Consider the following 144,179-nt stretch of genomic DNA (forward strand, 5'->3'; position numbering starts at 1 on the left):
CATCTTCAGGTAATTATCAAGTATTAGTGAAGTCTCATAAATGTAGTTAAATCAAAGCTCCTAAGTTTTAAGAACTTCTTGAGAGACCTGAGATTTGTGAGATGCTGCTTCTCAGTTTTTCTTTTAACTTACAACTCATTGTGCATAATTTAGTCATATCCGAGTCTTTATTTTGATAGAGACACACAAATTTGAGATCTTTTCTGGGCTTTATGTTCATTGCCTCGTTCTTGTGTATTACATTATGAGCCTCTTTCATAATTATAAGGATTTATGTACTCTCAGAATTCTTCCAAAACAGCTCTTCAGGCATGGTTCCAGCATAGGTTATACTAAATAGAAAAAAGACACTTTAAAGCTGAATTAGAGAGCCTAGCATGGTAATTATTCCTGACTAGCTATTTTGGTAAACTTCCAAATGCAGACAAATCCTAAGAGTTCAATTACATAAAACCACTGAATACGTTTATTGGAGTTGCTCCGTTACAGTAACCGCTGAACGCTTTTTTTTTTTTGGAATTGCTCCATTAAAGTAATCATGGTAGTTGCTATTCAGGACTGTATCTGTCTTGTTTTATTTCTTATTTGTCAGCGAAACTTCACTCTGAATTAGGCCGGCCCTTCAGTATAGGAGGCAAGGCTGCGATAATGCCAGCCAGAAGCGGGATGAGACTTACCTAGTTTCAAACCAGGCAGTTTTGTGGCTGTATGGAGATAAAAAATGGGCATATCTGTGAGGTCTGGGGCACTGGCACAGGGCTCAGCTCCAGTGCCTACAGGTCAGTCACTGCTTTTGTCTTTTGCACCCGGGTTTCTCCTTGAGGATTCTTGTTCACCTGCATTCCTAAGGATCAATCGCCCTGAAATCCTTGAGCAAGCAGTGTGTGAAACAGGCACAAGTACAAAAATCTGTATAGGATCAGTAAAATCATGCTAGAAATCTACTATGAATCTGAGAAAGGTTGTTACAAGTTAGAGAAACAATTTGCCGTTATATGGTTGGCTTATATTCAGAGGTACAAAAATCACACTCGCAGAAAGCGTGATGAAATGAGAGATGGTAGAGGATACTACCATGGTTATAAAAGACCTTTCTGAGTCTTAGATGTCTCCTGGAACTTTGAATTGTGCTTTGATCGGCTTTCAGTTTGGGGTCATGACTGCATCTCTATCAATAGTAGATTTGCCCATTTGGGGATAATATTTTCCATTAAAAAAGCAAGAAATAGATTTTCAACTAAACAGACACTTCTACATTTTGACTCTTCATTTTATCAGTTTCTAAATTAAAACATAGCTTTAAACTGAAAATAATATTATTTCATCTAGAAGACACCGAAACAGAGATTTTAGAGTTTTTAGGTTTTATTACATTTTAATTTAATTATATGAGAAACTGAAAGAATGTCCTGAAACTTTTAGCTCCACGCTTAATTTTGCAATGTCTACCTTTCATACTAAAAAATCTTAACAAAATGTTCTAAAACTGTCACTCAGTGGTGTCACTTTTTGGGCTTAACATTTATTATGCCTACAGGCTGGGTACTGAGAGGGAATCTTGAGTCAGCTGTGATCATCCTGGCAGATGTGACTTGGATTCTGACTGCAAGACAATTCCCTCTGTAACAGTGACAAGGGTAAATAATACGCAAGGCAGAACAATGTATTGCAGCGTATTTAGAAAGTCATTGTTAGAAAAAATGTCACATACCCTCTATAAATTTGTGGATGATACCGAAGGAGGAGGGATAATTGACATGCCAAATGGTTGAGCTTCAATTCAGAGGGGTCTTGAGGACCGGGACAATGAGAAACTTGGGAGATTCAACCCAAATATTTTGTATGTGGGGTGAAGTAAGCCCGTGCATCGTTCTAGGATGGGAAGAGCCCTGCTGAAAAAGAGATGGGGTTTATGGTGGCCATGAAGATGGACATGGTCCACCAGTGTGCTCTCACTGTAAATACCACAAACTGCAGGTGTGACAATGCGAGGAGGAGCACGGCGAGAAGACTGTCAGAAGTTGTTATCCCTCACCTGACACTGGTGAAGCTACTGGTGAAATACTGTGGCCAGTTAAAGAAGGATTTCAAGAAGCCAGGAGGGGTGCAACTGAGGGCTAAAGGACTGTCAGGGGCCTAGAGCAAGTGTTTAACCTGAAGAGGAGAGTTTGTAACATAAGAGTTACAAACCTTCAACTGTTTGACAGGGAGTGCCAAAGGCAATAGAGCCAAACTCTTGTGCGGCGGGTGGTACAGCACAGGGCAATGGCAACTAGTTGCAGATTGGGAGTTTCAGAATGGACATGTTGTGACAAACCTTTTCACTAGTAAAGTAGTGCAGTACCACAACAAAATTTCCTAGAAATGTTGTGAAATCTCCCATTCATGGAGGTTTTTAAGACGTGGGTTGACAAAACCATGGTTGACACCATCTGTTCTTTGCAATTGTCCCATTTCTAGGGGAATTTGGTCTAGATGATCTCGAGGGATCCTTTGTAATCAATATTTATGTGATCTTAAAAGTAGTAATAACTACTGCCTGACTGTCAGTGCATCTCATTCCACTGAAACCTTCTCCACAGACGCTGTTTAGTTTACTGAAATTATTTTAAAGGGTGTATGTTACTTAATTAGTAATGTACTAATTAACTTTAGTATGTTAATATATAGCCATCTTCCAGAATTCATAACCTCACTGCCAACTCTGTCTCTGTCATAGATGCTATTCAATTACAGCCATCCCTACAATCACAGGTTTAAATTTTTAGATTTTCATGGGTTTTTTTTAGGACCCACAGACCTTAAAAGTTTCTTAGAGGATGTAATTTATTTCAATAAGAATTTGTCCAGAAAAAATGCCACTGAGGACACTGAAAGATCTGCCTTAGCAAGAAGTACAGGTTCCATCCTCAATAACAGCACAAACTGATTTTTAAAATTTGGCTATCCTGGCAGGGGTGTGCGACCACCTGTTGCAGAACACGGCAAAACAGTGGGACGCAGCTGGAATATCGTGTGAGAAACAAGTCTGTTGACTTCTTTTAAGGGCAAGGGCACCCCTTTTGTAGGATTTCTTCCCTGAATCTGTTGGCTGAAATAAAAGTTTCCTAAATTTGGTTCCTCTTTGCACTACAAAACAAGAAGAGAAAAAGGAGAAAGAACTATATTTTGTTTTACTACTGTGGAAACCCCACTTTGAAGTAACAGCCCCTCTAAAACTCTTTAAAGCAGGTGCAATAAGACCTTGCCAAAGTAGACAGAGAATGTATTTCTTCAACTGCTGGCAGAAATGAAACAGAGCAAACCTGTAAAAAGTTCTTCTGCCTACACCAGCTGAAGAAATAAACCACATTAGATCTATTCTCCCATGAGGGATTGAAGAGAATCCACTGACTCTCAAGAGCAGCACCTGCAGGTAAATCAGACAGTAGAGTTCTATACATATAAAATGAAAATAGATGGCACAATGGCTTTTGGTTTGGAATCTGGCAGAGTAATTTCCCTAATGTGTACAATAAAACACATTAGTGTTTAGTAGTGTTTAATAAAACCATTAGTATGATGTAATATTAACCTAATTTGTGATTTTCAATGTAGTCTCCCAATATGACTTCGTGTTGTTCTAATTTAATTGATTTTGTCAACTTGAGAAGTTTATTTGAGCAATAGAAGATGAGGGGACAAAGAATTTGCCATATGTTAAACAAACTGTGACTCTGACAACTCAGCTCATTTTATATGCAAGGGACAGAATTAATGATATTTCAGATGGGTCTGGAAAATTACATTTGCCAACCCTCTGACCCCATGGTGGAAAACCCATCATTGCTATTAAGTTCTAAAAATGTAACGTCTGGAGCTGGTATGCTAAGAATTCAGAAATTATATTACTTCTATTAAAATGAAGTTTTAATGTCCTTAAACAATTAAAGCTCAAATATTATACGTCTGTTAATGAACTTCATAAATATTTATAAGGTGTCATTAAAGCGTACAGTCTAAAATGAGTAAGGAAAGACTTCAGCTGTCTTTTGCTTAATTGGAAAGGATTGTGTCAGAACTTGGAGACTACCTATCTGTTTCATGCAATTCTATATACTTTTACCATAGTAAATCAAAGGTAATTACATTAACGTCAGTGAAATTATACCAATGTGAAAGCAGTGAATATGAAATAATATGAAATATCTTACTGTTACACAATGTTTTTATTGGCTCCACTCAGTCTGCATTTTGGGACCAGAAAGGCTGGTATGGGTGCAGCAAAGGTACAACAGGAGCAGAGATATCGCAGATTGTACGGGCAAGTTTAAATCACTACTTGTTCACGGATGGGCAGGAGGGTACTAGAATTTTCTAATTTTTATAGTCGTGGTGTAGTATTTAAGAGCTGCAGTGAGAAATCTTTTCAATGAGGTCCATCTTATACTCCGAGAAACCCTTGTTGCACTTAAACAAGGTCCAGTGAAGTTAATGAAACTTTACTCATGTAAAACTGATATACCTGGGGGAAGGGATGTGGCAGAGTGGCTTTAGCTCCAGCTATAACTTTAGACCCTGTTAAATGCTTCTCTTTGTTAAAAAGCCCTATTGTAATAATCCCCTCTCTGGCTGCAGTTGTGTAGCCATAAATACTTATACTGGATAGCTGGGATACAGTTCCTCTCTCCTCTGTCAAGCCAATGAACCCAATTATATTAGGCATTTATTAGTATTCATGAGTATTGAGGTATTGCTGCTTTTAGGAAGCTGTGGAAGTTGATGATTAAAATAATTTGAACGAATATACTTGTAACTTGTAAACAAGTTAGTTTAGCCACGGGCTCATCGCACACGAAGAAAAGTTTTAAAAAAGCTGCCCTTGTCCTCCTTGTTTCGCCTCATCTGCATCTTAGTCTTTTCCTATAAGTTTTAATAAATCCTTTTCAAGTCAATTCATTCTGACTCTTGAATTAAGACTGGAAGACAGAAAATAATTGCTGTGTTTGGGCTTCTGTAAAACACTCATCTCCAGCAGTTGCCAACTTGATGGCCCATCTCATTCCACTGCCTTAAAGTATTTGTTCTCCCTTTGATCTCTGTCTTGGGAAGCTCTTGGTTGGCATCACACAGCTGCATTCCCCATGTCCTAACATTAAGGACAACAAAAAAAGCTTTTACAAATACATCAACAAAAGAGAGCCAGGGAGAATCTCCATCCCTTACTGGATGTGGGGGGGAAAGTTGCAACCAATGACGAGGAGAAGGCTGAGATACTTAATGCCTTCTTTGCCTCCGTCTTCATTAGTCAGACCAGCTATCCCCAGGGTACTCAGCCTCCTGAGCTGGAAGTTAAGGATGGAGAGCAGAACAACCCACCCATAATCCAGGAGGAAGTAGGCAATGATCTGCTTCTGCACCTAGATGTACATATGTCTATGGGGCTGGATGGGATTCACCCAAGGGAGCTGGCGGGAGAGCTCACCAAGCCTCTCTCCATCATTTATCAACGATCTTGGTCAACAGGGGAGGTACCAGATGACTGGAGGGTGGCTAATGTGACACCCATCTACAAGATCGGTTGGAAGGAGGATCCGGGAAACTACAGGCTTGTCAGCCTGTCCTCGGTACCAGGAAAGATCATGGAGAGGATCATCTTGAGTGAGCTCTCACGGCAAGCGCAGGGCAGCCACGGGATCAGGGCCAGCCAGCATGGGTTTAGGAAAGGCAGGTCCTGCTTAACCAACCTGATCTCTTTCTATGACCATGTGACCCACCTTCTGGATGTGGGGAAGGCTGTGGATGTTGTCTACCTGGACTTTGGTAAGGCCTTTGACACCGTCCCCCATAGCATTCTCCTGGAGAAGCTGGTGAATCATGGCATAGACAAGTGCACTCTTTGCTGGGTTAAAAACTGGCTGGATGGCCGTGCCCAGAGAGTTGTGATTAATGGGGTGAAATCCTCTTGGCGGCCGGTCACCAGTGGTGTCCCTCAGGGCTCAGTTTTGGGGCCAGATTTGTTTAATATCTTTATCAATGGTCTGGATGAGGGGATTGAGTGCGCTCTCAGTAAGTTTGCAGATGACACCAAACTAGGTGGGAGTGTTGATCTGCTTGAGGGTAGGGAGGCTCTACAGAGGGATCTGGACAGGCTGGATCGATGGGCCAAGGACAACTGTATGAGGTTTAATGAGGCCAAGTGCCGGGTCCTGCATTTTGGTCACAACAACCCCAAGCAACGCTACAGGCTTGGGGAAGAGTGGCTGGAAAGCTGCCCAGCAGAAAAGGACCTGGGGGTGCTGGTGGATGGCCAGCTTAACATGAGCCAGCAGTGTGCCCAGGGGGCCAAGAAGGCCAACAGCATTCTGGCTTGTATCAGGAATAGTGTGGCCAGCAGGGGCAGGGAAGTGATGGTGCCTCTGTACTCGGCACTGGTGAGGCCTCACCTCGAGTGCTGTGTTCAGTTCTGGGCCCCTCTGGACAAGAGGGACCCTGAAGTGCTGGAGCGTGTCCAGAGGAGAGCTACCAGGCTGGTGAGGGGTCTGGAGACCAGGGCATATGAGGAGAGGCTGAGGGAGCTGGGCATGTTTAGCTTGGAGAAGAGGAGGCTGAGGGGAGACCTCATTGCCCTCTACAACTCCCTGAAAGGAGGGTGTAGAGAGGTGGGTGTTGGCCTCTTCTCCCAGATGAATAATGACAGGACCAGAGGGAATGGTCTGAAGTTGTGGCAGGGGAGGTTTAGATTAGATATTAGGAAGAATGACTTTACTGAAAGAGTGGTCAGGCACTGGAACAGCCTGCCCAGGGAGGGGGTTGAGTCACCATCCCTAGGGGCGTTTAAGAAACATCTAGATGTGGCGCTTCAGGGCATGCTCTAGTGGCGGAGATTGTAGGTTGGTTGGTTGGACTTGATGATCTCAAAGGTCCTTTCCAACCATGAAGATTCTACGATTCTATGATTAATGAGTTTTCATTGTATCTTTAAATACTATCGATATTCGCTCAAAACCTGTTTTATTATTTCTGCTTTTTTAAATTTCCCATTAGAAATACATGTTGGCTGCTTTGTCTTGAGTTTCCTTACCGTAGCTGCTGCATAGTAAAGGACTTGGCAGAGGAGTCTCTGTTTTTCTCTGTCAATAGCTCGCTGCATCGTTGCTGTTAGGCAGCTGACCACAACGCATCAGTAATTGCTTCCCAGATGAAAGCGAAATGCTTATAGTAAGTGTTTGGAAACATTAGCAGATTAACATAAGCAGCACCCTTTCAGACAGCACTCTGGTGTTTTTCACAAATTACAAGTCCTCTTCCAGACTGCTAACAGATGGAGTTTTCTGAGAAATAGATTTCCTCTTTGATTCCTTAGGTCTTGCTATAGCTGCCTGAGATGCACAAAATATTCCCTTACTGGAGAGAGCAGAACAGGGTTGCTGATGTGAGAGGGGTTCCACTTTGCTGCATTAGGTGAGAGATCAATAATGAGCCAATTTTATTTGTTTAATCAAAGTCACCGTTTTAGCTTCCTGGAGTATTTACACAAGCAGAGAAGTACATCACATGTTTTATGCTATTTACGGCCAATGAGCACTGCATCTTTAACAAAACTTGTGTACGAATTTCACATACTGTACCATAACTAAAACTCTACAGTCGCCGAGGTTTAAATAAGAGCTGACTGATCATGTTTAATTTAATTGTCTTAATGACTGTATTTTGAATAGAACATGGGTACCTTAGCTAATCTGGGTTTTCTTCATACAGAGAAAGAAGGATGTAAAAATCTCTGCGACTTGACTTTACTCCCAAAAAAGCATATAGACTCGCAGATTAATTCAGGCAACTAACAATTCCACTGAAGTCAGTGATACTATTACTTGCTTGAAGTTCTGTTTGCATTGAAAGGGTTGAGACATCAAGAGCTTAATCTTGCAGTAACTTTTTTCTTGCATCAGAAGAAAAACATTTTGATGGAACATGAATATTTCCCCAGCTTCTGACTCTCAGGGGACACAACAACGATCTGCCTTTTGCTTTTGCATCTGGCATAGTGTATTCAAAGATCCCAAAACACCTCCCAGGCTGTGTGGGAATTAATTCCGTCCAGAGCAAAGTAGGACATTACTTACACTGCTGGGGATAATGAAATGACTGGATGTATTTAAATCATAGTAAATGAGGGCAATTTTTGGCATTAATTTTGGATTTCGTCTAACAGAATTTACTTATTTCTTTACCCCACAGAGCAAAGAAGTGCCCAACTTTAACAGGGGCTTTTTGAAGGCATACAGTGAACACCAAGCAGTTTTAGGGATAATTGTAAGAGAGGAATAATTGCAAAGTATTGTGAAATGTGAAATTTTTCATCTCCCCTCTGTTTTGCCAAATCAGCATCTTTAAAGGGGAAAAAAATGTTGAAAAATTGTGAAAACGCTTTAGTTTGCAGTGTCTTGCCTGAGGTGGTCCTTTTCCTGTAATGACTCAGTGACTGGAAAACTGGAATGAGGTTTGCGAAATTGTTGGTGTGTAAAAATACATTTAAAGTTTGAGACCGTATCTAGTTTTCAAATCACCTTTAGATTCAAGAGTTCCTCTTCAATGATATTAGTACAGAGCTGCTACTGAAAAAGGTGATCATTGGGTAGGGATCTTTACATACGTATTTATGGCACCTCATTAAGCTGAGTTGTGATACACTGTTTCAATACCCACTGCGTTTTATGGCTAATTTTTAAATTCCTGACTAAACAAGATTTTTAATGGAGTTCTGACATATTTTTTGACAATCAGTACCAAACAGCAGCAATGGGTCTAGTCGACATAATGATTAGGGCTGTTAAATCCTAACTCATGTCTCCTTTCTGACTGGACTATAGTGACGATCGCGGGCATCAGTCATTTTGAAATGTAGCACAACTGAAGTACAGACAGAAAAATAGGTAAAGAATCCCTGTTAAATATATAGAAGAAGGAAAGTATGAAAATGAACTTGCTTTTATAAGCTCTAAGCCATATCTTTGGCTCCAGACCTCCCAAATAAGAAGGTAATAAATCCGCATGAAAACTGAACTTGCCACATCCGTGCTGCCGTTCAGCCGGGCTCATTACCTGTGCTTCCAGGCAGCTGCTCTCTTAGCTTCTTCTTCCTGAAGACATCTTAGAAATAGCCATTTACAAACACAGGGAAAAGCCGACCTTTCAAAATTTCTGTGTTTCCTGTGACTTCACAGCTGTCCCTAAACACAGAAGGGGAAGTAACTGCAGTTAATTTCTGTTATCTATCAGCAAATGTTGACTATATTAATGAGATTAATTAGTCATTTAGAGGTTAAGCAGATTAATTAGATGCTATCTTAATTTTCTGTATGCTAATGAATATTTAATATTATGCATTAATACACATATATTATAATTTTATGCACGCTCTCTTCTTGATGCTTCTGTTTAAAATAATACTAACAGCTCACTGACACACACTCCAGGCAATATTTCCTGCATTCAGTTCCCTATCATGCTATGAATGCCTATTAATCAACTGTTTTTGCATGGAGTCTTTTCTCCTCCCCCATCTGCTAAATAATATTCAGGCAAACTTTTTTCCAGACATTGTTCAGGGGCTCTGTCCACAGCTTTGCTCCAGTAGATTCAGTTTTATTTAGAAAGGCGTTCGCATTCATTCAGTTCTCATTCCCTGACCACAGGGGCCACGGACTCCTGCCGTTTTTTTCTCAAACGAGCTTTGTTAGATCTTCATTTTGAAGAGGTCTCTCCTCTTCAAAACACTCAGTACCTCTGACTTTAAGTTGCATTCAAGCACAGCAAATATTCAAGAACGTGTTACTAGCCGAAAACATAAAAAACTTTATGGAATGTGACTAACCCCTGCAATATTTAGAGATGATCTTCTGAGAAACAGGGGAAAAGGGTGGCTGTGAAGTGAGAGTTTAAAGGCTATTATTCCATTTTCTCACTGTTAGGACACAAATTACAGAGCCGTCAGTGCTTTTACATTGAGGGAACTCCAGAGCCTTAATCTACAATTTACTAAATCTTACCAAGTCGACCCCTTCCAAGCAACGCGTGACACTCATTACCCGAGTCCTTCCACGGTATTTTTATTGTTATTACAGGACATTTACAAAATAGCTTAATTACTTGTTTTATAAATATATAAATTATTAAAGCGAATGCTAGCTCTTCCCAAAACATCAGCATGTTCTTCCCTCATGTTCCCCAAAGCAAGGAGTGATGATAAATGTGTTTCGTTATTCAGTGTACTGGTATGACAGAAGCACCCCCAGCATCTCGTCCTGGCACTAGCCTCAGACAGACCTTATACTCCTTTATTCCACTATGAATCTATTCCACTATTACTATGAATCTATATTGACCTCCCTCTTGTCCACTCGAACTTGTGGGGAAGTCCTCCTTTCTCAATGGTTATGAAGGGAGCAACAACTTCTTAATACAGGTCTGTGCCTTCTGATACCAAAAGAAAACTATTTAAGGTAATTAGAAGAATGTAATTTCCCATCAGCCTTTCATATGCAGATGGAAAAGCTTTCAATTTTCTCAATTTCAAAATTCTTTTGAACTCCAGATGACTACAGTAGGTGGAAAACTAGTGAGTATGGTGTACGGTTTCATCTTGAAGCTCTCCCATCATACACATTTTTCACTGCTCTCTCAAAAAAGTACATGAACAAATTTCAGGGCTATGCCTTTCCAAAATTATTTGAGTCATGATGCTTATGCAATTCTGAATCTCTTTTCTATTTATAACAGTGGCAACTGAGTTTTACTAACGAGGTTTTGAAACCCATAGTTTGAAAAACTATAACATCTCTGCATGTGACAAAAGCCACCAAAAATAAAATCCAGTGGCACATTTTTAACTTTTGTTTGGAAGTTCTGCATCATGGGTAATATGGATGAGGATACTCACAATCATACCGATTCTCCAAAAAGAGGAGTACCCAGAGCGAGACGAGTGAAGTCAGGTGGAAGTCCTGGTGAGGATCTCCAGCTGTGGGGTTCTCCCCTGCTCAGACCCTCAAGCTTGGGATTTATTTGCAGGCTCCACTGAGGCTTTCTACGGATTCAAGAGACCCCAGTGCAGGGACTTGCATTGATCTGAATGTGCTATTTATCATCAAATAAATCCCTCCCCATTGCAGTACTAGATTTTTGGACAGGTTTTTATAAGAAGTCATTAGAAGTCATTCTTGCTAGACTTGCACCTGCTTGTTGGAGGAAGAAGAAGGTCAGCAACAGTTCTGCTTAGTTCTAGTATCTAGAATAACTTGAGTTCTTCTGCCATGCCCAGCTGATGTAAAATCTCAGCCCTTCTTTTGTTTAGACCTAACCGTGGGAAGTTATATCACAATTTCATGTAGCGTTTGTGGAACTTCTCTTTCCACTTGACAGTCCTGTCTGAGGGGATCTCAGGATCTTCTCTTCCTGTGTGACAACCGACAGGCACAGGTCGTGCAGCAGCAGCCCTGATGCCTGCAGCACTACCTATAATCACACTGAAAGGACTTGCCTGAACACCTTGCCGCACTGTGTAGACAGTGATGTTACTGTACATAGCAAACTGGGGACTCGTCCTAGCGCTGTGGCTTTGGCAGCTGGGAGATGATGCTGGAGTACCCCTCCTCTGAGGACAGGCTGAGAGAGTTGGGGTTGTTCAGCCTGGAGAAGAGAAGGCTCCAGGGAGACCTTAGAGCCCCTTCCAGTATCTAAAGGGACTAAAGGAAAGCTGGGGAGGGACTCTTGATCAGGGAGTGGAGCCATAGGATGAGGGGGAACAGTTTTAAACTGGAAGAGGGGAGATTTAGATGAGATATCAGGAAGAAATTCTTTCCTGTGAGGGCGGTGAGCCCCTGTCCCAGGTTGCCCAGAGAAGCTGTGGCTGCCCCATCCCTGGAGGGGTTCAAGGCCAGGCTGGACGGGGCTTCGAGCAACCTGGTCTGGTGGGAGGTGTCCCTGCCCAGGGCAGGGGGTGGAACTGGATGATATTTTAGGTCCCTTCCAACCCAACCCATTCTGTGATTCTATGATTCCATGATACAATTCCTCTTTTTCCACTGGGACTGGCTAGACCACAAAAGATGCCAGATGAGAACGATATTTCTGGAATTTGTTTGGTTTTATCATTAGGTGTTTTCTAGCCATATAGGTGTGGTATTTTATTAATGAGTTATGTGAGCATATACTACAGCAAAGCCTGATCCAGTCGCAATGCAGATGTAAGTTTGGTCTGCAGGTAAGAATTTGGTATAACTCAGTTCTCTCTTGTGACTCGGTGGCCCCAGGGAGTGGTAACAGGGAATGGCCCTCGATCGGCTGATTTTAGATGAATCCCTCCCTGAACAAGGGTGTTTACATCACGTCCATGCTTGGATTTCACTTAGGTCTTGACTTGCTTTCATGGGGAAAAAGCGCGTAAAATCGATTGTATTGAATTATTTAACTTTGTTTATAGGCTGCTGGAGCTACAGAAACAACAAACAAAGATAAGATAAATATGAAAAGAATTCTGAAGTTGTCTGTATTTGTGAGAGTTCTATTCTCTTTTCCATTAAATCTCTTGCAATATTTAATCAATATTTAATTGACTTTATTACCAGGTTTTCAAAATTGTCACTGGACTGGTTTTTTGCCTTTTTTTTTTTTTAAAACTAAAAATCCCCATGGTTTTCAGTGCATGAAATATGTCTACTGAAAACTGGTTTAATTAACATTTCAGTATTAAGGAAAATTTTAGTTTTGACACATAAAGGCTCTGGTTTTGCTAGTAAGAAATTGCAAATCTTTCTTCCTGCGTTATCTGCAATACATTTCAACCTTTTCAATTGCATTTTAAATTATTATGATAAAACATCTCTGATTTATTAGAAAACACTGGTGAAGTTGACAATATAATTCTTAAAGAAGCTATATATATATGCCAGCTACTTCCAGTAATGGCACTTCTTTTTCTGAGTTGCTAATAGCTATTTCTACCTAAAAAAATCTCTTCAAATTTATTCAAAACATTTTGGGTTTAATGAACTCTTCCTGAATTCAAAACAGGGTCCAAAAGATTCATCATAAAATGCCTCAGGGCACATTTTTAAGCCAGTCTGCAGTGGGAATGTTTTGTAGAAATCCCTGGAAATCCATTGCACATACCCAGTTAAAATAATGCTCTCAAATGTCAGGTTCACTGAGAAGCTGTGGGTCTTTGGACGTTTCTAATTCAAATTGTTGGTTTGGATTCTGGAGAAAAATGTCAGTTTTGTTCTGGTAACAGAAATTTCTCTAAAGACGAAACGCTCTACTTTTTGGTCAGCTTAGCTCCTAATGTCAAACTGATGCTCCAGTAGAATTCCTTTTGCATAATTTAGACTAGATTAATAAGCAAGCAAAAAACCAAGAGTAATGAGTCTTGTGATTTTCCTGGCTGTGATCATAGCAATACACTAACACTAGAAACAGACAGACATAGAAAAACTGTACTGTGCAAGATGAACAATGAAGTCAGATGACTAGCCCACAGAAAAAGAAAATCCTGTTGTTTTATGTGTTCTAACATTTATAAATGGTATTGGTATTTTGTTCTCTGAAATTGCAATTAGTTCATTTGGGATTACAAGCAGTATTGTATCATATTATCACATTGTAGTGCTCTTGGCATTCAATTCCAATATAGTAACATCAGGATAAAATCGTCAGTATAGATTTTGCCAAGCCCAGTATAGACACCTGGGAAAAAGGAGACCAGGTATAGCCACAGGCGAGAGAATTCAAGCGACTGAACAGGGTATTCGCATTATTTCTGTTTCTTTTGCTTCCATCCCAGTATTGTGCTCTTTGTCCTTACTCATGCTTTGCTTTTACTTAATTGCTTTCTGTGATGAATATAAATTCAGTCACCTCTTAAGAGAGTCTTGCTGATCCAAAGCCAGAGATGCCCGTAAGTGGGTGTATCGCTAAGTGAAAGCTGAAAAACCTGAGGTGACCCAAGAGAGATGCAAATTACATTCAGATTCAACTGTACTTTTCAGAATTTTCAGAGCAAGGAAGACATCCAAATTTGTCTCTAGTTACAGAACTGGGATTTTTTCTGTACGTTTTTGTAACCTGTCTTCCCCAGCGGAATTTGAAATGTCAGGTCATACTTAGGAGAGCTTGCTGTGAAAATTCCCCTTCCACAATCATTTTCAAATTTCAAAAGATACTTATGACCCAGTGTGGCATGAAGTTTCACTTTGTGCTGGATGCATAAATTATCAGGAAATTAAGGAGGCTTCTACTGGTAACCAGACAGATAGGAAAATTCTTCCTGAAGATTTCCACCCAGTCTGAAGGCAGTGGCTAGAACAGCACTTCACCAGGATGCCTCGGTCCTTTAAGGATGTGGACAGCTGATGGTGAAACAAAGAGGTGATGGAAATCAGCACAGGAGCTTGAGACTTGGCCAAAGGACTTAATAGGCCTCCCGTGGAAGAAGAGGAAAAGACCAGGGTGGAAGGGAAGGGAGGAATTAATTATTATCTCTTTTGAGAATAAAGGGCACTACTTTTCTGTTGCGAGAAATATGGTAGCATTTTTTGGTTATAATTGGGTTGGATTGTCTCATTCATTTGCCTGGTGAAGTAAAAAAAGCATTTTGAAATACATCTTGATTTGCTGAGGCTCATATTCACTCCCAGAGACAAAGGAGGAGACAGCACGTGCAGCTAAATCACCAGTTACAGCACGTGGGCTGATCAAGTCTCTCGCTACTTATCATCGTAATGGGTAAAAGGTTGTCACTGAATCTTCGTTGACAAGGTGGGAAGGGGTATAACTCGAGAGGAGGTACATTGCAAGGAGGATGGAGAATGATAGGGTAGGAGACAGGAAAATGCAGTACTGGATCCTGTTGCACTTCCTTGGAAAGACAGCAAGATCCTGCTTGAGGATGGAAAAATCTGAGCTAAAGGGAGAGATGACATGCTCGGATGCATCAAAAAAGAGCTGAGGATTGATGTGCAAGTTCAGGTGGTTTGTAGGGTTGATGTAAACCTATCTGTAGGATGCAAATTTCAGTAATTTTCTAGCATTCCTGTTCCAGATGTGTGCAGCATCTGGGAAAGAAGGGTAATTGAACGATAAGAGTTGGAGATACAACCGGTGGCATGAGAGTAAAGGATCAGAACATGGGGAGGCAGTGCAAAAATGATGTCCTGAAAGTCCTGGGTTCCTGAGTCCTAGGAATGACCCGAGTCCCAGAGTTCTTGGGATCCCTGGGCAATGGCTGAAGTGTATAATAGAAAGGTAAAAGCAAGAAATTTGAATGGTCAGCTGCCAATAGGTAGCTGGTATAGACCGTAACTAAGGGAACATCATTGCTTTTAGTCTCTATCTCTTAGAATTCATGATTGTGAACATGAGAGTAATTTCTTCTGTGTAATTTGCTCATTAAGTAGTGTAAAGGGACACCGGACCCTTTGCTTACGTGGCATATTTGTTAAAACACCTCTTGGAGGTGTGAGAGAAAGTCTTCCTCTAAAACATGTGAAAATAAGGTCTAAACCACATTCCTTGCCTCCTAGGAAAGTGCTCTCAGGGGACTATAGGTAATCTTTGCAGAGGTCTTAATCTGCCATAGCTATAGGGTTTTGTAAAATTAAGTAAGTACTCGCTGGTTTGGAACGAAATAAAGATATCCACAATTGAATTTACAGCCTACAGGTTGGAGTGCTCTGAGGGCAGAGATTTGAGATGCATCTCAAAGATGCAGGGAATGTTGAATCAGATATGCTATGGAACAGCTGCAACAGAAAAGACTAGGATATACCTAAGTCACTCAACTCTTTAACTTTCCATTTCCTAATGTCAGAGAGTTTGGGTCAGATGAAGTAGAGGAGAAAACATGAGCCAAAGGATACTACTCATTTATTGCTGAAGCAATTGCAAAGACAGAGTCTTTGAAAACCCTGGCAGATACTACCTGTACACCCACTGCTGTATTGTGCATTGATTACATGCCACCAGCCACCAACGCTCAGGTTTGCTTGTGGAGCTGGATTTTGTACAAAGCCCGGAGTTAGCAGGCTAAGGAGCTACTGTCTTCATTACAGGTGCTATTAATCTGATGAATTAACCTCAAGGCAAAACATAATAACATTCTCAGTCCAGTTTCCGATGGTAGGAGATTTGCCATTACAGAAAGCATCACAAAGGCAGACATATAAATGACAATTTTGATGGCTGCTTCAAGAGAAAAGTGAGGGCTGACCACCCCCTGCCCCCCTCCTCATTTTCAGTCGCACCAGATTGTACAGATCTAGAGAGCAAAGACCATTCAGTTGAGAACAGAAAAATTTACCGTGGTCCAATCTGTATCATGGCCAAATGGAGACTTGAGGGATGCCAGTCATGGATTCCTCAGGACCCTCATGGCACTGACCAAGAGGACTCTCCATCAGTCCAGGAGAAAGAAGTTCAAGAGGCCAGATTTACTTTCTGTTGAGGGTTATTTTCTTGTCCGTTTTCTACAGTTTGAATTCCTCCGGGCAGCAATGCACTCTTTCTTAAAGCAAAGGGTTTTTACTGCTAATGCTTGTCGTCTCCCTATGCAGCCATATAGTTTTCAGGATTTTCTGCCCCGATGCCCTCTCCTAAGTTGGATTTGCTCATCAAGGGGGAACAGACCCCTTTTCCAAGGTGTTATGTTCAAAGAGAAGACACGGAAAAGAAAAATAAAGAGAGAACTGACTCTCCGTAGACTGGAAATGTGTGCCTGTTTAAGAAAAAAAAAACAGTCTCCCTCATATACCGCAAAAATGGTCAATCAGTCAGCTAAAGGGGCATATTAGCTGTTCCAAGTATTAGAAAATTTATACATTGACTCTGCCTATGTAATCAGGTATATACTGTCCTTACGATGGATGCAATGGAGTTAAGCATTGTTTTTATACGTGGTTGAATTTGTATGGATTATTATCAGCTAGTAGTAATATCACAAAGTTCAAAGAAACCAAATCCAGCCTGGAATTGATACACCACTGAATGCATTTCCTCCCACCTTCTACTTAAAATTACCGGACATACACTGAGGAGTCTCCAAGTTGGGCTAGTTTACCTGTTTCAGCAGTTTTAAAAAAATGTCAGGTAATAAGACACTGATCAGATTCAAAACAGCCGCAGAACTGAAGCCATCTAAGAGCTATTTTAGAAAGCAGAGTTAGAAACATAATTACAAGAGAGACTAATGAAGTAACCTCCTCAATTTCCCTGTGGCCCTGGCTAAGAAATTAAATCAAGTTTGTACTGCATAAGCATGACTGAACTGCTAGAAATGAGGGAAAGGAAAGATTAAAGTGTTATCTTCTAAACAATAAAGACAAAATGAACAGCAAATAAAAAAGAAAGCCATTATAATGACAAGAAAAGAGAAATTTAATGGATTGTATAAGACCCAGCAGGTAGAACTGGTACTAGAAAGAGTCAGTCAAGAGTTTATTTCAAAGGAATTACTCCCAAATTTTGGAACTTGTGTGGGAATAGGTTTCCCTGATATTTCAAGAGTAGTAATGATGGATCTGTTTCTTGAGCCATCATCTGCCAGGAAAAGAAGACGAGATGTCTCTACGAATCGGTGGGAGATGCACTACAAAACCCATCAAAATCAAAACAAATCTTTCCATTGGTGCCATTAGGCTCTGCATGGGGCTTTAGCAAAACAAGGTCCCCTCTGATTTTGGGATGAATTTAATGAGAAATCTCACCTCGGATTTCTGGAAGCCACGGGAGAAGAGAACTGTAAGGACAGCAATAGTACATTTTGCACAGCTGGGATTCAAAATGCTAAACACCGCCAACCTTCACGGTCCACAATTGTCCTGCTTGCACAGGGACTGAAGAGGAGCCTAAGAGCTAAAAAGATAATACAGAAGTTCTGCCCATAAAGCAAGAATTATATGTTTTAATGTTTTAATAGAGAAAAGAAGAGAATCTGATTTTTGGAGAGTGAACAACTGATGAACAACTCAATTAATTATTGCCATTTGCCACAGCTGCTTGCAATGATATCAAAGCATTTAACATGAGGGTGCAAACACCTTCTGCCTTCATCAGGTTATCTCTACTGCCTTGTTGCCTAAATAGAGCAGGAACATGAGCCAAGCTGAAGGGGTGTAGCTGAAGGTTTTATAGCTACTACCTAGTAAATCTTTCCTGTATATATTTTGGTGGGGCTTTACGTATTATCTGCAAGTTCTGCTAAAGAATAAATTTTCTTGCACAATAAAATGTTCATATTGGCTTGATCTTGCAAGATTCTTGCTGATTTTTCTTTTCATTTAATCCTTGAAAAAAAAAAACAAACATTCAAAATTTTGAAAATGCATTCGTTTTTACAAAGGCAAAAGCTGAACAGCACAGACAAGCAGTTTATATCCTGAGGGGTATTTGTTCCTTGGTTTTGATGAGTAACTGATCACCTGTTTCCCACGTTATTCTTTCTGATGTCTAACTGGGTAACTGAAACCCTTTAAATGATAAACATGAGAATGGAAAACAATAAGTAGTTAATTCTCCTGCCTGATTCTAAAATTTAAATTCACGTGAAAACATGCGTATTTGTATCAATGTTTATTCCCTAACTGTTTTCTATAAAAAACACAAAGCAGCATAGAGATGTCTGAGCAAAGTAATGGAATGTAAGTCTTGAGGGTATTTTTTTAGCATCATTTAGCATCAAGGTCCCAAGACCTTGTTTTCTTGCAGTTTCAATCTCACTCACTCTCTGTTATGTTTTGTTTCGCAAAATCAATTTACTTTCCAAGTACAATGATTGTCAGCACTCAGGATATGTCTATTTCTGGAATAAAAAGAGAAATCAGCAATCAGTTTGAGGAACTGTTGCAAATATGCCTAGAGGGGCCTCTTTAAAAGAGTATGAATCTTTGGCCAACAACGTGGGTTTGGATTAATTAACGCTACAGACACATGTTACACAAACTCAGAGGGAAGAAAAGTCATAGTTGTAGCAGATATCTTTTTTTAACAGACTGGGTCCCATTATAATATGGGCTGCTGGAACTCCCCGTACTTCAACTACTGAATCCATTTTCCTGTTACATCCTGTGCTTAATTTAGTAGTTTTAGAATAAATTACTTTTTTCCTACACAGCTTTTATAACCCTTTTATAATGGCATTGCTACAACTAACTCTCTTTTCTTCTCCCTCATGGGCAATTTTTAATTTTTTTTTTTTCCTGAAAGCCTGAAGTTTTCTCTCTCTAGCTACTTCCCAGTTCCGGTTTTGGAATATGTTCTCTGTCTTCGGTAACAAGCTTATGATTATTAACAGTCCAACATTTATCACAAGTTAGGGAAGCAAAGCTCTTAATCAAAGACACTTGGGCATGTACGTGAAGGTTACCTGGTACATCGTGATAGACGGCCCTCCGTAGGTTCCATAGCTCACCTATTTTACCTATTTCACACCGTGATAAGCCTGCCCATCTTATAGATATCAATAATTTAACCTGCTCCATTACAGTTAATACCTCTCTGAGAGATGTGTCCATGGGGGAAAAATGATACGCTCATGAACTTTCTGAAACAATAAAATTGATCGGTTTTTGAGCCAGCTTTTCCTGTGAAGCTAATTCCCGAGTAATTTATTTTCACTGATTAAATATGCTGTCTGAAAGTCAGGGTTAGCAGATCTACACGAGGAAAGCACCATCAGCTGCATTTGCAGATGGAGCCCAAGCTCTCTGTAGAATCTATAGGAATTTGCATTGAATGAGATAAATGGTGTATGTGTTTGTGTTTACTTACAGGAAAAGAGGGAATCAGTCTCATACTTAGGGAGTTCTTTGCATCGATTGTCGCATTCTTCTGATGTTTCACAGAATGCAGCCTTTCATAATCACGAGAAGATGATAATTAGTGAAGTTGCAATTGTATTGATTTTACTGGTTTAGCTGGAGAAGGAAGAATGCTACTCTTTCCAGGATGAAAAAAGAAAATGTAGCATTTCTACTGCGAAAAGCAATTACACTCGGCATCAGCTCAGGGTCACTCTGTAGCTAACATTTGTCCAGTGCTGCGTAACTAACTCATTAAGAATTTGTAAATTAAAACTAAACATCTTAGAGTCTACCGAGGAACAAAGGCAGATGAAAGAAATAGCTACAGCAATATACACACATGGAAATAGCGTGCCTGTAATTAGAAACACCACTTCTGGAATGATTTCAGGAATGGAGTCCTGATTCTGGAACCAGGAATGATTCTGGAATCAGAACGATTCTGGAATGGAGTCTGATCACAAAGGATGGACAGATCCTTTAGGACCAGAAGAAAAGGCACAGGCATGGAAATGGAAATCACCGAATAAATACTGGGCAGTAGAGAAACATTACCCAGACATACTTTGAAAGGAAGGGAATCTTCTCCCAAACATTGTTCTGGGCAGATGTATTCAAATTGTGTTCTGCCAGTCCCTGGCTGTTGGCACCAACTTTCAGAAAGGACAGTTGTCTGCTAGTTTTAGGGCAAATTTTTCAACTTAATTAATCAGTAATTACAGAAAAAAAAAAATCCACATTGGTTCCTGACCAGATCTAAGGATGGAAAATAGAATTTAAAGCTATTTTTGCACCTTGCTAGCTTCTCTGAATATAAGTTGTAAATCGTACCAGCATAGGACAGCACCTTGAGGTCTGCTAACGAAGTTCTGTTTTACTGACACAACCCTGAATAAGCCATTGAGGAAATAAAAGTTCTGAAGCTGACAGCATTTATGCGTGCAGTGATTTCTTGGGTACGGACCCTGTGCTTTTGCTCATTCCCAACGCCCTTGGTGGACTGCGTGTTGAGAAGCAGTAACGTGTATTTCAGGCACTCTACAAGCAGCAATCTCATTATCACAGGGTAGAAACATCACCCATTACAGACCTTCAACATTTATACATTGTTTTAAGGAGGCCCATTTACTTCTAGATCCATTTTCTCAGGAAAGTGTATTTCTGTAGGGAAGTATAATCAGCCTTCTTTCATCAAAGATGGATACAGGAACCCCAGAATATTTCCTGGGAGGTGGGAGCTGAGGTTACTCATGCACTGCCACGACACTTCAGTCTCAGGCTCTCTACAGCACAAGAACAGACAACGAGCCTTCACTAAACTGGTATTCAGATTATTGCAAAATTAAGCAAATAATGTGAGGTGTTTCCATCGCACATTTTTTTGACCTGGATTTGAATTCAAGCAAGGACTTAGGATGATGCCCCCTGAATCTACAAGCTATTTCTCTGTTTCTTCTCGTTAGCCTAACAAAATGCTATAGAACGCAAACTGAAAGCTAAAATATCGTTCAGCCCATATGCCTAATTTTTACACTGAAGATTTATGTGTGAGGTTAACTACATAATCATCCTGTTTAAGGGTGTTGCTGGGTTTGTGAATTAAGACTGATGGCACAGATGAACAAGTAAAGGTCATTCTTCAATGCATTAGTTCTTTGTTGATGGACAATTTAACACACAAATACTTTGTATTTTGCACTAAACCTCTTTCAGGAAAACCACATCCCACTGCCTGTCTTTATAAATATTAATTCACAAAATGCGTGTACTTTGTGTAGCTCCTGACAGCCTCTGTGGCAGAACTGACAAGTTAGTCAAAAAGAAAAGTAAAAAAAAAATTAAATAAAAGGGCTGTAAAGTTTACTCCAAGGCGTCAAAGGATGTTAAGATACGTATTTAAATATAGAATTCTACTGAGTTGCAAAGAATAAGGATCAAGTTGAAGATGCTGAGATAGATGAAGACGGAACAGTCAGCAGTATATTCAGATCATAAATTCACACTGTAGGTGTGAATCCTCCCAAAAAGGTTATGACAAAACAAAACTGCATCCAAGAAATTAAGGATAGAATCATCAAATCAAAACAAACAAACAAAAACCCCCAAAGCCAAAAGCAAACAATTGTTAGGCAGTTTCTGAAGAAAAGTGGGGACTACATACCAAACAATACAGTCTTTGAAGAGAGAAAGTACAAGAAATGGCAAAGGGGTACATCAAGAGACATTGCCAGATTAATGGGAACTGAGATAGGAAGAAGGCATACATACATAATCAAGGAAATCAAGAGGGATTTTTGAATAGTTGATCTGTTCTGTGAGGAGCTAAGCCAAAATTTTCCTCGCAAGTCAATAAATACTGAGCCAAATGGAATTCAAAGGGGGAAAGATGCTAGGAAAGATGGACCGCAGCGCTGAAGGAATTGCCAGGGAAGTCTGAGGAAATAACTAAACGGATAAATAGAATCAGCCCTGCTTTTGGGCATAGTACACAATTCCTAGCCACGCTGTGGTCCTGCAGACGTGAGGTCAGAGATTACCAGTGCACAGGAACTCACAAATCCTGCTGGTGAAGGATCAGCACAAGGAAATTTTGAACCTCAATAAAACATCGTCTTAGAGGGAAACTATTCCCTTAATTCCCATGAAAAGGGACGAGAATTTGCATTTACCCTGCTAGCAGCATGCTAAAAAGCTGACGTGCTTAGCAGTGTACCGGCCCCTTCTTTCCTACCTGCTTTGGTCATTGGTTACCCTTTTTATATGTAGACTTGAAACTGCATATGTTGTGAAGGGGCAGCAGAGGTTTCCTCTTCACATGAATATAATATATCGCTGTCTGCCCACTGGAGTCCAACACACTTGATCTTGAATTCCAGCCAAGCAACAAATAATTCAAATGAGCAATCTTTACTGAAATACTCCTTGTATAACCCCTTGTGTAACAAGGGAACTTACTGTGTATCACAGAGATAGTACCATCTCTTGAATTGTTGCCTTTTCTTAGGTGCTTTGCCTTTATACTGCAAAAAACAAACATGCAAATCTGCTTTCAGTGATTAGGTGATCTGCCCGCTCCGGTTAGCTACTATAAAGACCCAGATTCCTGCCACTTCTCAAAAGAATCTGCAGCTTGGAAACAGACGCTATAAAACATTTATCTTGATTAAGGGAGATCTATATCCACTGTACTAGCACTTGTTACAAGAAAATCTTTACAGATCTCGATCGTTAATTTCAACAAAAGCGAAAATATATCAGAAGGTATAGAGGGATTTTTCAAAACGGGAACAGGCAAATATCAGTACAATTACCACAGGTCACGTATTTCAAGGACCTGGCTAAACTTTAAACAACGCTGGGATTTTTTGTCTGCCTCTGTTAAAACAGTACAATGAGTTCCCATTTGTAAAGGGGTTTTAGTTAATGTATACTCTTAGAAATCTCTTTTATTGGTGCTCCACATGTTGTAGTGTGGCAGCACACTCCATATACAGAATATTCTGCTGGAATTTAATCAGTGAACTTTGGCTATGGGACTCACTTTCCATTTCGGTATTACTACAAAGGACCTTTTATATCTCTTCGTCAAAATGGCGTATACACACTTTTGTCTTTTCTACATAATACTTAATCCACATCAGTTTGTTTATTATAGAGGTAACTACCTAGGTTTGAAGAGCATTGACTTCCAGTAACTCAAAAACTAATTTCATTTTTGTGGGGCCCAAACAGGGCAGTGCAATTACTGAGGGCTAAGTTGGCTACATAAATTTACCTACTTTCATTTGAACAACAGAAAAGTGGACCGGCCTAGAACACTACGGCATGGAATTTATTAATTTTTTTTTTTAGATTCATCACTACACCATAGAAAGCAAGTTAATAACTTCATCATTTCATAAGTTAGAGACTTAAGAAAAGACAGCCGAAAAAACCGAAAGCTAACTTGTTATTAAAAACCAGGGGGGCAAGCATTTTGTGCTTACATTAACTAAATTACAAAGAAAAGTTACTTTAAACATTTTCTTTGGTAGTAGGAAAGTGAAATCTTGAGCATGCTGGAGCAACTATTGTATTTTTCTTTACCCACAGCATAGTTAAGGCTGGGAGGCCAAGATTTTACTTGAAATATTATTTGTACTTTTTCACCGCACTTCAGGAAATTGTATTGGTCCTTGCGTTTATTTATTTTGATCATCTTAAGGAGAGTCTACGCAGTCATCGCACAAACAAAATCAGCCAGTATGTCCATCAGACATTACCCATTTTCATAACATTTTTTAACAGTAATCAAGCTACATAAAAATTGAAACACTTCCTGAATTGGAATATGCAGCTCTATGTTTTATGGCTGGCTCTGATGTGAGGTGACACAGGGCAGACTATCCTACCACTTCTTCAATGAAAGACGTAATGATTAAATCTCTGTGTTGAAATCTCATGTTCTTTAGAAATTATTTAGTTGAAATTTTCTGTGGATATGACATTGCTAGGTATTATGCACAATATTTCATAGCTTCACTATTCAGAATAAAGGAATTTTTGAGAATATCAGGGTGCATTTTCATAACTGGGTTCATCGTATCAAGGGGTTATCTAACTTGACCTCCTCCAGCTGCGAGTTTCCTCTTGCTCCTTTGAGCGAGCATTAGTATTCATGCAGTTCTGCATGAATTATCAGACCGAAAATGTAATCTCCAAAAATTAAATGGTTCATTTTCATTTGAATAGTGAAATGACTGGATTTACCCTGTGGGCCATATAACATTAACAATAACTTAAGGGTAATTATGTGGAAGCAGGATCAAGAGAAAGGATGGGATGGTCCCTTTTGGTGATGGAGCAGGCTTAGATTGGCTTGTCATTGTCTTCTGAGACAATTTTGGGACAGCCTTTGCATGCTGATTACTTTAGAAATGTGGACTTGTGGTTCAAAGATCTGTGGTGGTCACATCATGTGGCCTTCTTTGGACCTGAGTACGAGAAAGTGATTTAGAAGAATTTCTAGACTTCTTCAAAAGGCAAACTAACCTTTACAGGTCCTAGTCCAATCATAGAATCATAGAACCACAGAATGGTTAGAGTTGGAAGGGATCTTTAAAGATCATCTTGTCCATCCCCAGGCATGGGCATGGACATCTTTCACTAGATCAGGTTGCTCAAAGCCCCATCTAACCTGACTTTGCCAACCAATGTATCAAGGACTGTTCAAATCTGCACTCTTGAGAAGTCTTGACTACCAACCATGGAACAGGAAAACCTCAGCTGAACTTCTCATGAGAATCCTCACTTTTATCATAGAGTAAACTAGGCCTCTTTGTTAACTCTGATTTTTTAAATTCCTTCAAATAAAAATGTTTACTTTTCTATTGTTGATGGAAACATAACCACTCTTTCCTGTTTTTAGATTACTACACTCCAGAAACACCTGTCTTAACTGGACCCAGGCTCTGTTATGTGCCAAACTGAAGTAGCTGAGAAGTTCCACAACAAGAAGAACAACACCTTGTACCATCCCAGCCCTTCCTGTAACCAGACTGCTGTTCTAAGGAGAGACAATCACAGAGGTAGTGCATGGAATAATTTGATCATGGTCTGGTTTTCACCTTCTAGCCAACTACGAGATGTAGTAAATGTTCTCAAAAATAGAGGTTATAATGTCATTTGAAGGGAAAAATCTAATACAAATGTATATTCATATGTGACAACTTCTTCCTCGCTCTGCTGTACCAGCACATATGGGTCTAAAAATATGTTTCTTTAGCTGCTGATTCAATACCTACATAATTTAGCTCCTTACCAAAATTTCTTTCCTGGGATCCTTGCCAAAAGTTCAAATCCAGAGTGATGGTAGTTTTTCTGAGAGGATTTTATCTCCATGAAGGGCCAAAAAGACTGCACTGGGAAGCTGTCACATAGTCATGCTTCTAGAGCTGTATACGACAAAGCAAAAAGCTTTAATGTCACTATTATCAAATGTACCATCACTCAGCCTTATCACCTCCTGACATCCTGGGACTCCCTCTTTCTAACGTCTTTTTATGTTCACACTGTCCTCAGGTACCTATCACTACAATAGCACCTGCTGCACACCAAAAAAGAATTTAGACCGACTGTCATCATTCCATTTCTTTTTACTTTTCAAATGCAAATTATCCAAACGTAATGTTTTTCAAATCCCCTCGGCCTAGAACTTTAGGGATATTTAAAACCCATCTCTGCTCCACCAGGAAAAATAATGACTCCTGCTACAGTGGGTTCCATGGAGCTGAAGTACCAAAAAAAAAAAAAGTGATTTAACATTCGGATTTGTGAAAATAATATTCAGTTGATCGTAATGTAGATTATATGAGTATAATTTCACATGCAGAGAGCAATGAGTCAAGTTACGAAAGAAGTTTCAAAAGTAATGAGACTTTGCCTCAACATATATTATTCATTCTGTAGATATTAATACTTGTCTTCAATAATTCATGACCTGCGTTCACTTTTGCGGGATCCCAATGTTTTCTGACACATTCTCACCCCGTGGCAAGGGAGGGATGAACAGAACCGAAGCTCACATGTGGAAGATTACTTATTTTTGTAACATTGCAGACCCGAGCTGCCAGTTTCCTCTTCAGGAAGAAACCATTTGGAGCCTTTAGACGGTTCAATATGTATTGCTGGTAATACCATAGGGTCTTTTAGCACCAGTTTCTGTAATGATTTATCAGAGCTAAGAGATTATAGTTAATTATGGGTGTACTACAACTATTTTTCTTCAGAGCTATCACCTTAATTGCATTTTTACACAATGTGTTCTTGTTTTTTTTTCTAAGCGAAGCTGGTTTTTACTATGTGAACAGTTTGTCAGGGTGCAGCGGCTGCGGTGTGGCAGGAGCTGTAGATCAAGCCAGGCTCGAGCACCAGGCAGCTCCTGGGGACAGGGGCTGGCTGCAGCAGGCTTTGGGACCTCTCCCAGCGGGAAGGTCCCTGGACAACCTCTCCATGGAGCTCTCTCAGCAGGGAGGTCCCTGGAGGACCACTCCATGGAGCTCTCCCACCGGGAAGGTCCCTGGAGGGGAGAGGATGTGGTCGGGACCCTCTCACATTTCACCAGAAAATTTTCTCTTTTAATTAAAAGTCCAATACTGAGCATTAGGGTTTGGGAATTAATATTGCAGTATCAAGACAACTTTCGTTTCTCTTGCTCTTGCTCTTGTTCGTGTCCCTCGCTGCCCCCTCACTGCACCATGCTGGACCATCCCACACTAGGGCAGAGTCTGTAAACCCCCACTTGTAAGTAAGGATGCCTGTGGTGTGAATACAAAAGAATCCAAGCTTCTATGTTAAAAAATTCATAATTTTTAAACCAGCAGCATCATTTTTGAGTAGCTGTGGGACAGGATGGTGAATTTTCGCATTACTCTCGTGAAAGATGGATATGGTTCATTCTACCCATTCATCTTTTTGGACGTTGCTACATTGGCTCATTTGACCCATTTACTTTGACGCTGTCAGGACTAAGGGAAAATTTCTATTCCAGAGAAGCAGAATTGAAGGGAATTAGGTAACTAGTAGGCATTGCCAGGTTGGAATGAAGGGCTTTTGAAGGACCATCAACATATGAATAGGATTACCCTGGATGCACTGGTGACCAGACATATTTTTAGCCTTTGGCAGAAGAGAACGGAACCTCTGAAAACAGCATGACTGCCACTCAGAATGAAAGAATTAATACGTCAGGAAACTAGGGAAATGTTCTGAACATTACAGAGGGGGAGTTGAAATTTTTGGAGAAAGGGACAAGGAGATAGGCAGTGTCAAAAGCAGAGATGTATTTTTAATTTTGTTTTTTCCCCTCTGATTTAAGGATCCTAAAATAACACCTTCCAAATGAGTAATAAATGTCAGGTTGTTTGCAAAAGTCTGCCTGGTGCCGCCGCACGTTTGTGCTGTATTGATTTGGAAAGAAAGAGTTCCTAAATACAGGCTTATGTTCATTTGAAGCAAGCTGGGGCTCCTGGTGAGAAACAGGGGCTGTGAACCGAGCAACAAGTTATGAGAAGCAGTGAACGCCTAAGATTTAAAACTGAAACGATGCCCCTGCCAGCGAAAGGATTGGCTGATGTCAAAAAGAGCGACCTTCAAAAAGAATTTTAGCGTGTTCTTAAAATTCTGCCTCCTTTTACAGCAGCATTTAACCATTACTGTTGACTTGTGAACTAACATCTGTATGCTTAAAACTAATAATGCCTGGGATCTGCTAAAATCTATGCTATAGCACAATTTTCTAGGCTTGACTGCGTTCTTTCTCAAGAGGTTGTAAGTCAGCTTGAAACACCTCTTTCAAACGCAATGTCACTCTTAGTGCCAAGCTCATGAGACTAGGTAGCATACAATATCTCGTACATGTAAATAGGTGATTAGAGTTTAATGATCTTATGGTTTAAATAACTTCACTAAACAAAATCCATGCACATTTTTAAATATGTTTCACAGTGGAATTATTTTTAAGCCTTACTAACAATTTTGGTTAGACTAGCTTAAAACAAAGCAAAAGTGAAATCACCGAAAAAATGACAAAATTAGAAAGAATTTTAACCCTCATGAGAACAAAAGTCTTAAAATATTTTCACTAGCTTGTGTTCATCTGTCTTTATTTTTGTATTCCTGAATACCATGATACTCAACCATATCACCATATATAGGTACCTCATAAAGCAATTTATCCCGTCGTAAAATCTGTACCAAAAATAGACAGGATGACATGACCTCCTCTCCGAAAATGGTATTCTCTCTACATTGACTGTAAAGGGGGTGTAAATGACCATCTTAAATTACTCAACATGTGAGATGACAAATTGAGGTGATAAGCATACCATGTTGGATCCAGATTCTTGGATAAACATTCAGAGCTAGGGTTTTTTAGGACCGTAATTTCTAGCAAAGTCAACTGCGCTTAAATGAAAACTGCTTTTCAGATTGGCCCTTTTTATACCTGACATCAGTATATCAATCCTTCCCCATTTCTTCTCTGACCTGCCAATATAGATATAGATGTCCCTGCTGACTGCAGGGGGTTGGACTAGATGACCTTTAAAGGTCTCTTCCAACCCAACGCATTCTATGATTCTGTGATACAAACTTCCTGGACCAGTACTATTCCTTATTATAGAAACACCATGTAAGACAGCAGCACTGATTTAATTTTATTCTCTAAGAGCTGTTTGTAATAGGATTGATAAATAGTGCTAAGAATAGAATGTATTATGTATTTTCATGTTATAGTCATTAGCTTATTAGCTGCTCTACAATCTCCAGTCTGCCACAAGTGCAAAAGTGAAGTGTAAAAAAACTGAATGGAGACTTAAGACTGCGTTTAGTCTGGATTTTTGTAGCACAGAAAAGGAATAGGTATGTACAAAGATTATTTACAAATTAGAAAAATGTACTAGGGGAAGAGACTCCACAGAATTTCCTGTGAAAGTCACCTCGTAAAATAGCATAAAAGGAATATAATTTTCTGTTACATACCAGCCGGCTTTTCCACAAGGATCATTAAAATACATGTGGGATAGTGCACAAGGGGACGAAAAGATAGAAACATTTTAGCAAGTGTTAAAGCATTTTAGGTAGGTTGCTTTGTTTACTGGTGCATTTTCAAACTTGTTAAAGGTTAGAAACACCGGGGAGAAAACGCCTACAAAACTTTTCCCCTCCCCTCTCACCAAGTCCCACGAACATGAAATGAAAGCGTTCTTCAGTCTATTTTTAAAACATATTCTTACTTGCAAAGTCAAAGGCCTTTTTTTAAATAGTAACAACATCTTAAGAAACCATTCATTGACACAGATCTGAGGGGTCTTAGCGAGGAATTAAGTTACAAATACGTGCAAGAGGCTTTGCTCTAAAAACACTAACAGCCCTGAGCCAAGATGCATGGAGTAAATACTGAAAATGCGCTTACTATAATCTGTAGCTTCTAATATGGCAAAGAACAGGCATTTCCTAGGTTCACTCTTGCAGCCACGCTAAGTATAAATCAGCAGAGTAACGTGGCTTGTTTGTGCTCCTTTTTGTAGCAGTGACTGGTGTTTTATATCCCACTGATCATTAAGTATAAGGTACCAGAGGTGGATCTCGTAAAAAGAAGTAATAAGGATGTGTTTCTCCTGTGTGGAACAAATCCAGATAATTTAAAACCCCAACGTGTTGCTTGCACCTGCCGTATGTAGTTTCATGACTGAGCAGAAGCAGCCACTTATAATTGGATTAGAACTCATAAGAGCGGCATTTGTTCCCGTCTTCTTTCAGGGATTTGGACCCTGAATCCCAGGGCTTTAGTTAAACCTCTCTGAGAGATTCCCTCATGTCTCCTGAGCCACTTCTGACCTGCCACTTTAACCTCTCTGTACTCGAGCATTATTTTCGCTTTTGCAAAGGAGAGAATCTTGGTCGTTGCTGCATATTCCGTTATCATACAGGCCCCTGACCATCATAGAATAAAGATTACTGGGATTTATTTTTATTTTTTTTACTAGATGATAAAAAGTTTGAGTTGCACACAGCATATTTGCTTCCCTTCTGGATTCCAGAACTGATGATTTGCAGCTGGCGTGACGGTAATGTGCTGTAGGATCTTCCAGGTCGGTTCCCCTTCATTCGATGGACCCTCGCCACTGTGTGCTACAAATTCCCATACCATATGGAAGTTCCTCTCAGCCAGAAGCATTTTGTTCAATATGCCTGGGTGTCTTCTGCTTTTCTTAGATTGTATAGGCCCTGCTTATCTGTAGTTACTAAATTCTAACTAGAATAGATATGTATTGATCAACAGGAGATATAAATAAATCCTTACAAACTTTCTCTTCTCTTACTCAGCCCAGTTTTTCCTGCAGTCACGGTGCTATACACTAACCAAGCTGTTTGCATAAGGTTAGATGGAAAATAGGAATTAACCTGCGCGTAGCACTGGAACTTGCTTGCATTTCCTGGTCTACTTCTTGGCTCTTCACTAGCGAAGGCATCTTCCTTTCAGAAGTGAACCACTATAAAACCAGAACACAGGAAGCACAAATGTAAATGAAGAGAAACGTTTCTTTTTTTACGGACTTCAAATAGTCACACCAGCTGCCTCAGACATTTATTTTAGCATCCACACTCTCCTTTGGTCAACAGATAAATACAGGAAAAGGGATTCAGGGAAGCAGAATGTGAATGAATGATAGCTGTTAGCCTGGTGACTGGACAAACTTGTTGGACCACCTGTGGTAGCCCTTGCATGGTTTTGTGGAAGAGTGGATGGAGTCAGCAAAGGATCATGTCATAGCAAAAGGGTCTGAAATGTATCCAAGCCAGCCCCAGTGAACAACCTGCTCCAGTGGAGTGATGAGCTGTTTCTGAGGTTTCGGAACCCGAAAGCCTGAATCGATACATAGGTGTTTACTGGTCTCAGTATTGCAGTCGGTGGCTGAAGATGCATCCTCATTCATATAGTAGCACTAGGAGCGTGCTCTTGGAGAGAATCTCCTGATCATTTCCACTTAGCACATTGTGGTTGATGTCGCTGTGTCTCAGAGTACAGAAACTGTGTTTTATTTGGATGAAACTAACTGGAAGATCCACCTAATCTGGAAACTGGAAACTGATCTAATGAGTTTTTTAGTAAAAACTCACTAATGAACGCCCTCACAAGCATTCAGTTCAGGGCAGTAGCCTAGATACAGTCTGGAACAATGCCCCCAAATATACCTAACAGACATCAAATGCTCAGTGCCGTCTCAAGCTACATCCCCACTCCCAGTATGCCGTGCTACCTGTTAACAGCTATACCCACGCAACACATACAAGGACGGATAAGAATATTGCCCTGTTTTCAAAACTTTCCCCCAGGGTGTTCCTCATGAAAAGAACTCCAGAACAGCTAAAAGATAAACACAGATGTTACGGTGAGATTTTGCTCTGCTGGGATCCCCTTTGTTTACCACAGAACTTGTTTTTCTTTTGCAGAGGCTCCACTGACATAATCACAGTGGAACGCACAGCACCTTAGCCCTAAGATTTTCCAGTTCTGCCTGATCCTGAAAGGGATAATTTGAGAGTTTCTGAGCTTCTCTTTTTTCGCTCAAGAAATGTTATAGGAAATATAAAATCATTTCAGCATCCCACCAAGTTCCCACCCCTCTTTCATTTTTGAAGTGACCCCTGCATTTAGCTACACAGTCTTGCTGAGGTAAAATGTAGCTTCTGCCAGCTCCTTCTCTCTTTGGGACATTATTCTACTCATTTGATGACAGCCTTCAGAGTTTTTATCACTATGCCGTGACTCAAAATCTGCTTGTTGCAGGGGCAGCCTCCCGTCTGCTTTGCTATTGGCACGCAAAGTCAACTTACTACTGAAGCAAGGGCTGGGGGATGTTGAAAAAAGAAAGGAAAGCTGAATGTTTCCCTGTAATAGCCCTTTCATTGGATGTGAGGTCATTTGCTGTGCAAGCAGTGAAACTGTGCCTATTCTCCGCGGGTATGCCAAGACCTGCCAACTTGGGAAGAAGCTGGTAGTACATAGAGAGATCACTGTTTTGGTAACGCTGATCAGAAACCCTATGTTTCGGTGGAAAATAATTTCTTTTTCTTCTTTCTTTTTTTTTTTTTTTTTCTGAGAAGCAAAATGTTTCTACTGTTTGGTATTGGAGAAAAAATAAAAATACATTTCCCAGAAATTAGATCCTTTCAACGAAGAAATTCATCGAATCTAAAACCTGCATTTTCCAGCTTTAGTAGAGACTTTTCAACCTGCTCGTTTCAACTATTTTTTAAATATATAGGAATTTAAAAACAAAACATTAATGTTTACTGCAGTTGTATTTTGAACACCTATAAATGACAACTTCTGCTTTACATTTTTACATATCTATTAAATGCACCCTATCATCCTACATTTTATAAAAAATGACTTCCAGCTGTGACCCAAGCTCTAAGATTGCTTAGCACATGTAAACACCTTGGAAATAAGGGGACATTTTTGATCATGCTCCACAGTTCAACCTTCTGACTGGAGAAGGTCACCCAGAACTCAGCACCACGTTGGAGTTTCTCGACTCCCACTAAAGCTCATCGACTTGCCTGAAGACACGCAGGTTACTGGGGAGAGAACCCAGATCTTTGGGACTTACGGAAGAGAACAAAGAACCCAGGTTTTTAATCAGAAGTTGAAATAACACCGAATGTCATTGCTGCCTTTGTCCTAATGATGGCATTGCAAAATGCAAGCTCTTGAGAGAAGGTATTACAGTGTTTACCATGACAGCTTGTATGACAAAAGCTATTTTACTACAGATGCGTTGCAGGAAATATATTTAGAATTATGCATTAAATAACAGTAAATGAAATAATAGATAGCTTTCCCACACGGCAGGGCAAGGTTTGATTAATTCAACAATTTGAGCTATTACTTTCATAATAAGTGTACAAGCAAAGTAGTGTGTATAATACATTCTGTAATATCAAGTATGTTGTTTAATATTTATGCAATTCTTTTAAGGATTACAAGTAATCCTTACAGGGCTAAGATCTCCAGAGGCTACGGTGCATTGGTTAGGAACTGGTAGCTTCTTCTCAATTTAGACTGTGGTGCCTTTGTGGCCCTTTGAAATTGACGTTCTCTTCAAAGGAAAAAAGAGCTTTAAATGTGGCGTTTTGTTTTATCTTTATGCCTGGAGCTGTTTTGAAACAAACTCAATTTTGAGTAAAGAGAGTGTTCTAAATTTTAAAATGTTAATATAAATACTGCATGGTGTCAGTGTAAAACAGGTGCCCACTGCGCACAGGACTGTGGTTTTGTTTATGTCTGATCTCTTGAACATCAAAAGTTTCAAACTGTTGTGGAAGGGACTTTATAAAAGAGAGCTGGATGGATTCAATTAGAATTGCAAAGCATAATGGCAATATGCAATTACATCTGAGAAGCTGAACTTAAGTCTCTTTTCTCTCTCACTCTCTCGTTTTTAGCTACGTGTATCATTATCAGCTATATAGAGCTACATTTTTTTTGAAGAAATACCTGATTTTTGATGCCTCTGTTTTTTTTTTATTTCTTTATTCAAGGCACTTTACATTTCACAGAATGAATCAGGCACTTTAAACACCCAGACTGGCTGCTCGTATGCTTTCTGAGCCTTATTTTCTGTCTCTAGATATAAAATAAGTTGCTGTAATAGGTTTATTGGCAAGAAGGAAAACTCACAAAGCTTTAGCCTCATTTTTCTATTCTCTTGACAACAGTTTAGCATTGCTCTGATTCCATGGAGAGCTTGAAAGACATGAAAAATTTAAAAGAAGCTGTGGCTCCATGCCACAATTAAGAAACACGGATTTCTCCCTTGCAGAAACTTGTGCTGAGGACTCTTTTCCATGATGTGTCTGATGCAAAGATGTACTCCTGTCTCGTGACTTACTGTTGGAGGACAAAAGGAGGACTCAGGTCCCCCACTGATACCTTCAGAGCTGGAAACCCATGAACTCTTCCTTTCTTTCAAAAACCCTGCTCTGCGTGACTTTTTGAAAGTGCTTTGGATATAAATTGAAACTGGGCTAATTTGGCTTACCGTTACTACAGTGTCTACTTAGACAGCAGGTAGCAGGGTCTCGGTTTTTCAAAGACTCAGTACTCCAGCACAGCACTTTCCCCTCAAATTATCCCTGGTAAACCAAAGTAACAAACTTCTCTTTCTGTCAGGTCTGTGAAGCTCACACAGTTGCAGAAAACTCTTGGGCCCTCGTTCACTGAAAGGAAAATGATGATCTAATATCCAGTGTTCGTGACCTACAAATACTTGCAGATGAAAAAATGCACCTTTTATACCTATAAAATGATCGTGTTCGTTTCACAATATTTGCCAAACCTTTCCAGGTTTACAGTAAACAGAGATTATGCTTTTTTTATCACTCTAGTCATGTAAATTTAAATTTAAACCTGATAAACATAAACTGTAATGCCCTTCTCAACAAGCCGCTAATCAGGTTATCACAATAATTAAATTATGCAATTGTTGTGATACAAAAACATGACAATAAATAAGTGGGAACATTGTCAGTGCTTTGGAGACCTCTGAAGATTCCCTGATTCGCCAATGAATAAATAGCTTGTCAAACTGCAGCTAATGCCTTCTTATTAAAAATATCTTTACACATACATTACAACAAATATACCATGAAATATTAACTTCATGGTATATTCAGATGCTTCCTTTAAAAGCAAAGAAATACCAAACCCAAACAACGTTTTCTGGGCTGGGATCTAAAGGACTTGGTCCTGAAAGAAGTGAAGGGAATTTTCAGCCTAAATCCATGGTCTGCAAACAGCGCTGCAATAAATCACAACCTGATTCCCTTGTTCAAAAGTGGCCGCCTCCACTACACTGCTGAACCCTTTGTTTGCTACTGTAAACCTGAAGAACTACTTTTTTCACTGCCTCTAGCAGGAATTAGAGACATGGCCTTTCAACTGCTCTTTACAGTTGCAGAAAATTACAAAGGAGGACAAGTCATAGTCACTTCAGAAATAATGAGAAATCGGGGTTATTTTTGGATTATATTGATGTGAGAATGCTTTGACATTTTTGTACCACTCTCAATTCTAGTTCTTGAGCATGGAAAGGAGCGCTCCTATTAACTGTGTTAACACCGGCATTAAAACATCAGCTGGTAACTTATCCCCTCTCTCCATCAAGGCTTACACTGCAGTCCGTAAGTATGTTTTGATTTTCTGGAGTGAGAAAATGGGGCTGGGAAAAGGTGTAACCCTTTGAAGGAGGAAAAGAAACCAAAAAGATTGGGGAAGGAGAAGAAAAGGGAAGAATCAGAAGAGACATGGAAAAAGAGAATCAGGAAATCACCGGGGGCTGAAAAGTAAAAGTAACTGAACTCGTCGTTTGACTCCAAGAATTCATTCATTCAATTTATTCCGCCCGGGTGTAGGAAACTGGGATGGAATGCCAGTATCCAAAAAAACTATCTCGAAATTTCAAGAATGTTGAGCAAAATAGGGACCTGCAGTTTTGGAACCACTTAAAAAAACAATGTGCATTTTTCATTATTATTACTAAAGTTAGCTTTCTATTTTGGTACACACAAGTAATGAATATTTCATGTCCGCTGTTTAGAAAATACTCAGTATTTTTTACTAGCAGAAAACAAGACAAGACGATATGAGTTCTAATAGTCAACTAGTAAGAAAATTACAAGATTGGAAGACAAAATGAGAAGATTGAGAATCCTGAGAAAGGGAAATTCTTTTAGGAATTTTAATAATGAGAAAGCAGTCCGATGCGTTCAAGTATTCTTTTTTGACATATTCAACACAAATCTAGCATAACTGATTACTTATCACATTCATACATTATAATTAACAACACTGGGGACCAAAGAGGAATGAATTATTCAAGTAAAAATTGTATAACTAGACAGTTGAAGACATTGTTTTTTCATATCTTTCTCTAAAAGTAGCAATTCTCTGTCATTCTTAGTACTCTTTTAAATAAAAAAATTCTGTGGGAAAAGGAAAAAAAAATCTCAGAATAATCAGTGAAGTCAACCTAATCAAAAAAAAAAGAGCTTTATTGCTTACACAGGAATTTACCAGTGTGCTTAATTAAACGCATTCCCAAAGATTATTTTAAAGGATTTTAGCTAATGTATAGCTAATGTATAACTTTACAGTGCCACCCTAGTGAAAAAGCCTCTAACTTAACCCCGGTAAGTACCTACTGCTTTCTTCTACCCCCCTTCCAATGAAGTTGAGTTCAATGTTCCCTCTAGAACAAACTAAGAGCACAGAACTTGTCAAGCCTTCCACTAAAAGCCTTGGAAACTTTAACAGAAAGCCTGTTATTTTTGTGGGCTGAATTGCTAACAACGATGCTCTGTTCTTTTTTGTTTGCAGACTCTAAACGTTCAGAGTAATATTAGGTTCTTTCCTAAAACCCAGCAATAAGTAGCTAATCATTATTTCTCCTGTGGTACCACACTGATTATGATAAATGCACAGAACTAATTTCAATGAATATGGAATTCTGTAGGAATCTCACAATTTCAATTAGTTCGAATCGATGTCCTTTTCAAAACTGTAATTTGTGGTTGAATGCACAATAAGGATCCTTTTGTGGGTACTTGCACAGCAGAAAGAGATCCTTTTGCCAAAAACAGTTCTACAGTTCAATATTTAGACACAGCAGTATTGGTATAGCGTAGTGTTAAAAAACTTAATTTCTAACATCAGACAGTATAAAAGCTTATCCTTTAAAACTAGTTGATTAAAATCTGTCTGCAATTGTAGAAAGTAAAATATATATGAACTGATTTTTCTCTAGTTTGCTCAATTATCATTATTTACGAATCAATACATAAAATTTCATAGTATGTTTTAAAAGCCAAATAAATATTTAACATTTGCCTTTGACCTTCTCAGAGAAAATTGCCGAGCGACAGAATTGCTTATTTCTACTTCCTAGAGGAGACACACGTGTGCCTCGTAAGATGAAACCTAAATATTGATTATGTACCTAGAGCGATATGTAAGATGCCCAGGATGGCACCAAGCTCAGTGAGGTTAATTTAAATCAGGTGGCTATCATTTTACTTCATCGTTATCAACAACTATTACTATTTTCCACTTACGTGTGGCAGTCAGTCTCTGGCTCACCTGGGAAGTGCATTTAGATTTGCCAGAGCTATAGGGTTATTACATAAATGGTGTATACTTTCCCTGCTAGGCAACATTAATGGCTGCTGATCGAACTGGCTTGGAACACAGAGCGCTTTATGTTGTAAGCTTGGATTCGGCCACCGTATTTAATTAATTAGTAGTCTTCGCTTTGAGGAATTACGGCAGAATATGCAAAATTAGCAGTAACACATGGATACGCACCCAATCGGGTCCTTAGCCTACTCAATTTACAGAGCTGCCGATTTTTTAAATATAGATAACATAGAAGGCAAAGAAAATGAAAGAAAGTGCTGAGGCTGTGACAGTGCGACTCAGGTGAAAATAAGCACCAAGTTCTCTCAGGCTTTCCCAGCCTACCTTGCAGGAAAGATTGAAATTATGAATACATTTTCTAGTCATCTAAAAGGTAATACTAGTCATCTAGAGATCATACGTGCGCCTTCTCCTCCCTCTTAGAATCATAGAATGGTTTGGGTTGGAAGGGACCTTTAAAGGCCACTTAGTCCAACCCCCCCGCGATAAGCAGGAACATCTTCAACTAGATCAGGTTGCTCAGAGCCCCGTCCAACCTGACCTGGAATGTTTCCAGGGATGGGGCATTGACCACCTCTCTGGGCAACCTGGGCCAGTGTTTTGCCTCCCTCAGCATAAAAAATTTCTTCCTTTTATCTAGTCTAATTCTGCCCTCTTTTAGTTTAAAGGTCATTACCCCTGCTAGAAAGTCTGTCCGCATCTTTCCTGCAGGCCCCCGTTAAGTAGCGGAAGGCCACAATAAGGTCTCCCTGGAGCCTTCTCTTCTCCAGCCTGAACGCCCCCAGCTCTCTCAGCCTGTCGTGGCCTCCTCTGGACCCATCCGACAGGTCCACGTCTGTTCTGTGCTGAGGCCCCAGAGCCGGAGGCAGCACTCCAGGTGGGGTCTCACCAGAGCGGAGCAGGGGGGCAGAATCCCCTCCCTGGCCCTGCTGGCCGCGCTGCTGGGGATGCAGCCCAGGGGATGTTCAAGCCAGGGAACAAAGTTTTGCCACCTCAGTCACAACTAGCATAAAGTGTTCAAATCTAATTTCAGTTTGCCTTCAGTGGCATTCACGGACACTGGTACTAAACCAGGATGTTTCTGCCCTCCTCTGACCTCTGTTGTGTGTCTGACGAAACATCGTTGATGTATCCTGATTAGCCATGGAATTAAGAGCATTTCTTCTACTTCTATTAACCAGATAGGTCAGCATTCAATGAGGTAAGACATTGATGTGAGGATAAAGTAAATTGCTCCCTTTGCTGCAATGTGGGTGAAGGCATGCAATCTCAGAACGCCACAGAATTTAAAGAGCAATGAAGTCTCTGTTGTTGTTTGCTAGTCCTAGGTGTAGAAATCGCTTTTGCAGTAGCTCACAGCTACAACTTAGAAACTGGTCTCATTCTCATCTAGCAGAAAATCCTGTTTCTCCTCCTACACACCACTGACATGATCGGTGGCTGAGGAAGCCTACAGAACAGCAATGAAACATCATTCCTGCTGGGAAACCCCTGACGCATTGTTTTTGAAGCTCTCGGATACCACTGCAGCGAGCACAGTCACCGGAACGCAGTGTTCTTCCAGCACCAGGAATGCAGATCCCTGGGCACTCGAGTCCGCCGTTACAGAGTCTGATTCCTAAGGCTGTGCAACAAATGGCATGTTTAAAGGGGAATGCAGAGTCTGAAGCTGTATTAATACTCCTTCTCATCCCATTTTGCTCTTCCCAGGGCTATTTCCAATAGAAATGGGTTAGAACAAAATCCCGCTCCGAGTAGCCGCAATATTCTGGCCTCCTTATTGCACAAAATCCAGATGAAATGGCTAGCAATTTCAAAAAATCCAAGCGAAACCTGAACAAATGGCCCTTTATTGTTACTGAATACTAAATCATCAGGTCATATTAAAACTTTGGAGTGTTTGTTTTGCAACTTCTGTCCAATCCCAGAAGTAGACATTTTATTTTGTTTTGCACCATTCACGTTGTTTGTTCTTGTTCTTCCATTTACCGCTTACATTTAAGTGCCCTGTTTCATTATGTTTCCTTTTTTGAAATGACTGTGGCAACTGTTGGCAAGTTTCTATTATGTTTACAAGAAAAAAAAGCAGCAAAACCCAATAGAAAAAAGTAATTAACCATTTCATTGAAGTCGATAAGGCTATTCTTGGCATGAAGTGTGACTTAGGATTAAAGATAGATGTTTGCTTTAAGTCACAGTCTCCTATTAAATACTGTGCGAGAATACTAAATATTGTAAATGTTAAAGACTTGAATTTATCATAGGTTTATCATGGGAACATTAACACTTTTACAGCTGTAACATCACAACAACACACAGAGTATACTGAGTTCTAAAGCCACAGTGCTGTAAATGTCAACTGGTTCATAAGTAATATATGAGTAATATACATGAATTTAATTATTTAGGCTTATCAAATTTCACCGAGATGCGGATAATTAGATGCAGTAGTGTGCCAGCTGAAAATATGTCCCTGTCCACAATGGTCAAGCAGTTATAAATGACATTTTGAAACGCGTAAGCCAGGGTTCGGTAGATAAATTCTGCTGAAAGCAGCTGAAGTGGGGTCGTTGGGGCTGGCTGCCCTGGTAGGGGGGATGCCCAGGTGCAGTGGGTGCCAGCCAGGTTCGCCCATGTCCCGGTACGGGCAGTAGCACATTTGTTGCAGTGTAGGTCTGGGCCACACGATGGCTCCAAGCACATACATTCAAAGCTAATAAATTTCCAGACTGTACACTCGACACAATTTCACTAGATAGCAACTACTGAAATACGCCGATACATGAGTGTTTAGAACAACTGTTTAATTAGGCGCACTCATGAGCCAATTGTAGGCACTTGTACAGTAACTAAACAGAAACGTCAACAATTTGCTTTTATAAATGTTTAAATATGATATCTAGGGCAACTAAGATGTGCATGGTTACATCATGCTGATTGAGGTTTGTAATTCCTTTGAGCTTTCTTCTCTGAAGTTTCTTCTGTCTATCAGAGTACCAATAGGTACTTCAGAAAGAAATCCTGAGCAGTGTGTGCGGCATAGCAAACAAGTCCACCGATGATGGGAACTTCCCAGCTGCCATATGCACCTGTGCGGACGTGTACAGATCAAGTAAAATGTTCTCAGTCTTGACTCTGGTTTCCTTAAAAAAACCCTCCATGACTTTGGAGTTACTCTAGTGCTAAGTTTACAGCCAAGGGCTGTGCACCACGTCTGGGTGTGCAGTGTCGATCAAACTCTCCAAAGACCAGCTGTGCTACTTAGGTTTCTCTAATGGCCAGGACACTTCTTCCTCTGGTCAATCTTTGTGAATTTGTTGAAGGTTAGAACTAGAATAAAGTCAATCCTTTCATTGACTGAACCCTTGGCTCCCTGAAACATTTTTCCTATCCTAGGCAGAGATTGCTAAGACTTATGAACAGGTTTTGTTGGTGCAGATTGAAATTCAATTTCAATTACATCTCATACAGAATTAACTTACCAAAAGTAGCAAGCTAACCTGGAATACACTGATAACACGTATCAGACAAAATCTCCTGAATTAAACTATTTTGTGCCGGCAGTGTGCCGCTACTCCAAGAGGTCTAACCAATTCAGAAAGCCAAAATTCTTGACTGACAGAAAATGGCAAAAGACTGTTTAGAGCTCAAGTTCTTGGCTGCCACTACCCTAGAAGAGACATCTGCCTGTACTTCAGTCTTGATTGCTCCAAATGTCCATCAGCACAAAGCAGTTATGTCAGGGTAACTTTGTGAGTGTGCGCAGGGAATCCAGATACGTGGTGTGCAGAAAAGGAAGATAAAATGAGGGCTTTTTCCCCATGGTGACCTAGACTTAATTAGTCAAGCAGACATGAAGAAGAATAGGAGAAGCAGTAAAAGAAAAAACACTGACAGAAATAAAGACAGTATAAGAAAAGAGCTAAAATAGCGTTTCATTTATGTCTTTGAAAGAATAAATAGATTTTTTAATAGATTGTAATTACTGTAGTATAAAAAGCTATTCAACTGTCACGCCAGGCATGATTTTAGTGATTTTAGTTGTATTTGCTTAATCGTCTGGTTGTCTACAGACTTAGGCAATGGGAAACTGGAAATTTTCTTCATCCAGACGTGTCTTCAGATCTGAATGGATCTGAAGCCACGTCAGTTTTATGTCCTGTGACAAATCTGAGTGTAAATAACTCCAAAATGAAAGTTGACAAAATCATCAAGTTTTGGTCAACATCACTTGAATCATTCTTAAAATATACAAAATTATTTCACATATATGTGTTGGGGTGAGACCTTTGCCTGGTTTCAGGGCTCGTTCCAAACTGCTTACGTGGGTTTACAAAGAATCAATGCTCTGCCTCCCTTCTCCTATGTAAAGCCTACATTGCTTAGAGGTAGCACTAAATTTGAGCTGTGCAGTAAATCATATCTAATATTTGTGTAAGATATTATTATATGCTGGAGGCATAATTCTTACTTTCTGAAAGGCTCCTCCTTAAAGTACACTTCATGCTGACTACAACAATAGCGGGATCATCGTGAAGGAATATAAACCACAGCTCTCTTTATATAAAAAGTAATAATAACCAGTGATTTCATGGCTCCAACAGTGATGCATTTAATCATTAAAAAGCCTCAGTAAATTATAAAGGGTAAGAAAGATGGCGTTTGATCCATAGACAGCATGCTTGTTTCAGGTATTCTAGACAAATTTCTCTGTACGGTATCTTAAAATTCTAGGTTTGGCTTTCTTTTCTGGAGAAACTTTTAGATCTCAAGGAATCTTAATTTCATTAGTAATAACAATAATTACTGGTAATAACTGTAAATTGGTAATAACACAAAATAATGGCCATTTTTCACTGTTAAGTAACATGGTTCCGAAGTATTTGTGTAGATCTGACCTACCCAATGTAGTGCAAACCTGTCACATAATCTCTCTCTGGGCAACCAGCTAAAGCATTCTGTAGATGTGCTTTTTACCACAGAAATTAGTAACAAAAAAATATAAGCTTGAATGAGCTCTATTAATTAAGAAATGACTTATGCAGATTTAAGAGTTTCCCATGAGGTACTCAAACATACACACAGAGATTTTCTCAGAAATAAATTACGTACTTATACGTGTTCCAGATTTCTTACTCTCTTCATTCCTCATCATTTCGGTTTAGGTTAAATAACCTAAAATAGCGAATGAAAGACAGAGGAGGGCTGTGGAACTACAACATTTGGGAAAAAGTTCAAGGAAGAGAAAGAAAAAACTGTGGCTCTCGTTCACAGGCTTACGTGAACTGGTTGCACCAGTTCAACTTAATGGAAGAGTTTCACATGGTTAATAGTATCACCTCAGAATCAATGAGACTGACTTGGGCAGATGACTAAATGTATATAAATGTATAAAAAGGCACACAAAAGGGCCTGCCAGCACAGGATGAAGTCCTCAGGTTGTGTTTGTGTCCCCGGGTTGCACGCTGCCTTCAGTCCCACTGCCTCAGCGGGAGCGTGACATCCCTCTCGCTCACAGGGACAACGCTTCCAGTACATCAGTAGAGTAGCCCAGGGCCATCGATGCTGTCATTGCCCATGTGCTACCTCATTCGGGTAGAAGAGCTGACTGTACACATAATGCCACCTAACCCCATGAGTAAGGTATACTCAGAGTGCAGCTCCATCAACTTCCACTGCATTCTGCTAAGCCAGACGGCGTTAGGAAGTCTGAGAAAACTTTTACGTCAGAAATGGGCTAGTTTTACTGTGCAGGTGGGCCCCAAGCTCGCAAGTGCTGACCCTTCCGTATGTGACCCTTACGAAGAAAACTTGGACTTTTGAAAAGTGCCTAAGTCCACAAAATTCTTCTTTTGAAAAAAAAAAAAAAAAAAGAAAAAGAAAAAAGTGACACAACTTAAAATAGAGGAGATATTTCATTTCGCTATCTTTTCCATCAACAGGTACACTTTGGGGAGATAAATGGCTCTTCCATTTCACATTTATTTTAACTTCTGACATTATAATTTAACTTACAGGATTTTGCAAAAAAACCACCAAAGTATTTGTATTTCTATTCATAGCTTAGACACTAATGCTAAGCATTGAAAAAACAAAGACAACAAATGTTCTTTGCCCAAGAAAGTTTAAAAACAGAGTGAACATAAGCACTACTTTAAATGACTCAAGAATGAGCAAATGTAAAGCCCTAATAGTAAACGACCTTTGTTTGCTATTCACGATCACAATGAGCTATTTTGTGAAATTTGGTTTTAAGTGGAACTTTCTTGAGTGAGCACAATGATAGGAATTTTTCGGGCTAATTTTGCTATGTTTCACTTTGGAGATATAGGACGGACTTTAACATCCTGAACCAGCAGAAAGATTCCTATCAACATTAATGGGGCTTAAACATGACTTTCAATGCTCTACATTTTTGCAGTGATATAAAAAACAAAGGTTGTTTAAAAGTATTAATCTGAATTCTGAAATAATTGAACAGTCCTCTTTTTATATTTTTAAATTAATCCTGCTATCACTTCCCCTCCTGAAACCTATGAACTCCCCAACTGGTGATGTATTCCTTAGGATCAAAATGTTTTTCTTCAACTTTTGAAACACTACCCGTGAATCTTCACAGATTAGCTATTCTTCACCTGCGCAGCCTCGGAATGCTTGATTTAGGAATTCTGATAGGTAGTACTTGTCTCTGATACAAAAACATAAAAAATATATAGATGAAGATGCTGGAGCTGTTTAACAAATGTTTTAGGCTGGACCTGTGACTTTTCTTTGACTAATGAGTGCATCTAGCCACATAAGACGAAAAAAGTTAGACTTTCATGTAACCTTTTTAAGAATCCTTTATACAGAAGAAAAGCCATCATCAACCCCTGAAACTCCATGGACTTAAGAGCTTCCACAACTACAAGACCTAAGAATGAGCCAGACAACATTATTTCTAGTGAGGTTTTTTGTCCCAGGAGAGTTCCAAGCTCTTCGGGAACACTCGGAAAAAAAAACCAAACCAGCTTCTGCAGTTGCAGTTGTTAGTACCACTTAGGTTTTTGTCATTTTGGTAGGATAAAGTTTATATGCTTTGATGGCAAATTCAGTCTTTTTTAAACTCGGTTTACCATGAGCTGCAAGATCTTGCCACGAGGCAGGTAAGAAGCAGTCACCCATCCTGCCGCATTGGCAGAGCCGTAACCTCCAGGAAAGAAGTACCGGCTATGCACCTCTTTCTGCCTGTCAACATCTCTTTGTGGACTAAAAGTAGGCTGCAGGTGGCTCAGCCTTCCCTCTAAGCACATAGTTGAGGAAAGGATTCAAGTAGCTTTCTCCTTTCTGCTCCCCAGCTGGAGTCAGCAAAAAATAGAGACTAATCCTTGCGAGAGAAAAATGCTGAGAAGCCTAGAGCTGCCTCCATCGGAGTGGGATCAGTTCTCACCTAGGAAAATGAGTAGCGTGGAGGGCATCTGCCGTGCCTGTTGTAGGGATGGGATGAATGGGGAATTGGGTTGTTGCCAGGGTCGTCGTGGTTTGCTCCGAGAATCTGCTGCAGCGCAGTGACTCTGCACTGCTCCTACTGCAGGGTTGTAGCTGAATACCACAACGTAGCCTTAAATCTCTTCCTTGCCAATTATCCCTGTAACTCATATTTGGTTTAAAAGTCAAAGCAAGTTTAGTTCAGCAGCCAGCTGCAAGCGGCGTCTAGTTTCATAAAAATCAATCATCTGAAGTATTTGTGCTTCATAAATCACCATCAGCTGATATGTACTGGAGAATCAGAACACTGCAAGCAGATAGCTGCAGCAGGACAAATTTTGTTAGATTTCTAATTTATAAGTAGCATTGTTTGTTAGCTCTGCTGATAACAGTTGAATGATTCCAAACACTAATAGAAATCTGTGAGGAAAATCCCCTCTTCTGGAGCAGGATAGTAGCGAAGGTACAGTAGCAAAGTCAAAAGGCCTGAAGGATCCACAGGCAACACAGTTGAATGGATATCTACGGTTCCAGGACAAAAAATGAATAGGAGAAAAGATGTGTGACTGGTAACTGGTGTCAGTTTGCCCTCAAGCAGGGCAAACACAGTTTACCCACTTCTGTCACCTGCCTCCTTCCACGGTTTGTGTGTAACCGGTAACTGCAGCACAGATTGCCAGCACTATCTGATAGTCCCTGCAGCTCCTCGTTTCATGACTGGCTTGATTCACACAGATCATGAGGCTGTTTCGGTAAGGAAGGACTATTCTTGAAAACAAAGATTTTTCTTGTGCACACCTAGCAACAAGGTACATACATGTTCAGTCATCGGGGGGGGGCAAACTAGAGGAAGTACAAATATTTGACAATAGAAGACAAAGAAATTGAGAGTCCTCAAAGGAAGGGGACATGTCCTTTACCAACAACAGCAGCTTAACATAGAGATTTCACAATTTAGCTTTGCTTCCTGAAACAAAATCACATATTTTTTTAAAATCCAGACTATACAAAGTTGACCAAGCTCTGTCTTGAAAAGTAATGAAATAAGGCAGACAAGGGAGGTGGATGTCATTTAAGTAACACTAACATTTTAAGTGCTCTCTCCAAGGCCAGTCACACGTCTTGTGTTTTCTGGGGTTCAGCCACCCTCCTTGCAACAAATCCAGCACTGGTGTAGTTACCTGTAGATGCTGTTAGCGTGGAAGCTTATGCCTCTGTTCTTCCACAAACACGGTCAGTAAAAGTTTTACTACATGGTAGTTAATTCAGAGTTCAAAGCTTCCATCTGATGCATAATGGATATGTTAAGCAGATAGGTTTAATAAAGACTCTCTGTCATTAATTCTCTAGCAATAATCATGTAGTAAAGCCAATTGGATCCCTACTGCAATACTGATGGTTGCTCTATACATAAGTGCAGTATTAATAGCTATGAATGCTCTCCTGAAGGACAGGCCTTCAAAGGCCACAAGAAAGCAGATAATTAAATACATTTAAAGATGAATTATTTTGCTGCGTTTTGTGGTTTAAGGATGAACTTCTCTTACAATAAAGATGTTCAGGATTCAATCCCTCTATGCAGAGAGGAAGTTAAATGAACTCTACCAAACTAGGCTCAGGCAATGCAAGGATTAGGGTGGCTCAGCGCTTGCTATTGGGAGGAATGGAGGATGGATCGGAGGAATCACAGGACTAAACCAAGGTTGTTTGGCTGCTTTTCTCCCATCCCAGCAATCTGCAGTTTTACATAGCTACCTTCTCTGCCTGTTTGCTGAGCTAGACCCAGCTCTGTGAATGAACTGATACTGAACTAAACACGCATTTAGGCTGCAATATCCCATACTGGGCAGAATCTGACCAGGCGAAGCAGGAGTGACACGGCAGGTTAATCACACTAAGAAGTAGGGTTTAAAATGGCACGAATATCTAAATGGGCAGAAAGCCTGTTATATACATAATGCGGAAAGTATTCAAACGCCCTTAGACCTTTATGCAAAGGGTGTATGTAGCTGTGCCAAGCGGAGGGTCAGCATGGGTGGGCTGGAAGGCGGTTGCCCCTTGCACAAACGGCCAGCAGTTTAAGGCTCGATGAAGAGCCGCTGTTCCCTGTGCCTGGCGGTGCTACCCCCCACCCCCACCCCGGTTTTCTCTTGCTCCATCATTTCGAGAGATCATTTCAGAGAGGAACGAGAGAGGAAGCCAGAAACGCCAGCCCAGCTCCTCACCCGAGCAGGGCCGTACCGGGGAGGTCTGAAATCCAGCGTGTTACCGGCTGTGCCGGGTGGGGAGTGAGCTCCGGGGGACGCCAACGCCGGCCCTGGGCACCGAGGGCCAAGGGGTTAACTCCCCTCCAGCCCAGGATGGGTGGAGTGCTGCGTTAAACCAGACGGGAGAAGCCCTTTCTCTATAGCCCTTCGCGCCCACACGGCACCGCCGGGCGACGGGGACCCCTCCCCAGCCGCGGGGGCGGGGAGGGGAGGGAGGGGAAATCCCCAGGATCCCCCGCCGTGGGGCGGGAGGAAAGGCACCGCATTAGTCACCGGGACCCTCCCCCGGTTGCGGGCGCTCGGCTCCGCCGCGGCGGCGGCCGCCGTCGTCGTCGTGGTGTGAGGCTGGCGGCAGCGCCGCTCCCCGCACAGCCCGGCCGGCAGTCGCGGAGGCTGAGGCGGGGCATGGAGGGGCCCGGGCTGAGCGTGGCGGGGCTCTGCGCGACGGCCGCCCTCCTCCGGGGCGGCGGGGCGGGCCGCCGGCGGGCGGCGTGAGGCGACCGAGCCCCCCCCCCCCCCCCCTTCCCGCCCCGGGTGCCTCCGCCCCGCGCGGGGAATGAGAGGCTGCGCGGCCGGGGCTGCCGGAGCCCGCCGGGACGCACCATGCGGGAGCTGGCGATCGAGATCGGCATACGGGTCCTGCTCTTCGGGGTCTTCGTGTGAGTACCCGCCGGGCGGCAGGAGATGGCGGGATGGTGGTGGTGTGTTTGTGGCGGGGGGGGGGTGGAGGGGGGTGCCTCCGAAGCTGCCTCAAGTTTCCTGCGGCGCCCGGGGACGCTCCGCCGCCTGACGCCCGAGCGCGGTGCGGGGTCGCCGGCCCAGGGGACCGCGGGGTGGGGTCGGGGTGCGGGGCTGGCCGGCCGCTGGTCGCCCCTCAGCCCCCGACGGAGAGTCACCCCCGCCCGCCGGTGGGAGCCCCGAGCGAGGGGGACCTGCCGCCGTTCCCCCGTCTGGGGTGCGGGGAGGGGAGGAATTTTCCCCCCGGCGTGAGTCGTTGCGGGAGCAGCGGGCACCCTTCTCTGCCGCCGCGATTTTGCCGAAGACCTGCGGGAAATTTTTTTTTGTGGGAGAAACTACTGTTTGTGAGAGAAGTGTGCAAAAGCCAACGACACAAACAAAAAAAAAGACCAAAACCCCACCGACATACCCACGCTGGTCCTAGCTTTGGTTTGGGCGGTTGTAGTTTTTGCTGTAAGGTGTGATGTGCCAGGGCTGTCAGTGCTCCCCAGCGGGCGCTGGCAGCGGCGGGAGCCCGCAGAGCCAGCGGCGGGGCAGCACCCGAGCGCCGGCAGCGCGGGAAGGACCTCGGGCTGAAGGCGGGGTGTAACGTGTTGTAGAGGGCTCTGAGGTGCACATCCGCACGCTGGTACGGAGGGAGGAAAGTCATGAAAACCTGGTTGCTGAAAGAAGTGTAGCTATCGCTGCAGGAACACTCTTTTTGCCTTCTCTAAGGGGAAAGCAGTGCACGTACTCTCTTTCACTGTGTACCTCAGGCAGGCTTCCCCCTTTCTCGTCAGGGCTGTAGCTGCTTCTCCTTTCGGGCAGTTCATGTTCTCCGTACATTTGAACAATGAAAAGTTATGCTTTTCATATAAGTTTGCATTTCAGTTGCCTTATGCTTAAAATGAGTAGCCACAGTTTTTGTGATCCACGAAGTAGCACAGAAACTCAATGAGATTCCACTATTGCTTGCTTGTTTGTCTACTTAAGGATGGATCCTGTTGGTCACAGGTGCAGGCAGTAATAGTGCAGGGCATCTATTAAGCTGTGATACTGACTTACAGCTGTGATACTGGAATGCTTTGATGCAGTTCCTTTCTGAACCTCTCATGGTTAATGAATAGCTTGCCCAATTTACTGGGATTTGAGTTTTTCCTCAGTGCTCATTTCTCTTGAATATTGATGCAAATCTTTTGATTTGCAACGTATTCGGTAAGTGTCATCCTCTTCCTTTTTAGAATAAACTTTGATACCTTCAAAAACCTTTGATACCTTTCAGTTTGGTTGCATCTCAGTTTGAAAGTAGACCCGTTCCTTTCAACAGAACTCTTTTCTGGAATATATGGAATTACAGGGTGAGCAGAGACCTCAGAAAATGATGCTACATCAGAACCTTTCCCTTCATTATGATTGCATGTGTAATTCATCACTTAAACCATTTGGTAAGAGATGTCTTCATATAGCTTATTACCATGATATGTAAATCATGTCCCATCGTATGTAGTAATCTCTGGGTTACACTTGTCTTCTGTCCTCATTTCCTCTCTAAAACATTTTATAACTTTCACTATTCTTTATGCTGTGGCTCTAAAATCAACCAAGGGATGGCTAAAGGAAATACTTTTGGTAGTGCCACCGTAGTGCCATATGGCAAATGACTGCACAAGCACTCTTCACATTTTCACGTAGCTCAAGCTTCTTTCTTCTTGGAATTGCGGGAAATAATTCTGACATTGTAAGAGGTCATTTGAACCATTCGTTGTCATCTACAAGTACCGAACATGTAGCATTCTAAATTCACATCCAGGCTGGTGTTTAGTTTTATGAAGAACTGCACTTTTGTTTGTAGTGGCTGCAAAAATATAATCGCTAGCTAGATGAGAAAAAATGGCTTAATATTCAGATAATCTTAACACCAGTGTAATCTTTTGCTATTTAAACAGTATTCAGTATTTCTCTCAGTTTGGAAAAGAGGCAGTTACTTGTGTTTTGGAACTTTTGTGCTATAAAGGTTTAAATACTGTGTTTTCTGTGGCTTTGTAGACAGCCAGGGCAAGGATTTTCACGGAGTGTTGAGTTCATCGAAATATCTCTTTCAAGTATGAAGAATTACTGGTGAATTTGGAAGTCCTAGGACTGGAATTGAGGCGGCAGCAATGCAAGCTCTACCGCAGAAGCTATTTCTAGGAATGCAAAGGCTGTACAGTTCCCACCTCCCTTCGAAAGGAATGCCATTAACATCGATGAGTTGAGGCTAGGTCTGAGATCATCTCTGCTGTGGATGCCAGCTGCGACACAGATATTTGTCCACCAGGAATGGTTTGAAGAGAATTAGTTCATTCTGAAAAGGTGTTGGTGACTGGGTCACCACCAACATTTGTAGTGTTAGAAATCTGACCTTGAAGATAATGGTTCCATAGTTACTTGCCAATTGTGAACCATCTGTGCCTCCCAGATGTCTTTTCAGCTTCAGTCTGCTGATTAATATAACTAAGAGTAATGTATTGGCGTATTTTGTACCATAAGATGCAAAAGAAAAAGGTTCATATTCCATGTTGTAGTTCTGCTTGGTGATAAATGTCATTTCATAAAAACAGAGGTGTGAAAACTTATGTTGATCATTGCTGAAATTGAATGTATTGCCAATTTGAATGTATTTTACAGCAACAACAGCCATATTTTCTATACTTAAAAGGACTGGCAACACTTTCTTTCCCCCCAGTTCCCATAATTATCAAATTTAGTCATTCCAACAAAGCAAAAATCTGTAACTGTTATTTCTCTTCTGTCATGCAAATGTACACTGTTCCAAGGAATACATGTTTTTGATGGTTGTGTATTGGTTTGGATGAATTCAACAGACAATCAGTGAAGATAATGATAACAACTGACTCAGTTCTAGGTGTTGTGTTCTTAGCAACTGCCGAGTGTTCACTTGGCAATTAAAGACAGCCTTAGGTACTGAAATTAAGCCTGTGCCTTTACAAAGATCTGCGCTGAATGGCATTTTAGCCCTCAGGATTTACTGCTATTGAAGGAAGGATTACTTAGGAGAGATTTATTAGAAGAACTACAGCTGCCTGAAATTCAGAAGCAGGAATTAAAAAAAAAAAACAAACCCAAAACCAAAAAAACCCCAACCCCCCCCCCCCCCCCCCAAAAAAAAAAAAACGACAACCAAACACAACTGTTTGTAGCCAAAAACATGCTTACACACTTTACTGGGAAGGTAAGTAGATGTTCTTTGAGTACCTTCAGCAAAATAGCCTTCAAGCCACAAGTTACAAACTCTAAGGTGAACAGTAGTATTTCTGTTCTGCCCTACAGTTTTTCCCTGTTCCTTAACATAAACATATTCACTTCTAGTTTTCAAAATATTTAGACTTGCATCTCTTGACTGAGCTGAACTGATCCTAATGAGCGTAGATGGTTTGCTCCTCACTAGGCAAAGAAAATTCTCACGCTATAATTTGACCATTACATTGTTACTGCATTGTACAGTTTCAAATATTTTTCAATTAAACCTTGACTTTAATCAAGTCTCACCTCATATTTTTGTTTGGTTAGTTTTTTATTTATTAGAAATATCTGTGAGTACAGAACTGGATTTTTTTTTTTAAAGCGAAATTTTTGATGTAAGGTCTCAGAAGTATAAATGGTCTATTGCTTAACATGACAACTGTGAGCATGTACTTTGTTTATAGAAAAAAATCAAACACTGATTTGAAGAATGATTGAATTAGGGTCTTGCATCTCTGTGTTCTTCATTTCGTACTTATTCCTATGACCTGGAGCATCTTAAGATGCCCAGTTAATGCTAAAACATGTTAAATGTGTCCGGTCTTTCATCTGCTCCATGTAGACGGTGGCATTTGTCACTTACTGAATGCTTGATGAAAGCAAATTGTTTTGATTGACTTCATTTTATTCAGTTAAGGCAATTATAAAAAGATTTGTGAGCAAGTCTGATATTTTTACACGGGAGTGATGCTCTTAAAACAATGTTCTTCATCTGTCCTAAAAATAATCTATTGAGTGGTAGCTCAGAGTGAGCCTGTAATTGCCAGTGGGGGTGTCTTATTTTCTTAGAAAAATACATGTTGTTTTGTTTTAGGCATCTAGGAAAACTTTTTAATCTGTTTCAGAAGACCGCATCATTGTCTTGGTAGGAAGACAGAAGACTTTGCGTGTGGTGTAGTATATTTAGCCCAGTGACTTGTCAACAGCATATCGCTGATGTTTCTAGAGCTGTCTAATTGATTAAAAAGACAGTCTTTCAAGGATTGCTTCATCAAACCTCAAGCTCTTCAGTGAGTGTGATGTGATTAAAAGATAAATGTCATTCAGAGTAATTGGGTATCTTCCCTACAGCACGGTCTCATTAGCAGCCTCCCTTGGGAATAAACGTCTATCTGCTGGCTAACGTCTGTATGTATTACACACGTGTGAGCATATAGTATTGACTAATGCTGACATCTTTCTTGTGTGTGCACCATGGTCAGACTCTGAATCTGATTTCGTGCATGTTGGGTCTCTTACAAGTTTCCGGTATTAAGATTTTAATCAAGTTATGAATATGCACAAAATGATGTAGCGTGGAAAGCTCTTTCAAGTAGCTTTCTTTGTCATGGGTGGTGATCTCTTGGATATTCTGGCTATGTTGCCTTCCGAAATGATACTATGTGTTGTCTTGTTAACACAGACAGAAAATCAATTAGCTGAGGAGATTCCACAATGCTGCAGTTAGTGCTGTACGCTTCTCCCAGTTTGCGCTTAACCTGTTCTCTGTGATATCTACTGGATTTTTTGGAGGATAAACTGAGCTGACAGCCACAAGCAGTCGGAGATCTGTAGGTAATATAAGGAAAACAGTATTGAGAAGAGCTCACCAGTCTGAGACATTATTTCCTCAACCTCACCCAAACGCTGCCAAATTAAACAAATCAGTTGGACCAAGATTTGAAAGCACCTTTTAAGCCTAGGCGCTCTAGATGAATCTTTCAAAGCGAAAGTAGGTGCTTGGCCACGTGAGCTTCTTGATTTCAGTATCCCATAATTCTGGCTTTGTTTGGAACCTGATTTTTGGCTTCTGATCTTAAAAGTCTTGCACTTCATTTCTCTGTACCCTAACTTCTCATCAAGAAAGCGAGGGTAATACTTTTTTCTCACCCTTTGTTCATTTAATTGATACAATCTTTATTGTGAGGTATATGGACAGTAGCCAAACCCGCTGAACAGTGAATATGCTTGGAGCTTTTTCGATGTTAGTTTCACCAATAGTAATGGTAGGGTAGTAGGAAGTAAGAACATCAACGTGCTTGATTAATTACCTGTTTAAAAATAATAATTTACTGTACTGTAATAATTTACAAATCATAATTTAGATGATACTAAAATGAGGAGAAGACTTAGTTTCGTGGCCCGGGTTGAAGTGTAGTTCACTGAGTAGGGTTAATGAACAGTTAAGGGAAAGACCTGCTATAAAAAAAGATTTTTAGCCTCTCTGGTGCTTAGCATCTGAGAACATATATCAAAGGTTGCATATTGAGCTCCAGTGGCAAGCAACGGACTTGTTCCAGTGCTCAGCGGAGCCTGTTATACCTTTGAAGTGATGGAAGAATTAGAGTGCCATGGAGCTTCTGTCACTGGCTGAATGCAGCTGATGTATTACGAAGTAACCCAAATTTTTAACTTTGCTCAGCTCTGCGTCCTTGAGAGGTTACTGTAAAAACAAAAGGCCATAAATACATATTATACCTAGTGTAATACGAAGCACACAACAAAATAACCGTGTGCTTGTCCCGATATCTATGAAATATCACCGAGCTAACAGAGACACTTGGTACTTGGCGTTCTACCGAGCTGAAGCTTCTGTTTCCCTTAATTTCTTATTTTATTTATTGAAGCTAGGGTAGGATTTTACTGACTTTGAAAACAGCTATTCAGGAGAAAGTGTCCCTGTCTTTCAGTGCAGAGCAGTCTTTGGTCTGTGCAAAAGATAAGACTGTTTCACAGGCTGTTGTGTCAATACTTTTAGGTCGTGGAACTGAGCTTATTTCATTTGTCTTCCCTGAGTCCCGGGGGGGGCAGGGGCGAAGAGAAAAGGGGGATTTATTGGCAGGAATTCTAATTGTCCTGTTAATAGGATGGGATTTACAGTTGATGTCCATGGCTAAACTTGCAGCTGAATACATGCTAAAAAAGGATGTTATTGTAAATGCCAAAGCATCTGCTCCAGATTTTTGAGGAGTAAATGGTGACTTTGTGTCTCTTCTTGTTGAATCCTGTTTACTCACTGACTTTGGCACTCTGTATTTATTTGCTCCCAGCCCTGATTGAGGACGTTTTATAGCGAGAATGCTACTCAGACTGACAGGGTTTCTGTAAGGGAAATTTTTCTTTTAAAAAATTTGATTTTTGTACTTTGATCTAAGCCCAGTCAAGCTGTGGCACAACTGTGGTTCTTACAGCAAAGACTTTAATAAAAAGTACAGCCCTATTGCTGAGGACGCAGTTATACCTCGCACAATAAATGAAGAGCTTTATAGTCTCCCACTCTCTTGGTGACTTTGAAAAGCAAGAACTTGTAAATAGTTGGCAGAATTATTGACGCTAAAAGGGGATTAAGGATTACATTTAGCGTGTCTTGTAACTTTTCTCTGTAGTAAGCACTATATGATACTGAACAGGGGAGGTTTGAGCGCTGCATCTATGTTGGCAAGGATTAGTGGACAAAGGGAGAAAGGTAGAGACAGTGCATGTGTTCCTGGTTAAAGTATTGGTTGTGATCCACTAATGAACACCGGGGACTGATGAATGATTAAGGAAAGCTTCACTGGTTTCTGAACCAGAATAACTGCTTTACAGATGGTCCAAGTAGACTGCCTTCACAGAAGGGACAAAGCTGTCATCAGGTGTGGCACTTGAACTAAGCTCTTCAGAACTATGTGGGCTTTAAGGTACTTTGCATTCATGTTTTTTCCCTTGCCTTGTAAATGGTAAATTTGTGATTGTTGGACCACAAGTCATTGCTATGCAAGAAACTCTCGGACTGATCTTTATGATTCTGCAGAAAACTGGATTCGGAATGTTTCTTTATTGTAAATCAGATTGTTACAGTCACTGTGTATTGTATTTGTTTATTTCTCTGCATTACAAAACACTTCTAGCTTTTACTAACCAAATAGCTAAATATTTTCCTTGTTAAAATACCACTGAATTTTAATTAAAATGGCATATAGATAAAATGCAATAAGTGGGAATTGTTTTACTGTAGGCTAAAATAGCAGGGTTTACAGCTTGTGTTTTCATATTAAGTGGCTGATTAAGGTTACTTATGCAGCCGAATTTCAGAGAATTGGGGAGGAGTGAGAAAGATGGTAAGAGGGGTATAGAAAACACCTTTTCTGAGAAAAGGTAGTAGTAATGGAGCTGTTTAATCTAGAAATCTGAGGAGACACGGCAGCAATCTTCACATGTAAGCAGCTGCTGTAAAGATGTCTGAGGAAGACGATCTGCTCTTCATGTCCTTCGGGAATTGTACAGGAGGGAAAGATTTTAAACTTGCAGCAAGTGAAACTTAGGCTGAGTATGGGGAGATACAACCTGATTGTAAGGACTTTTGAGCACTGTGATAGGTTGCCTGAGGCATATGTAGAATACTCACCACTTGAAATTTTGAAAAAGCAAGTTGCACTGAAGTATCTTGAGGGTATTTTACATGAAGCATTGCTTTGCTGCATGGCTGTGAGGAGACAGACGAGGTGGCCTTCTGAGCTGGCACGAGCCAACTCAGTGGACTGAGGTTTATACTGCCTGAGAGCGTCCCAGTGTGCGGGGAAAAGTTGAAAGACATCAAAGCAAAATTTCTTGTAAGAGATTTTTGGCTGACGTTGATGGGCGTAAAAGGGAACGGTGTTACTAATTTGAAGTCACTTGGAGAAGTGACTTTAGCAAAGGCTGAGCAGAAGGTGATGGTGCCTTGGCTGGAGGGCAGTGCCGTGCCAGAAATTGTATTCTAAATATCCTGCGTTGACGAGATGGTGGGGAAAATGAAATCCTACACTAGGTCGAATGTTTCACTCAGCAATCTCGCGGTTCGACATTTTATTTGATTTTGAGTGAAAAGTTTTACTTCTTCTTTAGAATTTATAATGGAGGTGTAAATGTCAGCTCAGAAGTATTTCAGCTTTGAAGGACTTGTGGCACCCTGCCGACTGTTGTGAAGCCTTGCAAATCGAAAACAGCAGAGGAGAGTATCATTTGACATAAACTGTTATATTTTCATTAGCTGCCAATTTTCCCTAATGGGAGAACAGATCTAATAGCCTGACTGTACTCTCGTAGCCCGCAGAGAGGCCATTAATAATTTCATTCGTCTGGTGTCTAAGGTGCTTTACAGGAGTGTAACTATTGCTATTGGACTTTAGCGACTGCTACAAAATGCTAAAAGGGATGTTCCTATTCCTCATTACTATATCTTTAGATTATTTTTTTTTTAAATCATTATTAATGCTCTGGAATGTGTAGTTATTCACACAAGTGGTTTTGGATTGAGTGATTTTAATATAGTTGGATTTGATTGTGAATATCATTAGAGAGGTCTCTTTTTCCCAGGGAGAAATGTGAGGTCATTACATACAGCAACTGGGAAGGAAAAACTGGAACAAAATAACTTGTAAATTTGTATTGCATCTAGTGAATAATTTGGCCCCAAAAAGTTTCTCTTTATTAATACTGAAGTATTTTATTTTAAAATTTGCTTTTTTAAACGCATTTTTTATTAAAAAGAGTTTAATGGATGCCTCCCCAAAATATTTCATTTCAGTTTGGGTTACAATGTTCCTGCTTGACCAAAAAATAATGTTTTAGTTACATATAAAGAAACTCTTGTTTGAGTGTTCTAGATTAATGGAATTATAGAATGTGTCGGGTTGGAAGGGACCTTTAAAGGTCATCTAGTATTTCTCTTCATTCTCACCTCCTTGCCAGCTCCTGAGGTTTTGGTCCGAAAAATGGTCTGAGAATGTGTTTTGGCTCTTCGCTCTAGTTGTGGACAATTTGTTTGATATGACTTGATCCTCACTTTTATTCAGCCTGTACCCCTCAGGTACAGCGTTATGTGGGGACAGGCTTCACTGCCATACAGGTCCTCTTTCAAGGTCATGGCTCTGTCTGTCCAGCCTGTGTTTAAAGGGAAGAGTGGTGCGGAGCGAACGGGATACAAATCATAAACATTCATATAATAGACGTATTGAAGACTAAAAATAACTTGGCAGCAAATTATCAAGTCATGTTCATGTTATTAAAATTGAGGTTGTGGCGAAAAGCTGGGTGAGCGAGAAAGAAACTTTCTTGTGTGGAAGTGGTGGTAGGTTTTTGATATGGGGCTTTTGAAGAGATTGGGTGGGGAGGCAGTGTCTGCACAGAGGTGAGATGCTGCAGCACGGAGGAACGTATTTGTGTGTTTCAGAGATTGCTCCTGAGTAAGCTGCCAGGGCCAAGCTGTCCCTTCCAACTGACCAAACCTTGTTCTGAGCAAGATATTGAAGAGCTATTGCAGGAGGAAGACGAGTGAGAAACACTGAAGTAACAGTGAGCTACAAAGGGAATTTGGAGGAGTGATGGAGGAACAGAAATAACTGAGAGGGAAAGCTTTGGTCACTAAGAGCTTGGCATCTTTGTGAATTTAACCCCTGACTTTGATTTCAGTTCCAAACCTATCGTGAACCTATAGTCAATAGGAGTGTGGCACACAGGTATGAAAACACAAGAAACTTCTCAGCCTAGTCAGCTCTGTCGGATTGCTCTGAAGCTGGGATAGTTGTCCAAGGAACTGTTGAGAGTTGTTTGGCTGAAAATAGTTCAAGATGTAATAAAAACAAGCATTAAAAAACATCAAAAGCAAAATTCTGGCTGTCTACAGTGTGTTTTGGTTCCTTATTCAGATACATGCTTAGGTGATTTAAGCCTGTAACACGAATTCTGTTTTTCATTTTAGAATAACGTACAGTTGCCATCTTTGAAAGTTCTGATGGCTACATCAGTGTTCATATACGGATCATTTCCCTTCTCTCTATTCCCTTCTACCCAAACATGCACACTGAAATGGCTTTTGTGAAATACCTCACATCGTAGGGTATATTTAATAAAAATGGAGCATGAAGGCAAAAATTAATACTATAAATCATGCTTTTTAGTAGCTAAAATGAGAGAAAATGCAACGAAAACAGTAGCCCATAGTTTTCCCTTTGTTGGTATCTGTTATTTCTGTTAGACTACCGCCGTTTATTGTCTCTGTTAGAGTAGTGCAGCTGTGCTGGGTTGCCTGAAGTGCTGTACGTTGACATAATAAGTAGCAGCCCTGCCCTGCATGCCTTGCGCCCGGAACGCTGCTCCGGGACCACACCAACTAAACTGCTTTTTCACCTTGGGAGCAGCTAAATGCTGAAAGAAATACTTTCTCTTTTTTTTTTTTTTTTTTTTTTTTTTGTTTCAGAACAGTTTAGTTTATATTCTGCAGGCCAGAAAGCAAAAGATGCAAAGATTGCTTTCAGTATGAGGTCAAAGCAACTTTTAAAAATGTAAAACAAGCCAAAATATGTCAATTTGACTCATTTTGCAGTGTTGTTTTTCCTGTTTCAGTATAGCCACTCTTGTCTCCCGCTCTTCTGCTCAAAGCTGCAATGCAGTATGGCCAACTGTTCCCTCTTTCTTCCTTTCACTTTGCTCATTTCCAGATATTCCAGTTCTGTAAGGAAGAAATGATGGTGAAAAGCTTGTGTCTAAGCTAGTTAAGTAGTTTAATGCCTGGATACCCATTTTTATTCCCATTGAATGGGAGTTTTCTAGATTCAGTCACTTCATACTGGCGATAATGATACTCAGCAATATTTAGTGCTACTTGCATTGAGTGCTCAGCCCGTGAGCAAGGAGAATGTATGCGAAGACTGGAAGTTCTTGGATTTTTTCAGGCTCACAAGAGCAACTGGCTGGCTGTGTTAATTGCTTGTCCTTTTGCTGTTCATGCATGCTCAGATAATCCTTTCCTGTTCCTCTTAGGTTTAGTATGACTGGAGTAATATCACAGGAGGAAAATCGTTTACAGAGAGAGAGAGTTCAAATGCCAGGGATTAAGAAAGCTGTAGAGGTATAATTTAGGTACTAAGGAAATTAACTTTAGATTCTAAAACTCCAGGCTATTCTCTTTTCTTCAGCATTGTGAAAAGCTTAGCTGGTTCACTATTTTATATTAGATGTTCTAAGAACACTTAGGTATCACTTATACATTATTTCATAAGCAGCAGGATTCCCGCTGTGAATCTATATTGTTGTTAGTTCAAGATTGGAGCTTTTAACTGAGCCGGGACTCCCCAGCTGTTGCCTCCTTGCTGATTCATTTAATTCATATTGTTGCTTGAATTTGGACCAAGCAAGGAAGAGAAAATTTGAGCAGAGGGGTTGGGTCTGGTTTTAACCTGTTTCTGTCCGAATATTCAGTATTCGTACATGTGGCTCAAGTCATGTGCTGTAGCAGATGACAGCTGATAAAGCCTTTATAAATACAGCTCCAGATGGTGTATCAGAGAAGGGTCCAGTGGCTCAGTAATCATTCAGAAGTACTGACTGGCACAGACTCCCATCATCTAGTTAGACACACTGGTTGAAGAACCTGTCTCGCGTCATGGTTGGCTTTGTTGGCCCAGTAACAGTACAGCTCACCCTGACTGGGGTGTGATGCTAGCTGGGAGGAGGAGGAGAGTGAAGAGGGTGGCTGTTCGTCCTTGGAAGAAGTCACACCTAGAGTTACATCTGTGAAATCAGGGTATATATATGAGGCAAATCCAGGAAACCTGCTGGTGAGACTGAAGGAAGATACTGGAAATTCTCTTTCAGCACATCTGGGAAATATGACTGCCTGGGTGATATGTATATTTTTAAAACTGCATCAGAATTTATTTTCAATCCCTTCTTAATCAAAATGATTTCTCATATATCTGAAGGGCTAATGTGGGCATATGGGCTAATTAAATGTATCACTGCAATTGCTAGCTAATTTAAAATATTCAGAAATCTTTTACATCAAGTGACTCATCTGAAGCCAAACCTACCCTTGAGAACCAGCTCTCTATTTGCCAGTGACATTAAATAAAAAACCCCAAAATATTGCCCCTGGTCTTTGTCCTTATTAGTCCCAGGATCTAATTCCATTGACTTTTGACTCCTCTCTACGTAAAAGTGCACCCGTAGAATTAAAAGTGGGGAAAGCTGTCTACATTCAGATTAGAATATCAAATGCTATCAGGAGGTGGCATGAAGGCTTTGTTTCTAGCTTCTGAAAAGTAGAGAAGTTTAAAAAATGCTATCAACTTGCACTATTCCCAGAGCACTGAATAGGGACTGAATGAAAGAAGCATCTTGCAACATTTTTCTTATCATTTACTTTCTGCCAGTACTCCTCTTGGTCTTCGTAAATGCTTGCCTGCAAACAGAAGGTTACTGCAAATGGAGAGAGGCATCAGATTTTCTAATTTCTCTAGCAATAAAAACAGCTTCTGAATTATCTTTGTAGGGTGTTCCTGGTGAATGTTAACTACCCGGTGTCCTGCAGGACACTCAAACCCAATAAAGCTCCATATTAGGATTATAGATTGTTAATCAGAAGTGGTAGGCGTATACACTGCATAGCATTATATTGGGAAATAAAAAGTTTTGGCTGTTAAAAAGGTAGAGATAATTTATTGATACAGCTGCTTCTGTATGTCTTAGTGTGAATGGAAATTACTTAATGAATTGCTTTTAGTGCAGTTACAAGATGTTGCTTATAATAACACGTTTCTGTCAAAGCCTACGAAGAACCAATAAAACATTAATTTCTGTTCTCATGCACATGCTTCTTGTGCAAGCAATATCTACTGCAATATAAATTCTGATATATTTTAGAATTTAACTCTTTACTTTTGATTTCCAAGGAGAAATTGAAGCCGTTGCTTTCCTACTCAAATGCTTGTCAGCAGTGCATACTTGGTGTATGTAAATACCAGTCCGGTTAATGAGCAAACTACAGCATTAGGAGTCTTGCTTTGATACTGGTATTGACACTTCTTAACTGGAATGATCACTTCTATGCCTTGTGCTGTAAAACAGTGTCAGAAAACATGTAATCTCTTGATACCCGGTGTTGCGCCTTAACTAGAGGGAAAGTTTCTATTTCTAACAAAACTAGAGTTTATGTTATTGAAGTTACTTTTTTTTTTTTAATTCATGTCGGCTTCTTCCTTGGTGAAACTGCAGTTCATCAATAGTAATTGGGCCTTGGTCATGTTTTTTTTTTGTGTCCTGATACATCATTTCGTTCTCGATGGCTGAGGAACTCTGGATTTTCCAAATTCTATAGAAATTAAATGGCTCGGATCTCTTTCCTTATGTTAACCTCTGCGCTAACACAAAGCTATCTCATCATGATAATACGCACAGACAGCAGCATTTCAGAAACTGAACACCTCCAGCATTCCTGTGGTGAGCAGAATGATGGTGATAAACCACAGGCATTGTTTCTTATCTCACCTTATCACTATCCTCTCTGCTTCAGTTCTGTTAATTTTGCATTCCAGCCACAGACTACTTAAAGCTTTTCGTATTTTGTCTGTCTTTGCAGGAGTTCCTAAAATAACCGCTAAAAAGTTATTTATTTTCTTTGATATTACGTATAGGGAATAAACAAGGCTAGGTTTTCTCATGGCATGAGAATAAGTTATCCTCTCCAGGAATACCAAATAACATGACACGAATGCTTTTCCCACTATTAGTGTGTTTCAGAATGGATAAGTCAAATGGATTGACCAGGCTGGATGGGGCTTTGGGCAACCTGGTCTAGTGGGAGGTGTCCCTGCCCAGGGCAGGGGGGTTGGAACTAGATGATCTTTAAGGTCCCTTCCAACCCAAACCATTCTATGATTCAAATGTAAGCGACGACGATGTGAATAAGCAGCGTTCAATGCAATGTACCCAGCCAGTGTAAACTCTGGGCTCTTTCTGTTTAGCCTAGGTCACTTGTTGGAAACCCCTCAAGCAAGTTCTGTCTTTCTGAATATAACTTCCTTATCTCCACAGCTGTTGTGCCCTATGATGTGGTCTGCTTTATGGCTCCTCATTCAAAATGTTGGGGCTGTGAATCTGTTGTGTGAGAATCTCTCATTTAGTTATGTATTGCATATATGCCCTGTAATTAGGCCAACCTGTACAAAGCCCTTACCAACTTCAGCCTCTGCACCTTATGAGCAGCAACTGATGCTGCTCATAATTATGCAGTTTTAGTGTTAGGACAACTGATTGCACAATTTAACACAGCAGGTACACTATAAAAACTTTTACTACTAGATTTGAGACCTGGTTTGGCGAATACTTAAGGAATTATCTGTGTAAGAAAGTGCAGGATGGGGTTCCAATAGCACAGTCGCAGTTAACCTGTTTCTGTGGGAGAGGGAGGGGTGAGTTTGCTCACACGGAGTTCTGCAGTCAGGGAATGGTGGTCAGAGACAAGCATTTTTCCACAAGCCCTCAGAGGTGATTTATAGGAGGGGTTCATGAACACCTGCTATCTCTTCATTACTTGCTCCAATGAGGACTTGCATACAAAGCCATTTTAGGATCAGATCTGCTTATCAACAGATGAAGCTTAGGAAAGAAGGTCATTATGTGTCTGGTATGAAAGACTGAGTATCACAATCACAAGTTCATGTCCATTCTCTTCTGGTTCTTTGTCACGCCAAATGTACTTCTCTGTCTTCCCCTTTCTCAGTTATTGTCGCTTGAGACATCTATGTCTCCTACCTGCATCTATGAAGAAGAAATTTCTTCAGAGACAAGACAGAAGGACAAAAAACCCAACCCAACTCAAAAAAACAGACAAAACCCACCTTGTACATCCTTTAGTCAATGCTCAAAACCAGGAAGCAATCTCTAACCCTCCAGTGTGCCATCAACACTTCTCATGGAGCAGATATCTAGGTCCCCAAAATCACCAGGACAAAAGCCCCTGTGTCTTCTCCTGTGTGATTTCGTATCGTCGCTCTCTGAAAATTGAGCTGTTGGCCAACACTGGTCCTTGTAATGCTAGTAGGTGCTTCTAAGGTGAATACTAGTCATGATTTCATTGCTGGTAGTTCGTGTCTTACACTAGCAGGACATGACGATACAATCCTAATGTTGGGCCCATCTATCCTATTCCTGTCCTGTTCTTGGTGTTAGATTGGGAACATACTTTTCTATTCTAACATTTAAAGGTTTCTACCTTATCAACTTTGCCAATGCAGTACTGCTTATTGCTTTTTCTCTGATTTTTAGCGGCTTCCAAATGTCATTGCTTCTTCATGTCATAAAGTCAGGGGATGGTGGCTACTGTCAGCAGTGTTTGTAACAATAAAGTGAGATGCTAAACGACACCCTGCTGTTAATTATGAGAGATGAAGACCATGGTGGAAGTACAGGTCAAAGACTCCATGAAGATATATATGCAATGCTTGATTCATTCTCTACCAGTGAATGGTTTAATAAAAAAAATTATTAGTCCATATTATCACAGAAGTACTGTGTACTTTTACCTTCATCAGTCTGTGATATGGTGCTTGCATGGAAGTTATCTTAAAGGGCTACAGCTGTTCAATGGTAATGAAGCTACCTGGAAGTAGTTGTGTCCTCAGAAAAGGACGTTTTTATTTAGAGTAGTGTTGTAGGTAGTAATGTTGGGATGTCCAAAGCAACCTCAGGCGCTTGGGCGCCTGTTCCTCACTGATGGTTTTAATGGAATTAGGGTTCCTGTTTCTCTTAAGTTGCTTTGAAAGTCACAGTTAAAGGCTCTTGAAGTTAATGGAAAGCCTTTTATGCCTTAAATGTGTGTTATCAGGCTGAAGTGTTCAAAGTCTTGCTTGTTAAACTGTTAAAAACAATGGATGAATATGTAGACATGCAGAAAGTGTAAGGCCAAAAAGCTAATACTAAAATTTCATGGGCTAATATGAAGTAAGCTTCCTAAGTTGCCCACCTGCTACCGGGGATATTATATGATTGAGTTTGTATTTTCAGCCATAATAGAAAACGTCTAGAAACCAGTTTTCTTTATCCAAGGATTACATTCATTTCTAATAACATCTAGTCATTTAAATAAGCTTGTGCTGGCTTATGAATAGTAATAGACTGTACTTTGGTTAGGACAAAGGAACATAAATCACTAAGTGTCAGGCAGCTTAGAAACCAGTATGTCCTCATGATTGTTTAATAGAGTACAAAGGGAATTGCCTTCAAGGTAGTGAAATCTCGTATCCAGTCGTCCATCGGTGGTGCTTCAAAAAAGAGGAGAATTGTTCTCTTATGAATCTTGGCATAAAAATTTAATTAGCAGCTGAGCTTTCATTCACAGAGACAAGATCTGCTGCCTTCTACATCTATTTTTATTTTCCTCCTTCAGTAGTGATTTTACCAGGTTTCAGCAGTTTTTAAATTTTTTTTTTGGCATTATGTTTCAGTGTATTTGAACACTGTTCTTGGAAGAACTCAGAACACAAGTCAGAGCAAGAAATGGATACGTAATCAGATTTAATATGTAGCGGATACAAAAGTGCTGTTATTAAATAAAATAATAATTATGGCTGTCATTGATACATTTGCTGAAATGAATCTTTCTTGTGAAGAGTTCAAAGATAATGACAAATCAGAAACTCAGTCCTCAATTGGAATCAGATACTATTCATGTTATTTATTATTTTCATCTCTTTATCACGTGTTATTTTACTCTTAAAGGCATTAAATCTTATGACTTAGCATGTATTTGCAGTGTCATAGCGTGATTCCTGTGAGAACTATGAATTTGATTTTTGTTAAATTTCTGAGATTTAAACAACTATACTTTATCTTAGCTTTCTTACTTAGCAAGGAGACAGGAAACAAAAGAACAAGAAGAGCCCCAAACCTTTAGCTCTGTTGGCATTTGCTCATAATGTCAAATGTCTTAATGTCAAACTAATTAAATCTCTGCTCTAATGTGACACATTTTCCAAAAGTGCACTGGTGCACGGATACTCTGTGATGACCTTGAAGCATAAATGTTTGCGTATTGATTGTTTTTTGCGGTTAGTAGAGATGCTTCAAGGCCTAGATATGTTGAAGAACGTGTCTCTGCTTCAAGGCGTTCCTTGGCATATCCATCACTCCCAATGCTTTGAGAACTGCCTCAAAACAGTCATCAGAGCAGCAGATACCTGGGGGAATGTGTCGGAAAAGGTGTGACTGGCTGAAAGATGTAGTCATTGAAACTCAGCTGTCTTTAATTTCTTGTGTGCCCAGACATGCATGTGCTTGACTGTTTATTTATGTTTAGATGAGAGCGGTGAAGTACCTCCTGGCCACGGATCCTGTATTACATCTCCATAACAAATGTTAAGTCCTGGCCAGTAAAACCGTGAACTTTGGTGTTCCGCTCTCCCAGGTGACACGTGCTGGATGTCAGACCCAAGCCTGTGACCCGACTTGGCAACAGAATGCTTTCAACCAGCAGTTACTTGCTTCTAGCTGCTGTCAATGTCTTTAAGGACTAAAAGTAAAAAATAACTTGAGGACTCTCAGTTGAAATTTGGAAACAAAGTCGGTTGCATCGTCTAGGAATCAACCTTTATTTTTCTAGCTGAAGATAAAAATTGTAAAATGAATTTTTCATATATGAGGTGTTTTATTTCCTGGAAATGCTCCTCTTCAGAAACGTTTCCCTTTCATGTCTTGCACAAGCCATTGTTTTTTAAACTTAAACAAGATTTAAGTTTTCATTTTGAAAACATTGAAACAAAGTGTTTTGACGCTACTGAAATTCACCTTGCACCCTCTTTGGAGAGCAGGGTCAGACCCTGGATTTGAAGAAGCTGAGCATAATAGTAAATACTCTCCTTGGAATACTAGACTCCTTAAGTTTCCAGAAGAATCTAGTTGTCCATGTAGGTCAGCAAGGGAAACATATCTATCGGTACAAGTGACGAGACTGATTTTGACTTGTTTCATCTTCAGATTTTGTTGTTTTCCTTTAGGAAGAAGAGGTGGGTTGGGCTCTCTGGAGTAGAGGGAGTTTTGGACCTTCTGTCTAGTGGGAGTCTGAGCGTGCTCGGGTAAAGGGGGTCAGTAGCAGAGTGTGCTGGGGACGTGGGAGACTGTAGCTAATGCAGAGATCGTAGACTGCAGTGAGAAAACACAGAACAGCTGGTCAGCCCTCAGGAGGGATCAAAATAAGTATTTTCTAAAATCCAGACGACTGGATAAGGTTTGCTGTGGTTTGGGAAACCACTGACCTGGCTAGATTTGAGGACTCATCTTCACAGGGGGGAGCTGGTGTAATTTTACTCTGCTTTACAAATTGCTTTGAGCTTTTTCTATTTACAAAGTCAATTGTTGTAGCTGTTACTTGTATAAAACCTGGTTTTGGAGGGGTTTAAAGCCCTTGGCTTTGGGAAGTTTACAGTTAAAAATGCTTTGGGCCACTACACCTCTGTTCTGGCTCCATGGGCTTATTAGGTAAAACCAATCTGCAGAAAGCTGGTCCCTGTGTCTTCTCTCAGCAGATGTTCTTTGAGCCCTAGTAAACTAGCCCTGACATGAGTAATGTACAGGCAAAACTTCCCAGGAGGTCTGATGCGACTTCAAAACTAAGAAGAGTTAAAGGACAGTGAAGGACTCGGTAGAAAAAGGAGTGCGGTTTAAATGAAGAGAGGCAATTTATGTACTCCTAAAAAGCTTTTCAAACTACTTACTACAGTCAAAGATCACAATTCCTGCTTCCTCTTTTAGTGCTGGACAAAAGTTACCCACACAAATAATTTAATTTCTATGTAACAAGGTAACCTCAACATTTTATTTTGATGCTCTTATATATAATTACAAACTATGGGGTTTTTTTGTTTATTTGTTTTTTTTTAAGAGAGCTAAATGACACGAGAATGAAATTAAAACAGAATGAGACATTTCGGGTAGAGCTAGATTATTAAGTTTGACAGCTGTATCAAAACACTGAGAACCTGAAAAAAAGAAAAAAATGTGTTTCTATGAGCCCATCCTAGTTTAGGAGTAAGTCTCTCTTGGAGATATTCTCTAAAGTTATCTGTTCTATAAGTAGAAGGAGTTGCCTGGGCTGCTGCTTTCTCCCTGCTTTGCGATCCTGCAAATACAACTTCAAAGTCTGGATCTTGACATTTGAAAGACACATTTTGTATTCGATACCTGGTATATAATTTCTTCAGTGTAAAACATCCGCTACCTGTGACTTTTCTAATTCTGCAATATTCTTTGCACACTTTTCCCACAAAAATAAAATGGCAATTTATTCTCCACAGTAAAGTTTATGGAACGTTTATAAAGTTGTAGAATATAGGCTTTTAAAAAAATCATTTTCCTAAGCATATATTTTATGAAGGTTGCATTACTAAAAAGCAGTGAGGGAGGATAGCGATGTATTAAGGATAATTCATGCATGCTCTACCATAATTCACGTTGGGGGAAGTTTTAAATCAGCAGGACTCTTCTAGGTTTTTTGGTCATAATTTCAAATTGTGTAAAAAAAAAAAAAAAAAAAAAAAAAAAAAAAAAAAAAAATGTGTATATATATATATTGTTATTTTCAGTTTTACAGAGTTTTTGGATCCATTCCAGCGGGTTATCCAGCCAGAAGAGATCTGGCTGTATAAAAATCCTTTGGTGCAATCAGACAACATACCTACACGTCTTATGTTTGTAAGTACTAAAGGTTTGTTGGTCATTTGACGGCTGTAAACAAAGTACACTTACATTTGATGAGCAGTAGGAAAACTTTCAGGAGTATAGAATGTTCCTTTTGTTCTAATGACAATTGTTTTCCGAACCAGGGATGTCCAAAATGGCAAAACGTAGGAAATCATGGGGAGTTTCTAAAAAGCAGCATTACCTGGTGACGGAATTTATCAATGTTGATTTTACAGTTTAAGATTTAAGCTAGTGTTAATGTAGAGGGTTGCTAGAGAAATGATTAGAGAAGCTTTTTAATTAGCTGGCGGGGTGACCTAACGAAACCTTGCCATGCTCTTATTAGGTTAAGTGCTTAAATTTTTAAATCCTATTTGCTTTAGGCTTGTTACACACTGAGATATTTGCCTCCAAATATTTTTTTTTTCCCCTCATGTAGACAAAAATCTTTGTTTATCTTCTGCCAACAAGCATACTAAATATATCCTAGAGCTGCTCTGCTGTCACCGTTCTTCTGGCTCTTCCCAGTACAGCTCACGTTGACACGCAGACTGGCTGTCAGATTTTGATGGTTTGTTGGGTTGTCAAAACTGCATGGTTTTGATAACTTTCACTACTTAACAATTGTAATAATCTACATATATAACTATAAGAATGGAGCATGATAGACTACTACAGAAATGATAAGAAATTATGGGTATAGTTCAGGCTATTAAAACAAGCAGGTCAGTCCTTGCAAAAGCTTCATCAGTCAAAGTGGAGATTCTGCAGGAGTGGGCATGGCAGGTGAGGTCAAACCCTGGTACCCTTGTGTCAAAGCAACTTTTCCTGCGTCTTCCACGAAGCCAGGATTTTAACTTTTCCAGATTAAGACTTGAATTCAGAGTAAGTGCAAATCAGCTATGTCATTTGTCTTCAGTGTTCGTTTTTGGTGGTTTTTTTAAAGGCTCAGGCCTTTGGTTATGGAAACTTTTTAATTAAGTAAGGAACAACTTGAAGATGCTTCCTATCTGTAAGGTGACAATATATCCCAGCCTTCTAAGACAGAGGCTGAAGGCTTGGTTTTAAATTCAACAATGTATTGTTTGTATTACATTAAGAAGCTCTATTAAGTACTTTTTCAGCCTGGATGAGTGAAAATATATGATTTTCCTGAAATGGAAGACAGCTGTGTAAAAACAAGATAACCCACAAACCTGAACATTAAACTGTTGTGCTAGGAAAGACCCTGAGTTTAATTCTTCCAGTTTTCCTTATGCTGAGCATTACCTTGCTACATGCTTTATCTGATCTGTGTTTATTACAGAAGAGTTCCAGGACCAGTAGTGAATCATTGTACGGGGCTTTGCTGCAGCGGTGAAACTACTTCTGAAACCGTTTGGGATAATCATTAGTCCTTCCTCTGTTGTCTAAGGCAGTACCCGCTGGGAAGCACAATTCGGGGATGTGTGTAGTGCATTTCCCTGTTAACCGCTTCCCACAGGGCCGGCTTTTGGTGTACTTCATGGCAGGTGGAACTTCAGGCAGCTCCGAGTCAGTGACGTTTGTATCATCTGTGTTCTCTTCTTGGCTCAGACCATTGACAACTCAGTAACTCCGTGAACAGCTTCTTAAATTAAGAAACACAGATAATTTCTAAATGCTTTTTTCTTATTTCATTTATTAAAAAGAAGAAAAATCCAACTCTAGCATTGATCACAAGCTTTCATAATATATAAAAGAATTTCTTGCCCGCTAGTGTCGTATGCTGAGACTGATACATATGGCTACGGCTGACCAGAAAGCGATCTCTGAGACTTTATGAACTGCTGGATTATTTTATATACTGAGAGCTTTGAATTCAAGAGAAATGTTGTGAATACTCCAAATCGAGATCCAAATTAGGCAAAGCTGACCTCTGCACGGACAGCAAGCAGGCCACAAGGACCAGAAAGGCCTGAGCCTCCTTGTGTCTCTATCAGTAGATATTCCTCATCTTGCAAAGTGTAAGGTACTGTCAACTTCTTTTGAAGGCATGGAAATATGTGGGAGTCCCTATATCTTTAGTACATCTCTGGCTTGCCAGGATGAATAATGGATGAGAGAGATTTTGTCCATGTTTCACAAAAGCAAGGCAATGTTGGAATATTTCACTGCTGGAAAAGAAAACATCACCGAGATGCATCAGAGGAGAATATTGCTCATTAGGCTGTTGCAAAATCTGTTCTGGATATGAGCCATACAGAATCTTTTTGCAAAATAAAGAAAAAGCAGCCTTTAGCGAGCCAAACTTTCTTTATGTGTGCATTTTGCTGCAGAATAAAGAACACCTTCCAGTTAATGCTTTTGTGTAAGGAACAGCAATGTACTGCAAACACGAATAGTGCTTCATGTCTCTCAAAAATCCATATGCTTGCAGAATATGAGGAAATCTGCAGTTTTACCAGATTTCTAAAGATTGATTGTGAAGTGGCATGGAACAAGCTGACACTTGAATTCTATTCTTTATTGATATTTTCTGCTGTTCCTGCTTGTCCAAAAGATTTCTGACTCCATCAAACCATCACTATAAGCCTGTCAGCCTGGCTGTATTTCTACATGTTCTTCAACAATGGAATGCAGATACCGTTCTGCTTTTCTGGTGGCAATCCTTACTTTTTACAATGAAACTAATAATTTTAGGTTTTGCTTTAACCATTTTTTTTTTTTTTTTTTAATTTCACTCTCCGTCTCTGAAAACAGAAATTAAACTATTGCTGAGGATAGATAACGTTTCTGGAGCAGGAGCATGGCACTGGCATCCTAACTGGAATCTCACCCGCTGTAGACAGGGGGGAGTTTTAAGTGGGAATGGTGCATCTTTTTGCACAAAACCTGGTGCCTGCCTTTCTAAAAGTAAACAAGGGGAGCAGATTCCAGACTGTGTTTTTAATCTGCATGACTCACTGAGTTAGATAATATTTTGCAAATGCAGGTGAGGGGAATCTGGTCCAACATGCGCTACTGAAATAACACATACAGTGCATTTTCATGTTGTTTCCTACTCGGGTATTCTAAAAGCATAAAACGGGGACTGGCATTAATCTGTATTATAAAAAGAAGACAGTCACACTTTTTTTGTCACGACATGTCTGTCCCGTCTCTGGGGTTTTTTTGTTGGTGTTTTTTTTTTTTTTTTATTTCAGTGGAGCTGATTAAGAAATAAGGCACTGTTCAGTCTCAGTAAAGGTATCATGATCTTTAATAAGCGCTGGCACCCCTTGTGCCATATACAGCTTAATTTTCACCCTGTTTTAAAAAAAAAAAAACAAAAAACAAAAAACCAAAAACCAGTCGTTTTCACTTTTCTTCAAGAGAATAAATACTTTTGAAAAACATTGATTTGTTTTTGAACACACGTGGTTGTGGGGAGCTTTGTAGATTCTAGGAAGGAATTGGTTACCGTAGACCGGAACCAGCAAGAAGCATAAGTGGACTCCCTTGCCTACAAGTTGACTTTTACCTCTACAATTGAAGGTCTGAGACAGAAAGGGTGATGGAAGGACCAGTTGGGATAAAATCATATTTTCCATGGCAAGTTACTAATGATAAACTCCCTGGTATTGGGCTTGGGAGAAACTGATATGTCTCTGTGGAGAAAGACAAGTCTGGGAGGACGGACTGCAGTCACAGATTCACAGAATGGCAGGGGTTGGAAGGGACCTCTGGAGATCATCCAGTCCAACCCCCTGCCAGAGCAGGGTCACCCAGAGCAGGTGGCACAGGAACGCGTCCAGGCGGGTTTGGAATGTCTCCAGGGACGGAGACTCCCCCACCTCTCTGGGCAGCCTGTGCCAGGGCTCTGCCACCCTCAAAGCAAAGAAGTTCCTCCTCATGTTGAGGTGGAACTTCCTATGCTCAAGTTTGTGCCCCTTACCTCTTGTCCTGTCCCTGGGCACCGCTGAAAAGAGCCTGGCCCCATCCTCCTGACACCCACCCTTTCAGTATTTATAAGCGTTGATAAGATCCCCCCTCAGCCGTCTTTTTTCCAGACGGAAAAGACCCAAATCCCTCAGCCTTTCTTCGTAAGAGAGGTGTTGCAGTCCCCTCATCATCTCCGTAGCCCTGTGCAGTAAGTAGGATGCTAGTGGGATAACTGACACATTTACAGTGAATCATCAGCCGTAGTCCAAATAGCTCTACGATAATGGAGATGCTGTTTGTGTAAATCAAGAGTGTGTGTTCAGGTGCAGATGACGTTTCAGGTTGCTTGTGGGAGGAATCCTGTCCTACAAGCGCTGACCATAAAAGAATATGGTCCTGCGTAACCAGTGACAAAATTGTAGATGTTGTTTTTTCTGGTTTTGAACAAAATCAAGCAGTGGGCTCCACAGCCAAACGCTTGTAAATGAAGGAATCATAAAGACATGTTCTTCTCGATGACTTCAAGAACGACAGTTAAAAAGAAAACAAAAAGTAAAATAAAGAGCATTTTAAACTGTCAGGCAGTCAGTGCTGGAGGCTGTTACGATGAATGGGGTCTTACTGAGAGCGCAGCCTGAATGGGCTGCCTTCCGAACCATGCTCAGGGTGGAAAAAATCTATGGGATCTGTCTGGATCAGTGCATGAATTCTGTGGAATTTATAGACTGTTGCCTTTTCATTTATGAAGCTGACATTTTAAATGCAACTCTAGGCAGTTACAAATCAATTATAACCCACAGTTGTATTACCATTTCAATGTATTCGTTGCCCTGTAGTTGCAAAGACAAATCATCCCACTTTGCTTAAGGTCAGGAGTTTGATAAAGATCATTCAGCCTTCCAGTTTAAATGGAGCTAACTGGAACTAATTATTAATCAGTTGGGCTGAAAAGGAATTGATGCTCTCACACATGGTATTTGTTATCTCTTACAGGCAATTTCGTTCCTCACGCCACTAGCAGTCATTTTTGTGGTGAAAATAATCCGGCGAACAGACAAGACTGAAATTAAAGAGGCTTTCTTAGGTAACGTATGTCATACTTCAGGATGGAAAATGTGTGATAGCTCTCAGAGATTGATTCCAATTGCAGTCTAAGCCTTGAAGAAAACCCGTCTCCATTCAGCCTATTGCAGTGGTTTTCAGGGCGGTTAGAGTTGCGAGCCATCTCATAAAAGCCTTTGTTTTTATGTATGTTTCTAAATGTACAAATTCTGTGCCTTGATTCCACAGTCTAGCTAGCAAGGGCCAGAATTCGATCAACAAAGACAAGGCCATCTGAGAGACTGTTCAGATGTATATTTTTCTGTCACAGCCAGTCTATTTCTTACCTCTTATTTATACTTGCAGCTATTCTCAATTAAGGGTTTGACTGGAAAGTCCTGTGAGACTCGGCTGCTTAGTGTAGGAAATTACTCCTCTCATTGTTTTCTCTGACCTTCGCCTGGAGTTTACTCTTCCCCATTGCAAAATCTGTGCTCGGGGCTCAGCTTTTCTAATAACAATCTGATGTTGCGTTTTAAACTGCCGGTGGAGTTAGATGTGCACTTAATTCCGGGCTGTGGACAGCTGTGGCCGTGCCATGGGTGAGGTCTAATTACAGTTGTAGGCAGCAATTTGGAGCAGGGGAGCAGATAGACAATGGGGATGGAAAGTCTTAAACTGTTCCAGCTAATTCTGGCTGCGCCTATCTTTTGAAATCTTTCAGTGATATATGCCCACATCCTTTTTACATAGATATTGCCAGAGACCAGAACTGACTGAAGCACTTTGACTGGCAGAGGATGCTTCGAAGCACTAAGAACTGCAAATGTTTTTGTTGGCAGTACGGTTGAAATATTCCTAATTCTGAAATTCTGTTTTACTGGCTAATTTACACCTTAATTTATTGGCTCTTAGATTGTAAGGTCAAACCAATACTCAGCCTCGCCTCAGCTAGATTGGATAAACGCATCTGCCTTTGAAATTTTTTTTTAGCAAGGCTGGGTTCCTATAGCTTGTTCTCCAGTTGCTCAAACACAAGTGTGAAAAGATCCTAGTTTTGTTTTGGCTGCCGCCAGTCATTTGTAGTAAGTTCTGAAATGTCTTGTAGTGATATTTTACTGACACGCCCGTTCAGTAGAAATACCTCTTGATTCATAAAATGCATACAGTTACAGTTCCGAGTGACGCTTTCTCGTATGTTCATAATGAATGATAGCAAGTGCCCTAAAAGGTGAATTTCTTTAGGAATCGCACGTAGAATAGATCAAAGGATGGGAAAATGTTATGCCCCTCATATAACAATTAATATAACGAAGGTGATTCAGTGCATCTAGGGTGAGGAGTAGTTAGCTTCCTAATGTAGGTGCCCTTAATCCCTACCCTGGAAGTGCCTCCATCTCTCTACTGACTAGATTATATGACTTTTGGTCGGCAGTATGAGGGAACAAAATGAAAGCAAATGCAATTTGTTTATTAGCTTACGTTCACACTGTTATTATTTGATATTTGGATTGTGAAATCCAAATTGTGAAAGCCTGGTTCAGTCAGGTATGCAATGAGCAATCACGACAAAGCTCAGTGAAAAGAGTGAAGTTTACCACATGGCTCAGAAAGCAGATATCTCTGCATTTCCCATTCCTTAAAAAGGAGAATGTGGTGCTGTGACATTGCTGGTCACAGGCATTTGACACTGTGGAAAATTTCAGTTCACCGTGCAATCGCCATAAATAACTGAGAGAAAACAATTGAGAAGATTTGGGATTGAGTGGTCACAGTGAAGATGGCTACTGAAAGTGGAAGACTTTTTTGAACAATATCAGTGTCTCTAGGATTGACTTGTTCCTTTATTTTTGTTGGCAGCTATTGCTATAGTCTGAGAAAACCCTTGTTTTTTCTTTGATGGAGGACCTCCATTTATTTTTTTTTAACTTAAAGAAAAATAGATCCTATAACACACACATTTTTATGATCTATAATATCCTCAGGCAAAGATTTTATGGAGACACGATGAGTGCTGCTGAAGTGCAGCATGTGGGGCAGCAGTCCAATGAGCAAATAGCTCGTGTAGCTGTCATAATCAAAAGTTGTATTACTGTACCTGTTCTGCTGGAAGTCAGAGATTTGCCTGTTAGGTTTTTTTTTTTTTCTGACGGAAAATAAAATTCAGTGGCTCTTGTGTTGTAACAGGGAGCTACGGTGTGGACTGCAACATTCAATCAGTTTTAATCTAAAAGGAGAGTATGCACTGGATCTGCGTGCCACGCAAATCAAGGCAGAGATCTCCACAGGCTTTAGATGAGGTTCTTCGGAAAGTCTAGGGGCTCGGCATGCAACTACAAATAAAAAAGATCATTCAGTCATACCGAGCATGACAGTCCCTGTTTATTACTGCAATATTATTAGGAAAATTGGTTAATCCGCGGAGCAAGTGTAAGGGGAAAATGTCAAGATTTTTAGTCAAAACATCCACATCCTTTTGAAAGAAAAAATGAAAAAATCATCTGATTCTAGTTTCAGCCAAAAGGCAGTTCTTTAGTCTGAGAGTGGACTGTTTAATTGTGTCATACATAGACGTACATATACAAAGACACACACACATATGTGCCTGTATATACCTATCTTAGGTATAGGTCTATACAAGAATTCTCCTTGACCCAAAGAGTGTAAGATTTTCATCTAGTAAATTGCAAAACTGATAAACACAGTACTTGACCCATCTGATGATTTACGCCCGTGCAAACGGCATCATAGGAAAACTGGCTTTGCCTAAGGAAATAAGATTTCTCAAGAGTAAAAGCAGAAGAAAGCAAGTAATGTGATTATTATGATGCTCTGGGGTCTGTCCTTAGTCTGGGTAAGAAGAAAAACAGTAGGCTGCAAAGATCATTCATTTTTCAGTCCAGTAAAGGTTTCAGTCTCTAAAACAAATGCTGTAATGCTGCAATTTATAGCTTGGTATTTAGGTTATTATTGTTCTGTTTGTTCATTCTGTTTTGTAGCTGTTTCCTTGGCTCTAGCTCTGAATGGCGTCTGCACAAATACTATTAAATTAATAGTGGGAAGGTAAGTCTTGTCATGTTATAAATGATAGCTTTAACTGGTAAGAGAAATGAAGACAGATTGCCAAATGCAATACAACTTAATAAAAAGATAGCTGCTGCTGCAAAGCACGTTGAATTGGAACGGGCCCTTGGGAAGCTGTCCTTTCCCTGGTGCAGGTGGTGTACAACTTCATTATGTGACATCCAGCTGCGGTAGGAATCCGTGTTTTGTTATTTGTTTGACCGGTTGGTGGATCCAGACAAACGCGGAGTTTGAAAGGGAAGGTGTGAGCTGAAATCAGTTCATTAAATTGGCAGCACAGAAGAGTCGCAGCATGTGGGAGTTTAGGTGCCAGTGCCACTAGTCTGATTAAATAGGAATCGGTTGAGTCTCTGTATAACCCAGTGCCTGCGTTTTGTGTGAAGCGTATTTCTGAATGTGGTATTTCCAGGTAACGCCATGGCAGAACAAACCTTGGAGCTAAGCAATAGGTGGAGTCGTAGGTAGGCTGTTTATTAGGGGAGCATAAATTTGAATGAAGGGCTCAGAAAAATACAAACAAACAAAACTCTCTGGAAAATAATTTTTTAAAGTATTTTTTTGGCTCTTCATCAAGCATTTTCATAGAATCATAGAATGGTTCAGGTTGGAAGGGAACTTAAAGATCATCGAGTTCCAACCCCCTGCTTTGGGCAGGGACACCTGCCGCTAGAATAATTTTGAATTATTTTGAATAATTTTTTGAATTTTGAATAATTTTAGCTGAAAAAAAATATTTGACTTGAATTCATACACTATTTAATAGAGACCAATGATCTGTTTTTTGTTCGACGTAACCTGTTTTGAGGAAGCTGTATTTGTGCTTGGTTTCTGATGAAACCCTCTCTGCTAAACTACTGACGCCCTGACAATAATGGTACTTGGCACTTTTATTTTAAGAGTGCCTTTGAAATATAATTAAGAATGTCTGCACCATCTTCTTCGGGCAGACGTGAGCTCATCTCGCCTGCACGCCAAGCCAACTAGTTGCTCTGTCAGCTTGTCTCTGAACCTGTGGTCGTTCGCCTTGCTTCTTTACGTGGTTTATTAGCTCAGGATCAGTATGACACCAGTCAAGCCTACGCGCTATTATTCAGCTCAGAGCAGGGTGGAAAGAAATTTGGAGGTTTGCTCAGTGCAGTTAGTGAGTCAGCATCAAGGCTGGCGTTAGAATTTGATGGTTGTTTTGGTGCCAGTCCTGTAGCCTCAGCTGTAGTCCTGTTCTCAGCGAGGTTCTCAGCAAAACTTGTGCAACTTTCTGGGGTTGCTCCGCTACTTTGCTCTGTCCCTGGAAGTGCTGTGCAAGGTGGGTTGCTGTAGGCAAGAGTAGCCCTACATGTTCCTTTTCAGAGACAGCTTCCATGCTGCGCTCGAAACTTCCCTGAGAGAGCCTGCCTGCAAAAAAAAGTGACCTTGAATTGGTTATTCAAGAAAAACAAAGCATTTCAGTTGCTGTGTTAAGGCAGGAGGGAATGAACTCTGTATGTAATAAGCAGTAAATGTAATAATCGCTTTGAGGTTTATTTGTTACTACAGCTTTTGTATTTTTAATATCCATGGTGTTTTTTGTAGACCGCGTCCCGATTTCTTTTACCGCTGCTTTCCAGATGGAGTAATGAACTCTGAAATGCACTGCACAGGTGATCCAGATCTGGTGTCTGAAGGCAGAAAAAGCTTTCCGAGTATCCACTCTTCCTGTAAGTTCATTTAAATGCAGTGCCTCTTCTGTAAAAAGCTGTCTTATCTATGTTTTGGAATTGCTCTTTTTTTTGTTAGATCATCAACGTGATTTTTGCTGGAGGGTCTTGTGCTGCTGTCTTAGGTCACCACTGACAGAAGTTTCCTTCTGGAAATAAAGTTGTGAGCCTGCGACCCTTCCTTATCTTGAGAACCACCTGGCTTCACCGAGAGCCATAGCAGGACTAGCGGTAGAGTGAAGCACTACTGAAGGTTAAAGAAAGCAGTGTGGCTCTGAGGGGGTACCTGTTGCCTAATGCAGACCTCTGTATGCAGCCTTTGTCTACAGTAAATGTTTATTTTGTTATATTCCATTGAAATATGAAATGTGGCAGGGCACGTTTGAAAGGCATAGTTCTGACAAGATTCAGTTAATATCTTTCCAGTACAAGATCTATTAAACCCAAGTTCAAGTCACAAAGACAGTTCAACAGCTTTTATCTCTAAGGGTTTAATTAAAAAAACAAAACTCCACGTCCATTACTGAGGTACTTTTCTTCATGGGAGGTTGTATGATTGAAGGTGGAAAGGGTAGAAAGGATCATGCTGCTTCATTTGGGTGCTGTTCATACTAATGAACTGGGTACAAAGTCAAGTTGAAGAAGACCTTATAGCACTAGAAGCTATCGTAATATGCCAGTAGAAGGATGGTTCTTCCATTCCCTGTTGTCTTGCTCTTTTGGCAGTATCCACTGCCTTCTGTGGCTGAAGAAGGGGTCGTTGTCTGTGTGGGCCTTTATTCTGAGGAGTTTCTTGCATTTCCGTGTTCAGATGTCTACTGCCACTAGCCTGCATTGCCTGGGCACGGGCAGGAGTACATGGTAGCTCTGTTCCCAGCTCAGGCAAGCACAAGAGAATAGGGGGAATGTCCTGACTTTTCTGTCAGCATGATGGCACAGCGGTGCCAGGTAATAGGGGAACAGATGTACCAATAGCATCTTCTTTAGAGGAGCAAGGGGGCAGGAAACGGAGGTAAGTTGGGCACAGTTTGGAGTTTCTGTGGTTTCTTGTCTGCTCCTAGGACAGCACAAACACTTCTCACTTCATTTGGCTTTGAGGTGGTCCCCAATCTAGGGCTGATGGTTTTGATCAGTTGCTCCTAGCTAATGCTGTATCCTGACAGACATTTAGGTGGCTTTATGAAAACTTGTACGTCTGATTTAATTAGTTGTATTAACTCAAATGTTTACAGCAGTTCCTTTTACTGTCTTGAGGACCTCCTTTCTAGCATGTTTTATGTCAGGTTTCTAATAAAACTTCCTTTCATCTGTAAAATAACTTGATTACTGTGAGCTTTTTTTGTTTGGTTTTGTGTTTGTGTATTTTTTGTTGCCTTGTGCTTTTCTGTTTCTGAGAACTGCCAGTTGAGTACCAGTAAGTCATATCTCTGGAATTTGTTTTTCGGATCTTCTTTTAAAGTAATAATTTCAGAGTGTCTAATTGTGCAGAATTATATATTGCAAACAAGTTTGGTAATGAGACGAATGAAATTCTGAGCTGCTTTTGCTCCCTTTTTCATGTTTGAGTCCCAGAAGCAGATAGGGAGTAGGAGATGTTTGCGGGTATGTTGTAAAATTTATATTTCTAAAGAATAAACCAATTTAGCTGCCTCAAATTTTGTTTATAAACTTTGATTACATTAAAGAGACAATAGCAGAATATTATCGTATGCCGTTTAGAACAAATGGCATTTGTTGCTATTTGTGGTCTATCTTCAGATGTGGTTGTCACACTTAATTGCAATCCTCTTGGTTAAGTATTTCGTCAGTGCATAACACAGGGTTAAAATAAGTACGTGTATACGCTGATGCACTAGAATTTACAGGTTAGCCCCCAGCAAGTGTTACGGTTGGTCACTGTCCTTTATTAAAATGCAGCAGTTTCCTCCAGGGCTACAAAGTGGGAGTTGTAGAAGACACCCGATGTGGTTTTGTTTTTACACAGAGTAGAAACGCTCTACGTGTAGCGTGCTCTACTTAGCCCTGGCACGCATCCTGGTTCTCTTACCGAGGCTGCTTGTCACACAGCAAAGTGCTTTGTCCCCGTGCCAGTGGGGCAACCGTAGAATGCATACTGGGGCTTTACTTTTGACTGGTATCGGTTTTATAAGCACCGAGTTCCATTACTGCAGCTCACACAGAACTCAGGTGGAGCAGAATGACGGCCCGGTGTATTTAGATCAAAGTTACGAGAACAGCTTTCTGCTTTACTGACGGATGTGGCTGAGTTGACTATATTTCCCACTACAAAGCCTTTTATTGCAATGTGGTAAGAATGAAAAGATATATATGCAGTTATTTTTAACTGTTGGTAAGTGTATGCTGGAGTGAGGCAATTCTGCAGCTGCTTGAAGCACTGAGCTGTTTGAAGCCTGATGTTGTAATATACAAGTCTCTGACAAGACCATGTGTTTTGAAGCCTTAAAATCCATACGTATTTTAGTCCCATAATGGAGAAGGAAACCATTTTAATTTGGTAATCTTAAAATGCTAACCTCTGCTCCTTCAGCGTAGCAAAATTATTTAGGTAACCAGGATTGTCAGTATTATTTTATCAATAATAGAATAGAAGCATAGAATCATAGAATGTGTTGGGTTGGAAGGGACCTTTAAAGCTCACCTAGTCCAACCCCCCTGCAGTAAGCAGGGACTTCTTCAGCTAGATCTATAAACTAGAACAGTTTATAGTTGAGATAATAAATTTAGTTTCTTGCTGTTACTACATCCCCCATTAGACTGAAGAGTGAAAAGCAAAAAATATGATGGGAAACACAACATGGTACTGCCTTCCTGGACCTAGGAAGCAATGAGGATGTTGAAGACACAATAATTCACGTTCAGAAATTTTGCTGTAGTTTTACATTTTCAGTATTTTGTGTAATCTATGAACTGTACCTCCTTTACCTCCCACTCCTTGTGAAAAATTATTCTCTCGTCTTAGTTTTAAAAACTGTCCTTCCTGGTAGGTAATTGCAGGTAACTTTCCTTCCATATAGTCAGTCCAGGATTTTTTCTTGGCTCCTTTCTCTCTTCCTTCAGCATAAGAGTGCTGCTAGGTAAAATGAAGGAGTTCTGTTCTTCAGATTTCTGTCATGCTTTCTCTGCTTGTTGTGGAATTTGTGAGGCAGCACCAGAAAAAGGTTTTTTGTTTCTGTTACTGTTTGTGTTTTTTTTTTTTTTCTCTGTTTTCATGGCTGCAGAAACGTGAGTGGGGAGGATAAGAGTTGACATAAACTATGGTACCTCTCTTGGAATGATAGTTACAAGTAGCCCGCTACAGTTTGGCATTTTCTACTTCACTTGAGCACATGAAGAAAATAGATCAGAAGTAAAAGCTGCCAGGGAGCTCATAGAGAGAGGTTAGAAGCTTCAGTCAAGAGCCATTTTCAGCTTCAAAACAGTATTTCTTAGAGCATTCCTTGGACAGGCTGTAAATCAAAAGCTTCGTTATACCAGGATCTAAAACCTCGTCCATGCAAAATGAGGCCTTTAACAAGAAGGTCTGTGGTGCTGTGAATGTTGTGCTCTAAGAATGTCGAGCAGGGATGTATAACAAGAGTGACAGTACTGACACCTCCAGATGGCCTGACCTGACCTTGCGTACTCAATAAAAATGTTGTGAACTACCTGTCTTCCACTTTGAGAGTCAACTTGTGCCCTGAAGGAGACCGTGTTATCCTTATTAGAGCACAGATGATTTTCTTGGCTGAAGTTACCATGTCTTTCATCTCCCTGTGCCAAGGAGTGCATGTGATACAAATAAGAAAAAATTACGGAGCACAAGCTGTTTTGTAAAGGCAAAGAGTGACTTGCAAATAGAGGCAAACTGTACCTGCCTGAAAAAACGGAGGCATTTTGTACCAAATCAGAGGAGGAGGTTGACCCACATGAAGACAGTGGTGGTGTTACTACCTTCTGTGAACGAGGAGCAGAACTCTACCTGCAGAGGCTGCTGGAAATGAACTTTGAGTTGGCATACTCATTCAAGGCTGCTGTCTTCTAGCTCTGTCTTTTGTTGCCCTTTTCTGGAAAGACAGGAAAGAAAGGAGGAGTTAGGTAACTCCTTCTCTGGATAACTTTTTATAACAGCAGCTTGAGTTTAGAATCTACACGAGCACAACCCAGCATTCAATGACTCCATTGAAATTCACCCAGTAGTGCACGTTCTACTAGATCAAAGGAGACCTTCTAGGCTGTTTGGAGCGTATTTTATCTCTTCCAGTTGAACTACTAGTCTATCTTTTTTGAGGGAACCAACATTTGGGAGTAGGGACCCAGTAGTAGATTCCTGCCTGGGTCCAGTAGCTCGGAGGTGTTCCTGAGTCCCAGGTTTATACGTAGCTCCGTTTCCCATGTTTAGTATTTACATGCCTCTGTAATCCATTGACTATTTTAGGCGATTTAAAGCTACTGCCTGTGAAAATAAAATGCTTCTCTATGTCCATAGCTCATTGAAAGAATTGTGCAACTAAAGGAGCAAATTCTCTTTTCGCTTTATGGTCCTGGTAAGGTCACAAATATAAACTAGTTCTATCAAATATTGTGTTTTGAGTTGGTTTTTTTTTTTCCCCCCTCTGTTTTGAACACTAGAGCTCTGTTAAGCTCTTGAACCCTTAATATGCAAACCGTGTTCAGAGTTTGCATATGAAGTTTGGGAATATCTGCTATCCTCTATCTGTTTTTGGGATATTTGTCCTGGAAGCCACGTATGCCAAAATCTTAGAGAATTCAGTCTGAAAACAGACTTTGTCTTTCAGATCCACACATAGATTCACAGACGCTGAAGATGGAGAAGCCTTCTTGTGTCACTTACAGTACATCGGTTCATTGCTATATACAGATGATGCCTGACAAATTAAAAAAGTTCTTTTCTTACATTAATTTTAAGCATTTTTCATAGCAGGGTTTTCCTGCAGCTTAAAATTAGGCTGGCTATTATACGGTTTGTGAGTTCACTCTAGGATAAATACCTCTCTCTGATCTAATCTTGAGCCACCTAATTGGACATTTCTTTTCTGAGCTTGGTGCCTCATTTCAGATTGCTCTGAATTCATCATGTCAGTATGATTCTCCTCTATTAAGCTACATTTTAATACTACAATTTAGTGTGTGTTCCAATAATTTCCTGCATAATTTGTTTTTTTTTTTTGCTGTCATGTTCACTTCATTTTCTGTACTTAGGTATATCATTGGTAGCACACTTGCGTGTTTTTCTCATCAAGTACACTAATAAGGAGTTCGGGAGATAATTCTTTGGGAATTTGTGGAACTATCCGGGTGTTGAAAACATTAGAAAGCATCTGATCATTTCTGAAAGAATTATGTGGTAGAACTCGATACGATGATGGGGAGGAGGGAGGGACGCGTGTTGTGCTGGAATAAGCAGCAGTAGGTGGGAAGTTACTGTCTCCCTTGATTCTTACACTACTGGTGGGGACTGGTGCAAAGAGAGGTGGCCGCCAGCTAATGTAAGGACCAAGATGGTGCTTTAGGACCGTCAGAGTATCACTGACATTCTCTTTTAAAGCCTGTTTAGATGTTTCCTGGCAAGTGATAGCGATCATTAGTGCGTGTTGTAACTGTTTATGCGGTAAGTTGCCTGTGGAAGAGTAAGCTTAGATGTGGGGTTCCTGTCGGATAGTATCACTTGTGGAACGTGCTATGAAGAACAAGTGTTTGAAGACAAATAGATGCCCTATAAAACAGATGCTATCATAATATATGCTCTAGTCTTCTGAAACTGCAGTAAGGCCACGCTATAATGCAAAGCAAGGAAATTAATTTCAGGATTTCTAGACATTTTAGAAGTGGAGCAAATGAACTGAAGCAGATTTCTGTTTCCTAGGTCTGAAATCTTTGAAAGGCCAGCCTTAGTATCCGATAGAGTTTTACTTTTTCTGATTTATTTTACAAAAGGGACTGCCAGTTACAAGGAATTTAATTACTACTGCCAAAAAAATAGTTTTATGTAAGATTCTTTGAAGGATCTTTGTGGAAAAAGCTGCAGTTTTGCAGTGAATAGGAGGAGTCTTTGACCAAGAATGAACACCTATCTACTTTAATGGATATTGTTAGACTAATTTTATGCTAACTGGTAATTGATTTAAAACACCATTTACCAGGACCGCAGGTAAATTTCTGCAGGTGGAGAAGGAATTGAGAATACCCTGTGTGTATGTTGATGGAGGACTAGTAGGCGATTTAGGGAATGAAGAGGTGGAAACTGAGGGATACTACAAAAGACAGGAAAAACAGCTATCTGGGAAAGCATGTTTCAGAAGCATAAATTCATAGAAATACAAGTCTTGGTGCAATTTCTGTCTGAAATTAAGTTCCCTAAGCTTTTAGCTTTGAAGATTTTGGCTTAAAATATGAATCCAGATCATCTTCCCAAGTTGATGATACCAAGTTTTGGGTATGGAGAGAAGGAGAAAGGTCTGACCTGTGGCATTTTAACTGAGTCTGACCCAGAATTCGTCTGTGTAAGTGAGGATAGGCCTCCAACAGCAAGCAAAACAGTGCTGTGAAAGTATTATGTGTTTACGTTAATATAGCTTAATGAGTGAGTCTTGACCTGTTGCCAAAACTGGGTCCTGATTAGATCTGACCTCGAATGTTTGCTTATATTCATATGTTACTTACCAGAGTAAGTAACCAGTAAGTAGATAAATAAATTAAAGGAACTAGAGACCACCAAGCTGGCAGTCAAATATCGCTGTACTGCATCCAGCCACAGATCAGTCTTGTGTTCCTGGGTCTGGTCATGAACATTGTGAACTGTGATTGCAGAGAGGGCTGAGGGCAGCGTGCCATAGTGATCTCAGGGTGGCGGGTCTTAACCCGCCTTCTCTTTCACGTTTGTTGACTGTTTATTGGGTAGTCGTAAGAAAATATATATTTTCTTAATATCAAACTGCTAAGGAAATGTCCAGAACTATATCCCGTACAAAGAGTGTCCCCAGGGACCTATTTCATATCTCAGCTGAACAAGCAATAGACCTTTCTGATGTAAATACAACTTGGCAACAGCAGCAAACCCCATAGTTTCGTATTCTGATTTAGTTTCTAGGTAAATTATTTCTGAATAGATTATCTCCTAAAGCTTTCTTATAAAAAAGTAGCATCTCTGCAATACAGACTTGCTTTAAATGTTTAGTAATATAGGTTGTTTAGGTTACAAAAAAACCAAAAAGGTAAAAATTCCTAGACAGCCAGATATTTTATATGCTGACATGACTGTATTAATGAAGTCCTTGTACAAGCAAATGTGGGTAAATAATAGTAACGCAACACATTTTATTTAGAAACACCAAAAATCTTGTGTGAATAATGCCAAATTCTTGACCTTGTTTGCTTTCTTAGAGGAAGTGATTAATTCATCGTGATATAACTCCCTTTAGGCTCTTACTCTACTGAAAACACTTACAAGCAGATTGCAGTTCCCAGAGTTTTGGCCTCAGCTTTATTTAGTGACTATTTTTAAATGTGTTATTTCTGAATTGGTCAGAACTATTTAAGCTATGTTCTTTCAGCTAAGGGAATGCCGATATAGATTTGAGGGAGTTGCATGAAACTGGTTCTGATACCGTTGTGCTGATGGAAAGAAGAATGGCTTGGTGAGAGTCGCATTTAACCTCCTTGGAGCCTGTACCGCTTAGTGTCAGTAGCCAGTGGCAGATCGAGCCCGTGATTGTCTTAGATACCCACATACGCAGCTTGAAATTGATGTATCTGCTATGAATAAATGAATAATCTCATGCTAGTCTGGTTTGTATCAGCTTGTAGTTTGATTCACAGAAGTGTTAGGCTTGAAGGTACCTCTGGAAATCAAGTCCCAGCCCGCTGCTCAAAGTGGGGTCAGGGAGAGTGGGTTCCTCAGGACCAGTTGAGTTTCGCAAGTCTTTAAATGTGGAGGTTCCACAACCTTTCTCACCTGTTCCAGTGCTTGACCACCCTCACAGTGAACGGTGGGGTTGAGGTTAGACTAGATGACATTTAAAGGTCCCTTCCAACCCAACGCGTTCTATGATTCTATGATAAAACGTTGTTTGTTATCTTTAAATGCAATTTCCTGTACTTCAGTTTGTGCCCATTGCCTTTTCTCCTCCTACTGGGTAAAAGAAGAGTCTGGCTTTACTCCCCCCGGTAAAGGGGGCACTTTGCACTTCCCTATGTTGAACTTCAGGAGGTTCATGTCAGCTGTTGATCTCAGATAGAAAGATCCCAATTGCTGCTAGTGGATTTCACAGCAACTGACTTAAAAAAAAAAAAAAAAACAAACTTGATAAAAATGAAAGTCAATTGAATAAGCCAGTAGCTGCAGAGATAATTAAACTTACAATTGCAATTAAAAAAAAATAACTTTTTCTTCACAAAAGTGCTATACTAACAGCAACATAAATAAAATAATTATGTGATTTTCTTTTTGTAGCTGCGATTTAGTTACTTAAATTTGTTTGAAAAGTTGACTTTTGGTTAAATTGTGCCATTGATTTATTATTTATTTTTTTTTTAATAGAAATCTTTATTGATTCCAGAGGCTCCTTTTTGCAAGGAAAAATCAAGGTTTGAAGAAGTTATTTTGTGGTAACAACTCGATTTGTACAGCCTCCAGAGTGAGTGTTAACATGGCTGAAATAGAGTTGTAGTGATTGCTGTTGAATACAGCGGAAGAAATGGGAGAATTTCATTAGAAATCTGAAACGAAGTATGTAATCAGAGTATTTGGTTGTGGGGACAACAACAGCGACTGTTACGTCACGTGTTTTTTAATTACCTCCTTTACGAATGAAGGTGTCTCGATATGTTTGAGAGAATAACGGCCTTTTAGAAGTGAAGAAAATTATTTTCTCCACCTTTCAAGCTATAGCATACGCTGACCTCGCAGTTTTCAAAGACAAGATTGCAAATAATATGCAGATACTCAACTTTTATGTATTGGTTGACCCTGTTTTATAAGGAATTCTTGTTTTTAAAAGAAGCGGTTCCTTTCACTGTGTATTTTTAATAACTTGCACTTTTTATGCAAATAAGACCTAGGTAGCAATATGTCACTATTAATGTAACTAACATTAGCACTGGCCAGATTTGCAAGGCGGTAACTGGTTGTAACATCATAAAGAATTGATTTTTTCACAGTTTCATTATTCAGGATGAGCCTTTGCAGGTATAAATGGACCGCAAATTAAGATAAACATCCATTTCCGACACAGGGCATAGTCTTGCTCTGATCAAAATCAATGGCAGAACTGAATTGCCTGGAGAATTTTAATCTACTAATAGACATCATTACTACATCAAAGAAGTAATCAGCAAACAGGGTTAATGGGAGCAGTGACCAAGAAACGAGGATCTTAATACCTGCTGTGCACTTTAATATGGCTTTAAGAAAAAATTGCCAGTGGAGCATGTTATTCATTGTATATGTTAAAAGTAGGATATGCACACTATATCCTGCATAGGATATGAGGTCGTCTGTGCTTATGTTTGGAGAAAGAAGAGTGTCTCTAAGAAAGGAAGTACAAACAGAAATAGGAAAAAAGTAATTGGCTACCCTTTCCTGCTGGCATAATAAATGAGATTACATCTTCAGACCGGTCCTGAGTAGTGATTTCCTACTTTAAGTAGACAGATTCCGTTATGAATGACAGCAGTAATTGCTCAATCTGTTGTAACAAGCTTAAGAATATATAGGAAAAATTCTTTTACAGAGATGCCCCAGCGCTGTCTTTGAATAAGGAGAGAAGAATCCCAGCTGACTTTTTTCACCGCATTACTTTTTCTTCCTTTGTTGGCAAGGTCAGCCCCTGCGTCCTGCAAATATTAGCAATGTGCATACCTTTCCCTCCGGCACTGACGTATTTCCCAGACGCGGAGTTCTTGTATTAGCTTCTGGGGATTGTAAGGCTCCTAAAGAGCAGAACGAAAGGGACTATACTGGAAAGGTAATGTAATTTGCATTTGGTGGTTGTCATTGAGCGTAGGTGGCAGGAGGGAAAATGACCATGTGCATCACCAGCCTCATCCCTTACAGAGCGTCCCCTCTGGTCCAGGACTGGCGTCACGCACAGCTGTAGAGGCAGAACTCAGGAGAGAGTTCCCTTACCCAGAACAGAGACGGTGAACACTGAATGTCTGTGCTCCCCCCTTTTCCAGGAAGAATTTCCACAAGCTGTCAAGATTTTGAGTATAAACTGGCTCAGGTGCCAATTTATCAAGCAGCTATAATTCATATTATCGGGATAAAAAAGGTAGCTGTTTACCCGCCTATTTTCTTTATGAAAAGATATAGCTATGCAAGTATGCTATTCATCTTTGTCAATGCTTACCACTTAATGCTGACCCGTCTGAGAATATACCAAACTTGAGGTGAAAGGGCATGTCCTTATCTCTCCATCAGTGTCTCTGCAAACAGCAGGCCTGCTTCCAAGCCGCGTAAGAGGTCTTTGCTTCCCACTAGCACCCAGCCTTTTTCATTAAAATGGCTAAAAGAACGGAAGCATGAGGTGTTACATCTCTCTGCCGTCTAGCAAAATTCAGCAGACCTTCTTGAAGAAAAGCTGAAAGTAATGTGATTCTTCATGGTAACGTATTTTTTTAGTGATACCAAGGACTGCATGAAAAATCCAAAATGGTACCAGATGAGCGTGTTGCTTTCTTGATGTCGGGGCTATGGTTTGCTGACTTGCAGTCCACTGTAATTTGTGATTCGCATAGGATGCTGAAGAGGGGCTTTTTATTTGTTTTGCTTTTCCTAATCTGGAGACCACATCATGCAGGGAACTCAAGAGTAGAGCGAGACTTCAGAGGGGAGTAACATGGAATCATCCTGGGTCATTAATGAGGAATAGAATGAATGACTCTGTAAGTCAGTGTGGCTCTTCCTCAAGTGCTGGAGAGCTGAAGTTAAAAAGTGAGCTGGAAGTATGAGTAAGTTTCTGAGTTTAGCTCCAGTAAGACAGTTTTCCCAGCAGCTGTTGCTGTTTCTTGATTATTATGGCCATTCAGTTTGCTTTCATCTGTGCAGAGGAGAAGCTTAATTACCTTTTTGTCTAATTCTCCCTTTTCTCTTGCTTAACTGTAACTTTTCAGGTAGCATTCGTAACATAAGATTATATGCTTGGTTTAACAGCCTGCAGAAGACTTCATTGTGATATTGTGGACTTTAGCTGTATGTAAAGCTAAGACCATTGTTCTTCAGACTGGTCTTTTCAGTTAAAAGGGCTTTGAGTTACACTAGAGATCTAAAGATCGATTTTCATCTGTGAATTGCGATGACAGCTCTTCTCTGGAGCAAAACGGGTCAGAAAGCTCAAGCCTAATTTGAAAACGGATGGCTATCAACTCGGCTCAGACAGAGGAGGCTGGCACAGCAATTTCTGACCATCTTGAAGAAAGAAGTCTTCGCTGGCAGATATTGAGATTCCTTGATTTGGCCATTGCAGCGTAGCCCTGACATCACGCTCCGAAAACCATTTGGTATGGTTTTGTGTAGCGTTTCTCTGTGAGAACAAACCAAATGTAGAGATGTTTCTAAAACAGTTGTGTTTTTAGATCTTCCTTAGTAATATATCCTTCAGTGTGGAGTTTTCTTTAAGGTAGATAAGCTCAACAGTGGGCTGTTTCAGGCAGCACTTGGAAGGTAAGAGAAGCTTAGCTACTGCACTGGATATGAGGAGCAGATAAATAGACCAAGCGAAACCATGGCTTGGTTGCACGATCATTGTATTCGCTGCGTAAACGTTTTCCTTTCCTCAGTTCTAATTTAATTTCAGGTCGAACCCTGGTCTTATGAAGGATATCCCTTCATCCTCCTCCGCAAAGAGGAGAATAGAGAATCGTAGGTCTAGGCAGAATTCCTGTTTCGAGAACTGGAAGCTGATAGTGGTGAATTTGGCCCCCATCCCATCAGCTGTGAGACATGTTGATTAGGTTCTATCAGGAATGACTGCTAGAAGCAGACCTTGCTCTTAATCTTGATAGGGTAATTTTCTGGGTTTGTAGAGGCTAAGGGTAAGAGCTTCTGTGGCGGCATTTTCATTCTGATCAGGCGTACGCTGTTGAAGGCAGTGTTGTGACAGTTCCCTCTTGTAGCACTGTGTTTTACATCACAGTGTGGTCTTGGAGCCCACGATAAGAATAAACCAGAATATGTATGAGAGCATTCTGCCTGGACCGGAGCTACTTGAATTAAACCCAACCATTCTGTTTCCATGGGGATTTTAAGTCTGTCTACAGGGTGGTCAGCTTCTTGAGTTGGGGTGTGTGTCTTCCCCTCTACGAGAGCTAGTTGTGATCAGTCTCTAAACGATACTGGTTGACTCAAACCCCTTTTGAGCTGCAAGAGTGATAGAGCTGACTCACGTAAGTACATGTTCTTCTAATACAAATAACCCTGAGTCAATCCACAATTATTTCAGTAAAAACAAGAGTATCAACTACGATTCTTCTGTAAGAAAAAAAAAAAATTAAAAAATAATCAATAAACCCTTTGAAATTGAATTATAAAGTTAAAATGCTAGGCACCTTTCTTTACAGGTGGCTGACTGATTTATCAAATTGCAGAAATCTCGGTCATAAAGATTTCTGAAAACATTAATTTAGGTCTCTTGAAAAAACAAGGGGATATTAAAAGTCTCTTGAGATAAAAGCTGTGAGATAAATGCAGGAAATCAAGCATATTATTTATGCCAGAAAGAGAAAAGTGCAGAACATCTGCAGAAAGCCTCATTTGGATTTTGCTATTACTGTCAGTTCTATGTAGAAAGCACCAGCTATTACAGATAAGTAAGTAGGTAATTTTGGTTTTCCCTCCCTTCTGCAGAGGACTGAGCAAATAATGAAGTCAGTGTTTTAACCAACAAAACCTACACAAAAAAGTTTGTGCGAAATATTTTTAAAACTACCAATCCTTTGTTGCAATCAACTGATTTATCTGGTGATTTTCTCTGGAGACTTTTAGTTTTTGCTTGTTTCAATCTGAACTAAGACAATGGTTTTAGAAGTCTCTCTGTCTGGGGTTCCTACGTTCTGTTTAAACAACCAGAAAATTTTGGAAAAATGATTGTTTTGGAAGATTCTGATCACGTTGGAAGGCAATGTAGGTTGGACTCATGGATGGAACTGCTGGTGGATAATAGCATAGGAGGTCTTTTTTTACAAAAAATAAATCTCTTGCAGGGCAGGAGGGAGGCAGGAAAAATGGATGATTTTACTGAGGGAATTAATCAGAGAGTAGAAATCAGAATGGTTGACCAGGTGTTTTTGGTATAGTGGCCTTACCACAGACACTTGGGACTAAATGTGGTTTGAACCGGGGAGGGGGTGCTCAGTGATGCAACAACTTCTCTGTCGTATGATTAGCCATTTTTATTCTTCATTGTATTAGCCTGGCTTCTTTGCTGATCTCTTCTCCCTGGTATCCAGTGATAGGACACGTGGGAATGGTTCAAAGCTGTGCCAGTGGAGGTCTAGACTGGACATCAGGAAGCATTTCTTTGCTGAGAGGGGGGTCAAATTCTGGAAATGCTAGAGCAGGCTTCCTAGAGAGGTGGTCGCTGCCCTGAGCCTGGCAGCGTTTAAGAGGCATTTGGACAATGCCCTTAATAATTTGCTTTAACTTTTGGTCAGCCCTGAAGCGGTCAGGCAGTTGGACAAAATGGTCATTGTAGGTCCCTTCCAACAGAAAATATTCTCTGCTCTGCTCTGGCTGCCTTCCTTCATCATTCTTTGAAGTCAGTAAGTTTGTGTGGGTGAATACAGCAAGATTCTGTCTAGAAAAAATGGAACTAGTAGTTGCTGTAAATAACAAGAAAGTGTAAAGGCAAGGGTTAAAAAAGGTTTATGTTATCAAGCAATAGAATAGCGTATCACTTTCTGGCATCGTTTAGCGTGGCAAGGAGGCCGGAGTCTAAATGAAAAAGAGAGTATTCCTGTATCCAGAGAATGGCCCTGGCAGTAGGGTAGGTAATGGGTAGGAGTTAAATATGAGAAGCAGGAGTATAATTCGGATGTGCTTATTCGTGGGTCTGGCCTTCCTTCTGATACTAAAAAGGTTAGATGGCATTCTTTGGAAATGCCTTTTTATCTCTAGCAACGACAGTCTCGATAACGGGTTCCCATACCAGTGTCTGCATTGGTTTGGATGTGTCCCGTTCCTCCTAGCTAAACTCTGCTTCTTTGAGCAGACAGCCTTCGCAAGATTACTCTTAAATTAGTTTTCTGCCCAGTCCACTCCTTTGTTTTGGGGGAAGGAGAGAGAAACCTCTTGAGGTTTTTTCCTTCTCTAAAACAGTTATAAAGCCTCTGACAGTCAGACTAGGAGTCTCCTCGGTGTGAGTCGTCATCTTCGACAGGAAAGGACTACTACTACAGTTCTTAAAAGAAATAGTGCCTTTGCTGTTGACTGACCGATTGGTGAATATTTTATTTTCTCTTATCCGCACAGTTAACTGTTCCACTCGGTGTTGTTTGTCACTGTATAGTGCATTGCCGTTGTATTACTCCCGAGGAGCTGCCTTCCCTGATGATATCAAAGCTGATTACGCGGTTCATGCTCGCACCAGACTTGCTTGATGAAGCGCTAATTAAATGAATGTAGTATTTGTGGTGTGTCTTGCTGTGTCACTAAAAGGAAAAAAGGAGACTGGAAAATATTATGTCTTTAGAGTGAAAGGACAACTAGCTCCTCCTCCCCTTCCTCGCTGAATAATTGAAATTAGTCAGTTATAAAAATGAAAAGATTTTCACATTTTAAAAGCCATTCATTTGTTTGAAAAATTAAAATGATTTATGTGCTTCAGAGTGAAGAAGTTACTGAATTTCAATAGAATTGTTTGCTATCCTATGATAATTTATATAAAATATTACTGCAGTACATGTAATTATAGTTGGGTATCTAAATTTGAACCGTTAATTATCTTTAGCTAGCAATTTCATGGAGGATAATCATATTTCCTTCAGTTGAAAGCGAACATTTTAAGTAACAGATGAGCTACAAGCCACAGGTTTTTGGCAGTAATTGCTGCTACTCCCCTATTTTCGAGATAAATCTCTTAATTAACAGCTGTATGGCAGTGTCTCTCTGAAATAATTCATCCTCTTAAAGAAGAATCCAGGGAAATAAGTAATGGATTTCTTAGATGTGCAAGGAAAAAAAAAATCTCCTGTGGGTTTTATTGGCTTCTTAATTCAAACTGTAAGTATACTCAGGAATGGTTGTGTTTAATGCATTTACCTCTCCTCTGACTTATTTCCCTCTCGGTACTCAATAACAAAGTTTGAATTCATGAGGGGCTTGTGAGATGAACTCCTTAAAGTTTACTTTTCCAGCTCTAATAATAATTCAACTCCCGCTAGTCTGTTTGAGGTTCACATTATGTATATGTCTCCAGCATACCTCCAAAAGACTTTATTTTTTTCCTGCATTTAAAAAAAATGTGGGTTTTTAATACGTGATATCAGATCGGTGTAAAATAGTGGTTCTTCGTTGGTATTTATCCTATCTAGCAACCGTGTTCTATGCATTGTTTTTTACACTGTAGCCTTTAATATAATAATTTAATTTTTTATCAGTAGTATACGGTAATATATTTGCTCCTTTTCTCTGCCTGATTAAAGAGATTAATCCCAGTTCTACTCTGTACTCCAGAATGGACAACTTTATTTTTGCTGTCTTCAGAGGATCTAGAATGAATTGGAAGTGAAGATACCGGCTTTCCAGTCCCTGATTTTCTCAAGAGAGTTATTTAAAAGTTTCTCTCAAGAGAATTTTTTACGAGTTTGGAGCCCAGCATTGAATTCGGTGCTGGTATAATGTGGCCGTGCAGCCATTCGCCTCCTGGTGTCCCGGTTCACTTTGCTACTGAAAGTGTGGTTGAAAAAGGCTTCAGATCACTTGCCTTTTTTTCCCCCCAAACTCTTTTTCTTTACATAAAACCCCCAATGATAAATTCATCTTGCAAATGGTGGGTAGATCAGGCTTCATTGTTTTGCGCTTTGTGTTGTAGCAGGAATAAATAACCTTTTCCTGGTTCTGCTGGGTCTCACAGCATGAAAAGAGAAGCAGAGGTCATCTATAAAATCCTTACTGCCGTAGCTGTGCATAGTCTTGGGGTTTCCCTAGTGTCTTTTTGAAGTATTTAGGGGGATTATTTGCAGGCAGTGCTAACACTGGTATAATCCAGCAAACTCCTTGGCACTGCCTACCATGCTGCGTCGTGTGTTTGACAGAAGCATTGATCCTCCACTGTAAAGAGTTTCTGCCCATCAAGATATTCTTCAAAATGTCTTCTAACTGTATGTTACACGCTAATCTGTATGCTTGTGCCAGTTCACTTCAAAGAAATTTTAAATTAAATGCACGTCCTTGTGAGATTGATAGAAATACTTGGCATGAAATGGGAGGACAAGTAGTTGAGCGGAATGTGATCCGCTATCAAGGATACTACCGATGGTGTATGTATGGACAAGCAGGCAGCAAGAAGTTACCCTGATCCGCTGTGTGGGACTTGGTATATTCCAGTGTTGAACTGGAAATAATTAGGGTTGGAGAGCTAGTGTTCTAGAGCTTATGGCTAGATACTGTATTTATGCTAAGGTCTAGCAGGTAGAGAAGTTTATTCTCTGGTTATTGATAATTGACAGGATGGCAGCTGTTTAATTACTATTGACCTGTTTGAATTAACCTCGCAACGCTTATCTCAGTTTTAACAATGTTTTTCCTCCAGAAACTAGAGGTATAGTTTCTTAATTTCATAAAGGGATGCATATCTGATCTAACCAAAAAAATGCAGTCAATGCTTGGTATCCCTGATGCCTGTAAGGAGAAGGGCGCGCTAGCCTGGGACCGCACTAGAGCAGCACCATCACGGGTGTGTTCAGGGACCGGCTGCATCCTGATCTGTCCTAGGTTTAAATCTGATACAAGTTCATTAGTTGGACCTAATTACACCAAGTGGATTTGAGAAGCATGGAGATCTTGGCAATGAGTAAAGAGTAAAAAACGTACCTGGCAGAGAAAGATCTTTCTATGCGATACAGCTGTAAGATTAGGGCTGAGTTTACAAGACAGTCTCTTGTAGCTTATATTCATGCTAAGGCTGCTTTGATTAGCGCACGAGTGCTGGCCCCTGCTCTCCAGTAATTCCAACAACCCTTTTAGGCTTGTCTTTACCGTGTTCTCAGAGAAAGAAGGTTTCTTCAAGGTTTCTGACAACAGAAATGGCAAAGCAGGCTATGGAACAGGTTCACTTTTATGACTTTTTGTAATTGGCATCAGTAACTGAAGAAATCGGAACTTAGTTCTCATTTTTTTGGTAGCGGTGAGATGCACCCTGCGACCACTTCGGGTGTCATGAGGTATCTTGAAAGGTGCATGAAAATAAAATGTCAGGGAAAAAAAAAAAGGGTTTATGAGAATTCACTGTTGACAGTCCTGCAAAAACAACCTAATAGCTAATACTCTAGTTACTTGCTTTTCAGATAATATAGGTTTATTTTTGTTCTAACATGTCTCTGTCTCTGATATCTCTTTTTTGTTTCCCAAGTCCTGCATACATTTGTATTTTGTGATGTGCTTTTCATGTTGCTTCTGCTGAACTGTCATTCTTTGTGAAAAGAAATTAATAAAGCTAAGCCAAAGGGGAGGTGATTGACTGTCCCACTTGAAAAAAAAAAATAAAAATATTTTGCTTGTGATAATAAGCTCAAGACGTTCTCTGGGAATTGTACTCCTATAAAATCCTCTTTCAATTGAATTTCAGGATTAAAATTTATGCAGCCATTTGGTATCATACTTTTTCCTTCGGGAGAGATAAATATTTCAGTCTTTGAACAGTGGGAAACTGAAGACATTCACCAGTAGCCCCAGCTAAAATTGCCGTAGGCTGCTGTGCAATCCCAGTGATGAATAGCATGTGTTTGCATTTGGAAAATATACAGTAAACACTGCGAGTATAAAGCATTACAGACAAAGAGATGGATCGTTTTCTCTGGTTGTTACATAGGCCCTTTGAATAGTTGTTTTGCAGTTTCATAATTTGTTGCCGCTTAAATAAGTCGAGGATTTTTTCTTCAGCTCAAAAACCGCTTAGTGTGAGGAAGACACGTATTGCTTCTTTAGCAAAGCATCCATTAAAACATGAGAAGCTGAAGATCCTCATGGGGTAGTTTAATTTCCAGAAAACACCCACAAAAGCAATTACATATTTAATGAATAATTTATTTGGGGCGCTTTAGATCAGATTCTTGTTCACCGTTTCTCACTTCATGCATTTCAACTTGGTAATCGGTTTGGTTCGTACGGATAGGTTTTTAAACCCACCTAGATCTCCTGTCTGGAGAGAATCAGAGGTCAGGATGGGGTCTGCTCTTTGTCTAGATGCTCTCATAGTGTTTATTTCCTCTGTGATTTTTTATTTTTTTTTTAAAGAAGGTGATAGAAACAAACTGAAAGATTGAGTCTAATGTAGAGTTATTTATTCCACTAATGATAATACCCAAGAGGAAGCTGTTTTTTGACATGCTTCACGTACCATTATGGTATAGTTTTAAAGTGTGCCTTCCAACAGCAATTCCAGATACCCCACCTACACAAAACAAGATGATAGGCACTCTCTTAAATTGGTAATTCCCAAACCATTAGGATGTGAAGGTCAAAGCACCACTTTCTCGTCTTCACAGAGAAGTCTACAGCTATCCAGCTAGTTCTGAAAACCTGTTCAATTGGGCTTTTTTGACTCTTCCATTTTCTACCCTCTACTGGTTGCTCATTCGTCAGATCTGCAAGGCTTGGACCTGGTACCTTTACGGAGTGCCATTATCCCCTCAAGGTTTTGCACGGTGACGAGGTTCGGCAGCCTTTCATCAATTGCAGGATGAGAGTTCAGTACGTGAACTCCGTGGGCAGAAGGCATACCAGGTTTTCAGGCTTCTGTATGAAGTATTTTGCTTGTGTCATTGCTGTAAGAGTACATAAACATACTCCAGTACTTCCTTTCACTTATACCTCAATAGGTGCTTGTAGCAGAGCGTTTGCATCAATTCTGCATGTACTTGATTATTTTGAAGCGGGAGCAGCACTTCTCGTAGGCAGGCTGTTGGAAAGCCTTACTGATCTTTTGCCTACGTAGCGGTGTTTATATTTCTCTTCCTATTATAAGCGTTTTTTTGAATCGGGTCCTCAGATGAAGATGGCTTGTCATGATGGTGGTTTGCAATTTGATCGTGGTTTTGTAAGAAAGAACTTCACCAAGTGATTGGTGTTACAAGTCCTCTTGCATCCGAGATAATTGTCTTCCTCTGTCTTCAGATTATTTCTCTGAAAATGATATTTTATCCAAACTCACATTCTGGGGCTAACTGCATCATACTTAGTGGTGTGGTATATAGGAGGTCAGATGAGAAGTTCAGCTGGTCCTTTTGGGCTGCCAACTCTGTGAACTTTTGAATAGTCCTTATTCAGCGAGCAAAATAAGCAGCCAGAAAAAGCCCAGTACGTTTTGTGAGCTGGACCGACTTGAAGCGGTGACTTCAAGTTGATCTGCCTCATGTGTGACTGGTATTCAAAAGTCTCATTCTGAGAATGGGAATAGGGAATTCATTTGGATGAGGAGAGAGAGACAACCTGCTTGCCCTCGCGGCGTGGGTTGTATGTGACAGAGCTTGCAATACAGTCTCCGAACGGTTTATAGCCGGGTTGCAAACAAAATCAATTAGACACCTTTGACAGGCAGGTCTACGTAACCAGCAGGTCTACGTTATGAGAAAGCAAAACAGCTAGAACAGGTATAAAAAGGAATGGAAATGGATTTAATTTTTCACAAACTGATGTTTATTCATGACTGAGAGACTATCTAGGTACCGCTAATATTATCTGGAAGGTGCATATGCATTATTAAAGATTCTTTGTAGATAATAGTTTGAAATAAAACCATGTAAATACAGCAAAAACATAATACATGAGAATTCCAGTGATTCCTTTAAAGAAACTGAAAACATGAGTAACAGACACTATGAATCTCAGCTCTCTTCAGAATCTGTTCAGAAAGGTACAAATGCACCTTTTACACAGGTACAAAAGTCCAGGATTTTTACTGGTGTTTAAATAGCCCCGTTGGCCCTAAACCAATTATCTGATGCTATCAGCAGATCCAGGAAATGGAAGTAAACAATAAGGGGACAAATCAAATATCGCCTGATGTGTTTCCCTCTCATTTCAAGTCTTTTATCCCCTTTAAGTTAGCTCTTAGCACCTATTCCTGTCAGGCGTAAATTTTCCCTTTCCATTCCAAAGTTCCCTTCACCTCCGATAATTCCTTGAGAAAGCATAGCTGCCTTATTTAAAGAGAACAGTTCAGTAACAGCTTTCAGAAGGCAGCGGGAGAAAAGCGAGGCAGCACAACCCTCTGGGTAGGGCACAGACCCCGACTCTCTCCGGGAGCCAGGTTTCATCCTTGGCTGAGCAAATCCCGCTTCTCTCCGCGCTTCGCCTTGCCCCCTCTGCCTTTGCATCTTCAGTTGCTGAGCTTTGTGGGGCAGCGTCCTCTCCCTGTGATTGCACAGCACTTGGAATAATGGTAACCTTGTCGCGGCTGCAAGGCAAATATTCCATTTTATGTCTTTCAATACGTTCAGAAAAATCTACAGCGTTTTATCAAGGCCTGACAGAACAGGTGCCATTGTCTCAGGGGAGGTTTTCCTGTGTTCAGCAGTTTGTAGCGTCAGGACTTGATTTAGCTACACCAATTGATTAAAATGGCGTTTCTTTATATTGTGTGTTCAGTTCATTCCTTTCTCCTCTTCTGACGCTTAAAATGAATTAAATATTTCTGTCTGGAACTTGCATCAGCATCTCTCTGGAGTTAACATTGGTTTAAACTAAATCAGATTGATTTTCTTATTTTCGTTTGTGTCCGTGTCTCCGAAGAGGGCTGGTTGGTATGTTATGTTACTCCTTGCCTTCTTTATATAAACAGAGTATTAATTCTTACAGGGGAAGAAACCAACTTAGCGGGAGCATTTGTGTAGATGAGGAGCATTGCTTTGCTGATTCTTTGGAACCTGTTGTCTTTTATTATAACGTTTAGGCAGTACGTAATACGTTAGGGCATGTGTGTGTTTGCATCTTCTTTGTGATACAGTGAGCTATTGACTCTAGCTGGTGCAGAAAAACAATTTGCTCAAATATATTCTACTGATTGACCAGTTCTTCAGTGTAAATATCACGCCCAGGATTCTTGAGGAGTGAATTGTTTTTCTTAATGTTGTTGACTGACGACATCTTCAAAATACGGCCGTCAAGCCAAGTTGCCTACATGGAGGACGCATCCAGAGGGCAGTGGTCAATGGCTCAGTGTCCGGCAATTGAGTTGTCTTGGAATATATAGTCACCTTTACAATGGATACTCCCACATCCCAGAGCGTTCAGCTGTTAATTCCACGTTCTTTGCTGCTGACTCTGCACACAGTGGAACCATTGGGTCAAACAGCAATTTCTGGATGTGCATGCCCCAGGGTAAGGGAAGTCAGTCTGACAGCGTTGCACTGTAAAGCTGTGTGCAGAATATTAGTTTCATAGCCACATCGTTATATTACTTTTCCATCTTCCATTGGGCATGAGTTCCCCTGGAGGAGTGTTTGCGAGTCTCTTTTCTTCCTGACCTTTAGTTTAGAGGAACACATCAGCCAGCTAAGGCAAAATCTGCCTTTGTGTCTAGCGCAAGTATAACTCCTGCTGAACTTCCATAGTCATTCGTGAGCCCCTCTTTCTGGAAATGTGGCAGATCCTGAAAAAAAAAAAAACAAATTCTGGGGAAATATTTTAAGAATATCCCAAGGTTTGCTCTAAAGCCCGTTTAGCTAAATCTGCTGCTGCTCTCCATCACACGTTTGAATTGCCTGACAAATGCTAGTAATCCTGACGCACGTCTGTGTGAGCTGAACAGCCACGCTACTGTTTGGGCAATATTTCTTTAAGCCCTCTAAATTGCTAGGTGTTGTAGATTCCCTGAAAATGAAGCCACAAAGTGCTTGACGCTTCTGCCTGGAAATACTGTCTTCAGATTTCAGTTTATCTACTCTTAAAGATCTGGAGAATAATAACCTGGGGTGGAAAATAGAAATAGGAATATAAACCTAATTTTTGAGAGGAAGTATTTGAAAGTACTCATTCCACGATTGCAGTTGATACTGAATATCCAAGACAGACTTAGGTTTGCTCACCCTAGTTACTCAACTGGAAGATGGAAGGATGCAGACGAGTCCTGTCCTTGCAGTATCAGGCGTGTTTATACGCGTTTCCAGTTCTGAACGTCTGCAGAATGGACAACCCTACGTCCGCTCACACAGAGGTGAATGTGTGTTGTTAGCCATCAAAAAGAAAAACCCTATGAAGAGCCGCAGATCTTTGATACAAAAGACAATGCCACAAAAATAATCTAGTGCAAGAGGAAGAGCACAAGAGAGAGCAGTGTTGTCTTTTGTCATGTTCCAGTGGCTAATCTAGCAAACGTGAGAGGCAGAAGAGAAAGGCTACACTGGAAAGAAGAAGAAGAAATGTTTATTTTTGTTTTAAGCGTGTCAGTCTACGCCGAGTGCTAAGAGTTGGAGAGGATGTTTGAAAAGGGAGGGAGGGTATTCAAACTTTCTGAAATATGTTCTCAGGATCATAGATTGATTTTTATTGTTCTTTTTCTCCGATGGTGGTTATAGCCTGGTGCTCTGACTACGATCTCACAGCCTGTTTCTGTGTAAGACATGCTGCTCTTAGAAAAAATAAATTCAGGACTGACATAGAAATGTCAGAAGAAATGATTTCTTCATATCCTGTAGGTAGTCTGAAAGGCAAAGTGAGTTTATATGACTCTCAAAGGTCTGTACACAAGGAGGTAACCCAGTCTGCAAGAAGTCTTTTATTTATGCAGGATTGTTTGTTATGCTTTAAAGTTTTCCTCCCGCTGTCTTCTGACAAGTACAGAATCAGCGCTGGTTGAAAAAGCTTCTAGGAAAGAATATGTTTGGTGTACTGGTTTGATGACTGATCAGCAGTCTGTCCTGCTCTGCCACATCTAAAGATTTGTGTGAAGATGAAATGCAAATTGTCAGTAATTGCATTCAAACAGCCGTGTAGTGTGAACTTATAAAACCACTCCATTGTACCGTCGGCTAAAATTGACCATCCCATAGATTTATCAGCAGAACACAACGTAATTACTTTGTCACATCTAGCCTTTGGGAACGTGAGGAGAGGGGCATTGGAAAATCTCCAGCAGGAGATCAGAAAAAAGATGCGTCTGACCCAGCACTGATGGTCATTTCACCATTAAGTTCACTGATAGCAGAGTCAGAACAGGATTTTGTATTATGAATATGGCATATTACCTCTTATATTTAGATTTTTAGGTACTTAGATATTACAAAGACGAAAAGTATAAAGGCAGTCAGAAAAAGAATTTCAAATGTTTGGATAAATATTTATAGTTCTGCTGTCTGTGCTTTACATGCTTATATTCTATTTTGATCTCTGCAGTCAGGAGCAAAACTGAGTATGGCATTTGTGGAGAAAATAGAAGAGCTACCTCTTCAGCCGCAGCACTAATTTTCCTACAGCAAAAAAAAAAAAAAAATTAAATATTTTTAAAAATGCATATTTAAAAAAAAAAAACTATCCGTCCAGCATCTCTCTGGAAAGTGACCAGCTGCCAGGGGAAAGAAGTTTAGTACAGAAACTTGGTGCCTGAGTTCTGTCGTCACTGCTGGTTGAGCATGTTCTATAGAAACAGGTTAATGGAACCTAAAAATATCATTTAAATGTAATTCAATTGCAATACAAACTGACTAAACCCTTTTGTGCTTCGAACCTTAACTTTTTAGAATAGGTCTAATATCAGGAAAGACATGCTGAAGGTTAAGCATGAAAGAGCTTTTGTGACTCAAGTTAAAAATTTGCCTAAATGTTTAATTTAATGTGCAAATAAAATCAGGGATTCTTGCCGCAGCTGATGGTTCCCCCGGAGGAAAAAGGTAAATTGCTGAAGGGGAAAGAAAAAAAAAAATAAATTCAATTGCTATGGGATAGATGAATGCCTAGAGGTGCCGCAGTATTGGCAGACATGTCAGATATGTGAAAGCTGAGTATCTGTGAGAAGGAAGTGGATTTGCTTTGCAGTGTTTACCTGCCTGATGGCTTGCATTGCAACGTAGGTAACACCACTGCCGTGAAGAGCAAACGTACGTCATGGATCTTGTGGGAGACTACCTTTTCCCATTCAGCCCCCAAAGTACTGTTTGGTTTTTTTTTTTAAAGTCTGATCATGATTGCTTTATTTAAAAAAAAAAAACAAACAACAAACCAAACACGGAAAAGCTCTGTACCTAGGCAATTTGCTACGTCCCTTTAAAATACTAAGTTATAACAGCATCATTTATATGGTTACACAGGAATCACCATTCAAATTATGAAACTCCCTCAATTTTTTGCATATTAGGTCTTCACAACTTACCTTAGCTCCTAATATCACCCGAGAAAGTCCAAGACTTCTCTGCAGTAGAAGGATCTTGCTGTCAGATCTTAAAGGATCTCAAGGAATGGTATTGCAGTGTTGGTGACAGAATACTGTAATTCTGTGTTTTTCTTTGTCAGTTGCATTTTCAGGCCTTGGCTTTACCACCTTCTACTTAGCGGGAAAGTTACACTGCTTCACGGAAAACGGCCGGGGGAAGAGCTGGCGGCTTTGTGCAGCAATTCTCCCGCTCTACTGCGCCATGATGATTGCCCTGTCGCGTATGTGTGATTACAAACATCACTGGCAAGGTGAGCTATACAGATACCTTTTTTTTTTCCTACTTTTTTTTATAAGCCTTGTATTTCTTTGATTTTTTTTTTTCCATTAAATTGCATGAGTCACAACACGATAGTAGGCTATAGATTCTCCTTGCTCCTGGATTGATGTTGAGGGTTTCAATGTCTGAAAATACTGCAGGGGCCCTTTACTGTTCTGTATTTTTATAGACGCAACGTACGTCATCATATTTATAGACAAATCTACATCAGTGGGTTTTTTACAACATAGTTTTTTTACAAATGTACATCAGTGCCATAGCCAGGGTGGATGGATCCAGCTGTAGGCCGGATCTGGCCCATCAGAGTAGCTTTGTTGTGTGGCTCGGTCCTTGCCCACTGCTTTTCCAGGTGCCTGCTAGGTACCTGTTGGATACGTGAGTGATTGCTAATCTGTGGTCGCATGTGCATTAGACTAGACTGAAGCATCTGTGCGTAGCTAGTCATTGCAAAGATGCCCTCGGTCATTTGTCTACATTCTGGTCATTTGATGCACACGATGTCATACAGTTTTTCATTCAAATCAAAGTATATTGGGCGTGAGGTGGCTTCGTGGCCCCTCCTGGAGAAGTATAGAGACATTGCATACGAAGCTATGCAGGAGAGGTTGTTACAGATTCTGCCCACACTGGAAACCTTGCTGCAAAGTTTGATGTTTTCTGTTCTCTTAATTTTTTTGGCCAAGGTTGTAATTGCTCCCGTGGTGTCAATTCCATACTTTCCAAAGTCGGGTCCTACTTAAGGAAGATAAATGTTTCATTGTCTTATTATATCCTATTAAAAATTATTTTCCATAGCTTTGGGCTGCAAATATTTCAATGCTAAGATTTTGTTGTACCGACTGGATGTTAGCGTGATGCATTCAGTATGGTACCATACCTGTGGTAACAATGCTTATTCATTAATTTGTAACTGCTAATAAGTGCTGAATGTATTCGATATGGATGAGTAGGTCATTGTAGCAGCGCGCAGTGTCTTTCTTGATCATAAAGTATATCCAAAAGCTAAAGAAACATGCCGCACAATCTTAAGCCTTACCTTTGTGAGGGAACGACAGTTATGGACAGAAGGGGAGATGGCTCCTAAGACTCTTTTAACAGCAGCGTTTGGTGTGTGGGCGAGTTGTATAAAATGTCTGCTCTTGGATGAACCTGCACCCTTCAAAGTCTTCATATCATGAACAACGGGATATTCTTAAGTGAAGCATCGACAGTCTGAAGGATGCTTAATCCTAATGTCTTTTTCATTTACTACTTACTGTTTCTAGTGGAAACTTTGGATCTTCATATTGTGTGAGCATTCTGGTGTAAATGAGGCGTTGTTATACTACAATGTAACTAGAGCAGATACCTTTCAGGAGGTTTCTTAGTGATGTTGAATTAACTAGCACTGACCTTCGTAGCTTCGGGGCTATGCTGCAGCATCCTCTCTTCCCTCACGGTAGGCGCTTCTGGAGTGCGACACCAGTCAGACCAGATGCATCTGTCACAGGAAGGTTGTTGTCTCAGTCCTTTAAAGTTCAGGCGTGAGATGTAACTGATACGAAGGCTATGCTATTTATTAATTACACATTTATTTTACTAAGTTACAATTCTATGACTTCATTCTATTAAGTTGGAGTTATACCACACCTTACCCTCCCACACTGAGACTGTCGGACACGGACCTGGTAAAGAGCCTGGCGTGTTGTCCACGTGGCTTCCCTCCAGCGTCCACAGATCAGTTTATGACTGTCCGTCAGCATCTACGCTTCCACTGTCAGAAAATCCTACCATCCATTATTTCTTTTACCATTTCTTGACCCTCTTTCTCATCGCCTTTGTACATGCCTTTCTCCACTCATGTCTCCTCCTTAGTGATTGTAATATTAACGTTCTGAGACCACTCAATGGCTTTTTAATGTAAGGATAGTCCTTACGTTATTACAGCCTGTAATTACTACTTCTCTATTTATCCCCATATTCCTATCAGAAATACCAGACTTGGTATTTCTAATACTGTTATGTAGGTCATCTTGGCTGTATGTGGTATTGCTGGTATGGTACTGCTGGCCTTGCGAATTATACTCCCCTCAAGGTCCTGAGCGCTCCTTTCAATTACCTGCTTCATACCGGTTGCGTATTGTTTACGTTTTCTAAGACATATCATTGTGTTGGTTCCTCTACGTAGTTTCAATTAAGTACAGCATATCTCTGTCCCACTGAGCGTTCCTTACCTCGTACTACAGTCAGCACACTAGAGCAAGACTCGTCCGTGCTTTTTCTTGCTCTGTTTTTTATGTGCAGCATCCTGTTCTCCCATAGCTGCTTAATCACCAACCATTAGCCTTGACATGTTCTTTAAGGAGTCTCCTGGTTTCCTGCAGAGTTCCTTGTCTTGTTACAGGGCTCATTACTCGTCTTTGCTCACCGACACTCTGGCGTCGGAGAGAGCCTCCCGCACAAAGCTGCTGAAGGTGGGGTGTGTGCCTGGCCGGGCTGGCAGGCAGGACAGACGGCGGAGTTACGAATCTCATGCTCAACGTGTGACACTTGGCTGGTTTGATCTCCCTCTTAGAGAGAGGGGAGTGTGAATGAACACCAATGGGAGCGCACGGGTTTACTCTCAAGTTTTGAACACGTTTGCAGTTTGTACTGTCTCTTGCCAAGAGTAAGAATTACTTATGTACTGAAACATGAGCCACAAAGCAGATTATTATGGTGTATTTCATATATGATAGAAGAAAACTACACCCAAGGGGCTGTGACTCTGTCCATTACAACCACTCATATTTTTGTCTTTGAAGTTTAAGGAGATGGAGCTGAAAGCTCAGCTCTTCCCAAGCTAAGAACAGGGCTGGCAGGCATTATCCTGCAGGTGGCCGATGCTTTTACCTGAAAGAACCGCATTCTCAAGGGAGAGACTAGTTCACTCCGTAATATACAGCACAGAGGCTCAGGCCTCATCTTTTATGTCCAGCAGAGTCAACCGATTGTGTTAAATTACTTCTAGTGGCTTTGTGATAGAGTCTTAACTATGCTGTGGGGAATGAACAAGGACCATCAATGTGATGTCCAAGACTGCGCATACTGTAGGTTAAAGATGGAGTGGAGTATCCTTACATTAAAAAGCCATTGAGTGGTCTCAGAACGTTAATATTATAAGTACTTTACGAGCTCCCTTCAGTTTGGCTGGCAAACGTAGTGTTCAAGTTCTCAGCGTTGGTATTGGTGAATATTAGGATATTTCCCTATGAATCGTGAACGTGCTGACTGCTTTTAAGTCCCTAGATGTCTGTGTAGGCTTATAACTCTGAAAAATGTTAATTTACTCATGAAGTAAGTGGAAATTTTAGGAGAAAAGTAAAGATAAATACCAAGACTGAAAGAATACTCTTTTTCCTTTCTGAGTAAAGGGGGAAAAAAAAAAAAGAAAGAAAATAAAAAGCTGTGGCTACCATGAGCTCAAACAAAACACATAATTGTTGTCTTCAAAATCAAGAGTCAAAATAGCTGCCTCAGTACCCCCAGTCAAGGTCAGTAAGCTGGAAATCTTTGGCATAAGTCCTGTAGTGAATTTGTATTACTGTGGTGCCCAGTCTGAGGCCCAGAGTTGCATGCAAGTGTTTTGAAAGAAATTATTTCGGCAAGTTTTCAGCAAGTCTTGAAATACTGGGGAGCTTGTAGAGGACTGGCAGAAATCTGGTGTTTCTCCATAATTAAAACTAGTAATCCTAGCCTTGACCTCATTGTTAAGCGAAATAAAAAGGCATCTGGAACAGGGTTCGACCAACCGCTGTTAAAGGAGGGTAATCTGAGAATTGCAGCCAGGTTTATAGAAAGTGAATCTTGTCACAATAACTGAATACTTTACAAAATGAGTCAGCTGCCAGCGTGGGTAGAATAAGCTTCTGTCTGCTTGCAAATACTGCGTACGCACAATCACCTTTTAAAATCTTACTTGATTCTCTATTGCATTTGCTTGTGATAGATTTGTGATGTCGTTTTGCGTGTAGGAAGAGAACGTAGGATGAGAAGGGATCCTCTAGATCACCAGTCTAGTCCTCTTCTTCAACAGACAACTGTGACTTGTAATCACATTTCTTAAATTTATCCATCTCAATCTTAAATTTTTCATGTTTTCTTGCCCTAGATATGCCTGTGAAAAGGCTCTTCAGAATCTCACTCCTCCAATGATTAAAAGCCATATATTTACCCGCTGAAAATTGAACGACGTGCCCTTTGTCCTAATATATACCAGACTGACAAACTAGGGCATTTAATCCGTATTTATCTATTTGAGACAAAAATAATTTGTATTGATTAACACCTCTTTGTCACTAAACTCAACAATTTGCTTTTACACTGCGGTTTCTTTGTAACTCTAAGTAAAATAGAGAAACACGGGTATACACAGATGGTACGGCGCTTAGTAAGCCCTGTTACAATAAAACACGGTGTCGAGCCATATTCTAGCCAGTGCCTTTTGTCTCACTTTCGTTATTGTTTGTGTTCAAATCTGAGGCTTTCCAGGCCAGTGTGTGTTTTCGGTGAAGTTTTGCTCTGGTTGCTTGAAAATGAAACACAAGATCAGGTGAGTATATTAGCAGGAAGCCTGGAGAACCTGACAACAGGACAAATCCTCTTGCCCTCCAGGTGCTATGCGATTCGGATGGAAAACTTAAAATTGCCCGTGTGTGAGAGCTGCAAATATCTCATTCCATGTCCTTGTTTTATTTTATCTTTTGTTTTCTGGTAGGAGTATGGGATAGTAAATAGCATCGAAGAAAGATATTAAAAAAGGATTACATCAGTTACAGGCATGCTTAGCCTTTGACCTTTCAGGTGCTTTTAAGAAGACTTCACCCAGGTTGAACTTGTTCTTGAGAGCTATCTTTCCCCGGGGCCTTCCAGGAGCTGCAAGTGAAATGAAGTGTTGTAGCTACAATGCCTCACTTCCTGAAGGAAGATAATTTTCCATCCTACATCCTACCTGCTCCCAGTCTGCACTGGAGACTGCCTTCTGGAATACAAACCAGTCAAAAGTAGATCTGGCGTTTTAGCTGGCACCTTCCCTGGGGGTATGTAGGCAGAGACGACGAGCAGACCGTAGGCAGTGCAATAGTTTGAGGTACCAGTCAGCGGGAGAGCTCTGGATGCTGTGAACAGCATAGTTCAACTGTGTTGTTCATAAATAGAAAATCTGGTGGTGGTCATTGTAAATCATGGCAAACTGAAAGAAGACATGTGGGTTGCCTACCTCGAAAAGCTGGTCAACAGTGGAACGGTGGAACATCGTGAATGTTTAATGCCCCATGGAAGCCATTCTAGTTCACTTGTTCATCTCCTGAAACATAGCTAACCCTGAAACATACCCAACATTTTTGGTATGCAAAATGTTGAAGATGTCCCCCCCAAATACTGATTTATTTGTGTTCTACGTGATTGTGGTATTCGGCTCCAAATTCTATATGAAAATTTGAGGTTCACATTTTCTGGATGAAGCACTTCCAGGTCATTTTTATTAACAGTTGTCACTACTGGCTGTCCTTTCCATGCTAACAAACTTCTGATTTTGTCGCTTTTCTTTTCTAGATGCTTTCGTTGGAGGGATCATTGGCCTCATTTTTGCTTATATTTGCTACAGACAGCACTACCCTCCTTTGGGTAATACAGCTTGTCATAAATCTTACGTCAGCCTGCTAGATCAGAACTCTGTGAAGAAAGAAGAGAGACCTACAGCAGATAATGCTACTGGCCTGCCTCTAGAGGGAATAACTGAAGGTCCTGTATGACTCTAAGAAATGTGCAGAATGAACTTTTAGCCTTCTCACATTTCCTCCAAACTGGTCTCTTAACACAGTGTTTCTTACTGTCCGTGTTTTTTCGTTTGTTTCTTTCCTTTTTATAAAGAAAAATTATTATTTTATTTTTAATGCCATAATATCAGCATACTTTAAAATTTTCCGTTCATGTTGACTTACTGAATTATCTGTTTTCAGTCTACTGCAGACAGATAGATTGCTTGAGGGAAGGGGAAAGAATGTTAATAAAACCAACCCCACACAGACAATGGTTAAGAGAGTAATTTTAAGATGTGGTTGAGGATATAGTAGATCTGGAAACAGATTTTCTGAAGTACTGAGTGTCTCCTAGAAAGTTCTGGTCGTCTTCAGCACTCATTGATTTTGATGGGTGATGACTACACACAGCACTTCTCATCAGATGTTCAGCATCTGTTGCGGCCAGCCATTTCTTTATATAATTTGGTAAGTTGGGCATCATCCTTATGTTTATCTTGTTGCCTTCTAACATAAAAATCTCCACGTGCTGGTAGAACTTTGTATTAATTGTCAACTTTTGACAAGGTTATTCTGAGCTACTAATGATCAAGCAACCTAAAGGTTCGAATGGGTAAGTGTAAGAGCCAAGCCTTGTGCATTAGTAGTTCCACAGGATGATGCTGACATTCAAGAAATTCCACGCTGTTAAAATTATCAGCTTGCAATAACATCTATGTTCATAGGATGGATTAGGAACTTGGTATTACTTCATTAGCAATTTTTTGAGAGCTCTTGCAGTTATTACCATCAAAACAAAATGAAAAAGAACACCCGGGACATTCAACAAGCTGAAGTCTTTAAAACAAATTTTAAAAAATCCTGAAACTTTGAGGATAAAGAAACACAGTGTTTTCTGTGAATCTCGGTGTGCCATGTTCATTCTTGTGTAGTGACTCACTGCAGCATTGGTGATCTAAAGAAATGCAAAGATTTTCCTTTGTGACTTTGGGCGCACAACCATGAATGCTTGTGGTGGTCTCCAGCACTGCAACATATCCAGAGGAATGCTGGAGACAATTTTCCGCCAGACCCATTCCACATTTTCAGCTCATCATGTTCTTGAGCATGGTGTTTGCGAAGGTTGGCTTGGTACCTGGATTGAAACTCACCTGAATCAAAACACTGTTGGTATGGAGAAGTTTACTACGTGTATGACTTTAGTTAATTTATTGTTGGTAGGATCCTGTTTTGTTAGGTATGCACTATGCAGTATACATCACATTCCTGTGAAACGATGTACCTTTGGATGGCAAAACGTCAGCTTCCAGAATTTTTTTTTTCTTAGATACCCTGTGAAAATGCAGGCAAATGTTCCCGACCACACCTTGGCGGTTGAACATTTCTTAGCCGGAGCTGCTGGTTACAGCGACCGAGATAGCATTGATCAACGACCATTATTACGGTGCTTTAGACTGGAGGAGACTGCTGCCATAATTATAATTTAGGTGTTCCTGTTGGAATTATGTATAGGCCTTGTAGGCATTTTGTGATTCAAACGGCCCGATGTCTTTACGTAAGGCTCGTCATTTACTTTTCTCAAAGGTAAGCTTTGTAGATTTTTTTTGCGAAGAGCTACTTCCTGATTGACAACACTTGAATTTTTATAGAAAGCAAGTAAATTGGAATCCCTTCTAAAACAAATGTAATAATTGCATGTAAGAGGATGAAACCATACTGTATAAAAACTTATGTGATATTTGGAAATAACTATAAGTAGGAAATGGCATTAAGAAATAGAATGTAATAGGCATGAACCCAGGAGGGTTCTGTAGAAATTAGGCCTGATCCGCTTCTAAAACTGACACCAGTTTGACCGCGTCAGTTAGAGGGAGGATTTTTTTACTGACAGTTACCGTTATTCTGAGCTCTAGAATAGAGACAGTTACCCAAACATAACAGTGGTTTTGCTGGTGTATATATGCTAGTTCACAAAACTAGCATTAGCAAAGCAAAATTATCCCGGCGTTGTGTTTGCACTGGATTTGACAGAACGCTTCTCTAGTGTAACTGAGATCTTATTCTAGAAATCCACCCAGTTTGATGGAGGCTTAATCTTTCTATAAAGTTTTTAAACCATCCTACAGAATTCTGTAGCAGGGATATAATTTTCTATTACTTCATACGGGAGGATTAATGAAAGCCCTGGAGTAAGGGTATCGTGTCTTCACATTGTATAGGGATTAGCCATTAGCTTTTTCTTTCAGCAGGAACCCTAGTCTTCCAGGTTATATGCAAATGTTAAAAAAAGAAAAAATCTTAAATCAAAATTAGAAGTTTAATACTGATGCATAGAGCATTTTGCATGTTTTTATATAGATCTGGCTTATTCTCAAAGATGAGTGGGGCCTCCTCACTGTGCTGTACACATTCCCAGTATTTTAATGGCTTTTGATACAAACAAGCTATCTTCTTTCGGATGGAGAAGGCTTATACAGCCCTCAAATGAGTAGTGGCTGTTAAAAGATTGGAATATGAAGTGTAATGCAGCATAAATACTTACGTTGCAAGAGTAATTGGTGAACTTTGCAAAGCAGTAACGAGTAACGTATTTTAATGGGATTAATTAAATTGAAAATCATAAAATGGACAATGTAAAAGCTTTAATTAAAATGTAATTAAAATTATGAAAGACTTAACGAAGTGAAATTTGTGGAGGGATCTGGGGGGGCTGTAATTACCAGTGCAAAGTCAGTGTAGCTAGGAAGGCATTTTTGTGGATCAATGTATTTTAATCTCATGCTTTCTCAACGTGAAGGAAATGTAATGTTGTAACGCACCAATAAAACAACACATGAATGTGGGTTTGTACATCTGTGTGTTATCATTATTTTGAGAAGAATAAAAGTTACAAAGTTAGTTTCATTAACAAATCACATGGGGTATTACAAAAAATCCCCGAGCTCTAATGGGGTTGCATTATTGATAAACAGCAGTTCCAGTAAAATGGAACCACCTTCCTCCTTCAACCAAAACGTGCTGACTTTCCTCCAAGAAAAAGCACAGTGTAAGTCTGCAAGGTTGAAATTTTTAAATATTCAGCCGGCTAAAATGCAACAGACCCCTTTCACCTGTCAACTTCCATATCTCAAATAATACCAGGAGTCCCCCAATAACAAATGGGATTGGGCTAGAAAAGAATAAAAAAAAAATCTAATAGAACATAACGGCAAGATCCTGAAACCAAGAGAAGCGTGAGATTGTGAACCTGTCAGCCAAACGCCCCCGCGGTGAGTGCGTGTCTCAGGCGATGTGTTAGGAACAGAGCTGGAGTGTTTATGCTGATTCATTCTCAGATTTTGTTGTGTGCAATTTAGACCGATTTGGCCCTCTGTTCTTTCCCCGTGCATACAGCAAGTTCCTTCTTCTTAATGGAAAAAAACCATCTTTTTCCTTCTTTCTTTCCATAACGAAAATATACTGTACTACGGATTTAAAAAATAAAAAACACACCTTATTTTTGTTTTATGGTAGTAAAATTCCATTGACTTCAGTGGAACTGCTCTGGGTCGCTAAGCACATCGCATCCAGGAGGTGGAATAAAACCTTCACCCTGTTTTTGCTCAGACTCTTGTATTTCTAGGAGTATAATTAGCAAAATACTGCAACTAATTTGAGCAATTGTGGGGTTTTTTTGTGATAACATATCCCCCCTGAGTCAGAAAACTGTTGGGATGCTCTGACCTAACGGAAGGGGAAAGGTCTTGAACACAGCAAAGTTGGGATGACGGGACTGAGAAGGCTGGACACGTGTTTCTGTTGCTTTTGATGTTCAGAATGTCTTGAGAATTGCCACAAACAGTAGGTAACAATGATTATAAAATTTCTGAATTACCTGCTCGGCAGCGTTACAGCTTACAGTAGTGCTGTGACGGCTGGGACAAATACAGTACGGGTCCTGCGTTGAAGAGTTAGATAGATTTATGTTAATTCACGGAAAGAAAATAGAAATTCTGCTCTTTGTTACACTAGCGTCAACCCTGCTGTGCTGCGTGGAGTTACTTCACAATAATACTCTTCTTTTCAAAGCAAAATTTGAGATTTCGGTCTTCTGTCACTGTCATCTTGCTTCCGGTAAACGCTCATCAAGTTAAACATGGAAGAGGAGAGCCTATAGTTCCTTTCCAGACATACGTACCGTATTGCGGTAGGCATCCTCTTGTGGGTGTGCTCTAAACAAAGTAAAGTTTCAGGGCTTGTGTGCCTGAATATTTGTCTTGGGAAGGTGGGTCTAGAGGCTCACAGTTACCATTTCAATAGGGCAGGAGAAAATCCACCACCCTGAAATACCATTGCTTCACCTTCAGGATCCATCTGTATAACGGAGAACAGAGAGGTCCAACAGCTGCGTGAACATCTGTTCTTGATTCTATACATGCTCATAACAGATCATTTCTTTCCTGCAAGAGAAAACACTAAACACGTGTTATTTTTCTCCAGAATTCTCGTTGACCAGAGAGTCATAACCATCCTCTCCAGATGTCCCGGTGTTTTTCTCTAATGTGCTTCTCAATTCTTTTAGAAAGGCAATTATACATATAGGCAGCTCCCTTCATTAAGAATGCTTTGAAAAATTCAGAACAGTATAAATGAAATTAAAAAATTAAGCATATAAATCGAAATTAACAAAATTGTTTTACACAGAGAAAGCAAAAGTATCTCATGTTGATCAAATGTTATTTGTACCTACATGTTCAGTAGGATTGGTAATCTTTAGGTAATGACTTAAAATAAAGTTCAAGGCCGTGCTAATATGCATTAAGTCCAAAAAGAATAAAATTATATAAACAACAGGATAGCTATGGGATTAGACACAATGTAAAGATCAGAAATAGTTCTAAATTAGTTAATTGAATTTACTCTCTTTTAAATACAAAATTAAAGCATCCACCAGGGGTTTGTTCCCACAGTTTAAAACGTATTTTAAAATTGCTAAGCAGGACCATATCGTTAAACGTGGGTTAACACCCACAGGCATAACCTATCGGCATTTTCCACGTTACTCTTCCCCATCTCTATAAGGTGTGTGATCTCATTTACTCTCTTGGCGTACACTCCATACCCATCTGGTAAGCGGAATTTGGACATTGCTCCCCTAAGAGGCTAAAACTAAATGAGAAGTTTCCAATAGGATACACCCCGTTCCATACAGTTTATTATATAGAGAACTCCTGTTCTGCAGGTGGGCAAATCATTCCCTGCTCAGGAACATGCTCTGAACAGAGCCAAAACATTACCATTTTGCCATTAAGGTAAAACTTGTTCAACGTGTGTAGAATGTATAAAATTAAAATTGCAAGACTGCGGATAATTCCTGATATGCTGAAGTGAACTGAGATTCCTTTTACACTGGCACATCGGCTCAGATCTATAGGATTTCTGCTTAAACTGGCAGAGATAGCCAAGAAACCATCATTCGGTCCATTCAGACCAGATTTGGATCATGTTTAAGCCCAGATAATGATCCTAAAGACATCTGAGCTGCAATAGATGTACACTGAAGTTGCAGAAGTAAAGATCTGCCTGTTACTAATTCGCTGCCAGCTTCCGGGAAAACTTTCTGTAGGGAAAATCGAGAGGCATTTGGGGGTAGTCCCCGTTATGCAAACTGGGTAGCAAGGTACGAATGGGGCATGAAATAGAAAATCCTCGCTCAGTGCTTCGACTTGATAAAAACAACACAGGGATGCATTTGATCAGTCCCTCAGTATTGCAGAATGTCAAGCATAAAAAAACAATCCCGCCAGCTCTATAAACCTTAAACCTTTGGACTGAGTTTCTCTGTTAGTTCGCCAAAAAAGCTCTTAATTTCACTGGCAGCTTTACAGCTGTCATCTGGTATTCTGTCGACCTACTAGAATTTAACATTTGATACGAAGACTCAATTCACGTGGTCTGAAACACGTTTATTTCCAGGAGTAGACGGGGCTGGGCACGAGGAGACTCTGTTTTTTTATTGCAATGTTTATATAGAGTTTCCTTTTACTTGGCCTCTTGTTCACAGGCGTAACCGTGCTTTTTAATCACCTGCCATGTCCTCTGAGCTCCTTCAGGTCCCTTCTTTTCGTCTCCAGAGCAGCTGCACTACTGATGAAGGGAAAGGGAGGAGAAGTGCTTGCTGACATCTACAGATGCCTTCTCCTGGATAGGGTCTGTCTCCCTCCTCTCCCTCTTCCATCCTCTCTGCGTTAGAGGGCTTCCGAGTGGCTGCCTCTGTTGTTTGGCTGCCTATTCTCTTGTTCCTGTTTGCAAACTGCCTTTTCCTGAAGTCGCAGCTTTAATGAGCTTGATACACACGACAGACACCCCTTCTTTGGGGCAGAGATTTAATTCATAGACTGGAACGGTTTGACCCAACATTTGCCACTGTTGTTTCCACGCTCAGGGAAAGCAGCCGGCAGTTACTTTAGGATCGACTGTTTGGGTTAACTTTCATGCCTGGGTGTAAATGAAACAAATAGGCTGACGGTAAGGGATCTGCACACGTAGATCAACGGCAGGGAAGTAGCTCACAGGATCACAAGTGCTGCCACCTGAAAGAGTCGGCCCTGCATTTCCCGGCCCCTCCTGGGTTAAGGAATGCGCTGCCGCTCTCTGGGGCCCGGCACACAGAAAGGAAAGATCTGCCCAAGCCCCAGGAAGCCCATTGCAGACCTGCTCTGCCAGTAGGCAAACAGTCTGTCCCCCTCCCCAGCCCTAAGCAAGCCCCTGTGAGGAAACACTATGTTTAAACCTGCAAGTTAGAAATCTCAGGAATGGAAAAACCTGGAATGCTCGCATATGAATAACAAATGGAGAAATTGAGACCTCGGAGTAACAGTAGTCATACTGGGGCTAAACATAAATTAACAACGGGAGAACACTGAAATAAAATAGCTTGGAATATTAAGAATTAAATATATATGTATAATAACCCGTCCCAGCTTAATCCTGGGATAAGGTTTATCCAGGATACCTTATCCCGGAGTGGAAGCTTTTGTCTTTGGGGTTAACAGAAGCATCAATCTCTATAAGCTTCCAAGTCTAATTAATGCAGTTATAAACAACATCTACCCACAACACCAAACAGAGCTCTTGGGGACGGGCTATCACTACAGGCCGCCAGGAGGACGCGGGTTGCCACCGTCTGATACACAAAACCTCTCACTCTTAAGCCATGGGGGGCTTTTAAGAAGTGGCTTTTACAATCCTTAGCATTGCAGTGAGAAAGGGTAATAAGTAAAGACAAGTGTCCAAATGCACTTCGGCTCTCAAATTAAAGGGAGTTCTTATCCTGGTTCACAGTTGGAGCAGAAGCAGATTCCTGCTCTTCACATTTTTGACGTTACAGGTCGAGCAAAGGCACATCTGACCTGCGAGCTGCTATGGGCAACTGGTGAGGGCACTTTCACGTGCGGTTTGGAGACAACAATTCAGAAGAATTCTCACTTCCCCCGCGATGCCGTCAGAAGGCAGGCTGCCAGCACGGCCACGCTCCCAGCAGGCTCATGTGTCACTTTTAAGAACCTTCTGAGGCACAAAAAGCTTCGTCTGTCCTGTCGTCAAACATCCTCAGCCTGGCACAGGTATCAGTTTATCATCCGCTTTTGGACCTGATGTGGCCACTTCAAGAAGAGACAAAGCATATCTAATAAAGCTGCTCTTCTTCAGGCCACCGTCTAATGAAACTACGTTTCTGTGAAATACAAAAGCTTTGTAAAATAATTTGTTCCGATTCCCCTTGTCGGGCATTTCTGGCACGGTGATGCTGCCGCCGTTGGAAGCCTGTCTCTGTCCTCCACCTTTCTGACGAGTCACTGCAGCACAATGGAAACAACCCGGGAAATAAAGACGACACTGATCTGCCGTTACAGGAACCACTGGTGTGAGAACCACAGCTAAGGCCAATTTTGCCACTATTCTAGTTAGCATCACTCTCTCAAAGTGACTTTCTGACACCGGGCAGAAGATGAAGAGATGCTCATTAAGAAACATGCCCATTACGTAGTTCCTGGAAGAGATCTAAACAAAAGAATATTTGATTTATTAGTCCCAACAGCTTTACCCATCGCCCCTTGCTGGACACACAGAGTAGGTGACTTTCACTGAAGGCTCCCGGGAGTCATATTATTGTCAAAATTCTTGAGCTTTGTATTCAATTCCTTGTATAAGGGTCATTAGGGAAAAGGAGTCCCCACTTTATTGAGGGTGGTATTTACAAATGATTTATTTTTACTCAACAGGCCGTTGAATAACTATCTCCTTTACCAGACAGGCTGAATATACAATACCATTGTATTAGTCTCTATTCTCTGCACATCATCCTTATCAGCACAACGGAGCATTTGTATATACAAAACTCCATTTCATCTCCGTTTCCAGCCCAACGGCTTGAAGCCACAATAAAAGAATCAGATGCGAGTTCTTATTGAAACCGATATAACACTGTAAAAAAGGAAGGGGAAAAGAACATTACGGCACTGCCACAATTTCACTCTAATCTAAGCGGTGTAAACCCGTCTATGGAGTGAATGTGCTGGAATTCCTATCTGCGGCATTGTCCGACAAAGGTAAAGCAACTTAAAGTGTGAGCGTGAGAGAGGCTGGAGCTGGCCTCGTCAAACAAATCGGGTCATGAAACAAAGGGGTAGAAATCCGTTTTCCAAGGGTGGTTTGGAAAGCCAGGAATTCCATTTCACAAGCATGTGATTAAAAAAAAAATAAAATTGAAAATAGTTTTTATTCCCCATTTTAATAAAACTCAGAATTTTAGGAATATTTTAATGGAAAAAGCTTATGATCTCTCCATACAGCTCAGCGTTATCAAGCCCTCTGCCAGCACACGGAGAGAATGATTTCCACCCTTGCTCTTTCAAAGCTTCCAACCCACTTGTGTCAAGCCAACGCCCACGGTAACAGGGTTACTCTCAAGTGGCCGATTTGTTCCTTCCTAATTCGACCATAAATTTTATTCCGGGCTGAGAAACCTCCCCCAAAATGTCGGTGCAACTATTCTGTTCCTGTGAATTGTCCTGATGGGAAATAGTTCCATTTTAATTTTTGACCAATTTATTTTTAGCATCAGCTAGAGTCCCCTCTGCTTTAATACTAAAAGAAAACACCTGGTAACCCCAGAGAGGCGAGCACAGCTGATCCGAGTGCTCAGTTCAGGCTAATGGAGAACAAGCACAACCAGAGAGAAACCCAGCTGCCTGCAGCAATATTTTAAGTAAGAGTTGGCAAGATCAGGGAAAAGAAAGGGCACTGGCTTGCGGTGTGAGAGGAGGTGCTCCAGGAACTCATTGCTAGTAAGTGGATTTACATTTTCCACGGGGAGATGAAAACAGCCTCTATTCTATTTGGGATTTCCTGAGGTGAAGGGAAATATATTAGTTGTGAGTGCGTTTCAGCTGGGGATTTGTGCAGTTTAACCACGGCATGGTTTAAGGTAGTACAATTGCGGAACAGCTTCTCGTTGTGGACAAAGAAGGGGCAGAAGAATTGACCTGTTTTCCTGATGGTCCTTAGTTTGTGGAAGGTTTTTGCAGCGGGGAGAATTGGAACTGATCACCTAGTGAACTTTTTCAGCTTCATAGGGAGTTTTTTTGCTAACCCTTAATAAATGGAGAAGCACCAGGTTTTGTGTCCTTAAGCATGTTCTCTTCTGCTGTTAAATAGAGCCTGGCTTCTAACTTGGTGTATTGACTCATAACCAATCAAGACTATGTATCTCTTCCAGCTTTACTTTTATGGAAGGATTATTCTGACGAAGTTGACTGGTTTTATGAACTTCTATCTATTTAATGTGTATAGTAGTTTCTAAGGAGTTAGGCACGTAAGTACATATTTTGCTGTTATGTTGCCCATACTAAAAATAAGAGGAAAACTTAACGTTACTTCTACTGCTATCTTTGTGTAAAACTATAGTTGTGACGGGATAGTTTGAGTTCAACGGCACTGGTAATGGCTATACAACAAGAAGCGTTTATAACGCACTTAATGCAGCTATGAAGTAAGGTGCTTATAAGTTAAATCATAGAAAGACTGCCTCGTTATGTTGTGATAATCCACTAAATAACTGGAGTCACTGCCGTAATTAGTACTAATGTTCAGAATTGTACGTGAGCTGTAACACCCTCGGAAGCTAGTGAAGTAAATCGTCCCCTGAGGACTGTAAGCTTGCTTCTCCTCTGCTAAATCTTTGCTGGTAGCGCTGCTGACGTTCACCTGGTGCATCAAGATTGTGAGGAATTTGCTTAAACACCGTAACTAACAGGCACAATATGATCTAAACCACTCCTGTGACCTGAATGTCAATGGTTTTGCTAGGAGATACTGGGACAAAAATACATCTTCTTGTCAGCTGAACTCGGCTAAAAGCTTTTCTGTCACTTCCCCATCACGCTGAATTTTCACTTAATTTCAAAGGAGTTCACTCAGTTTCGAAGGAGGGCAAGAGGTATAATTTTCTCGGCGTGTTAAAGGAATAAAGGTTAGATTCAAAGGGGGAAGCTAATCATGCAGTGTTCAGGTAAGTAGAAAAAGATTTGCAGATACTTTCCTCTTCTCGCCCTGCCCTTGGCGTAGCATCACAGCTGATGGTTTATGGTCCAGTGGTGTGGACACACCACGTCTCTCTTCAGGCTAGATTGCACGTTTATGTTTTGGGTCATTTCTAAATGCTTACATTAGTCCTCCCACTGTCTTTTGTGAGCTAATGCTAGCACAGTTAGAAATGGCTAAAAGCTGAGGTTTTAGTTCTAGTAGTGGGTTGTTGTTTTTTTTTTTAATGGGCTCTGGGTATCTTTTGTGTGCAGTGATTGCTCGCTATTGTTAAACAGTGATTCCCAAAGGTGACTACTGAGATTCTCCTGTAAAGCACAGGCTCTTACTACTTCAGTTAAATGATGGATTTTTATTTTTTTTTTTCTTTTGCTTTCAGCAGTGCCAGGTATGTAGCTGAGCAGTTGAGATTCTATTCAGAGGAGCCAGAATTGGCTCATATAAATGGGCCAGGCTCCACCTGATGTTGGGTGGAGGCTTTGTGGCTCTGGGTTTTCTCTGTAGTCAACAGACCATTCAATACTTAGGCTGCTCTAGAGAAGGTTTAAACCTGCAGCTGAATCCCTGACTCTATTTAGGATAAATACAGACATCTGTCTATGTGCTTGGTAAGGAAAAGAGGCCAAATCTACTTGGGGAATAGTAGCATTATACTGTGCGTTATTTTCTATAAATTTGTCTGTGATTAAGGTGAGCTGGCAGGCGCGCTTATGCTCTTAAGCAACTCGTCATAAACTCAAATTAGTTCTTTACATGGGATAAACTTCCCTGAGATTTAAAAACGGGTCAGTCAAGCTGTTCCATTTCAACAAATTTTAGTATCAGTTATTTGCACTGATACCCCAGCTCCGTTACAATCTTTCACTCTTTCCTACTACAAATGCAGAGCAGATTGCAGCCTACAGCAAACACAGAGAGTGGGATGGATAGCATGGGGTACACATGGGTTGAATCACTTCTAATCACGTGTAATGTTTTTTTGGGTTTTTTTCATCCAACAAAGGACATGAAAGGGCTTGAGGGATAAAAGTAGCTCTCCTCTTTCGTTCTACTCTTCTGCTGGTAAACTCCACTAGACAGGTGCTGTTTTCCCTTTTGTTCAGTGCGTGTTACGAGGAAGGTCTTTGGTGCTACAGAAGTAGGTTGCCGTCTTGGTACTCTGAGGTCTCTCATGGCTTTGTAGTATCTTGGCCTCAACTCCTCATCTGCAGGAGTGTAATTGCCAAAGCAAAAGAATCTCATCAGTTAACCCTTTCCAGGGTCCCAGTAACCAGATGTCAGAAGACTCATTCGAAACTTAATATTGAAGTTACCGACTTGGTAGGTTTTGTTCAATGAAATGTGAACCCATTTTGACGGACGTGGGGTGGTTGTAGTTTTAGACAACAATTCTATTTAGAGGCTGCAATTAACATCAGCAAAAGTTTCCTCACTGATGGAGTCTGACAGAAATAATTTCTAATGTTTAGGGCTGCTCATCCCCACAGAAGCGGTGCCCAAGAAGGAATTGGATTGATGACACTTCTTTTCTATTTCTTTATGATTAAATAAGCCCAGTGAAAACGTGGTGTGTCACATAGACTTATGTGCGTCTAGGTGCAGAAGCAGATCATTGCCTACTTCCTCCTGGATTATGGGTGGGTTGTTCTGCTCTCCATCCTTATCTTCCAGCTCAGGAGGCTGAGTACCCTGGGGATAGCTGGTCTGACTAATGAAGACGGAGGCAAAGAAGGCATTAAGTATCTCAGCCTTCTCCTCGTCATTGGTTGCAACTTTCCCCCCTGCATCCAGTAAGGGATGGAGATTCTCCCTGGCTTTCTTATTGTTGATGTATTTATAAAAGCTTTTTTTGTTGTCCTTAGTGTTAGTGGCCAAGTTGAGCTCCAGCTGGGCTTTTGCCTTCCTAATTTTCTCTCTGTATAACCTAATGAGATCTCTGTACTCCTCCTGAGTTGCCTGTCCCTTCTTCCAAAGGTGGTAAACCCTCCTTTTATTCCTAAGTCCCATCAGAAGTTCCTTATTCATCCACACTGGCCATTTTCCCCGCCCTTTAGACCTGTGACACTTGGGCACAGCCTGCTCCTGGGCCTTTAAGATTTCCTTCTTGAAGAGCATCCAGCCTTCCTGGACCCCTTTGCCCTTCAGGACTGTCTCCCAAGGGACCCTCTCAACCAGTGTCCTGAACAAGCCAAAGTCCACCCTCCAGAAGTCCAAGTTGGAGGTTTTGCTAACCCCACTCCTTACATCGCTACAAATTGAAAAACTTGACCATTTCATGATTGCTAAACCCAAGACGACCTCTGACCACCACATCTCCCACTAGTCCTTCTCTGTTTGTCAACAGTAGGTCTAGCGAGGCACTTCATGCATATCCCTTCCCACACGTTGACTTTAATACTTTCTATATGATCATGTCTTCTAAGAATATGCAGTTTTGCTAACCTTTTCCTGAAGCTTCAACATGGATTGGATCCTGCTGGTACTGACAGCTATTAACTTAAAAAAAATTAAAAAAACATTACCTACTTTTCAAGTCTGGCTGCTGTCCACAATCAAGCTTTGCCTCTGGTGTGGGACAACGTGGTTGAAGTGCCCCTTCCAGAGCTTCCCCAGGATGCATTTCAGTGTGGTTTTGGTGGTAGCCACGCTAGTAACTCCTTGAGCAGGGAAAATGAATGTGATGAGTAAACTTAAAGATATTCTAACTCACGACCACAATGATCAAAATTACACTGCAGCCTTGGAAAGCTGTAAAGCTTGTTTGACAGCCCCCCCTATTTATATAGGCTGTAAGTCTGGGAAATTTCAAGTCATTAAGTATTAATGCCTACTTCTAGTTAATATCATCCGAATTTTTATTAAGGGCTAGGTGTTAAATAAACCTTCCTTTCAGGTACTTAAAATCAAGTAGGTTAATTATTGATCTTACATATTATGCTTTTATTTTCTTCAGGTTTTGTGCGAAGTGAAAATCCTGATTAGGATTTGGACATGGGGTTACTCCCTGCTTGGTTTGGTGGATTGTTTTACCCATGGGCTGTGTTGTGGTTTTTTGGAGGGTTTTTTGAGTGTTTTTTTCTTCTTCTTTTTCTTATTATTTTGTTGGACAACCAAGGGCTTGTCATTGTTAGATGACTGCGTGCCATGACCCTACTCTTACCTAAGTGTGCCAGGCTTCAGGGTCACTTCTTATTGAAATGGGATCACAACAGAGGTCTGAGCTAGAGGAACAAAGTCAGCAGCTGGCTGAGATGCTTTGAGCGGAGAGCGGAGAACTTTGTTTTTGCGCAGGCAGAAAGCGGTAGCTGCCTTCATTTTGACTCCCTTATTGCCTGAATCTCCCTTTTCTGCTTAGCAATCTTTCAAGGCAAATGTTTGGTCGTGTGTTTTGTGGTTTTTTGTTTTTTTTTTTTTGAAAGTTTGATCTGGGGAATGGCTGAGGTGAGCCCCTCAACGAAGGGCTATTTTATCCCTTGTGTGAGGGCACGCTCCAACAGCTCTCCCTGAAGCAGGTGGAGATTAGTACCATTCACCTGGCAGGACATGGACAATTTCTTCTGGATACAGCTAGGCATAGAGTAGAAACAGTTTGCCTCAACTCTTTTGTTCATTCCAATTCTTGTGACCCATGAGACCGTGATGTGGAAGGAGGTCTGGTTCTCCTTCTCAATCTCAGTGACCAACCTTTGCTTGCCAAGTAGCTATTTGTCATAGACTTTGCATGGTTATATTCAGTCCCTCATCTCTATTTTAAGGAGGGAAGCCATGGAGTATGGAAAAGAGCGATGTGCTGTGCACTGTCAACATCCAGCCTGGGACTACAAAACAGATGTTCCTCAGGAGGAAAAGGAACAAAGGCAACTTGCACTTGAGGATGCATGCTATACAAGAAATGACTGGAAACACTTCCACTTCCTTCACAGCAATCGCTAATGACCTACTGCATTTCTGTACAGTCCAAATTAATGTCAGCTAATTGTTTTACGACTTAGCAAGTCAGGAAACTTGTTACCTGTGAACAAAGGAGAAAATTGATTTGCCAGAGGACTACAATGAACTCTAGAGGCTGCTTGCTTGGATTTGGCAATTCCATAGGCTGTGTTTTAAATATAAGATTAGATTGTTCCATCTAGCGCTGCGAATTACCTGTGAAATCCACAGAAATGTGGCTTTGTCCACAAGTATTGCAAGTGTTAGTGACCCATAGAAGAGATCACCGGTGTCTCAGCTGGGGTGGCATGCCCTGGGTGGTGCGTGTCCATGGAGTGCATGTTCATTAAATGGGTGAAGGACAAGAGTGACAGCATGATTAGTCATTATTAAACAAAGTCCTTGTTAAAACCCTTATTAAACAAAGTCATAGAATCGTTAGGGTTGGAAGGGACCTTAAAGGTCATCTAGTTCCAAGCCCCTGCCATGGGCAGGGACACCTCCCACTAGATCAGGTTGCTCCAAGCCCCGTCCAACCTTGCCTTAAAAAATTCCAGGGATGGGGCTTCCACCACCTCTCTGGGCAACCTGTTCCAGTGTCTCACCACCCTCATGGTGAAGAACTTCTTCCTAACGTCCAGTCTGAATCGACCCATCTCTAGTTTTAATCCGTTCCCTCTAGTCCTACCATTACCCGACATCCTAAAAAGTCCCTCACCAGCTTTCTTGTAGGCCCCCTTAAGATACTGTGAATGGAAGCCTGTCAGACAATGTGTTATCAACATGGTGTGTGAGACTGGGAAATGGGTGTCTTCCCTGGGATACCATTCAGGAAGGTATCCCTCTTCCCATGGGGAAAGCTTCTACAATCTTCTTTACATGAATAGTGATTAGAGACCCACTCTACCTTGATATAAGCAGTAAGGACTGCAGTGGTATTTTTTCCCTGCCTCTGGCCTCGATCCAAATTCATTAATTAACTTAAGTCACTTTTGGAGAACATCTTTAATTCTTCAGGCTTCATGCCTCCTAGTAGAAAAATGTCTCAAAGCCATACAATTGATATATTTGGGATCCTCTCCTTTGTGTATGTTCCAGGACAAGAACATCTGGAAAGCTGCAGACAAATGATGCTAATAAATTATCCTGCAAACTTTTTCACACCCTCAAACCATGCAGTCTGAATTTGGGTCGCTCGTTTGCAAATGAATCTGTCTGTCCTTGGTTAGATAGATGTGCTGTAATGAATCCCTGGCACCTAGCTGCAGGCCATTTAGGATATGGTTAAGCTGGCTTCTTTTTGTGTCTCTAGCTGTTGGCCAAAATTAAAATCAGAGCAGCGTGTGAAGTGCAGGAGTGTTATACAATGCGACTGCAGCAAGAGATCAGACCCTGGACCTTTAGAATATTTGGAAAGTCTGAAATGGAGAGGAAAATATAAAACCAGGAAAGAAGGCAGGGCAGCGTGGACTACCCGTCAGAGTCCATCTGCACAAGGAAAGTGATGGTTTCCTTTGAAACCCTGGTGTAATTTTCTAAAAACAGCCTAAAATTTACATGTTCTACTCATATAAAAATAAAAACACATACGGGGGGGGGGGGGGGAGGGGGGGATGCAGTGAGGATTACTTCCATCACATGTGACGCAAAAGAAAGTATTTCAAGGACTTCCACTAATACAGGTTTTAATTTTCAGCAGAACGAAAATGGACGTGTGGGATTAGTTACATTTATTCTGAGCAGAACTTCAAGATCATAAAGATTGTGAAGAATCACTGTAGAATACTTTATTCCTGAAACAGTATGGCAAATGCCTCGTTATTGTATGACCTTTTGATTCCTAAACAAGCCAGGATTTTTACCCCCAAATACAGTATTGCTTTGGTTTTCTGTTGGGGGGGACGACTCTGTCATGTTCCTGGGTGTCAAGAAACTGCACACCATTTCTAATGCTCTGGAAGGGCAGCGTGGGGTGCGATGGTGATGATGATCAGCTTATTCTTCACTGCAAAATCAAAACTCAGGACTTCAAGCAACCTACCACTGACTGTAGTAGAGATGGGGGCTTCAGAATCATCCATATTCTGAAGATCTGAAGCCGTTTAAGGCCAGGGTTTCGGGCGACAACCGTCCTCAAATCCGGAGCTTTGCATCAGGTTAGCACGAGCTCTTAAACAACCAGTGACCGGGAGTTTTGCAAAGACCCGAGCTCCTTTGTTGTGCCTTGTTACAGCTGAGTAAATGAATTCTCTTTAGTCCTGTATCCAAAGACTCAAAACAATGTTTAGGGCTTTTGGAAGATGCCATTGTGCATCATGAAACCAAAAGTCCACTGCAATTCAGCAGTGAATTTGCCATCCTTAGGTGACCATCTAATTTGCTACTAATTTATTCTGGCAAGTTATCTATCACTCTGACTTTCTATGATGGCTATCTGTAATAACCTTATATATGCATGTTTATCCTACATCTATATCCTATTATGTCCTATTAAAAATTACATTAACCTATATTTTTGCATGATAGAAAACACTGCATAGACTTGTAAGCCACATAATTTTGCCAGGTCAAACTGCTGTTTACCTTGTGTTTCGGGGGGAGAAGCTGTTGCCAGTACATAAGCAAATAACTATTAAAGGTGAGAACATCTATCAGCTAATATTAATCACAAAACAGGGATTGGATTGCCTGGAAAGAAGCATTTGCTGCCCCAGCTCAGTCAGTTATGCCTTTGATATTCCATTCTGGAAATTTCTTTTTTTGTTTTTTATTAGCACAGCTACTTTTATAAAGGATCCGCTGTTTGTAACGTTCATCTCTAATTTAGTTTTCAGCTTGTATATTGAATTGCATAGAACATAGCAGGTTCCCTTTCTCCAGTTAACCCTCCCAGTTAACATCAACAGTGCTTTGCACATCAGAACAGGATATTTTAAACAGAATTTTGCTTCATTTAAAAAAAAAAAAAAAATTAATTGTCTGAAGGCCAGACATTCGTGTGGCAGCAAATTTTGTAGCTCGCTTGTGTGAGCTCTAATATTCAGTGAGAGCCTTAATGATGCTATTAAAATAGCTCATTCGCATGTCTCTGGAGAAGGAAGGTTTTGCAAAAGTGAAGACCCCTGAAGGAGGCGGGGGGGGGGTCAGGCATATTCCTGCACCCCCAGCGCTCCGCGGTGCAGACTGGCTGCACTCACATCCTCTCCTGGCAAGGGCTCTGGCAAGGATTCTGCCTCTCGCTCAGCAAACAGCATCAGAGGAGTTTTGGCAGGAGGTCTAAACTTTGGCTTCCTGAATGGTACTTCCATACCTCTTGAGTTTTTACCGGCAGTTTATGTCTGAACGGCTTTTATTTCCTCTACATTAATTTGTCATGAATTAACCATTATAAATGATATACTTAATTTTAAATCCACCAAGGGATATGTCTGGAAATACCCAAGAAAGAGTGTGGATCAATTACATGGAAAGTTGGCCAAATAACCTGCATTTATCTTTACTAATGCATTTTACTCGCTGATGGCGTACCGCTCACTGTAATAGTGCAGCTCTTGCGTTCCAGAGCAGGTTCAGCAACAGCTTAGCTGCACTTATGTCCTGACACAGAAAACTGGCAGGGAAAGCTTTCCGACCAGGGATAGCACACACTTGGCACACCACACTGAGACACCTACCTCAGTGCTATGAGGGATAGGCTTACATGGCCACAGGATTGAAAAAAAAAAAAAAAATATAAAATGAGGTCATTATATATATATGAGTCAGTATTTAACCCCTGGCTGAAGGTGCTACAACCCGTTGTTACACTGAAGGTAGGATCTCTAAAGTAAAAAATCAAAGCTCGGAACAAACAACGGCGGTAGAAAGCCTCAGACAGAAATAAGCAAACTGGAAATAAGATACCACTTTTCTAAGGGATGTATTTCTAATCCTTGCCGATATTGCTACTAGCTATAACTAACAACTTGAAGGCCGTGCATCAGATCTGTGTATCTCTCTAAAAGATGTGCTCTCATTAAATCTCAGGTTAATGGGAAGTCAGACTAAAGAAAAAGCATCATATTTTTTTTCTGGCTTAAAACCCATCGATCTATGTAAGTGAGTGATTACATTTGCAACTAGGGAAAAAAAAATAAAAAATTTCTGTCTTTAAAATTTGGACTCTGGCTGTGACAGGTAAAAAAGATCCAAAGGAAAAATTTCAGAGATGTTCCTTAGGGTGGAATTATTTCCTTTTCATCGTTTTGCAAGGGAAGTTAGGTCAGGTCTTCAGGATTTACTAGAAGAACAAGGACCCTAAATACATATCATAAATTTGTTTTAGCAGTTTTAAACTTTTTTCACCTCTCTTCTCCCCCTCGCCTTACAGTTGTTTTTTTTTTTTTTAAATTGAGAAATACACATTTAATTTTCCAAATGTCTATTGCCAAAAGCTGTCAGGAAGAGTTTTTATTGTATTTCTTTTCTACTCAGGAGGTAAGGTTTTTCAATTTGGGGATCTTTCTCATTTTATAATTCAGCAATATTAACGTGGTCATGCACACAAGCAAATAGGCGTGTATTTTATGTAATCATTGTTCCAGTGCAAGAAATGAATTGGGTTTTGGCTCTGGATGCATGGGCCCCCAGTGGAGATCTACCCACTACATTGGAGACTTAACGTGCTCTCTGAGCCTATCTTCAAATTGTGGAGCAAGAATGAACCAAATTATTAGATTTATATTAGGTTAGACTTGATGCTATTAAAAATACCTCACCACCTGGCATCATTAAGGTTCTCGTTACAGTTTTCTAATTAAATGAATTTTATAAGTTTTTAAACCCCCAAAAGTAGGAATTTGTGGTAATGATGCGTCTGGCTTGGGTGAGGACGTTGATGTACCCCGAGCTCCTGCTGGCTGGCAGTTGGACAAGGTGTTCTCGCTCCTGCACCGTCCTGGTAGCTCACCGTGCTCTTGGAAAGGGTGATACACCCTCTCCCGCAGGGGACAGCGGTTATCAGCTGTTCCTGCGCCGATATGGATGCTTTTGCAGGAAGCTTTTTCCTTTCAAAGGAGGTTTTAATGCTTCACGTACCAGATACCTAAAGACTTGCATAGTCTGCCATATATTTATATTCACCCCTACTTATACTTTCAAACGTGGTTATGCTGTTTTAAGAGGATTTTGACAACTGTCAAGAAAGTTTTCCATTGCTGTTTTAGCTTAACAGTTCAGGCCTTCTCCAAAGCTGCTCTTCCCAACCTTGTGTTATTGGCATACCTGTCTCCTTGCGACCGTTACACTTGCCATGCTTCTTTCTGGGGTGCCAAGTGTAGCTTGAATAGCTACTACATATTTGATATTTCAAAAAAAAAAAAATTTTTAGAGATACCGTCCATAACCCCAGCGATGTGAGACATTTTAAATATTTTAATTCTCATTCAGAATTTCTGCCTTTGTAGGCGGCAAGGGGAGATGGTTCATGGACCACATGGATTCTTTCTGCTCTGATCTCTGCCTGCTCTAGGAATCCATCCTTATTCTCTGAATGGGATGTTTTATTCCCCTGCTTGTCTAATGAACTCGCCCTTTTCATCCACATAGCAGCCAACATATCTTACTACTTATCAGCCTGGAGAAGCGAAGGCTCCATGGAGACTTAAGAGCCCCTTCCAGTCCCTAAAGGGGGCCTACAAGAAAGCTGGGGAGGGCCTGTTTGCAAGGGCATGTAGCGACAGGACGAGGGGCAATGGTTTAAACTAGAGCAGGGCAGGTTTAGATTAGACATTAGGAAGAAGTTCTTTACACTGAGGGTGGTGAGACACTGGCCCAGGTTGCCCAGAGAGGTGGTGGAGGCCCCATCCCTGGAGACATTCAAGGCCAGGCTGGATGAGGCTCTGAGCAACCTGATCTAGTTGAAGATGTCCCTGCTGACTGCAGGGGGGTTGGGCTAGATGGCCTTTAGAGGTCCCTTCCAACCTGATGCATTCTATGATTCTATATGCATTTGGGTCCCATGTGTTAGTGAGAGCTCTCTCTCTGTGCTCCAGCTCTTTGCTTTCTACTGCCTGAGGCATCCGGCACCATCCTGGCACGTGCACCAACATCGTCACACAGACAGGGCACTTCTCTTCTCCAGCTGATAATCACTTGTACGAACAGTTTGCTGCTTTTCACCAAAAATGTCACATTCATTACAGAGCAGTATCTCTGTTTTATTGATTTCCTCTAAAATAAGTGCCCCCAATCACACTTTCTGCAATTTAGCTAACTGTTGCTCCATCTCCTGCTTTACAACATATTATAGCAGATGCTTTTTGCCTTGAAGCTTTGCAAAAGCTGGTGGAAGAGGTTAGTCTTTATATTAACCCTTTTGATAGCCAGTTATGCAGCATTTTTTTCAGTTTCAGGGATTTGTGCTTTGTCTGACTTGGCAAGTTCTTGGATTTCTGTATTTCTAATGCTGTCAGATGCTGCCTCTTTTTTGTTGTTGTTCCTTCTGCTGTTATTAATGAGCTCTTTCCCCTGTGGGCCTGTTCAGCTTAGACCTCTTCACTGAGTAATTTTGATTTTTTATTTTTTTTTCTGTTGCATTTATAGTCCCCGATCTGCTGAGACTGGCTGGGTCGCTTTGCCTTGCAGTGCTAATTGCCTTGTCAGGGGCTAATTCTGGGCCAGTTGCATTTCTGTGTGGCTTTTCTCATTTCCCATACCAGCCACAGTAAGGTCCCAGGAAGGACTTGCTTAGCTGAAGTTGTAAGATTATTTTTTTTTTTTTCCCCCATTCAGTTCAATTGGTGAAACTGAAGAAAATATCAGCACTCTTTCAGCTCCCTTTGAAGCACGTGGGTGTGTGTCTTCTCAGACTCCTGGAACAGAATTTGATTATTTAAACTTATCTTCCTGAGTTAACTGAACACCATTAAAACAGCAAGTGTCTCAAAACCAGATATTGTCAGAAACGAGTTGTCTTCTGACTAGATTTGTGGGGCAGATACTTGCATCTTCTGCTATTTACTGCTCTTTCCTTCCATTCTTCTGAGGCTTTAACTACCGTCCTGCTGCTTCTACTATCTTCTGCTCAAGGTGTTTTTGTTAATTTGCTTTGCTTCGGCTAGCTGTGTTGTTTGGGAATCACCAAAGGACACTGACACATGTTTCCATGCTAAAAGCCCGAATTCTGGCTGCTGGGCTGGGGTGAGGTGAATAAGGGGCTTTGCATAAGGCAGTTGCAGTTTCTCTCTCACTTGCTTGACGAGGTCGTTCTCCAGAGCAACCAGGACTTTTTGCCTGAGGATTGACCGACTGATCTTATTACCAATAAAAAAAAAAATGAAGGATTAGATAAATCCCTATGAAAAAAAAAAATCCTTATGTGGACATCATACCTCAGAGAACTCTACTCCAGCAAGAGACAACTTGGTCCTTTATTAGAGTCCCTTTTCTTCCTGATTAATACCAACTTGAGGTTGCTAATTGTCTCTGAAAATTTATGTTCTGCAGCTATAGCGTGCCTGGCCTGACTGTATCCAACTGCAAGATTACGTTTGTATTACCTGATGGTTGAGTGAAATTTAATAGGTATCATTACCGTGCCAGTCAATAGAGAAATGAGCAGAAAGGCTTACTGCAAATCATGTGCTTGAGAATAATGAGTTGACTCTCCTCATTATCTACAAGCTCTCTAAAAATGTCTTATCGACTGTCGTTGTTGAAGCATCAACTCAAATACAAGGAATTGCACAGCACTGAGATGCCAAAACCCCTTTCCATTCAGTGGATCCCGGTTGCAAATTCCCATTCTCATGGTGAAACAGTGCTGAGGAAAGGGGAATGTGCTGCCCCTTGCTGCTCTGTGCGTGAACACAACAGCAGTGCACAGTAATGTGTCGCTGATGCAGGTGACGAATGATAACTGGATTAAAAAAAAAAAAGCATCCACCCCAAAGGAAAGCTATTTTTGTTTAACAGCCTGTCTGTAAAATGTCTGCTGATACTGTTAGCCTAATACAGTCAATTGTGAAGCCTACGCTGGCTATCAAGCATTGCGTGTGTGGCTTTATCTTGCTATGATATAAAATTCTAGGTAAGAAAGCAAATAGCAGGGCCTGTTGTGATAGAACAAGGGGTAATGGTTTTAAACTGGAAGAGGGGAGATTTGGAGTAGATGTAAGGAAGAAATTTTTTTACAATGACGGTGATGAAACACTGGCCTAGGCTGCCCAGAGAGGTGGTTGATGCTCCATCCCTGGAAACATTCCAGGTCGGGTTGGACGGGGCTCTGAGCAACATGGTCCAGTTGAAGATGTCCCTGCCCATGGCAGGGAGTTGGACTAGATGGCCTTTAAAGGTCCCTTCCAACCCAAACTATTCTAGATTCTACATAGGACTTTGCTTCAGATTGGATGGGGCAACCTTAAGGCCTGTAAGGTAAGCCTACTGGCTGTTAACTACAAAGTTGTCCAGATACCAGGCTCCCTCCACAGTTTGTGTTGTCCTTTTTGGAGGAGTAACAGTGTCTCTCAGGGCAGACAAGTGACCTTTACTCTAAGGATTAAGGCTGGAGAAGCTCCTCAGGAAAAACAGGCACCAGCCAATGTTTGATTTCAATCACCTTAAAACCTAAGGCCGCTTTCAGCTTGATAAAAATGCCTGACACTTCTGCCTCTGGGCCCGTGCGTAGCTGACAAAGAGCCAGAGCACAAACCCCATTGGGAGGTGCATTGGGTTTACTGGCAGACGGGCTGATTGCTCGGCACTCGGGAGGCTCCTTTGAAGCGAGTTGTGCTGATGTTTTCAGCAGGGCTCGATAAAGAGTTGCCACAGAACAGCCCAATAAATCAGTAGCCCACGCGAAAATGTGGGCTTTTCAGTATTAGGTTTTAAAAGTAACTCCAAGAAGGATGGATGTCTTTTTTTTTTTTTTTTTTTTTTTCTTCTAGAGAAGAAAACACAAAAGGTTATTAGCTTACTGGGAAATTTATAAAAGCAACAAAACACAGAGGAACATGAAATTAAAATTTTATATAAACGGACTGGATAATTTGTTTTATAATGGCTGAATTGGAACAAAACCTTTCCCCTTGCCAATAATAGTAATTATAAAGGTCTTGATGCTTTAATAAATACACTGGATAGGAGAAGTTGGACTTAAGGAATATTGAACTATTATCATAAAAAGAGGAAACAGTTGTATGGGGAAAACGGCCTTGGGGAGAGCCCTAAACCACCATAGTGTAGTTCATGGAAGTGTCATCAAGTGAGCTATGATGACTTGCCCAGCAAGTCCAAGAGTATCTCAAGCTAATGTGCTTAGCCCAAAATAAACACAGACTTAAATATTAAGTATCTTTAATATTCTACAAGAACGTATTTAAAATCTGAAAAGGGGAAAGACAAAGTGCTAAAGGCCTTTTTCATAATGGTGGTTTAAAAATACACCTGAAGTTCCTGTGAGTGCGTGAGTTAGGCCCCTGTAACGCTTTGCTTACACGTACCAAATGGACAATTTTACCTCTAATGGCACACTCATATTCAAACAGACAGTTAAATCCTTCTCAGCTCTTTGGGACTTGCAGATATGGACACAAAATAAAACAAACAGATGAAACTGCAATTTTCAGGCTATTGAAAATTTTAACTTAAAGTAGTAGGGTTTTTTTACCTCTAATTTCTTACAGTCTATAAAAGTTTTGCATTAAATAGTTAACTTTGTCCACCCTGCTAACAGCACAGACACTGTACTGCTTTTCTTTGAGAGATATCAGAATTAGGGATATTTGCTAATATTTTATTGGAAATTAAAACTTAGAGAATTTTTTATTTAAAAAAAATTGTCTCACAGAATAACTTGTTCAGTTCAGATCTCAGTTCTCATTCTTTTGCTGTCTTGGATATACAGAAATTGAAAACTGTTCTCTCATCTAAAGGACGTGTAGTTCTTGTACAGTTAAATCTAACAACATATTTTTTTTAAATCCATTATTTAGGAAGGCAAAATCACTTCATGTTGTCAGTAGTGTGATGTGAATTCCTGTAGTTGGATGTGAACAGCTGGGGTTTTTTTTAACAGCTTCTATAGTTTGTCTCCTATTGCCTAATCCTAGTAGCCTGTGCCGTACAGAACTATGCACGTTAGCCCTTTTACTACCTTTTAAATAAGGATCTGACTAACGTGGCACAAAGCCTTGCATCTACACGTTTGTCTTGAAAGAAGTGACAAGCAACAGCCAAATTCTCAAATTTCATATTGACTTCAACAGGAATTTCGAGTGGCTTAGCATAGCTCAAAATATCGGGGTGAGCAACTTTGTGTTGCAAACGCAGATTTGATTTTCACTTATGTTGAAAGACTGAACCAACCTTACCCTCTGCCGTCTTAAAATAAGCTGTAGCTTTGTATCAGGTAATTTGATTAACAATTTAAAACCCGTGAGATGGACAAATGGTTACTTGCAAAACCAAGTTTGGTGTTATGAACAGTACATTCACCAGCACAAATTAAATGAGATCTCAGGAACTTACTCAAATATGTCAATAAGTCCAGAAATGGGAGTATCATTCTGATTTTTCCGACTTGCAGAGGCTGTGCTACTTCTGTGTAAGGGAGATAAGGAGAACTCGCAGCGCTTTAATCCAGACACCAATGCAATGAGAGTAGTTCTCCAAGTGATTTTCAAGGACACACGTGCCATGGTCCAGACCCTGCACTTACATCTCTGTGCTGCCGGATCCATTATTAAAGGCAGCGAGCTGATGCCGACTGGCGTTTTTAATGTGCGCGATCTGTGCTGTCCTAAAAGACAGACCATAACAAGAAGTCTGAGATCAAGACCTCATGGCCAGGGCTTTTATTCAAACTATGCTGACCTTTTCAAAGATGTTTGGGCTTGTCGTTTTTCCACCCAGTTCATGGCAGTTGCTACAGGTCTACCAAAAGCGATATTCACCAGGTCTGTCATGGACTGACTTGGTAAACTTGTTACCTGAAACTAGAAAAAAAGGAGTTGTAGGTAGTTAACACCAAATTCACGCAGAAGACTGAGGACTGTTGTTGCTGGCTACCACAGCATTGACCACAGGTTCAGTTTTGGCATCCCAGCAGGGTTAATGGGAACATCCCTGGCCTGGTCCTTCTGCCAGCGTTAAATTTCTGCAGCAAATGTCCCCCCACAAACACCTCCTAACACTGAAAGACACTTGGGCACACAGGCATACTTGTCAGGATACTAGTACTTCCTTCTGAAAACACGGATATAGTCTCTTTCCAAGTGATTGGTAAAGAGTGCATTTCTGTCTCACCAGTAAATCACACAAAATGACTTAGCGGCAGTTTTGTACCGCAGAAGGTTAATGAAAGGGAAAATGGGAAGCGTTTGGATAATAACACCACATCATTTTGCTCTGAAAGTGCTTGTGTTTATACTGTCGTTATCCTGGTTTTTAAACAGACTAAGGGGGGAAAAAAAATATTGAAACAAGTTTATGGAATAGGAAGCTAACCAGTGAATGGGGAACAGTTGTCATGAGTGTTTGTATGATGAGTAATGAAGGCTACAAGGGAGAAAGGACTTCATTGATCTAGATTGGGGAGGGGAGACAAGGGCCTCTTGTTTAATAATATACTAATGTGACAAGACAAAAGTTGAAATTTAGGTACGGAAAAGCGGACAGACTCAACTGAGGCCATACAGCGAGAAGGTGGTTAAATATGGAATACACCCCCTGGCTCCTCAGCCTGTAGGTGCTTTGTACTCTATAAAGGATCTCCATAGGCAGAAACTGCTCAGCAAATTCACAGGCAGCTACATGCTCCAGGCTGGGATTCCTCGGATCATTTACATCCCTCACTTGCAATTTGTCGTGTTAATTCCACCAGCTCAGCACAAAACCTTGAGATTTATCACAGGACTGATGCTATCGTTCATCTCATGATCTCTCCAGTCAGAGCTGCCACCAACTTAATTGCGCTGTAAGGAGCTGCTGATGAAAAATTACATTCTGCAGAGAAGGGGCAAGTTAATACCAAAACTTGGAGTTATTTCATTTTGTATAAATATAGGTCTATTTGCTTATATGGAACCTTTTGAGTCTGAACAGCTGCAAGACAATAGAAACAAATGTTCTTCGATCCCTGTAGGGTTTTTGGCATAAACCTTTAGATGCCACAGTGTGGAGAGGAGAGAGCAAGAGACGCGGATCTCTCAATCACCCTGTCATGTAGTTGTATTTCATTCCTCCGTTAGATGGGGTCAACTGAGTCCAGTTCTGTCATATTTTTTTTCAGTATTTTCTGAAATCTAGCCATGCCCAAAGCCCTGCAAATCAGCTTCCAAACAATGATTTTTACTTTTTATTTCCTTTTTGATAATTGTTCGGCTGCTTTCAAAGTTTTACAGTGCTAGATTCTTTAAATTAGGTCTGCATCTTCCCTTGTGTACGTGACAAGTATATCTTAAAATCTGCATGTCAGTGAATTTCAGGTGTTATTTAAACGTACTACTAGTAATTTTGTAATTACAGTCAAGCTTTGAGGGAGCTGACAGAAGTAGGTAGACATCTCAAGTAAGGACTAATTTTATTCTCTTTGCAGGTAGGGGGAGGTGGCTGTGGTCTCTGCTTGCTTTGCTGAGAGCCCTCCTTCCTGGTCCTCTCCAGGTGTTGAGCAACGTGGCTTTTGAGAGGACAAAGAGGGTAGATTTAGATTGGATATCAGGAAAAAATTCTTTGCTGTGAGGGCGGTGAGCCCCTGGCCCAGGTTGCCCAGAGAAGCTGTGGCTGCCCCATCCCTGGAGGGGTTCAAGGCCAGGCTGGACGGGGCTTCGAGCAACCTGGTCTGGTGGGAGGTGTCTCCGCCCAGGGCAGGGGGTTGGAACCAGGTGATCTTTAAGGTCCCTTCCAGCCCGAACCGTTCTGTGATTCTGTGACAAAGTTGGAATTCTGTTACTGAATTCAGAGCCCTGTCGGGTTGCCAGCTGTACTGGCTTTATTTGCCCACAGCACGGGGGTGCCTCAGCTGTCTCTCTGCCAGCGCACCCTTCTGGTTCAATCTTGCGTGGTTACCCATCTCTGCGAATGGCTTCTCACAAGTTACGTTGTGTTTTCACAGTGTTTTACTTCACCTGGGCTTCAGTAATTAATTAAATTCGTTGATTTCCTTTTGGTATTAGCAAAGTACTCCTGGGTTTTGAGACTTTCCGTCTCTATAGCGCTTATGTCAAATTTCTCTGCAATGCATGCCAGGTGAAAAAAAGCCTGCAAAGAAACTTCTATCAGGATGGCTTTTGAACAAAAAGATTTTTCAACTAAAATATTTCAATTTTCATTAAAATATTCACAGGGGTTATAGACTAAAAGCTACACATTTAAAAAATGAACATGTTTTCAATCTTGGTATATTGTTCATAGGAGAAATATAACTCTCATCAATGACGCACAGATCGAAAATGCTCTTCCACTTGAATTTAAAAGCCTTGAAGCCCCGAAGTGTCACACAACCTAAACTCCCATCTAATTTGCCTTACCAAGTCTCCCTACAGTGAAACCTTGGGACCATTTATAACTTAGATAATTAACAGAACAGAATTAACTTTGGACTTCCCTCCTGCTCAGCACCTCCTATGACGGAACTTACGCTGTGTCTATTCCTCCTTCCCATTGAATGTCATTATTCTCTCCGATGGCTAATAAATGAACTTTTTGGTAAATGGCAATAAGGAGAATATCCTTTTCTGTACCTTTTTTTTAATCGTTTAGTAAAATCTACTGTGTTGTTCTGTGCTTTTCTTGTTGAATGCTGCACATTTTTTTTTTTTAAAGTTTCTCAGCGTATTCTGTCCTCATATGGCAAACATTCCCGCACTTACATTAAATATAGGGGGTTCTTCTGATATGCACAGTTAAATGCTGAAAGTGAAGGCTTACGTGAGCTGACAAGAGAGGGAATTGCTGCTTTGATTTAACGGATACTGATTAGCCTAAAAATATTCACTAAGGATCAAACTAAAAGTAAATGGGAGGAAAATTAGGTAATCATGATCTCATAATACTGCAGGGTGTGCATGGGCTGAATAACAAGTTTGATAGTCTCTGCAAGCATGGAGAAAAATTGACACAGGTTACTCAGTGAACGGTTATTAATTAATAATTAGGGGCGATAATATATTTAGCCTGTACAGTACAGAAAGTGGAGACAATCTATTTCTAGAGGTTAGGGCTAAAATATGTAACTTTTATTAAATCATTATTTGTGAAGGGTCCAATTTCCCTTGTACGTTTCTGTGCTTTTAAAAAGTATTTTCTTTAGCTATTTCCCATTTTAAACAGTAACTCCTGGAATAGCTGGACACAAGCACTTCAAATAGGCTATTTGAAAAGATAAAAAGTGTTTTACAAGTCAAAAGAGGGACGCAAATGAGTGGGAGGGGGAAAGTTGTCTTACAGTCCAATAATTTAAACGTGACAGAAATGTGTAGACCAGAGAAAGGCATCAGAAGGAGAAGTGTTTCTATAGTAATCTGTGCTCTACAATAAAAACAGTACCCTTCTACCTATTTTGTTTTATGGACGTTTAATTCTCTTTCCTTCCTTGGAAGACGCTCAAGATTGCTAATAATGAAACTTCATTTTATTCTCAAGAGCTTTTATATTATTAAGCTGTGTATGGGTAAAATTCCTGGTTTTTTTTTTTTTTTTCCATGTGGGTTTGAACTACATATTCTGCTAACAAGCAGGATTCTGGGGGGATGAGGCAGTGCTTCATGACAAAGTTGTGTCATGTCTTCCAATGAAAATGAGCTTAGCTTTAAATACGGGAAATGAAAGAGGATTTATTGTTGGAAAAGTTGTTCAAGATCCATCATCTTGGAATCTAACCTTGTTTAAGTTCCTCTGCTATTCCCAGTTTCTGATGGATCTATTCTGAATGTTCTTCTCCATTACTCGTTTCTAGAAAAAAAAGCACACGTAACGCAAAGGGACTGTTCTTCCTCGGTTCATCCTTACGGTATCTCACCTTTCACTTTAAAACCAAGTATAACCAACCGCTGGACCCACGTTGTTGTTTTCAGGCTGAATGGCATCACTTGAATTTGTGAGCAGGGCTGTGGGTTCTGCAAGGGTGTAATGAAGCCGGGGTAGGAACTGGAGAGTAGCATGTATGTATTAATTAATGCATGCGTAGTCCTGAGAATGGCAAATTAATGAAGTAGAGGGACCTTTATGGTGCAGAGGGTGCTGATAACTCGTCTTCCTATTTGTGTTTTTGTTTCTGAAGTGTTTGTGTGTTCATTAAATGGCACAGACTGCGCAGCCCCAGGACAGAGAAGAGAAATGCATGGGGAAACCACTGACAGATGTTAAAAGCAGAACAAGATGAATGGGACATGCTAGCAAGATTTGGGTGTACTTATGTTACTATTGCTTTCGTAGCTGTGTCTCCTACATCCCGGGACCTCCTGGTACGCCCTTAGATAGAGGGCTGTGACCTACTGAAACAGTGGAGACCCGGGGAACGCTTTGTCCTTACCCCAAACCTGAATGTCACTTTCACAATCACATGCTTTCATTTCATCTTTACCCTTATTGTTTTTCCACCTGAAGGCTGCTCTGCAATCTCCACCCCTTCACCCAAACCTGATCACAATTGCGTTGAGTTCCCAGAGTTCAGGTGATTACTTCTAGAGGTTGCTTCTCTAGGCTGCCATAGCTGTCCATTAATTCTTCTTTTTCTTCCATTTTGGTCCTAACATTGTGTTCATCAGCTCATCAGTGTCTTTCCTTTCATCTGCCCCTATCTTCTGTTCCAAAGTTAAAGCTAAAAGCTTTGATAAATCCCTGATTACTCTTGCAAAGGCTCCCTATAGCACAGTTAGCTCTTTGAGACATATTTTTTACTTAGAGAAGCAGAAGTTAGTGTCTTTATATTGCTGATGTTCCTCTTCCTTTTTTTTTTTTTTTGTTTTTAACAAGTTAATTCTGGGCCTATCAGTCTTGGTGCTAATTATAGTCCTTCTCTTCCAAATTATTCATGGCAGTTTCTTTCCTCCCAGTCAGGATCTGGTTGCCACAGAGGAAAAGTATGTGTGCTTTTAGGCCTTAAACTTCCTCCAGCCGCGTACGCGCTCTTGCTCATATATGACAGTATGTGTAAGCTAGTGATGTTTGAATACAAGATAAATCCACGGCCGACTTCAGCATCCACATAGGTGAAATGATGGGGAATCCAGGGATACGTTGAAGGGTGGAGCTATGTCCTGTGTGAATTTAGGTAGAAAGGTTTCACCCTCTCTGAACTGATGGGTGTGTTCACCTCTGGGCGGACTGTCATGCCAAAAAGGTACAGGGAAGGGGCCCATCCAAATAGGCCACTGTTGAGTGGTAATCGTTTTCTTTTAAGTACAATAAAAATTGCTTTCTCTTATCCCTGAATTATAGCCTGGTCTCTGGGTCAAACTTACTTTAAATGGTTTTGTGGTTTGCGAAGTCAAAGAAGTAAATTTGGTGCGTGAGGAAAATAGATGACTGCTGTTACGTGAGCCATATGTTGAAGAAAAGATACCAGGAAAGAAGCAAGTTACTCCCTGAAGCTCACGGATTAATCTTTGGTGATGGAATACAAGGTGTAACCAGCAGGTGCATCCAGCCATCTCAAAGAGGCTCATGAAGGCTCTTTCAGGAGTAAGCTCCCATAAGGTAAGTTCATGAAATGAAGTACTCTTTTGACTGAAGCTATTAAGGAAATACAGTGCTTTGAAGGTACGCCCATTTTTTTTTTATTGCCGCGTAGCACATTAAGTGTACTTGCACCCCAAAGTTTAAAAGCATCCCATTGGGAGTGAAGGTGTTTATTGTTATTGGAGGAGAGGGTGAAATGTCTTTTGATTACGACAATGAATTATCACAAAAATATGGAAAGAATTGATTTTGGTGTACAAACGCTGAATTGTACTTTGCAATTATAGGTTGGGTCATGTCCAGGTTTTGAGTGTTTTTTGTTTTTTTTTTTTCTTTTACTACAGCAGTGTTTGGATTAATTCTTTTTGAGTGGAAAAAAAAATTCTGCTCTTCATGGAAATCTGGAGTTTTCATTCCATAAATAGTGCGATCTTCTCCAAAACTGGAGAGACAGGTGCTTTTAAGACAGAACATAGGATCTTCAAAGTGTTACTCGCTTTTACTTAAGACAACAAGGCTGAACTTTCCTATGTTTTAATCCAATAATAAACTTTCATTGGCTGTCCTTGAGTGACACAGAAGAGATCCAATTTTGCTGTCTTCTCTTAATTGACTTTGAGAACAAAAACATACGTGGAATCTTGCTGGGCTTAAGGGGACAATATTACTTTTATTTATAATCTTGACATCTCAGGAACGGAGAAGGAAAAAGATAAAATGATGCAAACTAGGTGGGGAAAATGTATGAATTATTAGAAAAGAATCTCAATAAATTTAATTTGGTTTTCCATTGTATTATCTGTAGGTAACAACTTGATATTTCTTACAGCCCCCTTACCCAGTGCTGACTAATTCTGTTCAGCCTGGAGAAAAGGAGGCTGAGGGGAGACCTTATGGCTCTCCACAACTCCCTGAAAGGAGGGGGTAGAGTGGTGGGGGTTGGCCTCTTCTCCCAAGTAACAGGTGATAGCACAAGAGGAAATGGTCTCAAGTTGCGCCAGGGAGCGTTTAGGATATTCTTCACCCAAAATTTCTTCACCCAAAGGGTTATCAAGCATTGGAACAGGCTGCCCAGGGAAGTTGTTGAATCACCATCCTTGGAGGCATTTAAAAGACAGGTGGACGTGGTGCTGAGGGACATGGTTTAATGGTGGACTTGGCAGTGCTGGGGTAGCAGTTGGACTCAATCTCAAAGGTCTTTTCCAACTTAAGTGATTCTGCGATTCTATAAAGTAGCGAACGATCTGCTATGTCTAAACAAAGTACAAATATTTCCAAAGGTCTTAATCTTTCTTTATAAACATTATATGAAAAGGGATTAATCTAAGCAGAAGTATTTTCTAATTCAGAATTAATTTGCTATTTCATACGGTGACCCAAAGTATCAACCAAGGATGTATTAATGCCTCCTTTGAAAATGTCTGGGAAATAGATTTTATTTTTCTTATTCCACTGGAAATGACTGCACGCTTTTTTCTATGAAACCATAACATGATTTTAATGTCTGGAGGCTTTGACCCCTTGTGGAAAATGATGGGGCTGGTATAAACTACAGAATACAGGAAATTGTTAGGACTAAACCATTTTCTAATGCTGGTCTGGGAGACAGAATTTGAGATTTCCAGTCCATAATGAGTCAAGGGAAGTCATGGAACAGTTTTCCTCTTCCTGTCCTTGTTATTTGAGGAGAGATGCAATTTGCTTCTCCTTCATCCCAGCTGTTTTGGCAAGGGGAAGGAATGAGTCAGTGAAGAGCATCTGCTGCTTTGCCTCAGGACCTAAAGTGAGCTGGAGGTGGAAAAACAAGGACAGAGGTGTCATTTTTCCACCCTTTCCTTTCTTTTATGATTTGCAATCCATTTGCCCCAGTCATTCTCTAGGTCCCCGATTCTCCCTGTGTGCAAATCAGGGGGCAGAAATACAGTAATTTAGGGTGGAAAAAAGGGATTATAAAGTCTGAGGTGCATAGGGAAGTGCAATCTGTGCATCTGTAACACTGGATAAAGTGGTGGTGGCGTTAGGACAGCCTGGAAAGGGAAGTCTGATACTGATGCATCTGAGGAGGGTTGTTTGGTGGTTTTAACCTGAAGCTTTGGAAAGCCATTGTAACAGCATACAGGTATTACGGATTTATGATGCAACTTTTGATCCAAGGTGTATGGTTACAAATGAATGTTCTCCAGGTCAGACAAAAGTAAACTCCTGCAGCTTCTTTTCTGAAAGCTTTAACTTTTTGTTCATGGAGTGCTGGCGGGAAAAGGTGAGGTCTCCTCTGGTCATAAACCCCCCTGGTAAGAGGGATTCTCCTCACATCCCGAGTTTACCATTTGAGGGGCAGCTTGGACCCCAGCTTGGTTGACTTAGATGAATCCTCGCTCAAAGCGTTGGCTCTGCAACCTCTAGCACCTAAATTTTTTTGGGGTGCTGTAAACCAAGGTCAAAGCAGCTAATTTGGGATTACAGATTCCTCTCTGCAGCAGGTACGGAAAATTAGGGTTTGCGGTACTTGATGTAAAGCCCAATTCTGTTCAGCCCCTTGAAAGGTAAGGTTAGGGTGTGAAGTGTTTCTATACGTTCCAGTGCAAGTAAACTTGAGCTTTGATGTACCTGTGCCACCAGCCGACACAAGTAAGCTGTGATACGAAGCTGAGTTTCTGCTTTAGTAACACTAAGCCTGGCCTTAGTGCCTCCTTAACTCATACCGAGTTTATTGGGTTTGAGTGCAGGCAGAGCAGGTTCATATTCTTCTGAGAATAAACCACGTAGATGTATCTTGTATCTCAGTTCTCCATTAACAAGTTGTTTAATATCATGAACCTCATAGTAGGGGTATGGTGAAGAAACCTGTAATGAAATACCGAGACAGGCCAGCATACGACGTTAATGAAGTCAGATATCTAATCTGCTTCACAGGAGATAAATAACCAGAGAGACGGTATTTTGGGTAAGCTTTTTTTACTTTACTTGGTGCTTCAGAACAACAGACTGCTGGAATAGTATCTACGTTTCACCCTCAGAATAAACTTATTTATTCTTCATTAAAAATAAGAAGAAATACTGATTTCCTCTGCAATGGCTCAGAATGCCTCATAATCTATAGCAACGGATAAAAGATGTACAGTTTGTCTAACTGGTAAATAAAGAGCGGAAAGGAGTGTTGTATAGCCTTAATTATTGATAGAACCTCACGTGGGCTCAGCCACAGACCTTAGCCAGAGATAAGCGCGGAAAGCCTAGATCTGTCCATCCGTATTTGGGAAAATAGCTCTTATCCCTGTTACTGCACTGTATTAGTACGAACCCCCGCCAGAGATGATCATCCTGTAGAAAGAAGGACAGGCCTTAATGCGAAACCCCTGTGCTTACAGATGGGACTCAGATAAACGGTCACGTTACTGAAGCTTAAATTCTCTCTCATCATTCGAGACACGCTAGCTCTTGGCGCGAAGTTTTGTAGCCTGTGATAAGTGACTCGGCTCGCCTTTCATCTGCTTCTGGACAGTTACCACAGTTCACCTGATATATGTAACTCATTAAACTTCAGCTGGTTCTATGTGCCCAAGACCTCCAAACAATTTTGTTACTAGGTGAATTAAATTCTCTCGTGGGGTGCCTGAGTGTCAGAAATCTAAAAAAAAAAAAAACCAAGAAAAAAAACCCCCAACATACCTTACACAGTAATACAGCTAGCTGGAAATCAGAATAAAAAGTTTCTAACTTTACTGGCAGTGCTGATATAGATACTTCTAAGCAAGTTTCTCTCTTATGCTCCCTTTGAAATAATGGATTCTGCGTCCTCTTACACGCAGTCATGAGCTATTACAGGAGGGGGATATTAGTTTATGAGCACTTCCCAAATCATTAAAAATACATATATTGGGCTACCCAGTGCTATAAAACATAGATCAATGAATCACCGTGCAGCTCATGAAAATACCTCTGAAGGCTATAAAAAGTACCACTTTTTACATTTTTAATTAGTTTCTTTTTTGCTTAAGTGGCTATTACAATGAGGAGGCAAGTACATTTTTTTGCATGCAGGCAGAATGCAACATACGGCCTTGATAAGACAGAGCCTATTCCCTAATGAGACAGTCTTTAGTCTGTATTACAGAAGTCTCTTTAAGCTGTCTGTGTGCTTATGCAAAACAAACTCACTCCTGAGCCTCTGTTGTTAAAGGTGAAATGCGAATTAGAATGTAAAAGACAACTTTAACTGATTGTTGGAGGCCCAAGTAAAATTGTTTTCTGAAGAAAAAAATTGTAAGACGCTTTTCTCTTCCTCATCGTGTCACAGAAGAAGGAAAGATAAATCACCACAGTTCTCACAGCAGAATCAGTTGCAGATCCCCAAGCACAGACGTAATCATGAGAAGAATACAGAATTAGCATCCAAGAGAGCAGAAACCAATAAAAATAGCGATGACAAAATGCTGTAGTGTATCAACTTGTTTTGATAAATTTGAGAACAATCTATTATTTTAAAGCTCGGATGAAGGCTCCAAACAAAATACCACATCCATTCCTGCATTTAAGTAGTTTATTGAAAAAGTATTTCTAAGACAAGTGGAAAAAATCAGAAACTGTTTAAGAGTTTAATGCGTCTTTTAATTACAAATGGACCGGTTCTATCTGGCCAGCCAGGCCAACTAAATTCTCTCGTGTACATCTGATAAATATTCTTTCTGAAGAAATGCAATATAAATAGAAATGAAACCAGTCCGTTTCAGTAGCTTGTAAATGATAATGTTCCTCTAGGATGTCAGAGGACTTGGGACATAGTGCATCAGTTTTGTAACCAATATTGGTTGACCCGACCATGCAGTACTGTAGGAAAATAAAAAAATTCCCCCAGAATACTTGGGCCAAGGCTAATC

At 40.6% G+C, this 144,179-nt stretch overlaps 1 protein-coding gene across 2 annotated transcripts; it reads left to right on the forward strand.

The window, feature by feature from the left end:
* The first annotated feature begins 47,909 nt into the window (after window positions 1–47,909).
* Window positions 47,910–108,753, forward strand: PLPP4 (phospholipid phosphatase 4). Of its 2 annotated transcripts, XM_054206257.1 has the most exons (7): window positions 47,910–47,965; window positions 67,682–67,790; window positions 72,654–72,744; window positions 75,701–75,764; window positions 77,355–77,479; window positions 102,159–102,329; window positions 107,930–108,753. In XM_054206257.1, exons 1-7 carry the CDS (start codon window positions 47,910–47,912, stop codon window positions 108,127–108,129), a joined length of 816 nt encoding a protein of 271 aa, XP_054062232.1. In that variant the 3' UTR covers window positions 108,130–108,753. The 2 variants fall into 2 exon arrangements, with proteins under 2 accessions (XP_054062232.1, XP_054062231.1); XM_054206256.1 differs by lacking the exons at window positions 75,701–75,764; window positions 77,355–77,479.
* Window positions 108,754–144,179: the final 35,426 nt, after the last annotated feature.

Source organism: Rissa tridactyla, chromosome 6, assembly GCF_028500815.1.
Source record: "Rissa tridactyla isolate bRisTri1 chromosome 6, bRisTri1.patW.cur.20221130, whole genome shotgun sequence".
Taxonomy (NCBI): domain Eukaryota; kingdom Metazoa; phylum Chordata; class Aves; order Charadriiformes; family Laridae; genus Rissa; species Rissa tridactyla.

Coding starts and splice junctions, on each gene's coding strand:
- PLPP4 (XM_054206257.1), top strand. CDS start 47,910: ATGCGGGAGCTGGCGATCGAGATCGGCATACGGGTCCTGCTCTTCGGG. Junction 67,791..72,653: donor TACCTACACGTCTTATGTTT/GTAAGTACTAAA, acceptor TATCTCTTACAG/GCAATTTCGTTCCTCACGCC. Junction 77,480..102,158: donor TCCGAGTATCCACTCTTCCT/GTAAGTTCATTT, acceptor TTTCTTTGTCAG/TTGCATTTTCAGGCCTTGGC.